At 38.8% G+C, this 142807-nt stretch overlaps 4 protein-coding genes across 14 annotated transcripts in view; 3 read left to right on the forward strand and 1 right to left on the reverse strand.

Moving 5' to 3' along the window:
* Positions 1–9872, forward strand: part of NADK2 (NAD kinase 2, mitochondrial) — a 49475-nt gene extending 39603 nt beyond the window's left edge. For all 3 annotated transcript variants that reach the window (XM_049648162.1, XM_049648163.1, XM_049648164.1), the window contains 4 exons: positions 2649–2704; positions 2829–2882; positions 5431–5554; positions 7803–9872. In XM_049648162.1, coding sequence (XP_049504119.1) covers positions 2649–2704; positions 2829–2882; positions 5431–5554; positions 7803–7938 — 370 coding nt within the window. In that variant the 3' untranslated portion in view covers positions 7939–9872. The remainder of the gene's footprint in view (positions 1–2648; positions 2705–2828; positions 2883–5430; positions 5555–7802) is intronic.
* A 15829-nt stretch (positions 9873–25701) lies between these two features.
* Positions 25702–58558, reverse strand: SKP2 (S-phase kinase associated protein 2). Its single transcript, XM_049648171.1, has 10 exons — positions 58303–58558; positions 57531–57802; positions 46239–46350; positions 43654–43797; positions 42221–42355; positions 40528–40626; positions 38983–39113; positions 32486–32537; positions 32209–32316; positions 25702–27663 (listed from the first exon to the last, which is right to left on the reverse strand). The coding sequence occupies exons 1-10, from the start codon at positions 58344–58346 to the stop codon at positions 27450–27452; spliced, it is 1311 nt and encodes a 436-aa protein (XP_049504128.1). The 5' UTR covers positions 58347–58558; the 3' UTR covers positions 25702–27449.
* A 96-nt stretch (positions 58559–58654) lies between these two features.
* Positions 58655–107280, forward strand: LMBRD2 (LMBR1 domain containing 2). Of its 7 annotated transcripts, XR_007461479.1 has the most exons (19): positions 58655–59022; positions 71844–72070; positions 72323–72420; positions 73756–73851; positions 76665–76832; positions 78079–78289; positions 81110–81184; positions 82330–82443; positions 82811–82994; positions 85901–86082; positions 86679–86812; positions 88162–88267; positions 88917–89014; positions 94341–94444; positions 95623–95669; positions 97200–97305; positions 99937–100066; positions 100945–103638; positions 104123–107280. XR_007461479.1 is itself a non-coding variant. In XM_049648166.1 (18 exons), the coding sequence occupies exons 2-18, from the start codon at positions 71897–71899 to the stop codon at positions 101027–101029; spliced, it is 2112 nt and encodes a 703-aa protein (XP_049504123.1). In that variant the 5' UTR covers positions 58655–59022; positions 71844–71896; the 3' UTR covers positions 101030–107280. The 7 variants fall into 7 exon arrangements, 5 of the variants coding, with proteins under 5 accessions (XP_049504123.1, XP_049504125.1, XP_049504124.1 ...); XM_049648166.1 differs by having other exon boundaries at positions 100945–107280; XM_049648168.1 differs by having other exon boundaries at positions 100969–107280.
* A 20176-nt stretch (positions 107281–127456) lies between these two features.
* The window catches only part of LOC125934648 (UDP-glucuronosyltransferase 3A2-like), a 184969-nt gene continuing 169618 nt past the window's right edge, over positions 127457–142807 (forward strand). Inside the window, exons 1-5 of one of the 3 annotated variants that reach the window (XM_049648182.1) lie at positions 127457–127763; positions 130214–130315; positions 135101–135215; positions 139044–139575; positions 142042–142273. In XM_049648182.1, the coding sequence (XP_049504139.1) occupies positions 127670–127763; positions 130214–130315; positions 135101–135215; positions 139044–139575; positions 142042–142273 (1075 nt within the window). In that variant the 5' untranslated portion in view covers positions 127457–127669. The remainder of the gene's footprint in view (positions 127764–130213; positions 130316–135100; positions 135216–139043; positions 139576–142041; positions 142274–142807) is intronic. The other 2 variants (XM_049648180.1, XM_049648181.1) reach the window with 2 other exon arrangements.

Here is a 142807-nt window from a genome sequence, read left to right on the forward strand (position 1 = left end):
TAGAACTGTCACATGGATTTATGGCAAGAAAGGATGGAAAAGATAGTCTAACTATGCATGTATGCATGTAAGTACACACACACACACACACACACACACACACACACACACGAAGGGTTTGGGGATTAGCTCTCCCATTTTGCACTTCCCAAAATTCCTCCACAGGATATAGGATGTAGGGGTTATGTTGCATAGCAGGTTGTCTCTGATTTGTCCCATTGTCATCTCAGTCCTCTTCCCAGCATGGAACACGATTTGCTACATTCACTGGGAGAAGTACTACTGAGTGCAATCACATATATTTCTGTGTGTTTTTTTCAAAGACTTTTCCCAGTTCCCTTCCTTTATACATTCTGTTTTAGCTGACTTAATTAAGGGTAAGTGTTCTTAAGTGAAGAGAGAAAGCTTTACTAGCTAAAGAAGAGACGAGATTCAATTTGTCTTCAATTTGATTGTCTTTAGTGGAAGTTTTATCTGATTTCAAATGGAAACTCTTAGAATGGTAAAGGTTGTAGACCTAAGAATAAAGGCATCATGTGTTAGCTAATACCTGTTTAAGCATACAGTTTGTCTTTGATGTAGAATATAAACCACTCCTAAAGGGAGAGTGAATTGGCTGAGATCCAGGTTACAACCATAGGAAATTCGTCTTAACCCCAATTCAGAGGACTTAGTTTGGGTTGGCTTATGATATCCCTAATAAATCATAATTCTAGGAATATTTGATCAAATCATAGAAGACTTTTGTTCTCTTAAATTAAGTCTTCAAGGGTCACCTGGGTGGCCCAGTTGGTTGAGTGTCTGACTATCGAATTCGGCTCAAGTCATGATCTCACGGTTTGTGGTTTCAAGCCTCACGGTGCCTGCTTAGGATTTGCTCTCTACCTCTCTGCTCCCCGCGGGCTCATGTGCTCGCTCTCAAAATAAAAAAAAACTTAAAGAAAAATTAAATCTTCAGTATTTTAATTCAGTGGAACCCTAATAAACATGGCTCATTGTATGTGACTTTTAATTTAAAATAAAATTCTGAAACCATATCTTCTAATAATGTCAATTAGAATATAATTCACGCATATCTCTTTCATTTGATACTTTCATTCGGTGTTGAGTTCTTGCCATGAGCCAGGTAGTGCCGCAAATGCCTTGCAGTGTGTATGTAATTATGCAGACACTAATTATGATGAGATACGTATTGCGAACTTCACGCTGAACAGTAAAAAAGTCAGGACACTTACTGGTGAAAAATAGAATATGGTGAAAAATAGAATAGGCAAGGGCCAGATTTGGGATTTTTTTAGCATAGGGATTTGGTGTGTGAATGACCCCAAATTTTTAATATAAAACTTGTTACCTGCATTTTTAAGAGAATGCCCTAAATGTTATCACATTTCTCAAAACGTGAAGGGCGTAGGGTTGGAAGTGTATGCAAGAGTTATCTATTACTTCCCCTCCTCAGAAAGGTTAAGAGCCACTGAATTATGTTTATAGAGTTGTTTGGGTCATTATGCTGCTGTTCATTGAGATTATCTACTGAGGCCATGTGAGAATTCTGTAGCAATTCTCAAACCCAAAAACCCAAAACCCAAAAACCTTTCCTTAACCTTCTTTGTAGACCCAAGGGCAGAGCTACTTTTAGGTGATTCGTGTTTGTGTTAACATTTGTTCTTAAGTGTTTAAGCAAAGCATCACACTGGTAAAGGATTTCCCGTCTTTTCTATTTTATAATTTAAAGAAATATTTACAAGTTAAAAATAGGTTATAGTACAGGGACACCTGGGTGGCTCGGTAGGTTAAGTGTGTCTGATTTCTGCTCAGGTTATGATCTTGCAGTTTGTGGGTTCAAGTCCCACATTGGACTCTGCTTGGGATTCTCCCTCTCCTTCTCTGTCTGCCCCTCTCCTGCTCATGCTCTTTCTCTCTCAAAATAAATAAATAAACATGAAAGAATGTTATAGTACAAAAGGGTTTAAAATGAAAAGCTAGTCTTTCATTTCATATATCTAGTACTAATCTCCAGGCACAACCTATATATATATATATATATTTATATATAACCTATTTATATATACATATATATATAAAACACATATTCTACATAATGCCTGTTGTTTTTTTTAAACTTGTTTCTATCAGCACATACAGTTCTATTTTATGCTTTTTAATCTCTACATAGTAACATATTTAACCAGCTTCCTACAGATATGAGTTGTTTTGCTATTATAAACAATGCTTCAGTAAATATCCTTGTACATGTCTTTTGTGTACTATAGATAGAAGTATCTTTTAGGATAAATTAGGATGAGTAATATGTTCATTTAAAATTTTAATAGTGAAGAATTGCCTTCCAACTGCAACTTCCATAATGCCATCATGTATGAATGAGAATGTCTTTCATATACCTTTCATACATTATCAGTTTTTAATTTATGTGTCCTTAAGTAGGAGTAAGATTGAACGCTTTTTCATATAAGCCTATAAACCGTTTACTTTGCCCACTTTTTAAAAGTGGGTGAAGTAGCTATCATATTTTGGTTGCTTCTTCTTGATAATTTCTAAGAGTTCTCTGTATATTAAGTAGATAATTCCTTTTTAATTTAAAGTGTGTTTTTAGAATGAGAACAAAGAACTTACATGGTGTTTCTTTCTAGGTCATTCAATATTAACAGGGTTGCGACCCAGGCTGTGGAAGATGTTTTAAATATTGGTGAGTACCAGAATAGCTATTTATGTTACAATTATAATGTACTATATAATGTACATATTTTATTGTATGTTAGCTATTATGACATTATTTAATCAAGATATTCCACCCTTTCCTTTTTCAATAGCAAAACGACAAGGAAATTTAAGTCTTCCATTGAACAGAGAATTGGTAGAGAAAGGTCAGTGACTAATGATAATAATTACTAACAATTTCATTCAAGTTCTGTATCAGTCTTTAGGATGTTATTATGAAGTATACTTGTCTAATTAGCAAAGCATTGTACTTTTTTGACTCAAACGGGCCCTTGATATAATACCTTTACGTATATTTAAACAATAAAATGCTTAGAGCTGGACTTTATATTAGATTTTTGTGAACTATGAAATATAACCTCTGTGCCAAAACTCTTAACTACATACATATTCTGGGGGATAGGAAAATATAGAAAAATACAGATCTGGCAAATGGGAAATGTTTACCTAAACTCCGTGTGCCATTAATATCCTCTGAATGAAAAGGAGTTCACTGAGCTGTGAATGCTTATCTTCACATTCACTAAAATCTTCTCTTTAATTTTCTCCTTTCTATTCCTGCCCGGTTACTTCAGGGTTCCTTTGAGAGAACCAGCACTGTTGGGAAAGACTACTACTGATCAGGGAACTTGAAGGCCTGGGCTCTAATCCCAGACCAACCAGTCACTCACTGGAAATATGAGCAAGACTGTGGTTCCATTCTTCTACTTCTTGAACTATAAAAGGATGAAGTAGAGATAGATTGGTAATACCTAAGGGGGTTCTTCAAATTTATTCTTCAAGTTTTTCTGTTCTAAATATTTAAATTCTTAAATTGGAAAAACACATTCCTTTGATTTGCTTATGAAATTAACTCACTAAAATCCCCTCTCCTGTACCAGAATCATTTTTGTACAGACCTCAAACTAAAGATTCTCTTGTTGTCTCTGTTTAATTGAAGAGTATCCTAAGTTTTCAAGATTATTAAAAAATCCAAACTTGTTCATAGTGCATCTCCTTATCTATGTAAGGGTGTTCAACATATACAACCAAAACCAAATACACAAAGTGGATATTGGCAAATGTAAGACTGCAGCTGGCATCCATAAACACAGACACTTGAATTTAAGAGTTATCAAAATAGTCTCACTCTTTTTGGTTGCCTTTTAAATAATTTAGCAATACACAATAAAGTATTTGAATAGTGCCAGTTCATTTATGTGTGTATTTTAGATTTCCACATAAGACTTACTTTACTGGGGGACATGGTTGGCCTTTAATAGTTTGAAAACAGGACTAAATCTCTGAAGTCCCTTTCAACTGTCTAAAACGGATTTTCTCCCTCTCTCAATTTGAGACCAAAACGATTATTTTGATCACAGCTTATGAGCTAGCATTAGCTTTAAATCTGTGTTAGAGTTAAATTAGGCATTTACAGTAGTTGATTCATTATATAATTTAACTTAAAGGGGTGCCTGGGTGGCTCAGTGGGTTAAACATCCGACTCTTGATTTCAGCTCAGGTCATTATCTCATAGTTTATGAGTTCGAGCCTTGCATTGGGCTTGTGCTGAGAGTGCAGAGCCTGCTTGGGATTTTGTCTCTGCCCCTCCCCTGCTCATGCTCGCTCACTGTCTCTCAAAATAAAAAACTTCAAAAAATAATTTAACTTAAAACGTATATAAAACAACTGAAATTTATATCGGGTATGTAAATTAATTTAAGGGTATACATAAAATACAGTGATTTTTCCACTTTACTGAATGAATGTTATTCCTTTGAAGATTTGACTGTCCTCAGAAACAATGGTGAATGCCAGTAGTGCAGTCACTGTTACATTTCTGGAACTACCTTCAGAGCTAGCACTTTTTTTTTTTTTTTTAAGTGATCTCTATGCCCAAAGTGGGGCTCGAACTCACGATCCTGAAATCAAGAGTTACATGCTCTACCCACTGGACCCAGCCAGACAGCCCTGTAGCTAGCACATTTTGAGTGTGTGTGTTCCCAGAGGAGCAAATTTTTGAGAGTAAATTAGATTTTTTTCAAGGAGCCAAATAATTTAAACAAAATTTTGGTAAATAAGGTGGATTGTCTGACCGTCTTATAATGTTTTAATGTGGTGTTCCACTATACGTTCTTTCAAGCCTGATTTCCTTGTATAATTAATTGTTTTTGACCAATTTACGTTTTGCCTACCAACTGTCATGTGCCTCTTGGTTAGAAAGCAGGTCCCAAAGATTTCTAAAAATGTCTTGTGTAATGAGAGTTTCATTAGAGAAAGCGTATTACCTGTAATTTTTTGAGACTGCATTTTTAATCAAGAGAATTAACTTAATATTTATGGACACTTTGACATGGTGTTTTGGAAGGGAACTTGGCAAGGGACTATGGCAACTCAGGTTCTGTTTTTGAATGCCCCAAGTTAGTTCCTCTGCTTTTGTTTAATTACTGGTTTTGTAGCCCACTCCCCAGTATGTCTCCAGCTGATGTGTCAGGGGCTTTGGTGGCCTTATCTTGAAACCTAATCCTCATTTTATAAAGTTTTTTGTTCTTTTAATGGAATGTGTTGTGAGTTCCAAGAAAGTTTCTGCCAAACAGACCTTTGAAACATAGTTGCATTTAAATTGGGGACAGCATAGCATCCATTTTTCATTTTGCACTTCTCAGAAGTGACTGTCTTTCTTTGAATGTGCTAATACTTTTTTTTCCTTTATAGTAACAAATGAATATAACGAATCGCTGCTCTATAGTCCAGAAGAACCAAAAATACTTTTCAGTATTCGAGAACCAATAGCAAACAGAGTTTTCTCCAGCAGTCGTCAGCGCTGCTTCACGTCAAAGTAAGCTTCCAAAGGCCAGCCTGTGACTATGCTTCCATCTCTTGTAATTATAAACGGGTTTTGGTTTTAAAGTATTCAGTATGATGAAATTCACTCATTCACACTTAATCTAGTAGGAAAAGTAGGGATTTTGGAACTAGTGAGGCATCATGCTATATATACCCTGGAGGAAATATTTCCTTTCCCAACTTGTGCCATTTTAGAGAAACTATAAGTAAATAGAAGGGGCATAATTATCTAACTGGGTGATATGGATTTGTTGTTTTCATATATTAAGACAGAATAAGATCAAATTATCACTTTAAAAGAAACTGGAAAGCAACTTTTTTTTTTATATGCTATTGGATAAAAAAAAAAAAGCAGGACAAATATTCATATAAAACCTAACTTGTAAAGCCGTAAACTTTTAGAGTAGGACTCATTTCTTTCAGCTTTTTCCTAAAAGCGACCTCCCCCTTCCTCGCATTTACTGAATTTGATTTTTGTTTGAAGGGAAGATATCAAAAAACCTTATAATTTATTTTATAAAGGTTGCCCAATTTTCTAAACAAAACTATGAAAAAATGTCATTTGTCTCATGGCAAGCAAAGAACAGTTTAATTATGAATTGCTACTTATATAGTGTGCATATTTTCTTTTTTGAAATATGGTTATTTTTTCTAGGAAAAACAAATTCCTTTCACTCATTTGAAAGTTAATTTTGATTAATCAACAAATCTATGTACTCAATTTAGGTTAAATTACAAAGACATTTAAATTTTGCTCATATAAACAGAATAAGCTTCATGACTTTGGCAGTTGGACAATATTAACAAAAGATGGAGAAATTGAACTATTCAGAATTAAGTACTTTTCTTAATGGAGACACCATTAAGGGGGAAAAAAAAAAAAAAGGCAAGCCACAGAGTGATAGATATGCAACAATGGACTTCTATCCAGAATATTGTAAAGATTCCTACAACTCTATTAAGAAAAAGGCAACTCAGTAGAAAAATTGCCAAAGTCCTGGACAGGCCTTTCACAGAAGAGGGTATCCAAATGGCTAAGTGTATGAAAAACATCCTTGACCTTATTATTCATGTGGGGAATGCAAATTGAAACTAACTGCAACTTACATGCAGTATTTTTAGGACTAGTTTGGCATAGTGTTTGGCAGTTACCTACCAAAGCTGAATAAAGCACACACAGTGACCCAGCAAATTCGCTCTTAGGTATATATCCAACAGAAATGTATACACACAAACGTCTGCAACAAAAGACATGCTTAAGAATATTTGTAGTAGCGCTACTTCCAGTAGTAAAAACCCAGATGTCTATGAATAGAGGAGGTACGTAAATTTTGGTATTTTCACACAACGGAAATGTTTTCATATGGCAATGAAAATGAACACAACACAATACTACTATATGTAATAACCATGGATGAATTTCACAAGCATACTTTTTTGTTTATTTTTGAGAGAGAGAGAGTATGAGCAGGGGAAGGGCAGAAAGAGAGAGAGAGAGACACAGAATCTGAAACAGGCTCTGAGCTGTCAGCACAGAGCCCCACATGGGGCTCGAACTCATGAACCATGAGATCATGATCTGAGCCAAAGCTGGCCCTTAACTGACTGAGCCACCTGGGTGCCCCCACAAGCAAACTGTCAAGCAAAAGAAGCTAGACACAAAGCAAACCTATGTGTTCTTCCATTTATATAAAGTTTAAGAGCTATTACCACTATGGTGACTGAAATTAGGGTAGTGAGCATGTGTGGGAAGGATGGCCCAAGGGTAGAGACTGGAGGAGAGCAGTGAGGGAGCTTCTGGGGAGCTGGGGAACATTTGATTCCTCATTTGGGTGATGAAAGCTGCACAGGTGTGTTCACTGAGCTGTTCATTTGTGCCTCTTCATTTGTTCTTAAGTCAAAATTATCCATGAAAATAGTTACATTCTCAATATTAGTACTTAAAATAGTAATAACTCAACATTTTGTCATATGAAAAAAGCCTGTGAGTTCCATCAAGTCTGAACTTGTTCTCTTAAAAATGTTTGGGTGAATGGAGCTATCCTGAATATCTTAATTTTGAGATTTTGATAACATACAGTTACTCTCTCAAACCAAAGAACAACTTGATTTTTAAAATCAAGGCTGAATGATCTGCCAGTTTCAATGAAAATTAAAGAAATCATAATTTTAAAGTTTTAAAGAAATCATAATTTAAAGTTAAGAAAACTTTATATTAATGAGATGTTTTTTCTGCTTAGGGTATGTGTTCGATCTCGTTGTTGGGATGCCTGCATGGTTGTGGATGGAGGTACTTCTTTTGAGTTTAATGATGGAGCAATTGCCTCGATGATGATCAATAAAGAAGATGAGCTTCGAACTGTGATTCTAGAGTAATGAAAAATTTCCTCAGATGACAGATTTTGATTACTGGGAAAATATGTTCACTGCAGAAACAGACTACCAATCATAAAGCTACATATTTTGGTTATTGTTGAGACTGGTTGGCCCTGAGCTCCAAAGGTGACCAAGGAAGTGAGATTTGCATTATTCTTCTTTTGGATTTGGATAAAAAAGATGTTCACTGTGTTAGAGAATGGATGGACTAAACTGATCAGAATTTATACTTCTACATTGCTTATAGTTGGTATCAAAGAGTACTGATACATTTTTAAATTTAGAGAGGTAAGCTCAAATAAAGGATTAAATGTTTAAGATTTGAAATTTCACTGTACAAGATTTTTTTTTCCCTTCTCTTTCCTAACTTTGTGGAATTGGTCAGACCAACATATATCATTTAATTAGGGTATATTTTTTATAGTACCTAAAAATCAAGATTTTTAAAAAATTTTGATGGAGAATTTTTGATAAATCCTGACATTGACCTAACTGAAGTAGGTAAATGTGTTTTTTATATGTGCTTAGAATTTTCTAATTTCAGAGGACAATACTGTTATGGCTCTATTGATTTAAGAAGTTGAAATCATTTTTGAAATTATCGATGTTTTCATTTAATTGATTTTCAGGTTAATTTTGACAGTTCTGGGTGAAATACATATGTCTGGACAAAATCATGATACTGTTGCAAATGTATTAATTATCCAATAGCTATCTGAGGGAAGAGACTTTTTTTTTAAATGGTTTTGAGTCTTAATAGATTCCTTCCATATTTAAAACTCTAACATGGAATCAGAGACTATAAGAATGAACTGATTAGATGTATTCTATTAGGAGTTTGGTAAAACCTTTTAAAAATATTTTCATCCAGTATTATGAGGTTTGTCAGAAAATGGATTCTTAAATATGCAAAACACAATTAGTTGGAATTGCCTTGCTTTTAATATCATGGTAATTTTCACTAGCTCATATTCCATGTTTTTACACATTAGCTTTGGGAGATAAAATGTTATGGCTTCTCTTGCCCTCCCTCCACTATGAGATTTCCTTTAGTTTGAGAGGAAATTATCTAATTATTGATCTACTTACAAGTAATCCTAGAATTTTCACAAAAAGCACCTATTGCTGTGTCATGAGACAACTGGTAATCTGATGCCATTTATTCAAAGTTGTATCTGTTTTTTTTCACTTGCTGCTAAAAAGTTCAACATTGAAATATTTATTGAACACATACCTTGTGCCATGTACTGTGTCAGATGCTGGATCTCAGTTGATCAATGAAACAGACTGTCCTGATAGAACTTGAGACAAGTGGGCTCAAATTCTGTGAGAGCTAGGATGTATAATCGAATTGAGTGCTATTACTTTTGCCAACATTTAATATATTCTTGTCAAATTTTTAAATAAATGTTACTGTACAAAGGTAATCTAGGTTTTGATGTATATCCAGAACAAGAATCTGTTTTTCTTTTCGAAGAGTATCTGCATAGACGTTCAAAGCAGTGTTTACATGATGTGTACAATGAAAATTAGTGTTTTCCCAGAGCTGGATCTAGTTTCTGGCTTGATTTAAAAATGTACTGAAGATAACATTTTACGAAGAAGTGAAATTCCACACCATAAAAATTCCTCTAAGTAGTTTAAAATACCTTCTTGACAAAAATGCCAACTCTATCCAAAATGGTACTGTTAATGGATCTGTTAATGTTACATAGTAATAGGCAATCTGCTCTGTAAAACTGTTCATAAGCCATATTTTAAAGGTTTAAAAATAGTTAATGTGCTGCATTTGCAGTATAACTAACATTTCTGCTAGGTGTTGGGGATTTATTTGTTAAGAGATAAGAGGCAAAGGATATTGCAATAGAAGAAACGTGTTTATGAATGAGTTAACCTTTTAATGGCAACTATGTGAATAAACATAATTAAACTGGTATTATCTTTTTTTTTAAACTACCATTTGCTTGCTTAACTCTTATAGCACCATTAATGGAAAATCAGATTCTCCCAAAATGGTAAGTTTCAGGTCTTTTCCACCTGGAAAAGATACTTTCCAGGATACTGCTGATGTTGCACACAGAACTAGGACTTGTTATATAAGCAGAGGGTAAAGTACTTACTTTTTAAGTATAGACTCTGCAGATATTTTTCACTAGTTTTGATGTTCCACATGTATTTATATTCGTGGCCCCACCAAATCAAATCATACTGAATGTTTAGTAGCCTTCAGGTATAAAGAATTTCCATTCATTTCACTTTTTAAATATCAAAATAAACTATGTATAAATCATTAGAACCAGTTAACACAAAGTTATCAAAAAATATTCACTTGATGCACATGGAACACTCTCCAGAACAGATCACATATTAGGGCACAAAACAAGTCTTAAATTCAAAAAGACTTAAGTAATGTCATGCATCTTTTCATCTAGTTTCATAACAATGCTATAAAACTAGAAATCAACCACAAGAAAAAATCTGGCAAGACCATAGAGACATGGAGGTTAAATAACATGCTACTAAAAGCAAGAAATCAAAGAAGAAATATAAAGTTACATGGGGACAAATGAAAATCAACACACAACAATCTAAAATCTTTGGGATGCAGAAAAAGTGGTTCTAAGGGAAGTTTATAGCAATATAGGCCTATTTAAGAAGCAAGAAAAATCTCAATCTAACCTTATACCTAAGGAGCTAGAAAAAGAACAAAACTCAAAACCAGCAGAAGGAAAGAAATAATAAAAATCAGAGCAGAAATAAATGATATAGAAACTAAAAAAACAATAGAACAGATCAAAGAAAGCAGGAGCTAGTTTTTTGAAAATATAAACAAAATTGATAACCTTCTAGCCAAACTCCTCAAAAAAGACAAAACCAAACAGCCAATACCATAGAAATACAATTAGAATACTATGAAAAGTTAGATGCCAACAAATTGGACAACCTGAAAGAAATGGATGCCTCTCTAAAAACATGTAACCTACCAAAACTGAAACAGGAATAGAAAATTTGAAGAGACCAATTACCACCAATGAAATTGAATCAGTAATCAAAAAACTTGCAACAAACCAAAGTCCAGGACCAGATGGCTTCATAGGTGAACTCTACCAAACATTTAAAGAGTTAATACCTATTCTCCAACTATTCCAAAAACCAGAAGAGAAAGAAAAACTTCTAAATTCATTCTATGATACCAAAACTAGATAAAGCCACAAAACAGAACTACAGGCCAGTATCTCGGATAAACATAGATACAAAAATCCTCAATAAAATAATAGCAAACTGAACCAAACACAATGCATTTAAAAAAATCATTCACCATGATCAAGCAGGATTTATACCCAGGGTGTAACAAGGGTGGGTCAATATTCACAATCAACATATGATGCATCACGTCAATAAGAAAGGATAAAAACTACAGGACAATTTCAATAGATGCAGAAAAAGCATTAGACATAGTACAACATCCATTCATGATAAAAACTCTCAAGGTAGGTTTAAAGGGAACATATCTCAACATAATAAAGGCCATATATGAAAAAACAACAGCAACCCTCATACTCAATGGGAAAAAAACTGAAAGCATTTCTCCTAAGGTCAGTAAAAGATAAAGCTGTCCACCCTCACCACCTTTATTCAACATAATACTGGAAGTCCTAGCCACAGCCATCAGGCAAGAAAAAGAAAAGGCATCCAACTTGGCAAGGAAAAGGTAAAACTTTCACTATTTACAGAAGACACGATACTATATATAAAAATCCCTAAAGACTCCCAAAAAAATACTAGAACTGATAAATGAATTCAGTAAAGTCATAGGATAAAAAGTCAATATACAGAAATCTGTTGCATTTCTATACACTAATAATGAAGCAGCAGAAAGAGAAATTAAAACAATTCCACTTATAATTACACCAAAACTAATAAAACACCTAAGAATAAACTTAACCAAGGAGGTGAAAGACCTGTACTCTGAAAACTATAAAACACTAATGAAAGATGACACAAAGAAATGGAAAGACATTCTGTGCTCATGGATTGTACTGTTAACATGTCTATACTACCCAGGGGCACTTGGGTGTCTCGGTTAAGCATCCGACTCTTGGTTTTGGCTCAGGTCATGATCTCACGGTTTGTGAGTTTGAGCCCTGCATTGGGCTCCGTGCTGCTGGTGTGGAGCCTGCTTGGTATTCTCTCTCTGCCCCTCCCCCACTTGCACTGTCAAAATAAACTTTTTTTTAAAAAGCCTATATTACCCATAGCAATCTGCAGATTTAATGCAATCCCTATACCAACAGCATTCTTAACAAACCAACAGAACAGAATCTAGATAAACAGTCCTAAAGTTTGTATGGAACCACAAAAGACCCCAGATAGCAAAGCTGTCTTGAAAAAAAGAAAGCTGGAGGCATCACAATTCCAGACTTCAAGTTATATTACAAAGCTGTAGTAATCAAAACAGTATCATACTGGCACAAAAACAGACACATAGATCAATGGAACAGAATAGAAAACCCAGAAATAAACTCACAATTATATGGTCAATTAATCTTTCACAAAGGACATAGCTGGCCTACTGCTGGCAGGCACCATTTCTGCCACTACCTAGCTAACACTGCTTGCCTTGTCCTACTCCCTTACAGACCTGATCCATCCAAATAGCCCACTCTAGCAGATGCCCCTCCAAAACAGCTCCCATCTTACTATACCCAGCGGGGGTGGCCTTGGTCCAGTGCTCCTCCCCAAAGCAGCTCCTACCCTTGGGAAGCAGCCTAGCCCACGAGTGCATCTATAGCAAGTGCAGCTAAGTGCTGCAGCCAGCTGAGCTGGGGGATCAGCTCTACCCAGCAGCACGATCGCAGCATTGTGCCCTGGCCAAAACAGGACAGCACATATCCCCCACATGTGATAACCTTGGAGTGCCCAGTTCTGGTGATAAGGGTGGAGTGCCCTTCTGAGTCCCACAGGACACATTCTACATAAGCCTGCTCCTTCAAGATTGGGAGACATAGCTGATCTACCTAATACAAAGAAACATAGATAGTCAAAATGAGACAGGAATATATTTCAAATGAAAGAGCAAGACAAAACCTCAGAAAAAGAAATGAAACGGAGATAAGGAATCTACTGATAAAGAGTTCAAAGTAATGGTCATAAAGATACTTACCAAACTTGGGAGAAAAATGGATGAATGCAGTGAGAACTTTAACAAATATATAGAAAATATAAAAAAAGAACCAATTGGGGCACGTGGGTGGCTCAGTTGGTTGAGCATCTGACTTTGGCTCAGGTCATGATCTCATGGTTTGTGAGTTCAAGCCCCACATCGGGCTCACTGCTGTCAGAGCAGAGCCTGCTTCAGATCCTCTGTCCCCCTCTATGCCCCTACCCCACTTGCACTCTCTCAAAAATAAAAATTAAAAAAATACAAACGAACCAATCAGCCGAAGAATACAACAATAAACAAAAACTACACTAGAGGGAATCAACAGCAGTTTAGATTATGCAGAAGTACTACCAGCATCTGGAAGACATGGTGGTGGAAAGCACCAAAGCTGAACATAAAGAAAAAAAAAAATTTAATGAAGATAATTTAAGGGACCTCTTGGGCAACATCAAGTGCACTAATGCTCATTTCATAGGGGTCCCAGAGGAGAAGCAGGGCGGGGGGGGGGGGGGGAAGGGGAGGGCAGAAAATTTATACAAAGAAACAATGATAACTAAAAACTTCCCAAACCTGGGGAAGGAAACACACATCCAGGTCCAGGATGCACAGAGAGCCCCAAACAAGATGAACCCAAAGAGGTCTACACCAAGACACAATAATTAAAATGTTAAAAAAACTAAAAGAGAGAATCTTAAAAACAGCAAGAGAAAAATAACTAGTTATACCCCCCATAAGATTATAAGCTGACTTTTCAGCAGAAACTTTGCAGGCCAGAAGGGAATGGTACAATATATTACATGATGAAAGGGAAAAGAAAACCTAGGAACACCAACACTCTACCTGACCAGACTATTATTCAGAATTGGAGACAGAAAGTTTTCCAGACAACAGTTAAAGGAATTCTTTTTTTTTTTTTTTCAAATGTTTATTTATTTTGAGAGAGAACGAGATAGGGCAAGCAGAGGAGGGGCAGAGAGAGAGGGAGAGGCAGAATCCTAAGGAGGCTCTGTGTTGTCAGCACAGAGCCCAAAGTGGGCTCGAAATCACAAACTGTGAGATCATCTGAGCCAAAACCAAGAGTCAGATGCTTAACTGACTGAGCCACCCAGGCACCCCAAAGGAATTCTTCACCACTAAGCTAGCCTTAAAAGATATGTTAAAGGGCCTTACTTAAGTAGAAGAGAAAAGGCCATAACTAGAAGAAAATTATGAAAGAAAAATCTCACTGGTAAAAGCAAACATATAGTAAAGGTAGTGGATCAACCATTATAAAGCTAACAAGAAGGTTAAAGGACAAAAGTAGTAAAAACTACAGCTACAGTAATTAGGGATATGCAAAATAAAAAGATGTAAAATATGATGTCAAAAACAAAACGGGGGGGAGTAAGAATGTGTTTTTAGAATGCTTTAGAATGTAAGCAACCATCAACTTAAGACAGACTGCTATATATACATAGGTTAGGTTGTTTTACATGAACCTCATTGTAACCACAAACCAAAAACCTCAAACAGATACACCATAAGTAAATAAAGAAAAAATAATCCAAATATAACACTAAAAAAAGTTCTCAAACCACAAGGGAAGACAGCAACAGAAGAAACAACTACAAAATCAACCAGAAAACAATGATCAAAACGGCAATAATTACATACCTATTGCTAATTACTTTAAATGTAAATGGACTAAATGCACCAATTAAAAGAGAGTGGCTGAATAGATACTAAAAAAAGAAAAGACCGCTGTATATGTTGCCTAAAAGAGACTTAGTTCAGACCAAAAGACATACCAGACTGAAAAGGAAGGGATGGAAAAAGATATTCCATGCAAAAGGAAATGAAAAGACAGCTGGGGTGGCAATACTTCTTCTATCAGACAAAACAGACTTTAAAACAAAGACTGTAACAAGAGACAAAGGGCCTTACATAATGACCAAGGGATCAATCTAACAAGAGGATATTACACTTATAAATATCTATGCATCTAACCTAGGAGTATAAAGCTCCTACATACATCAAAACATAAAGCTAATATTAACAGACATAAAGGGAGAAATTGACAGTAATGAAATAATAGTAGGGGACTTTAACACTGCACTTACATCAATGGATAGGTCATGCAGACAGAAAATCAATAAGAAAACAGTAGCTTTAAATGTAACATTAGACAAGACAGGACTCAAGAGATATATACAGAACATTTCCATACCAAAACAGCACAATACACATTCTTTTCAAGCGCACATGGAACATTTTCCAAAACAGATCACGTGTTAAGCTATAAAACAAGTTTCAATAGATTTAAGAGTACTGAAATCCTAGCCTGTTTCTTTTCAGACCACAACAGTATGGACACAGGTATAAATTACAGGAAAAAAAACCTGGAAAAAAACAGAAGCATGTGGAGGCTAAACAACAACTGAGTCTATTAAAAAATTAAAAAGGGGAAATAAAAAAACACCTAAAGATAAATGAAATTAGAATACCAACACTCCAAAATCTGTGGTATGCAGCAAAAGCACTTCTGAACAAAGTTTGTAATGTGATACAGGCCTACCTCAAGAGATAAGAAAAATCTCAATCTAACCCTTTAACTAAATGAACTAGAAAAAAGAACAAACAAAACCCAAAGTTAGCAGAAGGAAGGAAATAATAAGGATCAGAACAGAAATGAAGACAAAAAAACAATAGAAAAAAAAATCACTGAAGGAACTGATTCTTTGAAACGATAAACAAAATTGATAAACCTTTAGCCAGACTCATCAAGAAAAAGAGAGGGCCCAAGTAAATAAAATCTAAATTCAAAGAGACGTTAACACTGACACCACAAATTAGAAGAGACTACTATGAACAATTATATACCAACAAATTGAGCAGCCTTGAAAAAATGGTAAATTCCTAGAAGCATACAATCTTCCAAGACTGAATCAGAAAGAAAGAAAACCTGAACAGAACTACTAGTAATGAAATTGAATCAGTAATTTAAAAACTCTCAACAAACAAAAGTCCAGAACCAGATGGTTTCACAGGTAAATTTTAGCAAAAAAAAAAAAAAAAAAATTTTTTTCTAACATTTATTTATTCTTGAGAGACAGAGAGCAGGTGCGGGGCAGAGAAAGAGGGAGACACAGAATCTGAAGCAGGCTCCAGGCTCCGAGGTCTCAGCACAGAACCCGATGTGGGGCTTGAACTCACAGACCATGAGATCATGACCTGAACCCAAGTTGGGAGCTTAACCGACTGAGCCACCAAGGTGCCCTTTAGCAAACAATTTTTTAAAGTTAATAGTTATCCTTTTCAAGCTATTCTAAAAAACTGAAGTGGAAGGAACATTTCCAAACTTATTCTACAAGGCTGGCATTAACCTGATAACAAAACCAGACAAAGACACTATATACATACATACATACATATATACATACATAATTACAGGCTGATATCCCTAAAAACATAGATGCAAAAAACCCTCAACAAAATATTAGCAAACTGAATTCAACAATATATTAAAGGGATCACATGCTATGATCAGGTGGGATATACTCCAGAAATGCAAGGATGGTTCAATATCCACAAATCAGCCAACATGATATATATACCACATTAACAAAAGATAAAAATCATATGATCACCTTAATAGATGCAGATAAGCATTTAGAAAAATTCAACATTTATGATAAAACCTCTCAACAAAGTGAGTGCAGAGGAAAGAAACCTCAACATATTAAAGGCCATATATAACAAAACCACAACTAGTATCATAATCAACAGTGAAAAACTGAAAGCTTTTATGATCAGGAACAAGGCAAAGATGCCCACTCTCACCACTTTTATTCAATGTAGTTTGGAAATCATAGGATCAAGTGGGAAAAAATAAATAAAAGCATCCATACTGACAAAGAAGAAGTAAAATAGTCACTATTTGCAGATTATATACTATATATAGAAAACCCACCAAATAACTATTAGAATAAATGAATTCAGAAAAGTTGCAGAATAAACAGAAATCTGTTGTGCTTCTATATACTAATAACAAACCACGTGAAAGAGAAATTAAGAGAACAATCCCACTTATCACTGCGTCAAAAAGAATAAAATACCTGGAAATAAATTTAACCAAGGAGGTGAAAGAAAAATATGAAAACTATAAGACACTGATGAAAGAAAGATGACACAAATACACTGAAAGATATTCAGTGCTCATGGATTAGAAGGCTTAATATCGTTAAAAAGTACATACTTCCCAAAGCAACCTACAGATTGAGTGCAATCCCTTATCAAAATACCAGTGGCGGGGCACCTGTGTGGCTCAGTTGGTTAAGGTCTGACTCTTGATTTCGGCTCAGGTCATGATTTCATGGTCGTGAGATCAAGCCCCATGTCTGTCAGTCCCACACTGAGAATGGAACTTGCTTGGGATTCTCTCTCTTCCTTGCTCTCTGCTCCTTCCCTTGCTTGCTTGCTCTCTCAAAGTAAGTAAGTAAGTAAGTAAGCAAACATTAAAAAAAATCAGTGGCATTTTTTAAAAACAGAACTAGAATAAATACTCCTAAAATTTGTATGGAACCACAAAAGATCTGAACACAATCTTAGAGGAAGACGAACAAAGCTGGAGGCATCACATCCCTTGATTTCAAGCCATACTACAAAGCTATCGTAATGAAAGCAGTATGGTACTGGCACAAATACAGACCAATAGATCAATGGAATAGATTAGAGCCCAGAAATAAACCCATGTTTATATGGTCAATTATAGTTGACCCTTGAACAATGTGGGGGTTAGGGGCACCGAACCCCCCAGCCAGCACAGTTAAAATTCCACATGTAAGTTTTGACTCCCCCCCCCCCCAAACTTAACTCTAATAGTCTACTATTGACTGGAAACCTTAGTGATAACATAAACAGTCAATTAACACACACTTTGTATGGTATATGTATTATATATTGTATTATTACAATAAAGTAAGCTACAGAGAATAAAATATTAAGAAAATCCTAAGGAAAATGTACTTACAGTATTGTACTTACTGTATCAATACCTCAAATTTATGTCATCTGTTTACAAGATTAATCATTTGTCATTACTAACATCAATACTGTCTTACATAATACAAAACCCTGTAAATGTTATGCATATTAACCCGAGACATCAAAAATGAAAAGATGTGAAAAACAAATTCATATTCACAGGTATAACGATTCATGCATTGATTACAAAGCAGTAGCAATATCATTGCCCTATAGTAGCCTAGAGTAAATAATATGGTTTCACAGTGCCCTAGCCTATACACTAATGAATGAATCACTATAAAATATTTATAGCATACAGTATTACCATCATATTCATAATACAGTATTGGAAATACTGTTACTTTTTTTTTTTTTTTTTGAGAAAGCACTTACCTTGATGATAGGCTGATACATTTTCTCCAATAACGAGGGGCATACTGTAATTCTTTGAAAACAAAGTTATAAACAGTAAGAAAATAACGTCATTAATTTTACATTAAATATCACTCACTTTATGCCTATGTAAGGATAGGCCATCTACTTCCATATGTGTTTGTACACGGTGTTCTACCCCATGAATACTTATGTGATGATGATGATGACACAAAAACATATCAGAGTTCTTGCCACACAATTGTCAGATTTTCACACTAAGACACTCACACGTACACACAGCACTTTATTAACTATACAGCAAGATTATTTTTCATGAAGTGGATCATCATAAAGGTCTTCATCCTGTCTTCATGTTGAATAGGCTGAGGAGGAGGAGGAGGAGGAGGAGGACGAGGAGGAGGAAGAGGAGGGAGTGGTCTTGCACACAGACACGGGCGTGGCAGAGGCAAAAGAAGGGGAGGAGGTGGAAGGGGAGGACGGGGAGGAGGCACACTCTGTGTAACTTTATGGGAGTACATTGCAATTTGTCTTATTTGCTTTTTCACGTTTCTAAAAATGTTTCTATACAGTACCAATTTTTCTCCCACCATTTGCTTTAGTTTCTGTGCCCATATTCATGGAGTAAAATAAATCAAAAGCAGTCTTGAATAACTGGAACCCTTCTGCCAGCTTGTCTAATGTCAATTTGGTTTCTGGCACTGCTTCTTCTAGGTGTTCTTCCTCATCATCCGGCACTGGTTCAGAAGCACTCGTCTCCATCAAGGCATCTTTAGCTAAGTCTTCTGGTGTGGCGTCTCTTGGCTCTTGAATTTCTCCAAAAATCGTATCTTGAAAGCCTTCATCCCCCACCTTTTTTGCCATACCCACAATCTCTTTCATGGTGCCCTTGATTGGCTCTGTTGTAAATCCTGTGAAGTCATGCACAACATCTGGACAGTTTTCTCCAGCAAGAATTTGTTTAGGGCTTGACATCTTTCCTGGCTTTTTCTGTGACAATGCCATCTTCAATGGAAAATTCTACCAGGCTTTCATGATGTTCTAGCAAGGTTCTCTTGCATACACAATCCTTTCCATAGAATACTGTGGGTAGTAAGCCTTAAAGATCATTATGACCCTCTGAGCAAGAGGCCAAATTACAGACATTGTGTTGGAGGGCAAGTAGACCACTTTGATAAACTCACGAGGTTCTGCGTGGCCAGAGTCATTGTTCAATACCAAAAGAATGTTAAAAAACAGTTCCCTACAGGCAAGGTACTTCTTGACTTCAGGGACGAAGCACCGATGGAACCAATTTAGAAAGAGGTCTTATTGTCCAGGCCTTCTTGTTGTCCAGTGAAGAGACTGGCCGTTGGTGTTTATCTTTTCCCTTTAAGGCTTGGGACTTAGCAAAGGGCAGTGCTGATCATAAACCCGAGTGCATTTGCACAAAAAGGTAGGCAGTCCCTTCCTGCCTTATATATTGCTACTTACTTCTCTTCCTTACTAATGTCTTTTGTTTTTTCCAGAATAGGGCACTTTCATCTGCATTAAAACCTGTTCAGGCAAATATCCCTTCTCCTCAAGGATTTTCTTAATGGGGTCTGGGAACTTGTCTGCTGCCTCTTTGTTGGCAGAAGCCGCTTCTCTTGTTATCTTGACATTTTTTAAGTCAAACCTTTTTAGAAAATTATCAAACCATCCTTTGCTGGCATTAAATTCTCCAGCTTTAAATGCTTTACTTCGTTTTGCTTTAAGTTGTCATATAATGACCTTGCTTTTTCTCAAATCATATTAGAGTCTATAGGTGTATGCCTTTTTTACAGCGATCCCCAACCCGCATAAAGTCTGCATTTTCAATACAAGATAAGAAAGGTATTTGGTAAGAAGGGCAGGGTGTTCATGCCTGCTAGTACAGCTGTACCAACATCTTCACAAATTTCCTTTCTTTTACAGTGGTCCTTCTGCTGGATTTATTTATCTTGAAATGGTGGGCAACTGCAACTGCAGACTGATCAAACAATCAACATTTTCTTGTAATGTCATGACTTTGCTTCCTGGGACCACTTTCAGTGTCACGAGTGGCACTTCATATGGGTCCTCAGGTGTTCTTCAAGGCTTACAGTTGTACTAAGCACAATGAAAAATATGTGAGAACCATGGGAGATCACTTTTTAAAAGCGATATGCAACTTACAGGAGATGAACTGCTCATGAGATTATTAGCATCACATGGTATTTTAAGTGATTACTCGCGATACTGGAACTCACTGCAATTGCAACAGGGGGTGGCTACGTATCTACTACAATAGTACAGTATGGACTGCAGTTAATTTTACGCAGTTATGGTTTAATACCGCATCTTTACATTGTTTACATTTCTCTCAACTGCAAATGGCACCAAGTACCGTCTGTGTGTGTTTATGGAAGTTCTGATAAATTTTAACATTTTATAATAGATTTGTGTGTATTTTATGGTAGTAATTGATGAAATAGACTAGTATCTACATATATTTTATGCACGTATGACATATTTAGCCATTTTTGATATATCTAGGCTACACATTTCACCTACGAACTTTTTCAAATTGTCACAAATCTCCAAAAATTTTTCTAATAGGTTTATTCAAAAATCATGCATATAAGTAGTCCTGTAAAGTTCAAACCCATTTTGTTCAAGGATCAACTATAACCTGTGACAAAGGTGGCAAGAATATACAATGGGAAAAGACAGCCTCTTCAATACACGGTGCTGGGAAAACTGGGCAGCTACATGCAAATGAATGAAACTACAGCACTTTTTTGCACCTGATACAAATATAAACTCAAAATGGGGTAAAGACTTAAAGACCTGAAACCATAAAACTAAAAGAAAACATAGGCAGTAAACTCTTTGACATCAGTTTTAGCAATTTTTTTTTTTGGGATGTGCTTCCTCAGGCAACGGCAACAAAAGCAAAAAAAAAAAATGAAACTACATCCAAATAGAAAGCTTTTGTACAGCAAAGGAAACCGTCAATTAAAAAAAATAGAGGTAAAGAAAAATAGTGAATGGAAGAAAATATTTGCAAATGATATATCCGATAAGGGGTTAGTACCAAAATATATAAAGAACTCACACAACTCAATACCAAAAATAATCTCATTAAAAGGAACAGAAGACCTGGATAGACATTTTTCCAAAGGAGACATACAGATGGTCAATAGACACATGAAAAGATGCTCAACATCACTAATCATCAGGGAAATGCAAACTAAAATCACAAGATGTCCCCTCATACCTACCAGATGATTATTTTCAAAGAGACAAGAAATAACAAGGGTTGGCGAGGACATGGAGAAAGGGAACCCTTGTACATTGTTGGTGGGAACTGATGTAGCCACTATGGAAAAGAATATGAAGGCTCCTCAAAATATTTAAAATAAAACTATCATATGATGCAACAATACCATTTCCAAATATTTGAAGAAAACAAAAACACTAATTCAAAGAGATATATGCACCCTTATGTTCACTGCAGCATTACTTACGATAGTCAAGATATGGAAGCAACCCAAGTGTCCATCGACAGATGAATGGACAAAGATGTGGTATACAGTGAAACATTATTTACCTATTAAAAAATGAAATCTTGCCATTTGTGACAACATGGACAGACCTAAAGGGTATTATGCCAAGTGAAAGAAGTCATAGAAAGACAAATACTATATGATTTCACTTATATGTGTAATTTAAAAAAAGAAAATGAACAAACAGAAACATACTCATAAATGCAGAAACAAACTAGTGGGTGCCAGAGGGGAGGAGTAGGGAGTCAGGTGAAACAAGTGAAGGGGAGTGAAGAATAAGCTTCCAGTCATAATATAAGTCATGGAAATGAAAAAGTCAATAAAAGTGTGATAATGTTGTATGGTGACAGATAGCAACTGTACTTATCATGGTGAGTGCTGTATAATTATTAATTATTAATGCATAATGTATAATTATTAATGTATAATTGTTAAATCACTGTTGTATACCTGAAACTAATAAAATTAGTTTAAAAACTAATAAAAATAAAACTATCCTTCAATTTTAAAAAGCTTAGAAAAAACGTAATTTAGGACTTAAATTACTAAAAAATTCATTCCATTGTGCCAATGTACCATATATGTATCACTATACTTAAGGATAGTAGTACCTACCAAGACAATTGTGCAAAAAGTTCCCAGCGATAATGTGACAAATAATATGAGAAAAAATTATATATATGAGAAGAAAAAGAGTAAATACACTGATGAACTGCTGAGCTACAAGGAGAAATTATTTCAAATGCAGCTTATTCTTGACATTAACATTAAAAATAAGCATGAGATTAGGGTGAAAGTCAATGAGAAGGTTTAAGTTTTCTACATTAAGGAAAATAGGAAGAGTATTTTTTTAAAGTGTCATAGGTTTTAAGATACATTTTTAAGAAAATTACTGACTATACAAGGAGGGACTAAAGAGAAAAATAGAAAAGAATATTAAAAAAATTTTTTTAAATGTTTATTATTTATTTTTGAGAGACCGTGAGACAGAGTGAGAGCAGGGGAAGGGCAGAGAGAGAGAGGGAGGCACAGAATTTGAAGCAGGCTCCAGGCTCTGAGCTGTCAGCACAGGGCCCGATGCAGGGCTCAAACTCCCGAACGGTGAGATCATGACCTGAGCCAAAGTCGGATGCTTAACCAACTGAGGCACCCAGGCGCCCTGAAAAGAACATTTTAATTTGAATATTTTATAAGATAGTAAAGGGATGGATTATAACTAACCTCATTCATTTCTCCCTTTTAAAAAGTCAAATATCAATTGCTAAAGAAAATAAAATCAAACTGGATTGTGAAAAGACCATTGAAGAGATCTGAATAACATACAGCTTTCTCCACTAGTAGAGCTTCTGGGGAGTAGGGATGAGTTCTCATCTGTACCTCTACAATGAATAAGGACTGGGACTACCAGAGAAGAAACTGCTAATTACAAGAACAAACAATAGTTTTCATACACTGAAATTTAACATTCTTTACTTACGGCGTGTGTGGGGGGACCTGATATACGGATGTGTGAAGTAAGTATACAGTATTTGAGAACCAGGTTTTTACAAACTTCTATTAAACAAACGTTTCCCCCAGCTACAAATAGTTTATTTCTCCACACTTACCTTCTTTGAATGGACAAGGAGGGCTTGAATGATGTTGTTGCCATACTGAACTGGCTCTTCTTGGCTTTCACAAGAAAATAATCTATTTAAATATCTCTGGCAATTATACTTTGCTATTTCCTCCTGCCTCCAATCTTCTCTTCGAGACATCTTTTCTTCATGAAAGGATTCCTCACAGGGTCATTGTATTAATCTTATAAATACTTCTGTAAGCATTTTAAATGGGCTACTGTAGATTATCCACTTGAAATGCAGTAATATTGCCAAAGTCTAGAGCTCCAACCTGTATCACAAAGAGTTAGCCTCTTGATGAAGAGACTTTATGACTTCCTTGGATATTTGGCTAGTTTGGGAAAGGGAGAGGAAAGAGGTTGCTTTTTGGCTTGTTCCAGGGCGAGGGTATCCAGTGGAAAGGAGCTTCTTTCTAGTTTTCCCAGTCCCTGGGTTACCTAGTGCCTTTCCTCAGAGGCTCTGCATCATCCCCGGTGCTGCTGCTCAAACACAGTATCCTCCACACTGTAAATCTTCAGTAAACGTGGGACGGGAATGAAGTTGACCAGGACAGAAGGGATATGTTACTTTATACAGAAATTGGGATCTCTGGAACTTGTGGCTAGAGTATAAGAGAGGGAGGAATCAAGGGCCACAGGCAGATGCCAGAATCATAAAAAGAATGACAGCCAGATGTTATGTGTCTCCTGATGGAAGAATAATACCACTTAGCAAGTATCGATTCGCCAAAAAAAGAACTTGTAAGATAAGCCTCGAGATCAGGGTTTCACAACTCTGGCACTTACTGACATTTTGTAGCAGGTAACACTGCTGTGCGGAGCTGTCCTATAAACCAAACCGTAAGGTGGTTAGCTGCATCCATAGCCTCCGTCCACTAGATGCCAATAGCACCTCTCTACTTGTGACAAACAAAAACATTTTCCGGTATTACCGAATGTCTCCCGGATGGCAAAATCACCCTTGGTCTAGAGCTTTTTGTTGCTGAATCGAACTACCAGTTTATGGAAATAAGAGACAGGTTAACCTGTTACACAGAGATCAATCACATCAACAAAAGTCACAATGTAGAACACAGGACAAACAACCTAGTTTCACCTATAAACAAACTGCAAAGTAAAAAATTTGGGGCGGGGGCCAGGGGCGGACCCCAACGATTAAGAGACTTAAGAAAATGTCAATCAAATGCAATGTACAGATCATGTCTGGAGCCTCATCAAACTCATGTTAGAAAGCACTTGAGACCAAATGGGGAACTTTCAACAGCATCTTGATATTTAATGTTTCAGAAATAATTCAGGAGAATATCTTTCAGATGTATATACTAAAATACTTATAAATTTTGCTTCAAAGTAATCTGTGCAGGTTGGGGTATGAGTGTGTGTGTTGGGGGGGTGCAAAGATAGATAAAATGGGATAGGCCATAACTTAATGACAAAAAAAAATAATGAGGTTATGATATTGTCTACTTTTTGCATGTATTTGACATTTTTCGTCATTAAAAAAAGGAAGCATAGTAGTGATAATAACAGAACATAATGAAAAGCAGCCAGAAAAGCTGGGTAATGTTCAGTAAGAATCACACTACTATTTGAATGGACGGGTTCAAAAGAAACTGAATTCCCAAGATCTGTAGGTACAGACTGAACTATTCAAAGTTTCCTAATGAAAGTAAAATATGCAGTATAAGCTGACCCAGTCTCTATTTAAAGAGTGCTACTAGCTGCCTTTCACTGATAGTACCTATCACATTCATCACCTGAACTGCAAATGTTTTAGAAATGTTACTATTTTAGAAGCACTGTAAAGAAAAAGCCTGTATTTAGCACCTTCTCCGAAAGCCTTATAAACTATCATTTTAATTTGATAATAAGCAGATGAAGTGGATGGAACAAAGAGGATCATTTTAGGGCTCATTTTGTAGGGCCTTAACTAGAGGGCCAGGATCAAGGGCACACCACACCAAATGCTTTCTAATTTTAACCACCGGACTTAAGAAAAAAAAAAAAAAAAGAGAGAAAGAAAAAAGGAATACAAGTTAGCTGAAGTACTCATTTTTATAAAAATGTGTTTTATTTTAAAACAAGTCTATAAAAGTAGAAATCACATACAAAAATACAGATTACTCTGACATGTTAGCAAAATAGCTTATGGCTGGACTTGAGTTTGGAAGTACTGTGTGTCTGAGGGCATCTGGAAATCACAGCCCATCTGGATCCTATCATCAGCCCTTGTCACTAATCTGTAAACAATAATTTCATGTAGTAAATTTAGCACTTTTTTAACCAGTACAAAATCAAAACATAATCATTTCTTGTATAACACCACTGTAAAATGTTCGTCCTTAGGTCTGAGCAGATAAGGGCACTTCGCATCGTTGTTTCTAACATTTGAAAAACCTGATTTGAAAACAACGTTAATAGAAATGATGGGTTTTGGCTTTTTTTGTTCCATTTTGAACATCAGGGAAGGTCATCAGTGTAAATAGGAAGTTAGTGTTTTGTGTCTTTTTTTTTTGTTTTGTTTTTTTTTAAGTAGAACTTAATCATTTTTCTTCTAGACACCATTAAAAAAAAAAAAAAAATCACTGTTCCTATCAAAAGGTTCCACACCTGAGTTTTAACTTTTACATAGGTTCAAGCTGTCTTACTGCTTTGAAACTGCATGGAACATATACCTACTTCTGGTGTGTCTTTCTGAGTGAACGAGCATGCAGTTCCTCTCACAGGACTCTAGGTCCAGTAACTTTATAAAACAATGGCTTTCAAACAATTATTGTGGGAGACAATTTTTTTTTTAAAGGCAATTTAAAATACTTGATTCCAGAGTAATATAAAAATAACTTTAAGAGCCTTGGCAATAAAGGAAAATGGCAGGCAACTTCAGTTTGGCATTCTGTCCAAAATTTCGAGAACAAAGACTCGTTACCACCACATTTCTAAAACAAAGTGAGCCATTTTAAAAGCTAAAGAACCCACTTAACATGATTTGATCGCAAAGTTAGAAGACCACAATTCTGTTTCCTCAGCTAATACAGAATTCTGGGAACAAAGTCCATTAAGGAAACTTCAGTAACGTGCATTAGAGGGTACTTCAGATTAACTCGTCATAGAAAGTTGCCTCTTGAGCCTTCAAAGTCCATACCAACAATTCTTTACCTCTGGTTGGTTAGCTGTTTTTTAAAATTTAGGTTTCAAGGTGAATTGCCCAGGGCTATTTGTTTCCATGAACCTAGCTTCAAATCTAAAGGCAAAGTTGAAATGCATATTTTTCTATCTCCAGAAGAGATTACCACAAACGCTACTATCCATCCTATGATTCTTTTGTTCCACTCACAATACAAATAGCTTATTCTTCTACCAATCTATGTCTCATAAAGCAATACTGAAAAGTTAAATAGAAGAAAGTTACCATATAGACTGTGAAAATGATTTGCTGGTGGTGACTCTTATACTTGATTCTAAATAGATTGAATAAGAAGGGCACTTGGAAGAGGTGGCTCAAATCTTGCCGTTTAAGGTCTTTTGAAATTACCGGTTCTCCTAAAATTTCAAAAGGCCTAAAACAGGCTTTTAAAGGCACAGAAGCAGTGACGGAAGCTTTTATAGTTACTTAGAAAAAGCAAAACTTCATAGTTTTCTCTCTCAATGGTTGTCTAATATACTTGCAGAATGAAGGCAAAGGGAAAACCGAGAATAACAATAGCTGAGTGCTCCAGCAAGCGGGCTTCCTGCCTATTTTCCCTGTTCCAAAGAAAAGAGGAGACACCATCCTGCAAAAAATACTTCATAGACAACTGGGCTTTTGCAGTGTCAGCCGGCATTTGATGCCCCATATCTCCTGGTTCTTTTTGTTGCCAGTGGTCGGCCTGGCAATGGTGGTGAAATGGGAAGTATTAATCTGTAGATGAGGAAGGGCTTCTTTTAACAGTTGAAGGGTACCGTCCGGCACGATTCCAAAAACTTGTAGTGTTTTTAGTGTGGGAATTTCTCCAAGTTCACTGGAAAGGAAGAGAAACCTTTCAGAGTAGCAGTATCTATGGTAACAGATCCACTAGGGTTACATGACCCAATTTTTACAATTTGTATCATATTCTATAAAATGCAAACTGAAAACATAATTCGCAATCAAGGATTTGAGAAAACAGCAAAGGTGAATCAAACCAGAAAGCACAGACTGAGGCTCAAGACAACACAGCCTTAGGACACACGCAGCGCATTTTGTTAAATTTCTCACAACCTAAAAACTCTGAGGTTTCTTTAAAACCCAACCATATTTGCTTCCTTTCTCCATTCTTGATTTAAAACGAAAGGCGTTACTGTGTTGTGAGAAGCTAGAAGTTAGTGATGGTAAAGAATCACCACAAGTTACATGTAATTTCAAAATATGGACTTGAACTTTAGTTGAACTAGGCTCTTCCTCTCAAAAGATCAGCAGCAGAAGTTACGGTAACTTCTTAATAAGTCCATTACCTGTGATAAAACCTAACAGTGACTTCACTAAGATCTTTTAGACGGGGTTATATAGTTGGGTGCAGACAGAAAAAAAGAAATAATCAATCACACCTTTTCTACGAGAGGCAAGAGCCATCTGACTTCTCCACACATTACCATTTTTGCTGTTGTTTTGGTTTGGTTTTGGTCACATATAGGCCAATCCTCTTCTCAGGTATTTCCCATTAAGTGAAATTCAACTCTGTCAACAGTGAAATTCTGGTCCACAAAAAAGGGAGCCTATTTCTCCAAAGTAAATACTTTAGGTAATGATTCTTTCTTCTTAACCCAGATCTATGTGCTTAGAAATTCATCTCTCTGATCTGTATTTGCTCCAGGTTGGGACACACAGTACAAAGTCTTAGGAAAGGGAATATTTAGTTTGGAATATCAACAAAATCCCACTGCAGATCAATGAACACATCAGTGACCTAGAGTTAGAAGCATCCTTTATATTTTCATTTTGCTGGTAACTACTAAAAAACCAAACTTTCCTCACAGTAATTGTCACCTTGCCTCCAATCTTTCTTCCTTCCAGCCTATTCCATACAACAGTGCCCAAGGCATCTTCCTAGAGCCTGGCTCAGATTATGTCACCCCTCCCACTCACCTGCTCCACAGCCTTTGATGCTGCCCTCTTGTTTACGGAACTCAAACTGTTCAGCTGGCCTTAGGACTTTTCCACGTTCAACCTGTTCTCCCAGTCACCCCACTACCCTCTAAATGTATTTATTCTACATTCAACAAAGCATAGTAAACACCATAGACGTTCAATACATGTTAGCTGAATAAAGATGAAGGGCACTTTAGAAAATACGAGTACTATCTAAATAAAATAAATATGCTTGGTGTTCATAAAAGGCCAATAAGATCTGGAGGTTACAACAGACACCAAAGAAAATCAGGAAGAACAAACTGCTGTTCTTGAAGTAAACTAACCTCTGGACCATAGAGACAGAAGTGCAAAGAAAGATCACAATTCATAGATGTTTATACTCGTCACTGCTTAAGATGACAGCAATTCTGCCCCAACCTTAAGTCCCTCTTACGTGAAATCTGAGTATTTGAGAACTTTGTGATGAAAATTCAGGTGCTGCGATATCCAAATTAGACAAACTGTAAGTCATTCTACAGTGGACGGTGTCAGAAGCAGAACCTAGAGGTGGGAGCAAGGAAAGGAGGTACAGCGGATGGCAGAAGAGGAAATGTTCTTGCAACAGCGCTGGGAAGGACGCTTGGCGAGGAAGGACATGACAGCAGATTCTCAGAAGACACTCAGGTGTCCCAGCTGAAAAAGGAGGGAGCTGCATTTGATGGGATGGTGGACAATGGACCAACCCAAGTCAAAAAACCAGAAAGTCTTTACACTTTTAACGAGACCACAAAAATAAAAAAACACTGAAAGCCCCTTCGTACATGTATCATCTACAACACAGCAGAACAAATTTCTAAGCATCTTTCTAGATTGAAAAGCAACTGAAGGCTGGTGAATAGGAATAAATCTCTGAAGAGCAATGACTTCTAATTTAGGAAGTATAAACGGACACTGGTAATGTCTTTAGTATCTTTGTTGAATCTCAGTAAACAGAAGATATTTACAGATCCCCTCACACGTTCATACCTCACCTCCACTACACGATCCTGTTTTCCTTATAAAATTTAGTAAATGCCTAACTAGGAATTCTCCCTACAACAGACTTTTTATTTAGTCTCTCCTAATGCCAGATCAGTTTGCTACCTCCAGCTTGGCTTTCTTACTTGAATGAGAAATACAGAACAATCAGAAGAGAGTTCAGACATATGGGATAAGATCGATAAAGGCATAAGAAAATAGACACAATGTGGACATATCCTGGGGAAGAAAAATCTGATTACCCAAGTATTCTAAAGCACTATCATTACAGATTGAAAGTCATTCAAATTTTATTTTCCCACTTTTGAGATAAGAAATAAAAATTCTTTAGCATAAACAGCTTTCTCAAAATTACTACTGAGGATCCTAGAATTCTTACTATGAATTTCAAATACATCAGCTGCCAGAATGGAAATAGAGAGAATAACATCTTATCTTGAAAAACTCCTAAGGATAGGGTACAAGCAAACTAATCTTAATGGGTTCAGAAGGTAAATCAATGTACGTATTATTTACATAATGCCTGAAGGAACATCCTCTTTTACCTTAAAGTTCAAGCACAGCATCTTTTCTCTCTGTGTTACTCTTTTGGTGGTCTGATTTGTAAATTAAACTCCTGATGCCCCTATTTCTCTAATTTCAAGGTAAGATTTAGACAAGTCACAAGAAGGCAGTGAAGGTTCAAACCTAAGTCTGTTGTGACCTGAGGTCTGTACGCTTAAGCATCAAGTCATACTGCCTGCAGGTATTACACCATGGAAGTGTTACTATCCTACTGGATAAAAATACTAAACTGTGAGAGCTCACAGCCTTCCCTTAGCCTCTGCTCAAGAAAAAAAAAAAAAAAAAAGAACATCTGGGGATTACCTGCTTAGCTTCTTTTTCTGGAGAGAAAGAACGAAAGTGAGACATCTGGATAGATTCTCTTGAGAAAAGCAACCAAAACACACTGATCCCCAGGGGGCTGCACAGGCAATGAGGCTGAAGCCCAGAGGGCAAGGACAGGAAAGACGGAAGACAGAAATGCCTTTCTAGGTAGATGCTAGAGGCTCCTAGGAGTTTGGGATACTAGAAAGGGCAGGAGATTTCAGTAACAGTTCCATGGATATGAATTTACACCCTACCTCTCAGAGCCACGGATGTAAATCCTAGCATCCCTGTTAGGCAGTGCTTTTTCAAATGAGATACCAGCAGAGACCCTGAGCCCCAAGATTAATTAAAGCGATTAATTAAAAATAGAATTACTGGACTCTCTAATTCTACTAGTTAACCTGAAGTTACCTTCAGATACCTGAAGTGTCTGATTTATTAATTCTTAAAACCAACTTAGAAGATTCAAACCAATCATTCAAAGACCACATAAATTCTTTGTTCAAATTCACCACCTTTCTTTGGTAGACGCCAGAGGCTAAATTACCTTCATCTGGATAGTGAGCTACATACAGGAGCTCAGCAGCCTCTTTCAGGGCATACTGCTGGAATAAGAAAGAAGGGCACCTGACCAATTCAAGATACTGACTTCTTGTGGTTTTCAATGAAATTGCTATGCATTTACATTCTACATGAGGAAGGATCTTCCAGCCCTTTGGGGATAAAAGAAAGGAAACTTTTTAAAAACAAACAAATAAATAATATTATTCCTGGGATGACTTGAGCATAGCACTTTCCAAAAGAAAGACAGATCAGACTTCTTTTTCCTTTGTGCAAATTTTTGTGGAAGTTGCTGAGCAGGTACAAAATTAACCCTCCTAAGAGCTACCGGATTAGATATAGACTATTTTCATCCGTCCAGAAAACCTAGGACATAGACCCGGCTCAGTCATTAACTTACTTTACAGCTTTGGGTTAAAACATTTTTCTCTTCTGGACTTCAATCTCCCCCTATTCCAAGACAGCATTAGACTCTTCTGATATTTACCATTTACATTCTGCCATTCTTCCCATTCCCTGACTACCATCCAGAACAGCCATCACTAGAAGATTACACAATTTTCCTCCAAGCCCAGAGGGAGGCTTTCACAGTCAACTGGGGTTGATTTGAAAAATATGGGGTGGGGGGGGGGGAAGCCTCCACTGATCTGCCTCCCAGTTATTACTGTGAGCACCCCAGAGGTAAAAACTGTCTTCTCCTTTTGTAAATCTTCCAGATACTAGTACAGTATTGTAATATCTAAACCTGCTTCTAGGTAAATAATAAATGTTTAGTAAACTATCCCAATCAACTCAACTTTTCTAGATATTTTAAACAAAAAATTTTGCCTTGGGTTTTCTATTTTGCTGGTCTTCCCTAACCTATTTGTGGCCCACTAATATTGATGCTCAAGTTTTAAACATCTGCTACTTATAACAACAGATATTAATCCCAAGTGGCATCTCCTTTGCTCCCTGTCTTCTAGTTTTAGACAATGAAAATACTTACAGTAAAGTTTCAGGTATGATATCATAGCATCGACTGAGTGATAGATGTTGGAGGTAGTTGAGCTGGTAAAATTCTGGAAAGCAGTCATTCTTCAGCATGACACTATCACTGTAACAGAGCAGAAGAAAAAATTCCCAACCTATCCATCAATTCAGATGGAGAAGACAGAACTAGCTGACGGTTTGGTTCCTTCAACATGTTAAGATGCTTTCCTCCTTCAATGATCAGTCATGACTTTTCAATTTTTGTTTGAAAAGAAATAAACAAAAAAAAATACCTTAAGTCTAGGTGGACAAGATTGGGGCATCTTCCAACTAAGGTAGAGACATCTAGGGGAAAAAATGATGGGCACGATTAAATGAGGAACACCACAAGGGTATCTGCTATTAACACTATCTTTAACATTGTGCTAATAAAACTTTGGGACAATGCAATTAGTCACTCTATTAGACACAAAACACAAAGTCATCATCTTGGCATGTAAGATTTTTGAACCCAGAAAATCCAAGAGAATCAACTGAAAATAGTAGGAGAACTATGTAACACAACTATGTATGTGCAAAAACTGGCTGGGGAAGAAAAGAAAACAAACAAAAATCCCATTCATAATAGCAAAAAGCAAAAACAAACACCACCATATATAAACAAACAACATATTATAAAGGTAGCACTTAAAATCAATAGGGGAAATTATGGATTATTTTTAAAAAATGATATTGATACCACAGGCAGAAAAAGACATTTCTCCAACTCAAATAATACTCCCAAATAAATTCCATACATATTAACAAGTCCTAAATGCAAAAATATGAGTATTTTCTTTCACTGGATCTTGGGATAGGTAAGGCTTTTCTAAACACAAAAGAACACACAAAAGAAACACTGACAATTTGCTACATAAAAATTTTAACTCTACCATGTTAAAGCAACACAAAACACAAACAGAATTAAAGAAGTGTCAGAAAACTGCAAATGTTTTCAACATACATGCAATAGACAGTTAATGGTCTTATATAAAGAGAAAAGAAAGCTAAATATAGAAAATGGGTGAAGAATATGAAGAGATACTTGGCAAAACAGGTATAAATGGAACAAGAAAAGCAAAATAAAATTGAAATACTGCTTTTTAGCCATCAAATGAAAAAAAAAATCTATCATAATACCCAGAATTGATGAAATATAATTAAGCAGATCTCACATACACTGCAAGTGGATATTTAATTTCCTGCAGCCATTCAGGGGAGCAAATGGATTTTTTTTAGGATAAGCAGATTCTGTGTGTGTGTGTGTGTGTGTGTGTGTGTGTGTGTGTGTGTGTTCTGAGCATTATACACTTGGCACTTTGGCTCAGTAATTCCAATTTTAGAAAAACAATTACGTGTGCACGAAGACATTCATTTTAGCATAGCTATACTAACCCTTCCCCCAATTATTTTAATCCATTAACCTCCCTCCATTCTGTGGAACACAATGCCAATGACGGTTATTCAAAAGCTCTTATTTATTTATTTTTTTAATGTTTATTTATTTTTGAGAGAAAGAGGGAGAGAGAGAGCAGGGGAGGGGCAGAGAGAGGACGAGACAGAGGATCTGAAGCAGGCTCTGTGCTGAAAGCAAAGAGCCAGATGCGGAGCTCAAACTCATGAACCATGAGATCATGACCTGAGCCGAAGTTGGGCACTTAACCGACTGAGCCCCCCAGGTGCCCCTTCAAAAGCTTTTAAATAACACTTAATGACATGAAAAAATACTAAAGATATACTGTATAGTGAAAACAAAACCAGTGGGTGTAGCAGGGGAAGGACAGAAGGAAATATACACAAGGATGGCGGAATCACAGGTACCTTTGCAGAATTTGGAAGAAAGTCACATGTGCTACTTTGCAATCAGAAAATGAATCAGTAGATGTTATTTATTTTTAAAACCAGCTTCATTTCCTGTGGGAAGGAAAACATGGGGCTGCCGTCAGCCCCAGTCCCTCCCCTGCAACCTAAACCTAGACTTGCATTTAATTTTTTTTTTTTAACGTTTATTTATTTTTGAGACAGAGAGAGACAGAGCATGAACGGGGGAGGGGCAGAGAGAGAGGGAGACACAGAATCGGAAGTAGGCTCCAGGCTCTGAGCCATCAGCCCAGAGCCCGACGCGGGGCTTGAACTCACGGACCGCGAGATTGTGACCCGAGCTGAAGTCGGACGCTTAACTGACTGAGCCACCCAGGTGCCCCTAGACTTGCATTTTAAACCGTCTCCTCAACACACCCACTGTGACAGGTGACATGCCTAAAAGCAAAACTTCATTTCTTCTCTAAATCTGCCCCTTCCCTAAGTCTTTTCCATCTCGGAGAAGGTGCTCAAGCCACCCATCCAGCTGCTTAGGCCGGAACCCCAAAGTCACACTCAACTGTTTTCTCACATCCCACATCCAGTCTGTTACCGAAGCCTGTTCTGTTGGCTTTTTACCATCTGATCATTTCTTACCACCTCCAAAGTCACCACCTGAGGCTCTTACAGCCTTTTCTCAACATGGCACTGGAAGAAGACTTTTAAAGGTGAGTGAGATCATATCACATCATTCCCTGCTCAAAATGCTACAACGGCTTCCCATCTCACTCAGGAAAATTCCGAACAAAGCTTCTGCCTCGGCTTAGAGAACCCTGGGCTACCTTACCTCCTATCACTGTCCTCCTTCCTCCCTCTCACACACTGCCTCCCATATAAGGCCTTTGCACTTGCTGGTCCTCAGTTCTAGAATGTTCTTTCCTCACTTATCTATACAGCTCATGCCTTTCACTCAGGCCTTTGTTCAAGCATCACCTCCTCCGAGAGGTCCTCTTTGGCCATTCCATTTGAAAATAAACCCCTTTGGCCTGTGCTCTGCCTGGTCACTCTGCTCCATTCTTTCTCCCTCCATCTCATCTCCTTTCATCACATTTAGTCATCTGTTGGTTGCCTGCCTCCCCCACCAGAACATAAGCTGTACAGGGGTGACTTCATCAGTTTGGTTCAAGGCCACAGCTCCCAAGTCTGGAACAGGGCTTTGTGCATCGTAGGTGCTCAATAAACATTTGTTTAATGAGTGACTAAAAAACGAAGAAGCGCACAGTACAATTTTGAGTGACCCACCACCTAGCCAGCCAACCAGCCATCAACAAAACTCAAAATCAGATACCATGTTATTTTGATGCCACCCAGGAAAGAACAAAACCTTGGGGGGGGGGGGGGTAAAACTGGTTGGTCTCCAGCCCTCACTTAAGCCCTGGCCATCCCTCAGCAGAAAGGGTTAGTAAATAGTAGTCACTGCTTACGAGTATAGATTCCCTCTACACACGATCCCCTTCATTTCACCACTAACCGGAGCTCTGCCTGAGCCAGAAGGCATCTTACAAATCCCCAAATCTAACCCATCATTTTAGGGGAGAGCGATTTCATCTAGAGAAGTCAAGGGCACATCCAAGACCAAGAGCTGGGTCCTCCAAGACCTCGGTCAGCCCCCACTGCCCCATGGGGAGGTCGGTGGGGGTGTAACAGCCAACAATTATTGTACTCTCACTAGCGTTAACATGCTATGTGAGATTAAACCATTTATTCTTAACTGCAACTCTAAGAGACAGGCTTCACTACCACTCCCTCCATTTTACTCATGAGGAAACTGAGGAACAGGAAAGTTTAGCAACTTGCTCATGACCACAAAGTAAATGGCAGAGCAGGAAGTTGAACCTGGGTGGACTGGCACCAGTCTGGGAGCTAAAATGACATTTATATTATCTTCTAAATAGTGAAGCAGTGTGTGCCATTGTTAAAGATATTTAAAAAAATCTGATTCCCACTATATAATTAAGAAAACACATACTTCAACTTAAACTCTAGGTCTTTGTCCTTGCCCTGAATGTATCTAGCAAGCACGATTTTATTACCCATTATTCTTGCCAAACCTTGGTAAACAGGCTCTCTATTCTTTTCTGGAGGAAAAAGAGAAGTGTTTTAAGCCAAGCTTGGGACAAATTAACAGCAGCTTGCCTATAGCAGAGTTCCTCAACCTTGCAGCTAGCACATCGTTCATTCAGAAAGACTCTCAATAAAGAAACAGCAAATTCAGATATGAGGCACTACCTTTTCTTGCCTTAGGGATGAGCAGAGAACTAGTGGTGAGATTCAATGTGAAGAGGCTGCTCACTGGTGGGAGTTTAAAATCCTTGGGAGGCAATTTGGCAAGAACTACCCAGAGCTTAAGAACAGAGCCCAATCCTTGACTCAGCAATTTCACTTTTAAGATCCCGCCCTTAGAAATGCACTCAAAGGTCTGTTTATGTTCATGACAAGGTTGTTTATAAAAGGAAAAAACTGGAAAGACTCTAAAAGTCCATTACAAGGAGATCAAGTGAAGGAATTATTATTCAATCAATATAAATCATTCTTTATCTATTTGATGGAATATCACACAGCCACTGACAATGATGTAGGAGAGCTACTAAAAATGGGATTATCTGGAGGGAATAAAAGGGTTTTCTAAAGTATTTCATGCACTATGTCCCACTTTAAAAAACACTTTTAGGGGCGCCTGGGTGGCTTGGTCAGTTAAGCGTCCGACTTCGGCTCAGGTCATGATCTCACGGTCTGTGAGTTCGAGCCCCGCGTCAGGCTCTGTGCTGACAGCTCAGAGCCTGGAGCCTGTTTCGGATTCTGTGTCTCCCCCTCTCTCTGACCCTCTCCCGTTCATGCTCTGTCTCTCTCTGTCTCAAAAATAAATAAACGTTAAAAAAATTTAAAAATAAATAAATAAATAAATAAATAACACTTTTATGCAGGAAAAAAAGCAGCAAGATGTTAGTGAGATTACTGATGATTTGTTTTTCTTGCTGTTTTTCCATATTTTCTGTATTTTTGAGAATGTATAATACTGCAATCAGATTTAAAACAGTATTTAAAGGAGAAAAATGTAAAACACAAGTATCATGTGTATAGGAGAGTGGTAAGAAAAACACTCTGCTGCTTTTACAGATGCCTAAAAAAAATAATCCCCTTGGGAATGCAAGCTGGTGTAGCCACTCTGGAAAACAGTATGGAGGTTCCTCAAAAAACTAAAAATAGAACTACCCTACAACCCAGCAATTGCACTACTAGGCATTTATACACGGGACACAGGTGTGCTGTTTCAAAGGGACACATACACCCCCATGTTTATAGCAGCACTAACAATAGCCAAAGTATGGAAAGAGCCCAAATGGCCATCGATGGATGAATGGATAAAGAAGATGTGGTATATATATATACAATGGAGTATTACTCGACAATCAAAAAAGAATGAAATCTTGCCATTTGCAACTACGTGGTTGGAACTGGAGGAGTATTATGCTAAGTGAAATTAGTCAGTCAGAGAAAGACAAAAGTCATATGACTTCACTCATATGAGGACTTTAAGAGACAAAACAGATGAACATAAGGGAAGGGAAACAAAAATCATGTAAAAACAGGGAGGAGGATAAAACAGAAGAGACTCATAAATATGGAGAACAAACTGAGGGTTACAGGAGGGCTTGTGGGACGGTGGATGGGCTAAATGGGTAAGGGGCACTAAGGAATCTACTCCTGAAATCATTGTTGCACTATATGCTAACTAATTTGGATATAAATTTAAAAAAATAAAAAATCAAATTAAAAAAAAAAAGAAAAGAAAATAATCCCCTGTCTGAAGATGCGGGCGTCTGGACTTGGGCACAGGCAAAGGACTCAACTCCGTGGCCGCTCCCAAGAATCTAGCTCCTCTTCTGTACTGCCTGATACATCTTACTTGGCCGAAGACACATTTGTTCTGGAGAAGCATGTCTCAAATACTAATATTCTAAGAAGATACATTCTCCAAATGTCTGATCCAAATCTTTTAAAGTATAATAAACTCTATAATAAATAAAACAGTTATGAGCTAACATCAAGTCATAAAGACACGGCTGAGGTGCGGTGGCAGCTTCACAAGGCTTTGTGTGGTCCGCAGCCTGAGAGCTCAAGGGGAAGCCATTAAAAAAAAAAAAAAACCTGTGCCATTTGCAAACACTTATCTCTGCAAATTGAGGTTTTGCCAATATTAGAAGATTAAAGCACAACTGAATGTCGAGGCTTATAAAGACTATTGGCTATTCACACATTACCCCTGACTTCAAATGCCCGTATTAAACTAAACAACATCATGATCCTCTTAGACTGAATTAAGAAGAGTTGTAATATGATCTTATAAACAGGGCTGAGAACAGGGTTTTTCAAACCTTGGCACTTCTGACATTTGGGTCAGATTACCTTTTTGTGTTCTGCTGTCCTGTGCATTGCTTTCTTGCATTCCGGGCTTCTGCCCACTGGATGCCAGTAGCACCCCTGCAGCTGTGACAATCACAAATGTCTCCAGACGTCCCCGAATGTCCCCTTGGCAGGAAAACTCTCCCTGGTTGAGCACCACTGCTTACTGATCAAACACTGCATTCATCTATTCTATGTTGGGGGTCTTACCTAACAATTCAGCTGACTAAAAGAAGTTCTGCTTAAATTGGTTGAAAGTACAAAGGCTTTCACTTCCAGATTCTGGATTCGAATCCTGATGCTACCCCACCGGCTGTCCATCACCTAACCCTTCCAATCAGCTGCTACCTCCTCTGGACAATGGGAACAAGACTATGCATACTGGACTGAGACAATGGAGGCAGGACAGCACTTAGAAGCTCTGCAGTAAATGAAACCTTCTGCCGGTGTGGTCGCTGTTAAGGGTCCAGTGTCCAGTGGGTCTTACCTGACCTCTGGAGATTCTTTCGGTAGCCACTGAGGTTCAGCTGGGTGACGGTCTCTGACACATGCGCGACAGCCACTTGCACGTGCTTTTCAGTGAAGTCGTAACACCAGGAGAGGTTCAGCTCATCCAATCTGCACACCAGAGGGGAAATAAGGAAAGCGTGAAAGCACAACACAGGAATGAGTTCTGTAGGTAGCACTGTCTCAAGCTGCAAAGAGAACACAAAGCCATGGATAGAGTCCTTGCCATTTCACGCACAGAACCTCTGCTTCTCTAAGCAGCTACCTCCCTCTGCTCACCTGAAACTGCCTTCTCCCTTCCTGACACACTCCCCTGCCCTGGTTTGCCTCAGAAAGTTGCCTTAGTGAGTGATGCCCCCTTCTGGAAATGGAAGGAACACTCTCCTCTAGATGGCTCAAACCTCATTACAGGACTAGATGGAGAAACTCTAGGCTGTTTTCTTTTTCAACCAACCATGTTGTTAGCAAACAACCAGAGACTGAACAATCACTCGAGACACTAAAAAAATATGTATCGGTGGATTATACCAGGGATTCCCAATAAAGAAATGCTGACATTGCAAAAAGCCACTTCATCTTACCTGGCCTCTGCTAACTGAGCAAATGAAGGATTCAAAGACAATATCCAACCATTAAACCACAAAACCTATTCCTGAATAGGGTTGCTGCTGAATAAATGTAGGGTTACACATTTTACTTCACTGAGAACATTTTTATCCAAAGGTAATCTACTTTCAACAGATTAAAGAGATATACGGGCGTGCCTGGGTGGTCGGTTCATTAGTTAAGTGTCCGACTTCAGCTCAGGTCCTGATCCCACAGTTGGTGAGTTCGAGCCCCATGTCAGGCTCTGTGCTGACAGCTCAGAGCCTAGAGCCTGCTTCAGATTCTGTGTCTCCCTCTCTCTTTGCCCCTCCCCTGCTTGTGCTCTCTCTCTCTCAAAATAATAAATAAACATTAAAAAAATTAAAGAGACACACATACAATGCTACAGTAGAAAGATTAAGAATTATTAAAAAGGACACACAAATGCACACACACAACACAGTATTGTGTATTCTGTGAGCCATGTCCCCCTCCCATTTAGTAGTATCTGTAACTGTAGCCTTTATTTATATACTAACATTATTATATGACACAAAAATTATTTTTCATGGAGCCACCCAAATTTATGATATTTGCATAAGTTAGGTCTACAGATATTATAGGGAAAAGGCCTGACTGCATAGTCACATATAAACAGATTAATCTCAACCGGACTGTTGATAAACACAGTACTAAATTTCCCTTATTTTAATAGTAAAAAAAGAAGGGGGATCACTATACAAGTATCCCCAGCAAACCCAAGTGATCTGCCTCCTCAGCTTGAACAGAAAGTTCAGAGGGTAAAGGATGGATGCTGTGTTACCATCAGGAGCACAGAGTCAGGAAGAACTCAAGAAATATATTCGATTCTACTCTCATGGGAGGGATAGTTGTATATTTGCCAAAACAGTTCTATAATCAAATCTCACATCATTCTTACCTGGAACAGCTGCTCAGCAAAGTCTTCAGGGCAGATTCGGAGAATCCAGAACACCCAGAAAGATTTAGTCGCAATAAATTTGAGTTCTGTGCTAGGTTACTGGAAAAGGAGGAAAATGTCAGAATACCAATACGCACTATTACTCAACTAGTAAGCATTCTGAGGAAAACAGGCTAGAGAAGTTAAGTACTCAAACACACAGGGCTTTGAGCCAGAAGTGAGTTTCAACTCCTGTCTCACTCTGTATGACACCAAGCAGGATGCTTTGCCTCAGTTAATTCATCTGTGAAATGGCAGTACCAGTACCTTCTTGGTAGGGTTGTTAAGATTAAATTATATAATGTGATAAAGGGCTCAGTACATGCCTGGCACAAAGGAAGCACACAAGAAATACTAATCAATGTAGTTTTATTTATTTTTTATTATTTTTTTAAATAGGTTTCACGCCCAGCATGGAGCCCAATGCGGGGCTTGAACTCATGACCATGAGATCAAAACCTGTGCTGAGATCAAGAGTGGAACGCTTAACTGGCTGAGCCACCCAGGAGCCCCAATGTAGTTTTTAAATTAAAAAAAGAAAAGAATGATGGAATAAACATTATTTATTTTTCATCCATAATTAGCACTAACTTGTAGGCACACTTTTACTTGTCAAGTCTCCAGGTTCTTTCAATTAAACTTCTCTCAAATTTGCCCTCTCTTCTGCATTCTCAAATGCCTTGTGTTAGTGGAATTCAGTGATTAAGAGCTAGAGTTCTGGAATCACAATCTATAACCAAGTTCAAATCTTGGTTCTGCCACTTAACTACCTGTGAGACCTTGGACAAGTTATTCAACCTCTCTGTGCCTCAGTTTTCATATCTGAACAAGAGCTTACATCATAGGTTGCTGTGAGAATTTATGAGATGACCTTTGAAAGTGCCCAATAAATGTTGGTAGTTAATTTTATGTATTTTTTACATCAGGTTTCATCATTTCTTACCTGAGTGAACACAAAACCGTCTTAAGTAGTCTAGTTTTTTCCTTGTCTGATTAACCTGCCAAGGTGCCTAACAAGTTATTTTCCTAAATTTCAACTCTGACATGTTCCTTCCATTCTCAGATCCACTCTCTTTACGACGCTTCCCTCTTCAGTGCCTATCATGGAGTCCAGACTTCTTATAGCATGGCAGGGGCCCATTATGATCGGGTCCTCGCCTCCTGTCACCTCCTCACTGTGCCCTACGCTCTAGCAGTTCCCAACTACTTCAGAGTTTAGAACTGCACAGGCGGCTTTACCTAGACTGCTTCTTTACCTTGTCACATGGGGATCTCCAACCTGAATATCTCCAATACTCAGCTTAAGAGTCACTTCCTCTGAGGAGGCTGCCCTCCCTAAATTTAACTAGGTCTCTCTGTGGGATGCATGCATCTAACAAACACACTGCACTGTAATTATCTGTCTCTCCCATGAATGGGGCAGGGAGTGGGCCTCTATTCATCCTTGCTTGTCTAGAACCTCGCATAAGGCCTGGCATATAGTTAGCATGCCAACTTGCATTGCCTGGATGAGTCCCGCACAGTACTGCAGAAGCACAGATACTTTCTGAGTCCATCTGGAGATGGACAGAAGGGCACCCCACATATATTCCGGAAACAAAATTAACATACAGAAAACAACTGCCTGTGGGACATGTTTCTGACGGCCACTCACTTGACAATGGGATCTGACAGCTGGAGGCCTTCCAGGCTTAGATTCTGCAGCTTGGAGCACCGGGACAGAATGCCGTGGAGGGTAGACACATCGATTACAGAGTTGGACAGATCCATGTGTTGCACACGGAAAGAGCTGAACACAGACGGGAGAAAAGAGAGGCTACGTAAGGTGGCCCACACAAGTACCTCCAGATCAAATCCAACCTCATCCCCTCCCCAAATGAGCAGCCAATCACAAACAGGATCCTTACTACACATTTCAAGTACAGTTTTGGTCTTAAAATAATTGCTACTAGTAACTCCTTTCCCTCACTCATTTTAAAATTCAGGAGGATTTCTGCCAGGTCAAAATGGTGCTGCCCATTTTGCTTAGGAAATTAGTCAGTGGGCATGATGAGAACGAGCTGGAGGTGGCTGACAAGAAGATTCTGCGTATGATGCCTCGAGGCAAAGGTGAGTGAGTGAATTACTGAAACAGAAAAGACAGCAGAAGAGCAAGCTGTAAAGGGCTAATATTGAGAGGCCTGGAGGAAACACAGGTGTGGAAGTTTCTAGGTAATTGGACCCAGTTGTTTGAAAGAGAGGGATGAACTAGAGAAGAGGATTGGAAGGTTCTGGCACAACTGTGGGTGTATGACAGCATGTCCAGACAGTGTGTGGATCGAGGAAGGCAGCCAGGGACAGACCCCAGAGTAGCAGAAAAAGAGGCACATGTGAAGAAGACCCAGAAGGAATAGCCATGGGAGAAGGATAAACACCAGTGGAAGAGGGGTGCAGTCATATGACCATGGAGGGAAGGGGAAAGAACTAGAGTTGGGATCCCTGTTTTGTCCTTAACTCTGCCATTTTTAGCTTATCTTTCTGTTCAGTATCTAGTCATCCCACTCAAGCTTGGGATGGCATTAAACCATACTGCAAAACTACGAGGAAAAGAGAAGCAGTTTTTCAAAAACATTCCAAAAAGCAAACAAAAAGAGGGCATTTCTTTCAGGTTGCAAATCTGTCCACCATTGGATCAGAAACCCAGAGCTACAAAATCCAGGAAGACTCCTCACACACTGTCTTTATCAGAACTGGCCAGTGTGGCAAGAGCTAGGCTGGTTGAGTACTGTGCACGGCCCCTGCCTCAAGCGACTCACAAGGAGCATCTGCTGAGGACCACCCCCTTGAGAAGCAAAATGTGCATCTCTGACCCTCAGGAAGAGCCCGTAAGTAACCCTGACTTAAAGTGGGAATGGGATCACGGTAAGCAGTGCCAAGTTTCAACATAAAGGCCATACAGCAAAGCATGCACTTAACATTCCACTGCATAGCTGACTTGTCACAGGCCAGAAGGCTGGACACAGAAAAAAAGCAACTTTTCATCTGCTTCTACCTCAAGATTTAGAAATTGTCTTTTCTAGTTTTTTTTTTTTTTTTTTTTTTTTTTACCTGAAATGTTCAACTAATGGTTGATCCACAAATGATCGTGGGCAGCGGAAGGCAACCACCCCTCGAGACAGCAGCCGGCCAATCACATCCGGGTGCAGGTTTTTACCTGTGAGGTCCAAGGTCTGCCACAAGGACTCATCAAACCTGGAAAAGAGGAGGTCCTTAGTTAAGTCAGGGGCACTGGATACCAGAGGCTCTTACCACTGTTACAGAACAAGGGGGAGATGGCCATAAATCACCTTGAAGCAAATTCCAAAGGAAGCTGTGTTTCTGAGTTGATAATACAATTAGCTATGATACTTTTGAGATACTATTGACCATTTCTTGCTCATCTCACAGATTAGCTTCCATCTTCATCTATATATGTATTTCAATATACCTTATTGAATAGGTAGGTAGGTTCAAAGTTGCCTAAATGATCCCACCTGCTGTTTTTGATAAGCATAAATGAGTTACCACAATCACCCTAAGTAACATGTAAATATAACTAAAAGGAGGGAGGTCAACCCTATAGCTGACCTTTGCACATGGGTTTGAACTATGCAGGTTCACTAACATGCAGATTTTTTAAAAAAAAATTTTTTTTTTTAACGTCTATTTTTGAGACAGAGAGAGACAGAGCATGAACGGGGGAGGGTCAGAGAGAGGGAGACACAGAATCTGAAACAGGCTCCAGGCTCTGAGCTGTCAGCGCAGAGCCCGACACGGGGCTCGAACTCACGGGCCGCGAGATCATGACCTGAGCCGAAGTCAGCCGCTTAACCGACTGAGCCAGCCAGGTGCCCCACATGCAGATTTTTTATAGCACAGTACTGTAAATGTATTTTTTCTTATGATTTTCTTAACATTTTCTCTCTAGCTTACCTTATTGTAAGAATAAGAGTATACAACACATATAACATATAAAACCTGTGTTAACTGTTTATGTTATGGGTAAAGCTTCTGGTCAATAGTAGTCTATTCATAGTTAAATTTTTGGGGAGTCAAAAGTTATATGTGGATTTTTGACTGGGCTGGGTGGGGTCAGTGCTCCAAACCCCCATGTTGTTGAAGGGTCAACTGTACTTTATTAAGAAATAGTACTATCAAATATCTACTAGGAAAAAGGAACCCTAAAAAGGAGTTTGGCTGTTTTACAATACCCTTTAAGCTTAAAAACAAAAACAAAAAACGTATATACATGCATGGAAATATATGTAGTTGTATGAACTAATGTGAAAGGAAAAAGGAAAAATATTACTTAGATTTTGGATAGTGTTTCTAAAGCAAAAATGAGGTACTAAAATGTACTGAACAGTAAACCAGGGGGCTGTATAATAGCCACAGTTTAATTCAACTTAACAAAAAAAAGAAAACATGAGATCAAGCACATGAGGGAACATTTTCAATGCCTACTAGAATTTTATTCTTTAATATTACTTGAAATATGCAGACCACCGGCAGGGCTTTGAAATATCGCTGCATAAAGAAACTGTCAACGTGTTATTTGACTTCTATTAACAAGAAGGCACGACTACAGTACCTGGCACATAACAAGTGCTTAATAAATGCTGGTTATTGCTTTTATGACAACTGATACAAAGATTAACAGACTCTGCATGAAGAGGAGAGCTGGCTGAAAGAAAATCGATATGGGGTCACTTAGGGAGGGATCAGGGAAACTCTGCCACCACTGGCTCCAGCATTCCAGGGGTGCACACCTCCCCGTGGCTCTTCTAAGCAAACAACCCACTCTGTAAATACCCGGGGCGTCTTACTGCCCACACACCCCTGAATGGACGGGAAGGGGCTCTTGCTGGCTCACAATAAGAACTCCAGAGATGTGCAGGGAGAAGAGAGATAGATGGCCTTTAAGCACAAAGGATGGCTAGTGGCTGGCCAGGGAGGACAGGTGGTGAAGAATGGACAAAAGTTCTAACTGCAAACAAAGCCTTCCCCCACTTCTGGCCTGTTACTGCCTTCCAACTCACCGAGACGTTCCCTGTGCAGCTCACCGTTCACACTTGAAAAGGGGCAATCCCGAACCAACAGAGACACCCGTAACTATTGGTTTCCATGTGCTACACGCTTCCACGAGCCAGGCACTGCACCGCCATCTTTATGCTTCATCCTCATAACTGTCTGGAAGGTACTACGATCTCCATTGTATATATGGGGGGACCGAGGCTCAGAAGTGTCAAGAACGTCACTAAGGTCCCAGAGTGCTAGGTAGCAGAGACTGGGTTCGCATTTGGATCTAATACCAGGACCTGTGTTCTCCCCTCTGCGCTCACTGCCTGGCCCACGGGTGTGAGAAACCGTTGGCATCCCCCTTCACTCCTAGAACATCACCTGGTCGAGAGTCGGCATCCAACCAGCAATAATACAGGAAAAAGTTCTCCGAGGTGGGTATGTTTACACCTCCAGGAGACTCTTCCCTTCCGCTGTGAAATGAAGTCACTATTATTAATATATGAAGATACCTAGTTTGCTTTGTGGTACTGTATTTTTCTTGTTTTTCTAGTTTCACTAGATCCAAATGAATAAATAAATAACCCTTCTCTTCTCCTTCCACACATAAACCAAAAGGGGTAAAAAATACTTACGCTAGGTGATACCACCTCTTACAAACACTGGAGACCTTCAAGAGTTCAGGGAGGCACAGACAGGAAAAGATTCCTAAGAGCAGCTCGTCCGGAAGGGAGTCCCATGAAACACCTTTGAGGGAGAAAAACAATGTGTCTTCTAATCACCACTCATTCACCCAATTAAGTCTACTGAGTCTTTTCATGCACTTAAAGGATACACAACATTTAACTTACAGGGTAATCGAATTACTCATCCCACAATTGTTTTTCTGTTCACCCACTGTCTCCGTACCCTGTGGTGAGGCACCACACCTTCTCAGCAAAGGAGAAAAGAGAAAACCAAGAATACTTTTCATATCATTTTTCCCTTCAGCATCTGCTGGCCAACCTTAGTAAGGGCTATATTAAAGGCGGTACAGAGCAAGTCCCCCCCTCCATGGCATACAATAATGTCACTGATGCCCTCCATGGTTAAGAAATGCCTGGTTTCTCTCAGAAGTGGATTCGGTGGTGGATTCAGCCATCAAGTATTGACCTTATCTACAAGGCAAATGAAGTTTTTTCCTCTTTCTTTCAGATTTACAGAAAGCACTCAGAAGTCCATTTGCCTACAAGTGCACTATCAGAAGGGTGCTTTCATCTATCTCTCTATTTACTATGGTGCCAGGGAGCATTCTAGGTGTTGGGGAGAGAGCAATAAATAAGATAGACAAAGCATTTTAGCTTCATGGGACTTACATTCTAGTGGGAGGAAACAATCACACATGTAAAAATAAATTACAAGATCTGGAAAAATTGATTAGTGCTATGCAGAAAAGTTAAGCAGAGTAAAAGAGAGGACAGGAAGTACAGGGGCCAGTGTTCAGAATCTCAACAAAGCGGTCAAGGAAGGCCTCACTGAGACAGCGATCACTGAGCAAAGGCTTGCACAAAATTAGGGAGCCATGTTTTCTAGGTATAGGGAACAGAATGTTTGTTTTGAGGAACAGAAGAATGAGCAGGGAGGTGACAGAAGATGAGAGATGTTGGGGCCAGGTCATGCAGGACTCTACATCATGAGACCTTTAGCTCTGACTCTGAATGTTGTGAGGAACCACCAGAGAGCGCGGAGCACAGAAAGTTCTGAGAGGATTGCTTGGGCTGTGTTAAAAAACAAACAAACAAACAAACAAACAAACAAACAAAAAACTGGAGGGGCGCCTGGGTGGCTCAGTCAGTAGAAGGGTCCTACTTTGGCTCAGGTCACGATCTCATGGTTTGCGAGTTTGAGCCCTGTGTCAGGCTCTGTGCTTACAGCTCAGAGCCTGGAGCCTGCTTCAGATTCTGTGTCTCCTTCTCTGCCCTCCCCTGCATACACTCTCTCTCAAACAAAAACATTAAAAACAAAAGAAAACTGAAGGGGGGAAAAGGTGGATATTTTAAGATGAGTTTTGTCTTATAAAAGCAATGTCTAAATAGAACTCTTACATAGGAACATACAGAACATAACCCACAAGATCAGGATAATAGGACAATGGCCAAGAAGGAAACAGGTATGCATGGAAGAAATACTGAGTGTTTAGATCAGTTCAGTAACTCACCTTCCTAGTCAGTCTCCTTGTACCTCCACTCGCTATTGTACACCAAGTCTAGCGCTATCCTCTCCCTTCTGTGATGGTTCACAAGACTGATGTCAGCTTGACTGGGTCAGGGGCAGGCTAAATATTTGGTTCAACACTATCATGGGTGTGTCTGTGAGGGGTTCCTGGAGGAGATGAACGTTGGAGTCTGTCGACTGAGAAACACAGATTCCCTTCTCCAACGTGAGTGAATCTCATTCAATCCAAGTCCTGATGAGAACTGGTTTTCTCCCTGCCTTTGAGCTGGGACATGGATCTCCTGACTTCAGACGTGAAATGGAACCATCTGCTCTCCTGGTCCCTGGGCCTTTGCACTGTGGACCTGGGTACTTCCCAGCTTTCGTAATAGTGTGAGCCAAGTCCTTATAATACATCTCCCTACATCTCTTATTTTTTCCACATCTCTGGAGAACCCTGATTACTAACACACTGTCCCTCTTCCCCGTTATCTAAAAGGTGGATTTCCTGCACAGGTACACTGAACCAGGCTCTGTGGAGAACATGATGGAGAAAAGCACTGAGGGTGATAAACGTGGCACTTGCTGTCTCTGGGTGGTATTCTTGGGCAATCTTTCCAAGTTTGAACATCTCCATGGTCCCCCCCAAATATGTAGCCTAAGGTCCAAACTGCTTGGCATGAAATTTATGTCACGGACCCACTCATTTTTCTAGGTTCATTACCTAGAAATATGTTCTAGCCATTTGGACTTACTTGTAATTTGTAGAATGAGTCATTCTGCACCACATCTCAGAGGCCCTGTACGTGCTGTGCCTGCCCCGATTGCTATTAATTTAAAATCAAGTTGCTATTGGAGCCCCAATGCTTATGGAAGGCTTCCCATGACATCACCAAAAATGGGTAACTTTTTTTTAACCACAATTTTATTATTTACTTACTCATTTGTTTAGCCCCTGCCCCTGCTGGGCCATGAGTTCTTGGGAACAAAAAAGTATTTTTTAAAAAAAATAATCTTTGTATTTCCTGGAACTCGCATGGTGTCTGATACATTCGTATGATATATACATGCATATACTTATTGAACATGTCCTATCTGTGGGTGTCTGTTCTACAAATATGAAAAGGGATGGCCAGCTCAGGGTTTGAGACACAAACGGGAAATTTCAATGAAGTATCATAATGGGCTGCAACAGGGATCACAGTGCTGTGCTGTGCAGTGGATGGTGGTAGAGGAGAGATCAGAGAAGCCCTCCTGGAGGAAGTGGGCTCTACTGAAAAATGAGGAAATATGCAGTTGCTCAATGAATGCCTGCCCCTCCCTCCCTGAGGACAAAATGATTCACTGAGGCCCTGAAACCAGAAGTAAAGGGATGAGGGCAGATCATCCATGCTGACCCTGGACCACAATGCAGGGAGGCAGCTGGAGATCACTCTGAGGCTTCTCAGTGTGGCAACAACCCCCCTTCACCCCAAGGCTCCTCCAAGCTCAGCATGGACAGAGGACAGGGGTTCTCAAATACGGCTCCTGCTCTGCTTCCCAAATTCAAAAAAGTTGATACATTAGCTTTTCTTAAGTTCTCCTTCCATTAACTCTTCTGAACTCCCTGACCTCTGGTGCCTCTTGAATACGTAGATCAGATTCTAGCATTGGATTTGGCAACAAAGTCACACGCTTCGTTATTTCAAATCCAGGATATTGAGACCACACTAGGGCTTGCACTACGATCTGTCCACTCCTCGTGACACCAGGTGCCTGGCCTCCCCGAGGGTGAGAACCACTGGAAGGGAAGCATGCTGATGGGAATGCATCTCTGTGGCCCAAGTCTGTGAATACTGAGCAAGTTACCTAATCCCTCGGGCTCGGTTTCTACATCTGCAGGAACAGGAATAAAATGATTTATTTTGCAAAGTAGTTCCCTGTGGAGATTAAATAATATAAGGGAAGACATCAAGCAGCAGAGTCAAACTTTCCTTTCTCCTTCTTGCCTCTATCTCTCTCCTCTCTCCATTAAAGCTGCAAATTTGCCTTTTGTGATGACTTTTCACTGCTGCTTGGAATTTCACTTATTTGAAAACACACTGGGTTTTAATAGGGTTTGGATGAGGGCTGGAGCATGTGATTGACCAAGAGGCCCAAACAGCCCTCTATCTAAGTTTGGGACCTCCAGAAGCAGATCCTGAGGACCTGAAGTCAAGTAGTTTATTTTGCTAAGTAATCCCAGGAAGCATTGGAAAGTGAAGAGATATGGAAGGGAAAGAAGCTAATTCGGGGAAATGTTAATAAGCAGGTTACCGCCATTGCCAAGTGGAGTTCAAGTCTGCCGGGGACTCCAGGAGACCCTATAGCACCCTGCCCCAGAGCTGTCTGTCTCAGCCAAGAGCATGGGTGCTGGGGTATTAATCCACCAACAACTCTCAGTCACTGGGTGTGGGCTTCTGGGAGTGGGGCAGAAATGTTAACTCCCACATGCCTGCCCAGAGAAAGGCATCAAGCAGTCATATCTGTATGCAGGAGAAAACCTGGCACATAAAGGAGTGCTGAGCTTCAAGGGGCTATGGATGGGGCACGATGCGTCCTCTAAAGACAGTGGAAAAGGAAATTAGGGAGGCTTGTTGTGAAGTGCAGGGCAGGAGAAATAAATTAATGAATTTGGTGCCTATTTTATTGGGAACATACAAGAAATCAGAAACAATTAGAACAACATGAGCTAGGTAATTAAAATGCGAGGAGGAGGGCCACCTGGGTGGCTCAGTTGGTTGAGCATCCAACTTTTGATTTCGTCTCAAGTCATGATCCCAGGGTTGTGGGATCTAGCCCCGCATTGGGCTCCATGAAGCCTGCTTGGGATTCTCTCTTTCTCTCTCTCTCCCCCCTCCCTCCCTCTGCTCCTCTCCCCCACTCATGATCTCTCTCTCAAATAAAAAATTTTTTTTAAATGCGAGGAGGAAAACTAGTCACTATTGGCAGCAAGGAACACAGAGGTTTGCAGAGGACAGCAAAGCTAAGCAGTGAAGCACACTAGTAAGGTTAACACTAGAATTTGGATGTCTTCGTCCGTCCAACTCCTACTCATCCTTCAGATCTCGGCTTAAACTTGTTACCCCCTCAGAGGAGCGTTACAGATCACCACCACAGCCCCCAGACCCAGATTTGCACACCCAGCACACCGCACAATACTAAGCCCATAACTGGCATCCAATAAAGCTTTGCTAGATGCATCATACCTTTTACTCTCCCTTCATGCAAACTGAATATGCCAATCCTGCGTTTGCATTTGCGTTGACTAGTTACCCTTTGCTAATCAAGAAAATACCACACACCCAATGCCTAGGAGAGAGCCTGACAATGAATATTAGAAAGTACTCAAATGATGTTTCACGAAGGAATGACTGACAGCCCAAAGAAGAATGCTGGCTTTATTCTACACACAGGCAAGACTGCTGGCTTCTTAGGACCAGTGAGTTTCCTTATTTGTAAAATGATAAGGTTGGCCTATGGCTCCACTTCAGCAAACATTCCTGGGTGCCTAATTAATGCACAAGTGCTGGGAGCTGGGTGTAAGCTACAGTCCCTGCCCAACAGCCTCACTTGGAGACAAACTAATAAACAAATACATAACAACATTTAAACACTGCCATTTACTGAAAGCCCTAAAGTCTCGAGCATTTATTTAAGCACACTGACTCTAAATGCAACAACCCTGTGTATTTAGTAGCATGCCATCTTACAGATAAGGAAACTGGCCTCAGCAGGGTTAAATAACCTCACCAAGGGGCTATTGGCTGTTAGGCAGGAGAGCCAGGAGGCAAAGCTGGGGCTGCTCTGAGTATGCTAAAACCCCACACCCTGAGGTGCAGGTGCAGAGCCCCAAGAGGTGGCTATGTGAAGGCTGGCCAGATAGCAGAGGGCACTGCAGGTGTGGGCCCTGTACCTGCAAAGGAATGGCACGGCGCTGCTATGCAGAGGCAAGAAGCCTGAAGACAAAAACCCAGGACGAAAAGATAATGTACCTGGGTCAGTACATGAGTAGTTTGTGAGATGGGAGGTGGGAGGAGTGCAGAAGAACACACAAGTGCGACAAGGCCACACAACTAGCAAGTGGCAGGGTGGGAATTCAAACCCAGGTCTGACTCCAAATGATGTCCTTTCTACCACAGGATGCTCTAACATCCCACACTCTCCCCTGTTCTAAGTGCTTGATGCTCTACAAGACGGAGGAAGGTAAGAATTCAACCTGACTTACAATGCGAAGAGAACTCAATCAGGGCTAGGGAGGGAGGGCTGGCAGGGAGAGGGAGTAAAACAAAGATGCTAAGAGTTATTAAGCAGGCTGGCTCCTGAAGGCAAGGAACGAAGGCCAAGGAAATGCACGGCCCCAGCTGGCAGCCAAGTCCCCAGGACTCCCTCAGTTGATCACAGGACATGGACCTTAGGGCCCCTTGCTAGAGGTGCCGAAGCCTGAGACTGGCTGCTGTATAAGCAGATGGGGCAGAAGTCTGTCTTCCAGGTCCAGCGGCTGGTATCCAGGCTTGTGATATGCTTAATCTAATTTTACTTGCCATACTTAATTCTCCAAACATCAGCCATCTGTTTCCTGGATTCCTGACTCCTCTGCTGCCTGGTCTGTTTGCCTGAGCGGATGGGAGAGTCCAGAGCAGGACTTTCCTCCACTCACCTCTTCTACACCCCGAAGGCTGCACACCAGCCCTGCACAGAAAAGGAAACAATTATTTAAGCCCACGGCCACCAGTCTTCAACTACACAAAGGCTGTTAAACACACTTTGGAGCCACGAAGGGGTGAAAACTGGCCAGATTCACAAACCTGCTGGCTGTCACCCTCAGCCACCATCATTTCCACTTACCCTTCACGTGCAAACCCAGCTGTCCACGTCTATAACTTCGCCACTGCCCATGCCTCAAACTCCTCTGGGGAGAGCGGCTTATTGAAGAGTTTTCTATGTATGAAATCTTTGTAGTATAGGTTACTCACCTTTTTTTTTTTTTTTTTTTTTTTAAATGTGTTCATTTATCTTTGAGACAGAGAGACAGAGCATGAGCAGGAGAGGGGCAGAGAGAGGGGGAGACACAGAATCCGAAGCAGGGGGCTCGAACTCACAGACTGTGAGATCATGACCTTAGCCGAAGTCGGACGCTTAACCGACTGAGCCACCCAGGCACCCCTATAGGTTACTCAACTTCCTTGCAATATTTATTTCTTGGAACATCACCCACACTCAGATTCAAATTAAAATTCCAAATCTTAATCATAAACAAACTCTTGACTCTCAAAACTGCTCCTCTCCTTCAGCATGGATAAACAAAGTAGACTTGAAGGATAAGCCAGCACTCACACCTCCCGTTTCTTATATTTAAGGGTGGGGGCTCACTTCACATTTGCTTGTGTTAGCTTGTTTTAAGTATTAACAATCTATGCTTCCTTTCTGAAAAACCACAAACATTCTGCCAAGCAAAACACAGTAAAACAAAAGCAGGGTCCCAAATGATCCCCTCAGCCCCAGAACCCTCTACTTCTGTAAGAAACTTGCTCAACTCTGAAATGTGGGGAGAGTGGAGAAACCATGGAAATTAGGATTTGGAGAATAAGGTAAAGTATATACACTCTCTAAGAGGTCTGAGAGGAGGTCTTTTGCCTGTTACGTTCACTGCTATATTAGTAACCTCTAGAATGCTCAGTATTAATTACTGGCTGCATGAATAAATGAAAGGAAGCTGCGGGGCAAAGAGATGCCTCTTAGGGCCCTATAAAGGCTCCTGCAGAGCTGAGTTTTGGGAGCCGGGGGCTGAGATTCATTGGTGAGTCATGAAATCAATTCAGTTGAAGCAGCCTTGTTTTGAAAGAATGGAATGGAACACAATAGGAAGTATCTTAGCAAGGGGAATTACAGTTTTGTGAGATTTCTGTTTCAGGCACACACCCAGCATCGCAATGTAAAATATATTTATTACTGGTTTAAAAAAAAAAAAAAATTGGAGGAAAAATGTTTGCCTGTGAGCATTGAAAAGCAGATTCCCGGGCTCAAGGCAGGACTTCTTGGATCTGAATCTCAGGAATTTTGCACTTTGAACAAGTTCCTTTGGGGATATCAGCAGACACTAAACTTTAGAGTCTCCAGTCTGAGAACCACCGCAGGCTCTGGAATGTCAAGCAGTTTAACAGCCCTGGGAAAGCTAATCAACAAATTAGTTCAACGGTGTTTTCACTGTGTTTCACTGTTTTCACTGGGGCGGAGGGTAGGGAGAAAAGGGACCAAGACAGGCATTTAATGACATGAATAAAATGAAGTTGTCCTGTTTGGGCTTGTTACTGACCCCACTACTGGGCCACTTACTTCCAATTCCTTCCATACACTCACCCCGAGGGCAAAACAGACCTGTCCTGATACAGCGTTTGTCACACAGTTTTTATCTTCCAAAATAAAAAGATGAGGAGGATTTAGTTGCCAGATGTGTATGAGTCTGGCTGGGGGCCTGCAGGGAGACTGCTGAGGGAGGAACCAGGAAAAACTCCCAGCCCAGGGCCACTGTCACCAGATCCCTACATAAAGCAGGTGTGGCTTATTCTGCCCTAATCCTGGCAGAGCCATTAGCCACCTGTCTTGACAACTGCAGACAAAACTCCCTGGAATGATGATCCAGAGAGAGAGAGAGAGAGAGAGAGAGAGAGAGAGACAGACAGAGAGACAGACAGAGACAGAGAGACAGAGACAGACAGACAGACAGAAAGACAGACACTGGAGGCCCACTGGGAATCCTCTACCCAGCTGTCTCTCATCCTGCATCAGGGAATCCACCTCTCCACACTCCATACCAATTAGCCAGTCTATATTGTGTGCAATTCCACACACATAGGATGTAGATTATTAGTTTTCATTCCTGCCTCTCCCTTAGGTAGTAACAAACATAAAAATAAAACATTGTTTTTTCTCTTCTTGCTTCAGGCATATATATTTGAGGTCAGTTTTAACAATGTAGACGTATTGAGTGGGCCATTTCCAGATCTTTCCCTCTCCTCAGAGCCTCCACTTTTGCTGAGTGGAAGGAGGAAGATTGTCCACGTCCACTGGGAATCACCCTGGAAGCCCTTCTGCACCTGGGAAGCTGTACCTGGTTCAATTTGGCCCAAGGGGTTCCCTTCCTCTGGCCTCCAATTGCACTTACTACCTAGACTACTCATTGGATGCTAGTGTTTTGGTCGCCATCTTCTGCCGTGAGCTTCTCTTAGGGTGTGTTGTCTTTCTCCTCAACTTGACTTGCAATGTCCTACAAGCCAGCAACCATCCCTTAATCTCTCGTTTCCACAGTGCCTTGCTTAACAATGACTTTTTTATTTATACATCCCTATCTCTGTGTATGAATGCAGAAGGACATACAGGAATCACACTGAATGTTTAAAAGCAACTGGCCCTGGACAAGTTAATCAAAATATGCTCATCTTAGCAGAAATGTGGTGTCTGTCACCACATTTGGTTGGTCAAACACCAAATTGCTAGTGCTACACTCCAGATGCTAAAAATAACAGAAGCATTAAATTCTGAAAGAAAAAATTCTGTACTAACCAGGTCAGGCTAACAGGACTAAGGACAAAAGAAAAAGTGAAGTAGCTTCCCAAATGAGTGTCAGAAATTTTGTTGACCAAATTAACTGGATTTACTTATTGTGTATTATGTGCACACAACATGCTAAGAGCTTTGTGGGCACTCTTTCCCTTAATCCTCACAGCGACCTATGAAGTGGGTATTATTATTCTATTTCACAAAGAAATGAAGGCAAAGAGAGCTCAAATAACTTCCCAAGGTTGGTAAATAGCAGAATTAGGATGCAAAGCCAGATCTGTCTGACTTGATCACAATCCTTTATTGCCTTTCTAATTAATTCACCCCCTCCCCTGATGTAGATTTCCAGACGATAACCTGTAGGTTCTCATTCCTAATGAAAGGGTCAATACCCCAAAACAACAGATTTTTTAAAGCAAAGCAAACAACCAACCAACCCTTTTTCAAAGATAGTCAAATGGGAGGACTAAGGAATATACTTATTTACCCCGGCTCTGTAAGACTTCGTCTTCAATATTTCTTTAATCTGTCTCTTCTTCTCTGCTATCACCCACCCAATTCCTGTTTAGCCTCTGATCACCTCTTCTACAGACTACCTCAATGGCCTAATTCTGTCAACTCTAACGTCAGAATCTATCCAGAACGTGATACTTATTACTACCCCCATACCTCTTAACAAATCTCTAAATTTCTACCCTTGACCACCTACAGTTTAATCCCATCAATGTGTCCTTTTAAAAGGTCACATCACAACTCTGCTCAATACCAGCTCTAGCCTTATCTCCCACTACTCAACCCTTAGCTCATTCCACACATGTCTTCCTTCTTCCTTGAGCAAACATGACATGCTTCTGCCCCAAGGTCTTTGCACTGACTATGCCCTCTGCTTGGAACCCGTTTCTCCAAGATATTTGCGTGGCACATTCCTCACACTTAATGCCTTTACTTAAAAAGCTCATGTCTCAGTGAAGCTTCCCTTCAATACCCTGTTTAAAACTGCAATCCATATATCCACCCCAGGACTTCCAATCCCTTTCAACTTGTTCTATGTTTGTTTTTGGCCATGGCATTTATTGCTTTCTAACATTCTACATATCACATTTATTATGTCTGTTGCATCCTCTCTCTCCAACAGAAGCTTCCTGAGATCAGGAATGTTTACATTGTTTGTTGCCGAATCCCTAACAATCCCTAACACCTAGAACAATGCCTAGCACATAGTAAGTGCTCAGCAAAAATGTGCTGGCTTAATGTTTTTAATACCTTCTAGCAAGAAACAGTATTATTGTACTACCTTTACCCTATGGCCTTCTGTACTCTTGGGGCTCTGATCCACTCTGGGAGGCACATGCTGATCTGTTTGAAAAGCCTGGAGACGGGGAGCTATCAAAGCCAGAAATGATATGGTGAGTTCTACATTTCAGTCAGTCTGCTCTAGCTCTGGGGATGGATCTGCAGAGGATAAGCCTGGAATTATGAGCCATTCCAATATTCAGGCAAGAGATAATGAGAGCTTGAAAAACATCCTGGAGACAAGAGGGAAAGATTCAATGATTGGCTGGATGCTGGAGGATGGCAGAATGGGACTGACCCTCAGGTTTTTGGCTGGGTGACTGAACACATAATGCTGGCAGTAATGTAGACACAGCATACCAGAAGAATCCCACTTGGGAGGGACCTGGGGAGAGAAGTCCCTACACATAGTTAACATTCACTTTAGCAGTTCTTTGGAAATCACTAAAGCAAATATGGCCAAAAAACAAAACAACAATAACAAAAAACCCCAAAACCCTCAACCAAGGCTACAGAGCAGAATATAAACAACAATAACAAAATCCTACAAGATTATTGGTTATGTTCCCATTTATCAGTAGCACTGAGCTGGCCTTTGAACATGCAGATTCACTTCAAAGTTAAGAGGTAGGTATGTCTTCTCCTGGGTTAAAATTTCACATGGGTTAAAAGTCAACTGTGCATCTAAAAATATATATCTACCAAGATTCCTGCAGATTTGTGAAAATGACTTGTCCCACTTTTTTGGAAAATGACTTCAGAAGTAGGCAATTTTGAAAATGTGCCATCCTAAAGATCACTAAACAAAGATTACCAATAAAGTAGTTCAATACACCTCTTATGTGACCGCCAGTTTACCTTACCTGGAAAGCTGTCTCTATTTAGTTTAGGTCTGCGGACTATCACAAAATCCTTGTCATTCCCCTTGCTCTTCAGCCGTTTTCGTGGGGGGCTCTGAGGGTGGCCCAGGTTTGAGAGCAGTTCCTGGGGGATATTCTCACTGTCCACCTCCTCTTTCTCCAGGGCGGAGACCCCCATGCCTGACAGCAGTTCAGAAGTCTTGCTAGAATCCCATCCCCATGTGAAGCTGGTAGTAACGTTGCTACCCTGGTCAGGAATCTCCTGGAGGTGTTTCCTGCAGAAATGCACAAAAGCCCCCCCCGCCCCGGCCCGTTCCTTTCAAAAACACACCCGAGTAATTAAAAGATAGGCCTAAATGAAACTGCAAGTTATGCAATGCAGAAAACTTTCACAGTGGCTCACAAAATTGCATATCTTAAGCGCCGGCGGCGAGTTTCCAAGTAGGAAAGAGAAAATAACCAAGCAAATCAAAAAGGCTTTTTGATTTACGATCACGTAGAAGGCCTTGAGAATGTCTTAAAGTGGAGGGAATAGACAAGAGGGAGAGCAATCATACAGCGACTGAAAATAGCAGGAAAGCTCAGTAAGGGAAGTCAAATAAAACCGCACACTGATCACCGCACTAAAGCATCCAGCCATCCACGCTTTCCCAAAGGGGCTAAGCAACTATTCACTCTACAGCATTAGTAACAATATTAGCAAGTAGCATTTTTCGCGGCCTAAAACAATTAAGACGGTTCATGCACGCTCTGCCCCCTTTTGCAATCCGTTTACCTGTGCATGGCGTCCACAAGTTCTGGAGTTTTAAATGGGTGCATTAATTGCAGAACTGTCCGCCACCGGGATTCCCGCTTTGGCACGCGGCGGCTCGCGGCGTGCAGCTCCGACCCCCAGCAGCAAGACCCGCGAACTCTAGCAACGTTCCATCCTCACCGCGCGCGCAAGGCTCTTCTACTCGCTCTCCTCCGCCGCGGCCGTCTGCAGCCCCGCTGCCTGCTGGGAACTGTAGTTTCAGCCCTGACTTGTAGTCTAGCAGGCTCTCCGCTACTTCCTTCCTGGCTACTTTACCCGCCTTTGAGATACCCACAACCCCCTGCGGCTGGGGGCTGGGCGACCCATGGGGTAGGTGGGGAAACGGAAGTGGGCGGCGCTCAGGCTGCCTGGGAAATGTCAGCCTCTTGACTGGGGACGGGTTTTCCTTACGGCGGAGCCTGCGGGCCTTCTAGTGATCGTCACCGCCGTCGCCTCGGAGAGTGGGTCCCAAATCCTGGACGATTGCGGCCGACGCGGGGTTTCCCGGTCCTTCCAGACACTGTCTGGCGAGATCGGACCGTGAGCCCGATGGGGAGAGCGTGAGGCACTGTGGGGTCGAGGGTCTGAGGCCGAGAGCAAGCGGAGATCGAGAGGACCACGGAGACCCCGGTCACCCGCCGCCACGGGCCTAACTAAGTTCCCGGTCACGGAGAGGAGGTGGTAGCCCGGCCCGCTGGCCAGGTGAGAGGATGGGGGCCGCGGGCGTCACATGTGCTGTCCCCTCCGCCGGGAAGCTGCTTCCTTCATCGGGGAGAGGGTGACCCTTAGCACCGGTCTGCGGACAGGATCCTTTCCTCAACAGTAAAACAGGCACTAATGATATCGGGGGTCATCTCGAAGGCTTGGCGTGAGGGTCAAGTCAGATAACGCTTGTGAAAGCGTCTTGTAAACAAAAGCGCTGTTCGAACGAGAGGCGAGGCGGTGTTTTAATTTCAGGTGAGCAGACCAGTGGTTCCTGTGTGCAGTGGGAAGGCTGCGCATACCCTTTCAGCCTTGACGAATTTCATGAATGTTAGCAAGGGAACGAATACGGTGATTGTATGTTTGCAGAGGGCTTTATAGCGCAACTCTCGGGGCCACGAGCAGGGCCATTCGGTTCTTAAGACCGGCTGCGTCTGGTTGCGTCGCCGTCCAAAAACAAGCTGCTTTTAGCCTGTCTCGGCAGAGAAGAGTTTGGGGGCAGCTAGAGGAGGGAGTGTGCCATGTTCCAGATAGGATGACCATGCGAAATCTGTTGTGCGCACTATACCATAATTGTGACCCTTGGAAAACATTGGAAGAGAGAAGGGGAACAAATTCCAACCCTAATAAAAATGGAGAGGGTTTATAAAGTTCGGAAGTAAGCAGGCCCGCGTCATCACAAAAATTAATATTGGAGTATTACTTCGGTATGCTGGATGACTTACCTTAAAAAATAGTATGACATACCATTAAAAAAATGATTCGCTTTTTGTTGGATTTAAACCTAAAACCTATCTTGTCCAGGTATGTGTTTGTTTCAGGCTTGGTGCTTAGCTTGAAAAGTGACTACTTCTTGATTGAGTAAGGTATTCACGAACCTTTAGTTTTTTCTTGAAAGTGAGCGAAATTGGCCTATAGAAGGGATATGCTCACAAATTAATTTTGCCTTAAACTATGTGAAGATACTAGGTTGAATTGTCACAACTCATTAAACTGATGTTACAGAAAATATTTTTAAATGCAATATTCTGATTTTTTATGTAAAGCTACCTTTATGTTACTTTGGCTAAGGAGAAAGCAGTTGCCCTGGGTTGGAATCTACATCCTTTCCCTTAAGTTGGCAACTCATTAGAAAAAATAATTTTGTCAAAAAAAGTTATAGTCTCCTTCAAGAAAGACAGAGGGAATGTTTCTGGAGGAGAAAGAAAACAAGAAAATAATATGTCGTGATGAGAATAAACAAAATTTTGAGATATAAAGTAGATCGTATAGATAGGAAGATCTAATGGGATGATTTTAAATTTAAAGATGAGAAATTTCTAGTGGTAGGATTTAGCAAGGATTTACCTAGGAACTAGGGAACATTTCTAGTTGTCAGAATACGTTTTATATCTGAATTGGTGGACAGGAGGTCCTCTATAGGATTTCAAAAAGAGCCTTTCAACTTTGAAAATCTGTCTTCAAATTCTGTAATAGATATCTTACTAACAGTTTGCCCTGGCAACAGAAAAACATTAGCTTGCTGAAATAGGAATCATTTTTTTCCGCATGTCTTCTAATCATGGCTGTTTTCTATCTAAGTAAATAAAAGTTTAAATTGGTACAGGTGTCTGATATAAGGAATTGTGTCCATTGAAGAGATGAGATTATCAGCTACATATATAATTGCTGTCTGGTCTCTTCAAGAATTGCATGTAATTGCTACTGATATGGATTATTTTTTTTCCCTGGTTAATTGTATTTGTTTAATCTTGCTCAGCATGCCCCATGCCCCATTTTAGTGGAGAGGTGTGACTATATTCCTAAAACTAGAATTACTAGATCATTATCTAGGATAGATGAATTATAATTGTTTTATCTCTGGAAATGACATCAGAGTAAGTAGTGTTTAGTACTGTTTGGAAGTTTGAGATGGAATACAAAGTGACTTTGGAGCTCCTGGGTGGCTCAGGTTTGATTTCGGCTTAGGTCATGACCTCATGGTTGTTGAGATCCAGCCTGCATCAGGCTCAGTCAGCCCTGGGCATGGAGCCTGCTTAAGATATTCTCTCTCTGTCTCTCTCTCTGTCTCTCTCTGTCTCTCTCTGTCTGTCACCCGTCTGTCCCCTCTCTGTGCATTATCCACTCTCTCAAAAAAAAAAAATACAAAGTAACTTTGTAAATTGGGAAAGTGTTTATTGTAAAAGGGGCAAGATAGTCAATATTAATGAAGGCACAGGAGAGGCCAAAAAAGACTGGAAACTACACTTGACAATAAGTTATATAAATAAATAAATAAATATATGTATATGTATATATGTTCAGTAATATATTAATGTTCTTTTTGAAAATGAAATATGACAAGAGATTGTATTTAAATAGAAGAGTGATGTGCTTTTTTCTTAGTTCCATCATAGTATGAAATCTTAAAGATTTCTTTAATTTTTTTATGTTATTTAGCTTAAGGGAACAAAAGACCAACAACAATTACATAGCAAGAAGTTTCTACCTGCCATCAAATTTCAAAAGGATCCTTTTCCCTCCATTAATTTTAAAGTAAATCTTTCGATCTCTGTAGTTTGATGTTTTCTGTGATGGACAGATTGGGGCAAGAACAAAAGGGTTCTTTCCCTATTCTGATTTGCTCTGTTTTCTTTTCTACCTTCCTCATGTAGATTAACAGTCTTAAGTAATAGCAGTCTTACCTGAAGTTAAAAATTCTTAGTTAATTCTATATTAAACATGACTTTTCTAGCGTTCTATCTTGATATATGTAAAGGAACAATTAATAGAATGTTTCTTGTTTACTATGAAATGGAGCAAAAGAAAGCATTTAAACAATTTAAATTGCATTAAGTATGTCTGGATTCAAAGAGACTCTGTAGTATCCATGTTGTAGTTAGAATGTGTAGGTTTGAATCCCAGCTTTGCTACTCACTGACTGGGAATGTGGACAAACTACTTACTCTATGTACCCTTTTCTGTTCTATAAATAAGGATATTTATAGTCCTTTCTTATGAGGTTGTGAGGTCTAATTTGATAAAGTATGTTAAGTGCTAGCATAATGCTTGGAATCCAGTAAACTCATACTCAATGTTAGCTATTGTTGTTGTTGTTTTTAATTACTTTAGTAAGAAGGATTCTAAGGGGTCACTGGGGTGGCTCGGTTGGTTGAGCCTCCAACTTTGGCTTGGGTCAGGGTGTCACAGTTAGTGGGTTTGAGCTTGCACGGGGCTCCCTGCTGTCAGCCCAGAGCCTGCTTGGGATTCTCTGTCCCCCTCTCTCTCTGCTCTTCCCCTGTTTATGTTTTCTCTCAAAACTACATAAACTTTTTTTTTAAAGGATTCTAAGGATTATTCTTTAATTACCAAAATAAGTCTTACAATCTCTTTACCTGAAATCTTTAAGAATCCAATACAATTCCAATTGTTTTCTTCTTACCTGCTTACATGGTTACTCACTCTCTCTCTCTCCCATGCCTTACCAAAAGTTAAGCACTTTGTACGCATCTGTCTTTCTTCAGAAGGGCTTGTCACACTTTGGAATTCAGCTTACATGGTTGATTTGGCAACTCAGCTCATTTTTTGAAAATGACTTCAAAAAATATTACAACTGTTTTTATTTTTAGAGTAGGAGCCACATTCTCTTGTGGTATATCCTAAACTGAATTCTCCCTGTACATCTCCCTGAAATCTTTAAACATGGAATAATGGTTATATTTCAAAGACTTCATTTTTTATTGGTGGTAGAGAATTGTTGACTTTCATCACTCCATCTAGTTCTGATACTTTCAATTTTTCATTATTAAGATGTTGAGTTGCCTCCTAGTTTTTATTATTTAACATATCTGAATAAAGACACATTTAAATTTACACAATCTGAGCCTGATGAATCACTAGGTTCTAGCTAGAAATCTTTCATTCAGTTTTGGAACCTTAGGTTTGGACAAAATATTTGTGTTCAGTTGCTACTACAAATCTTTCCTGCCATCTTCCCTTCTTCTCTTTTCCTTTTCTTTCTCTTTCTTTTTGAAAATATTTAGGATGCTTCAAATTCCAAAATTTTCTTAACCTGTAAATTTTCCACTTAAATTTAGCCTAAAAAAACCTATCAGCCATAAAGTACTTGGGAAACAACACCGCAAGTCAGTAACAATAACAAGCTAATTATGAAAGGCATTTGAAAGGGATTGTATGAGATCTTGATACTTGTTCAAAGACTGAATTGGATTTTAAATGTTTAAGACTTTAGAACTGGTATTTTGAAAGGGAGACTATGTCTGGATTTCAAGTACTAAAATTTGATTGAATGAATGAATTGGCGTTTTGATTTTGAGTAAAATCTACTTTTGCTGCTGTTGGTGTTCATGCCACCCTGTGACAGCTTTAAATCTCCTGTTCAATTTCTAATCACATGGAACTGAATTTTGATTTGCCTCCAAATTTTTGCATATTCTTCACTCATTTTTGTCATTTAGCCTAAACATGTTATTTTAATATTTGAAGAATACTACTGGAAGGACCACTTTTGTGGGTGGAAGCACATTTCCTCTTTTGTCCTTGGAGTATATTTTTGCACAGCTGTACATGGTTTCAGGTCAGCAGATGATCCATTTTTATCTACCTCCACTTTGATCATGTTCCTAGGAGAATGGCATTGTCTTTCTACATGACATTGCCATGTCTTATACACCTTCTTGACATGGTTCTGTCCCTTCACAACAGACAGATGAAGGGGTGTTTGGGCTACTTTGTAGACCTATGGAGGTAATTCCAATTTGTTAAGAGAGGCAAGGGGAGCAATTTCTTGGAGCAAAAATCATTTTTTGTTTTATAGGAATGAGGATGGGCTCAGGCTGTGGTAACCACAGAGAATGAGAAGCAAAAAGCATTTGGTATCCATATTTTGGTGGGGGAGGAGACTATATAGTATAAAGCTATGCTTTGAGACTGTTGAAGCAACTGGTTATCCTCTAGAAGCACATGATATAAAGGAGGTGGAGATTAGCAAATAGCATTTATTGAGGATCTATTCTGGGCCTTGAACTCCTATTTGGTGTTTCACTTTTGTATCTCCTTTGATCTTCATAGCAACCTGCATGAGGTTATCCTCACTTAACAGCTTAAATTGTATAAAGTTATGCAATTATTAAATTGAGTTGGGATTTGGAACCCAGTTTTATCACAGTACAATAAAACATTTGTATTTTAAAATAGCTGTAACTTTAGACACCCAGCACCGCAGCAGAATTTTTCATTTTCTATTTGCTGTGTGTTTTACCTTCATATTACTACACTGATTTTTAACTAATGTTAAAATTACAAAATAATACTTTATTTGAAATTAAAAACACATAACACAAAAGCACAAAGAAGAAAATAGAAATCATGTCTTTATCATTTTAGGACAGCCACTGTTAGCATTTTGATGTGTATTTGTCCATGTGTTTCTTATGTGCACTTCCTCGGACCTCACCCCTGTCCCTTTGCCATCTCTAAAGTGCCCCTGTGGATCTCACCTTTCTTCCAGACTGGGGAATCTGGTGGCTTCTTTGAATCACAGCCTGTAGTGGAGTGTTGCTGTTCTGTAGTCCTTGACTCATGCACAGATCCCTGCTCCCATCAGTACGGACAGGTTTGCAGGATTAGTGATTTATGAAACCCTTGGCTTCTTTTTTCAAAAGGGCAGTGGACAGCAATGAGACTGGTGGACGCTTTTGAGACTTCCTAGACAAACATTTAAGTTGTTGCTATGTTTTCATGTTTAAATAATGCTGCCATGAAAGATAATATCATAGATCAATTTTTGTTCAGGTTTTGGGTTTTCTTTAGGTTATTTGAAGAGGGATTGCTAGGACAAAGGATATGTACCTTTCTAAAGGTATCTGATACATATCGCCAAATTGCTGTACTCCTTGGTTGTGAGTTTTTTTACTAAACCAAACCTGAGTTGTCTAATCTATATTTTTATTAGATTTTAATTGATAGTTATTTTATTAATTGAACATACAGATAACTAGATCAGATGGGGAATAAGGTGTGCCTCTAGCTTTGAACACAAAATTATTGAGCTGAAATAACCAAAACAGGATATAGGGATTCGTAAAGAACCTTGAAAAGTGCTGTCATTCTAGACTGAAAAAAATAATTCCTCACTTGAATTTAGGTACAGGTCAAAGTCATGGACTTTGAAACTATTATTTTCTCACCTAAGATTAGGGAAACCCCAATTTTCATCTCCAGTTTAATGGGGCCCTTAGGCCTAACCTTGTGCCATAACAAGACAACAGGAGTTCAGGTTGAACAGAATGGACGGTGTGGTAAACAGAATAATAGACCCTAAAGGATATGTATGCCTTAATCCTTGGAACCAGTAAATATGACTAGATTATCCATATTGTCCCAGTGAGATCAGATAAGCCCTTGAAAGCAGAGTTTTCTCCCCCCGAGAGTAGAAGAGAAAGTCCAAGATTCCTGAGAGGATTTGACAAACCATTGCTGTCTCTGAGGTACATAGGGCCACATGCAAAGACTGAAAGAGGCCTCTGGAGCTAAGGGTAAATGCCATCTGACGGCCAACAAGGAAATGGCGATCTCAGCTCTAAAACTATAACAAACTGAATTATGTCAACAGCCTGGATGAACTTAGAAGTACATTCTTCCCCCAGAGTCTCCAGAGAGGAACACAGACCTGCTGACACCTTGCTTTTGATCTTGAGAATTCAGTTGAGCCAACTTGTGCCTGGACATCTGACCCACAGAAACTATGATATAAGGGTCTTGTTTTAAGCCTCTGAGTTTATAGGAATTGTTTATAGCAGGAATAGGAGACTAATACACTGAGAATGGAAGAGATAGAACCAAACCATTTCTTTATTACTAGAATAAGGGATCCATAGTTCTGTTTATTCATCTATAAGATTTTAAAGTGCAATCGAATCAGACTGAAAAATTGACAGCTACTGTAAAAAAATATTAGTAGCTTGTGGTAAGTTTATAACTGATTTTGTTGTTTGCCTATGCCAATAATCTTATAATTCATTTTTGTCTTAGTGTTTTCTTTTCCTTTTTTCTTTCAAAAATTTTTTTTAATGTCTATTTATTTTTGAGAGAGAGAGTACAAGCAGGAGAGGGGCAGAGAGAGGGAGGGAGACACAGAATCCGAAGCAGGCTCCAGGCTCCGAGCTGTCAGCACAGAGCCCCAGGCAGACCTCGAACCCACAAACTGTGAGATCATGACCTGAGCTGAAGTCGGTCGCTTAACCAACTGAGCCCCCTCCCCCCGGCACCCCAATGTCTTAAGTGTTTTTCATGCATATTATAATAAATGTAAAATGTGTGAATTGAGTTTTTCCATTAATGTTATGGTAATTTTCAAATGTTACTAGATAATCTTAATATCATTTCTTATACTTCAATAATTTATCATTTGCTTCTGCCGTACTTTAGCATTTCCTTGGTAATCTCTGATATTCAGTCTTTTTTCCATGATTACCATATTCCTTGGACTGGACAATTTCAGGAAAGTAAATATCTCAGTCAAACCATAAAGGGATTTTCAGATGATAACTATGTTACATTTAAATTCACATTGAGTTATATTTGTTTAAAAGCTGGATCTTGAAGATGGTAATGGCTTTCATCAGCACATTCTGCATGGAGTTATCCATTTAATCTATTCTTGAATTACAAATAAGATTTGACCTACTCTTATTGTGATGGTATAAGTTTTTCTCATAGAAAATGAAATTTGAAATTTTGAGTAGTAGTTAGTAGTGGCAGAGATGTAGTAAGTCTTTGAGTTGTGATAAGTATTTGTAAAATCGGTTTTGAAGAACATAACAAGAGTTTTATGTTGCCTTGGAGTCAGCATTAATAAAAATTATGTATATACTGAAATGTAATGTTTTTATTCACTTATTTATTCATTCATTCAACAAATACTCTTTGAATATCTACTGTATGCTGAATACTATATTAGAGACATGGGATATAGTACTGAATAGTCAAGTCTCTGCTCTCATAAAGTCTGGGAGGTGGGGATGGAGGAAAAGGGCTACAGGGAGAAAATAAATATAAATATACATTATATCAGGTGGATAAGTGCTTTGAAGAAAGATATTGCAGGATATGGTGATAGAGTGATGAAAGAGGGTCAATTTGAGATATTTAAAAAATATGAAAATACTGGTTGAAATACACAAAGGAATGTTTAGTTGAAATACACAAAGGAAGGGTCAGAGAGAGAGAGAGAGACACAGAATCTGAAGCAGGCTCTAGGCTCCAAGCTGTCAGCACAGAGTCAGATGCGGAGCTCCAACTCATGGACCCTGAGATCATGACCTGAGCTGAAGTCAGACACCCAACTGATGTAGCCACAGACGCCCCTTTGCATCACAATCTTGATTCACTATTAAGATATTTATTACTTGGAATAGTGTAGTTAGTCCATGGACCCAACAAAAATGCCTAAAATTGATTTTACAAAGGTGAACCGAACATGCTGCATTTAGTTAGTAAAGGTAAATTATTTTAAAAGCATAGAGAGAGAAAAAATAAACCATTTGCTGGTGTATTATCAGCATTTATAATTAAGAATATTTTCAAGTGTTGATGATTACAGGTTTGTAATATAACTTGAAGTCTGGAATTGTCATGTCTCCAACTTTGGTTTTCTTTTTTAACATTATTTTGGCTATTTGGGGTCTTTTCTGGTTCCATACAAATTTCAGAATTGTTTGTTCTAGCTCTGTGAAGAATGCTGGTGTTATTTTGATAGGGATTGCATTGAATGTGTAGATTGCTTCAGGTAGTATCAGCATTTTAACAATATTTGTTCTTCCAATCCATGAGCATGAAATGTTTTTCCATGAGCATGGAATGTTTTTTCATTTCTTTGTGTCTTCTTCAGTTTCTTTCATAAGCTTTCTATTTTTTTATTATTTTTTTTAACACTTATTTATTTTTGAGACAGAGAGAGACAGAGCATGAACAGGTGAGGGTCAGAGAGAGAGAGGGAGACACAGAATCTGAAACAGGCTCCAGGCTCTGAGCTGTCAGCACAGAGCCCGACGCAGGGCTTGAACTCACGAACTGCGAGATCATGACCTGAGCCGAAGTCGGACGCTTAACCGACTGAGCCACCCAGGTGCCCCAACTTTCTATAGATTTTTTAACCTCTTTGGTTAAGTTTGTTCCTGGGTACTTTATGGTTTTTGGTGCAATTATAAATGGGACCGAGTCCTTGATTTCTATTTCTGCTGCTTCTTTATTGGTATATAGAAATGCCACAGATTTCTGTATGTTGATTTTCATATCCTGTGACTTTGCTGAATTCACATATCAGTTCTAGCAGTTTTTTGGTGGACTCTTGGGTTTTCCACATAGAGTGTCATGTCATCTGGGAAGATTAAAAGTTTGACTTCTTCCTTGCCGATTTGAATGCGTTTTATTTCTTTTAGTTGTCTGATTGCTGAGGCTAGAACTTCCAACATATGTTGAACAATGGGTGAGAGTGGACATCCCTGTTGTGTTCTTGACCTTAGGCAGAAAGCTCTGTTTTTCCCCATTGAGGATGATATTAGCTGTGGGTCTTTCGTAGGTGGCCTTTATGATCTTAAGGTATGATCCTTCTATCCCTACTTTCTTGAGAGTTTTTATCAAGAAAGATGTTGTATTTTGTCAAATGCTTTTTCTGCATCTACTGAGAGGATCATGTGGTTCTTATCCTTTCTTTTATTAATGTGATGTATCATGTTGATTGATTTGCTGGTATTGAACCAGCCCTACATCCAGGAATAAATCCCACTTAATCATGGTGAATAATTCTTTTAACGTATTGTTGGATTCAGTTTGCTAGTACCTTGTTGATAATTTTTGCATCCATGTTCCATCAGGGAATTTGGTCTGTATTCTCCTTTTTAGTGGGGTCTTTGGTTTTGGAATCAGGGTGATGCTGGCCTCATAGAATGAGTTTGGAAGTTTTCTTCCCATTTCTATTTTTTTTTGGAACAGCTTCAAAAGAATAGTTGTTAACTTTTCTTTAAATGTTTGGTAGAATTCCCCTGGAAAGCCATTTGGCCCTGGACTCTTGAGATTTTTGATTACTGATTCAATTTCTTTACTGGTTATGGGTCTATTCATATTTCCTATTTCTTCCTGTTTCAGTTTTGGTAGTTTATGTATTTCTGGGAATTTCTTCCAGATTGACCAATATGTTGGCATATAATTGTTCATAATATTCTCATATTGTTGTTTGTATTTCTATGGTGTTGGTTGTGATCTCTCCTCTTTCATTTGTGATTTTATTTGGATCCTATCCTTTTGATCAAACTGGCTAGGGGTGTATCAATTTTCTAATTCTTTAAAAGGGGCGCCTGGGTGGCTCGGTAGGTTAAGCGTCCGACTTCGGCTCAGGTCATGATCTCACGGTCCGGGAGTTCGAGCCCCGTGTCAGGCTCTGTGCTGACCGCTCAGAGCCTGGAGCCTGCAGCCTGCTTCCGATTCTGTGTCTCCCTCTCTCTCCGACCCTCCCCCGTTCATGCTCTGTCTCTCCCTATCTCAAAAATAAATAAACGTTAAAAAAAAAAAAAAAAATCTAATTCTTTCAAAGAACCAGCTCGCGGTTTCGTTGATCTGTTCTGCTGTGTTTTTTTTCTTTCTTTTTTTTAAATTTTGATATCCTTGGTTTCTGCTCTAATCTTTATTATGTCCCTTCTTCTGATGGTTTTGGGATAAAGAAGATGTGATACACACACACACACACACACACACACACACTCACACTCTGGAATATTAGCAATCAGAAAGAATGAAATCTTGCCATTTGCAACAATGTGGATAGAACTAAAGTGTATTATGCTAAGTGAAATAAGTGAGTCGGAGAAAGATAAATATATGATTTTTCTCTCATATGTGGAATTTAAGAAACAAAACAGATGAACATAGGGGAAGGGAAGGAAAAAATAAGATAAGAGAGAGAGGCAAACCATAAGACACTTTTAAATACAGAGAACAAACTGAGGGTTGCTGGAGGGGTTTTGGGTGGGGGGATGGGCTAAAATGGGTGATAGGCTTTAAAGAGGACACTTGCTGGGATGAACACTGGGTGTTTTGTATAAGCAATGAATCATTAAATTCTCCTGAAATCATTATTACACTATATGTTAACTACCTTGGATTTAAATAAAATTTAAAAATTAAAAACCAATTCTCAAGTGTATGATTTTATTCAATAATCATTGGTAAATTTTTCTACATATAAAATAGGTAACTTCCTTTAAAGAAAATAAGATTTATATAGGTAAATGGAAAAGTGGTAAGTATACATTTGCAAGGGTCAGGGTGCCAAACCCTGTACAGTCGAAAATCTGTGTATAAGTTTTGACTCCCTGGAAACTTAACTGTTTCTAGCCTACTGTTGATTAGAAGCCTTACCTGTAATGTAAACAGCCGATTAATAGATATTTTGTGTGTATGTCTATGTGTGTGTTTTACTGGATGAACTTGACGTTTATTTTATAGTGTGAGTATTTTTTATTGAAGATAATTAGCATACAGCATTATATTAGTTTCAGGTGTATGACATAATGATTCAACATATATTGTATGCATATTATATACTCATAATAAACTAAGCTACAGAAAAGAAAATGTTATTAAGAAAGTCATAAAGAAAAAAAAAAATTTAAAAAAAAAGGGGCGCCTGGGTGGCGCAGTCGGTTAAGCGTCCGACTTCAGCCAGGTCACGATCTCGCGGTCCCTGAGTTCGAGCCCGGCGTCAGGCTCTGGGCTGATGGCTCGGAGCCTGGAGCCTGTTTCCGATTCTGTGTCTCCCTCTCTCTCTGCCCCTCCCCCGTTCATGCTCTGTCTCTCTTTGTCCCAAAAATAAATAAAAAACGTTGAAAAAAAAAAAAAAGAAAGTCATAAAGAAGAGGACATATATTTAAAGTACTGTATTTATCAAAAAAAAAAAAAAAAAATCCATGTGTAAGTGGACCCACACAGCTCAAACCTAAGTTGTTCAAGTGTCAAGTACTGTGTTTTGTGAAGCAATAAATAAATAAGAATTTCAAGTCATTAAAGTTGTTAAGACAAGATTAGCACACACACAAAAACAAACTATTTCAAATAAAGGAAATGTTTTCAAATGGTCTTTTTCTTGCTGTTTTTCCCTCTTTTGGAACATTTTAAGTAATGGACTGTGGAAAACTTTATTTTACGAAACGTCTGATTACTTAGGATCTAGTCAATTGTGTATTTGTATAAAACTTCTGTTGGGGCTTATAACTGTAAGGAACAAATTCCAAATGATACTTTTGAAACAGTTCACGTTCAGTATTATTTTGCAATATTTTTAGAAGTAGTATAATTTTCATTAAGATAACTTTTTTCCTGAAGATACAATTTATGTCAAGATTTTAAGATCTGTTTTCAAAAATTGTATATGTATTTGAGAGTAGGAATTATCCTTTTCCTTCTATTTCTTTTTTTTTTTTGATGTTTTATTTGTTTTTGAGAGAGAGAGAGACTGCAAGTGGGGGTGGAGTAGGGGAGGGAAGGCGGTGGTGGGACAGAGGATCCAAAGCAGGCTCTGTGCTGACAGCAGCGAACCTGATTCCAGGCTTGACCTCATGAGCTGTGAGATCATGACCTGAGCCGAAGTGGGACACTCAACCGACTGACACACCCAGGCATACCCTTTTTCTTTCTATTTGTAGTTCAATGTAAAGCCTGACAATTTTCCAAAGAATTAATTAATATGTCAATAAACAAATATTTAGGAAATTTCCAAGTGGTTGTTTATGTTAATGCTACTTTTTTTTTTCTTTTCCACTTTACAGATATGATCCAGACCTGCACATGAATGACTTTTGGTTAGAGTGAACATTCAATAATGAGTGGTGCAGCTTTGGGACTCGAGATTGTTTTTGTCTTTTTTCTGGCATTATTCCTACTTCATCGATATGGAGACTTTAAGAAACAGCATAGACTTGTAATTATTGGAACACTGCTAGCTTGGTATCTCTGCTTTCTTATTGTCTTCATACTGCCTCTGGATGTTAGTACGGTAAGAGGTGAAACTGAGTTTTGCAATTTGAAAGGCAATTGTAGTCATACAGCATGTTTGAGATATGTTCTTAAAACAGCTAAATTATATAAGGTCATGCTTAACTTTTTGTATTTAAATCTTACTTTGTGAATTTGATCATTAAAAAACATAACCAGGAAGGTCACTGGTGGATAGGTTGATACCCCCCAGTATCCCTTAACTCTGTAACCTTCTGATTTTCATTTTTAAACCATGTGTTCGTTGATTTAGACAATATACAACCGGTGTAAGCATGCAGCCGCAAACTCAAGCCCTACCGAGAACAGCAACATTACAGGATTCCACGCAACTGCTACCCCAGTTCCAAGGTATTTTCTTCCTTTTTTTTTTCTTTTTCTTTTTTTAAATAGCGTAGAGGAAAAATTACTTTAATATTGTCTATTCTTACCATTCGGGATTTAAATTTATAAAGTTTATCTTCTTTTTCTACTCATCCCCCACGCCTCTCCCATCCTTTGCTAGTAGACTTTTAATTACATTGTATTCTATTTAAATGTAAAGCTTAAATAAATTTTACATATTTATTGGTGCACGAGGCCTTTCAGTAGATGCTAAGAAGAAACTTGGAGAACACCTGATTTTTTTAGCCCTGGTTCTACCTCTTACTAAGAATGTGACTTCCAATGGCTTTTTTTTTTTCTTCTCAGCCTCTCTCTAGTCTAAAAAGAACTTCATTTTCTCTTTTGCCTGATTTACAAGGTTGTATAAGGGGATTATTCTGTATGTAGGATGTTCTTTTCATATTGTGCATCCTTTGAAACCATTATAGTTTTAGACCGAGAATGAATAAAGTTCAAATTATCGAAAGGTTACGTTAAATCCATGTCAAACTTCCAAGTAAATAGCTTTAATAAATGTTGACTGTAGCTTTTACCAATGCTCTAAGTAGTGTTTGCATGCTTCTTTATGCAGCTTTTATTATTTTTTTAATCTAACCTGAATAAGGGTAAATTTAAAATGTAACTGTTACTCCCTTTAAAGCACATTAAAAATTGAATATGGATCAGCAGCAGTTGTGAATCATTGGAAGCTCCTAGACTAAACAGTATCCTTATAGTCAGGGAAGACTATTAATGGAAGATACACATATGTTCAGAAAACTCAAACAGAATTATATACAGATACTGGCATCTCTGTCCATGGGATCTGTGCCACAGTGACTAATCAGTTAGGGCTCCAGTTACCAGGAGTTAATCACCTAATTTCTTTCACCTCCCTGTTCCCTCTCCCCAGAAAATAACCAATCCCACAAAATGGAGTGTGTATTTTAAAGACAGTTACCAGTTTTAAAGGCAGTCAAATCAGAGATTTAGTTTCATGACATATTCATTCACTTTTAAAGACTCACATTATCAGTCTATTAAGTGAACATTATGCCCTCTTTTACTCAAGGACTAAAAATACACTGAAAGTTGAAAATTTAAGTGGCATTCCTCTCTAGAACAAACTGTTTTGTTCCCTTTGTTTCTTTTTATTTTAGTTTGACGGTCTGCTTTGAGTTTTAAGTTTTCTGTGAAATTTTGGAAGCTAGAGTCGGTAATTTAATATCTGAATGTAAATGAACTTTGCCATGCACAAGTTAATTATATAACTTATTTAAGTAGTCATCATTTATTGATTGGCTATAAATTGTTGTTAAACAGCCAACATCCATGTTTCAAGCCATGGAGTTACATTCCTGATGGAATCATGCCAATTTTCTGGAGGGTAGTATATTGGACATCACAATTTTTAACATGGTAAGTGATAGTGAAGGATAAAAAGTTTTTAAATTTTGGCTGAAGTAAAAAGAAAAAGATTATACTTTCTCTGTGAACCTTCATTTTTAGGGTTTATTCAAGTGTTAATTTTTTTTTTCTTAAATCTGTATATTCCCCTTTTCTGCTCATTCACTTCTCTCCCATCTTAGAAGAAATGAAACGAAAAACCCCCAACAAACAAGAAATAGAATACAGAAACCAAAAATTTTCCTTGTCACCATTCCCTTCCAGTTACTGCCTTCTCTCTTGACCTTCTTCCATTCAGTCTTCCTCCAGTCCCAGTTTTAAATGAAACTTCTCTTGCTAAGGTCATCATTGTCTCCTGGTTTTCTTTCTATCTGCTTAGCCCAACCTGCTGAATTTCCTTCATGGGTTCTATTTCTGTGGCCCATTTCCTGAATGTTGGCATTCCCTAGGGTCCCATCTTTGGTCATCTTGTTACCTGAGCCTCTCTGTATAGCTTTAATTGTAAGCATAATCGGATGCATTCCAAATGTTTCTTTCTACCCACAGTAGCTTTGTCTTTCTGCTGGGTTCCAAATTCACGTTATTCACTGTCTACTGAGCATTTTAGATATTCTGCAGGCAACTAAGCTCTAAAACTGAAGCTAGTGAATATTGCAAGGGAGAAATCACACGGCACAGTCAGGTAGTGCACCTGTAAATTCGTGTTCATCCAACTCATCCAGGCTCCCAGCATTGCCAGACTTCTATGCGTCTCTAGTCTGCTCGCTTTGTTCTCCACAGTAAATCCTTCTAATCACTACAGAACTCAAACCTCTACTATTCCCTTTGTGGCTCTTTCTCTCTCTTTTACATCCTAGAATCAGTCACCTTTTCTCCTTTCAGAGTACTTTACTTTCTACTTCACAGTGAAAATAGAAGTCCTCACATGGTACTCTTTCAGCTTCCCACCAGCACAACTCCCTACCCGTCCTTTTCCCTTCCACTCAAAGAATGGAAGAGTCACTCTCAAAGTGATTACAAAGTGAAATCCCTCTTCCTGAAGTATGGACCCATCTCCTTCAGCTCTTGCTACCTATACTTTCAGCTTCCGGTTTCAACAAAGCATATACAATTCTCTCATCCTTTTAAAAAAAAGAAAAGAAAAAAAAGCCAGATCTCTCAAATGCAACCCTTTCCAACTTCCTAGCTTCTAACCTCATTGATCTATTCATCACGGCTTAATTTTGAGAGGGAGACTTTTTTTTTTTGAGAGAGAGAGAGAGAGAGAGCAAGTAGGGGAGGGACCAAGAGAGAGGGAGACAGAGGATCCAAAGCAGGCTATGCCTTGACAGCAGAAAGCCTGACTTGAGGCTTGAACTCACGAACCGAGACATCATGACCTGAGCTGAAGTGGGATGCTTAACTGACTGAGCCACCCAGGTGCCCCTCGGGGTGGGGGAGACTTTTTTATTGAAGTATAAATTAGTACAGAAAAGTGCACAAATTGTGTTCAGTTTGACTTTTTTCAAAGTGAGTACACCCATATAACCAGCACTCAGATGATATTATAGAATATTAACAATGTTCATGCTAAGTCTAGAAGCTTCCCTCATGTCCCTCTCCCAGTCCTACCCTCCCCAAAGGTAGCCATGATTCTGACTTTCATCACTATAGATTAATTTTACCTGTTTTTGAACTTTATAAACATGGAATTAATATGGTATGTATTTTTCTGCACCTCTTTTTTTGCTCACATATTTGGAAAATTCATCTGCATCTTATTGTACGTGTCAGTATTCTCTGCTTTGTCATTTATGTAAAATCTTCCATTATATGAATATACTGCAATTTATCCTACCCAGCCAAATTTCTTAAATGAATTGTCTACATTTACTTTTACTGTCTTCATTTCCTCATTGCTTACTCTTTCCTCCCCCCATTGAACTCTATTTTCTAGCTCCACTTCTCCACTCACACAGCCAGGTTCCTAATTTACTAGACTTCTTGGCAGCATTTGATTATTGTTTTCTCTCTCCACTTTGAAACGCTTTCTTCTTCTGTTTTTTCCTCTGCGTGCTCCTTGGTTTTCTTCCATATCTACTGTTCTGTCTCAGTCTCCTTTACTGTCTCCTCCTGTTAGTTCTCTACCTCTCCTTTAAAAGATGATCTTTCCCAGGGTCAGCCTTAGTTCTTTCCTTCTCGTTCTACATATTCACCCTTCCAAATCTCATCTACTGGTGTTATTTCAGAACCACTGATAATGGTGATGACTCCTCGATCTGTATTTCTAATCCTCTCTCCCGATTCTGAAGCTGGATAGCCAACTACTTCCAGTGCAGCTTCTTTGGGATGTGTCCTAAGTACCTCTGATCAGTGTATTCACAACCAGACTTCTCCCTTCCTGCTTCTTACCATATCACCACCCCTTACCCTCCCCCACGTAGTCCCAGTTTTGTTTCCTTTCAGTCCATTCTTCCTGCTGAAGACCTACCAGTCTTTAGAAAACTTAAATTTGATCACATCTCCTTTCTGTTAAAGAAAAAGATTCCTCATTGTCTGAATGCAGTCCAAAGTCTTCATAAAGGCGTTAAAGTCACTCGTGACACCGTTGTACTCGCTGTTAGTCGTTGTGGCCTCTTTTGCTCCCAGAAATGTACTTTGGTCTCCCCAAAATCTAATATTACAAAAATATTCAGTTATCTGTTATAGTTTGTTCAGTATTAATACTCAAAATCATATTTATGAAAAGAACTACACATTAAAATTGAGATTCACATCATTCTGGTATTTTGAGAATAAATAGGCATGTCAATTGTTTCCGTAATCATGTTTTTCCAACCGTCTAGGATTCTGTTACCTTTTATGCAGTCCTATGCAAGATCAGGAGGGTTTTCCATCACTGGGAAGATCAAAACTGCACTGATTGAGAATGCAATCTATTATGGCACCTATTTGCTGATTTTTGGAGCATTTTTAATATATGTAGCTGTAAACCCACATTTGCACTTAGAATGGTAAGAAAAGTTGTTTTCTTAATATTATTTTAATGTATGTTTGCATTTTTAAAAATTTACTTTTCTCTCATATGGGCAGGTAAGCAGACATTTCACTGAGAAACATACCGAGTTATGTGTTTTATAGATTCCCCAAAAAGAAATCTGAATAACGTATATTTCTAAGAAGAAAAAAATGGAACAACTATTAAATGTAGCTATTAGATGAAGGACTAATGATTTGTCTAATAGCTATGTGTTAGAAGTATTAACGCTTATGATTTTTTTGCAGTTTTTATTTTAATTCCAGTTAACATACAGTGTAATACTAGTTTCAGGTGTACAGTTTTGTACATGACAAAATAACTAGTTTGTTTTTTTTTTAATGTTTATTTTTGAGAGAGAGCAAGAGTGCACGTGCAGGGGAAGGGGAGAGGGAAAGGGAGACAGGATCCTAAGTGGGCTCTGTGCTAACAGCAGACAGCCCGATGTGGGGCTCCAACTCATGAACCATGAGATCATGACCTGATGTGGGGCTCAAACTCATGCACCATGAGATCATGACCGGGCCAAAATCAGATGCTTAACTGATTGAGCCACCCAGGTGCCCCTTAGGTTTCTTTTTCTTTGGAGCTTGTTGAATATTTTTTCTTTTGTTCTGACTATACCTTGAGAGCGTATTTCTCTTTGATGTTAGATTCAGACATTATAATAAAATTGAAATCTGTATTATACTTGTGATCTATATAATGTTATGTGAAGAGATCTCAAAAATTTAGGAATAGAGTAGTGATGATAATTCTCACTGTTGCATTCCTGAGATTTGTGTAGGTGTGGCTCAACATAAAATTTTTTAGACTTTAAAATTTTTTTCAGGCTTCTCTTGGTTAATACTGAGTAAGAAAGCACCTAATGAAAAATATCTTTTCTTTGGGAAAAAATATATATAGTTTTCACCATGAACTATCCTAGATTCTAATTTTAACTATGATAGAAGCAGTGTTTCCTGTGTTAAAGTCTATTTCTGCAGTTAAGCTCTAACTTCCTTTTAAAACGCACAGATTATCTGCTGTTGCTAAAAAAGTAGCTGAGGATTGGAAGGTATACTTTTTTTCATGTAAGATCCTAGCCATCTTGTAGGGCTGTTTCCTGAAAAACCATTTAACACTAGTTAGTTTTATTTTATATTTTTGGAAAATATATATATATAAAATTGTTGGAAAAATTTCTTTCTCACAGCTATCTGCTTCTGTTTTCTCTTTCTCAGGAACCAGCTTCAGACAATTGGAATAGCTGCAGCAAATACATGGGGCCTGTTTCTCCTCGTGTTGTTATTGGGATATGGTTTGGTAGAAATTCCTCGGTCGTACTGGAATGGAGCAAAAAGAGGTTATCTACTTATGAAGACATATTTTAAAGCAGCCAAACTGATGACAGAAAAAGCAGATGCAGAAGAGACTTTAGAAGATGTCATGGAGGTAATAAGCAAGTTTAAACTAACAGTCAGTCACTATTGGTTTGTTGCTGTTGTTGTTAGCACGTTAATGGGTTTCACACGGAAAATTTGGTGATGTGCGATCCTTCAGTATGTCCCATCCGGTAGGATGGCTTCCTGTTGGCCGTTCCAGCTTCATGAGGTGTCATCTCCACCTTCTAACCCACAGATTCAGCAACAATTATTCAACAGTGCAGGGTATGCTTGTCATCTTGGGGTAACCTTACAGAGCCCTTCTTTTACTCTTAAAAGTGTTGTGATCGAAAAATCTAATACTGGCTTTTTGGCACTTACTCCCTGCAAAAAGTAAGAACTGTAGTAGAATATATTGTTTGAAAATGTAGGAGTAAATTCACAGATAGTATTCTATTACATTTCCTCAGGCATCTGCTGGCTATTATTACATGTTTCAAAAGAAGATAATGTATGTTTGATAATTTTTGTATTTATTTATGATATATTTGGAAGTTTATATTTGAAAATTCAGATTTTTGGAAAAAAACTTGAAAATTTGTATTTAGTAAGAAAATAATTTTTAAAAGATAATTTAAATTTGATACTGTTACCCTTTAAAGTTGGTACTAATTCAGTTGTTTCAGATTTGAGGAATATGGATTTTACCAGTTATTCAATATTCCTTCAAGAAATAGAAATCCAGTTAATTATGCAAGATCTGGATTTTGCTAGGAGGAATCGTCAATGACTGAAGAAGGATAGATTTTGTTGTTGTTTGTTAAGTAGGAACTCTCTACTGAGGAATAGGATGTGGAAAACTAGGACTGGCATTGATGCCATCTTTGTTATTTTATTTTTAATTTAATTTAATTTAATTTAATTTTTTTATTTTATGTTATTTTATTTTAGGGAGAGAGCACACACGTGCAAGCAAGGGAGGGGCAGAGGGAGAGGGAGAGAAAGAATCTCGCACAGGGCTCGATCTCAAAACCGTGAGATCATGACCTAAGCCAAAGTCAAGAGTTGGATGCTTAACTGAGCCACCCTGGTGCCCCAAAAGTTACAAACTTTTGAAGGAGCCTTAGATTTATAACAGATATAGCAAATATCAGTAGTTAACTTGTTTCAGTACATATTTTTGTGTCACATGGCTGAAGAATTTAAAGGAAGAATACAATATTTTACATATAACATATAATCAGTATGGTTCATATTCAAAGTTGTGCTAACAAGTCAACAAATCTTTAAGGCAGTTTAGGAATAGAAAATTGTAATGTAATGATGATTCAAGCATCTTTTAAAAAAACCCAAGTCTTCTCTTGTCCCTGCTATATTTAGGTCACTTGTTGACCTCAAACAAACCGTTATAAAGGCCTTCTGGAGTGCTTTGCTTTTCTTTAGCCCGATCAAGTGCCGCTCAGCCAGCCGCTGACTGTCCTTTTCCCTGTGATCACATGTACTACTTTCAGTTCCTTGAAACTCCTTACACACTTCTGCGTGGAGGCCTTTGTACTGGCTGTTCTGCTGTTTGGAGTATTCTCGCCCCTTCCTTTGGTTTGCTGACCTTACTCCTACTCAAGCTTTTATCTCAGCTTGAACAATCAGTTTATCAGAAAGCCTCTCACACTAGATTACACAGCAGTTTCCATACCATTTCTATTTGAATAATACCTGTTTTCCTCAATAAGCTGAGCTGCTGACAGGAGCAATGTCTACTGGTACAGGTTATTCCTAAAGTCTGCATATTATAAGTTTTGATGGTTATTGCTAAATTACGTTCCAAAAACTGTTCTCATTTTTAAAATTTGTAATTGTTTTTAGTGAGCTTGACTATCTTTCCAGATATATATTGGCCAATTGTATTGCTTTTGTGTCTTCCCAATTTTCTCTTGATTTGTGATAGCACATATATATTAGGGAAAATGATTTTTTTTGTCATATAAGATATAAATATATTTTCATAACTTTGTATGCCAGGTGGTTTCCTTGCCTCTAGTTTTGTATTCCTTGGGGCCATTCTCTACTCTCCAATCAGAATATTCTTTTTATTGTCCTGGTCAGTTCTCTTGCCTCCCAGCCTTTGAATGTGCCATTTCTTCTGCCTAGAGCAGTGGTTCCAACTTTTTAAAAGTTTCATTAGTATAGAAATTATTGTTCTTCTTTGGGATCTGCTGGTTGTAAAGATTACTCTTCCTAACCCCTTTATACTTTTCATACTCACTAAATTGGTTATTAAATTAGCTCATCACCAGCCTATCATCTTTAAAGACCTGTAACATCATGTCTCCCTACCACACCCTTCAGCATGGATCGTGGTGACCTTATGCTTAACACAGTGCTGGCATACAGTGTGCTCTTTGTAACGAATGTGGAATGAGTCAGTAGTTGTGACTGCTGTAGGGAACTCTCTCATTGGAAAGGAGCCGGTGCTTTGTGATGCTTGTTGCCTGTTGCTTCTTCCTCTGGTTTCTTCACTGTACTTTAGATAATGAGATAACTGAGCTTGCTGAGCAAGGTGGAAGAACACAGCATTGCAAAGTTTGTCTGATCTTTCATGACCTTTTTATAATGCTCATTCACCTTTGTGTACCAAGAGGCAAGTGATAAGAGAGTAAATCTTAAAAAATAGTAAAAATCATGAGGGTATAGATATTGCTATTCTATAACTTTGTATTTTTACTTGTGTTCTTAAGAACTTCTATTTGGTGAACAGAACTTCATGTATATGCCAAGTAACTTGGGTTGAAATTAAACTTATGAGAACACATACAGTACCTAGGGCAGTCTCATTTGAAATGTATGATGTATAGAAATGGAAATATTTTTATTCTTCTTACTTTTTTTATAGGAGGTTCGTAAAGTGAATGAAAGCATCAAGTATAACCACCCATTGAGAAAATGCGTTGACACGATACTTAAAAAGGTAATTTGTCATATTCTCATCTTTTTTCTTTTGAAATATAAATTTGTAGACTGTAACATTATAATAAAAGCATCAGAAAAGTGTGAGAACAGCCTGTGACTGTGGTCTTCCCATCTCCTTTCCATTTTCATGGAAATGTTAACCATAAATCAGTAGTAATCCATACTTAGAATTTGTTCTTTTGTTAATACAAGTGTGACATTTAATTATTGGCAGTATTTGTCATTGAAATGTGGATGTAGAGGTTAAGTAATAGATAATGATTGCTGACACGGTGATGGAGATGGACCTTCACAGTTTCTAAGTGTCATTGAATGTGGTCACTAAAGGTGCACCTCCCGTAATAAACTAGAGCCTTAATAATCTCTTTCAATTGCTTCTACCATGTCATTTCATGATATATGAAATAAATTGTAAAATGAATGACCCTATGAGATATTTAACACAGATATTTAACAAGAAGCTATAAAATTAAGGTTTTGATGCATTGGTGTTGAATTAGGGTATTCATATACTTCCAAAATAATTATTCTAAAAATGGACTTCTCAATAGTTGTCTTTGCAACCATAGAACCACTGAACTATTTCTTTTTCTATATTTTAAATCTATTATACTGATTATTAGCTAGTGTTCCCTTTGGCTAAGTTGATGGTAATGAGAATCAGTTCTCTAACTTTTTCTCTTTATATTGCTACCTTTTGAGACCTATTCAGGGAGGTTAAGTAACTTGCCCAAATTCAGATAGGTAATAAATAAATAATAGGGCAGATGGCTCCAAATTACGTGTTTGTTTTTCTCTACAACGCCTTTTAAAAATTCAACGTCTTGGGTTTGTTGCGATTCTTTTTTGTTTTTAGCTAGGAAAATAATTGACAGTTCCGTCAGGTTGCCTGCATAGCCTAATCCTCTCAAATACTAGTTGCTTCATGTAGGTAAGCTCTCAAGGTAAGAAGACACTTAATACATCTTCTAGAACATTTTCAAGGAAATGTCAGCCACTAACAATCCAAATATCTAGAGATGCCAGTAAAGGAAGATGTTTTTGAGAAAATTAGATATGCCTAAGAGTGGCAAATTTTTAAATAAAAATATAATTTTACTTTTTTGCACATGAGATTTAAAAATATCTACTTTTCCCTTTTAGTGCCCTACAGAGTATCAGGAAAAAATGGGCAGGAACATGGATGATTATGAAGATTTTGATGAAAAGCATAATACCTACCCAAGTGAAAAAAGTCTGGTAAAACTACATAAACAGGTGACTTTATTAATAATAGCTTTTTTACTTACTGATGATTTTAATTAGATTTATAATTGCTGCCCACAAAAAGCGATTTTCGAGTGAATGTGTATTTGAAGCTTTCTTTGATCCTTGTATCATTCTTTGAGGTGTTTTAACTTTGTGTTTCTCAACAGGGGTACTGTTGGCATTTGGGGAGGGAAAATTACTCACTGAGCCTAATTATTAAATATGTCCTAGACTATTAACATTCTCGGCCCCAATCACTAAATGCCACGTGCCATTAACACTTCCCCATTATTATGACAATCAAAACATGCTCTCTGGAGGGATGTATAGAAATGGATCAGAACATTGACAGATATACCCAAATTCTCTTTTTTAGGTGATTTATTCAGTTCAGAGACACCGTCGAACTCAAGTACAATGGCAGATTCTTTTGGAACAAGCATTTTATCTCGAAGATGTAGCAAAAAATGAAACTAGTGCTACTCATCAGTTTGTTCACACCTTTCAGTCACCAGAGCCAGAAAATAAATTTCTCCAATATTTTTATAATCCTACAGTTGGTATGTCATTTTACATAAATTTCAGAATTTAATGATGATAATTTTTCTAGAGAAAGAAAGTATATATTTTCCCCAGTGCAGAGTTGAATTGTATTTGTATTATTTGACATATACCATGTGGTAATATTATGTGTCTGATAAACTTCCCCCTCCAAAACTGTTTTACTTGTCATACAACATATAATCTGTCAGTTTCCACTGTTACTTCACAGATAACCAAAATGCTATGCAAAAATATATGCAATACATCAAGTATATTATATATTCATAATATATACTTAAAATAATTAGAACTTTAAGCAGTTTTATATCACAAGCTTGGGTCTCTTCTTTAGTCTTTACATACTACTAAAATATTCCCCTAAGAAGTCCTCTTTGATTATTTACATCTGTTAGTCTATTTATAAAACCTACATAAGTAGTCAGAATTATTTCATTCTCTTTAATGATTATTTATGATACTCTCTCAATGTTATCAAATTTAGTTTGAAGAACTTAATGAAAGTATGCCAAGTGTCACAGTATTAAAGCTTCCATTTAGCTTATTTGTTTACATAAACAATTATGTTCATTTGATTCTTTTTGTCGTGTTTGGTCTTGAGTATGAAGACATAATGGCCATAACATATGTTAGAAAACTACTTCAACAAAGATCTTTTCTAATTAAATGAAAGAAATACTTGTTTTCATTCATTCAACAAATACTTGAGACATATATGCTGTATGTTGTTGGGTGTTGGGTATATATCAATAAGTATAATGACAAAAATTCCTGGCCTTACGGAGTGAGAAAGTAGACTATGTACACAGAAAGGTATAAAGAAGATATCAGAATGTAGACATCAGGTTAAGGGAGGAACCCAGTGAGGAAGGAAGAAAAGCAGGATAGTGAGGTGTTTTGAGGAAAGGTGTGTGTAAAGTACCTTTCCCAATAGGTTGACTTCAGAGAAGTGAAGTGGGGGTGGAAAAAGAAAAAGGTAAAAAACAAACAGACAAACAAAAGCCCAGTTGAATTTAAAAGAAATCCGGAGGAGAGCAATTAGAGGCAAGGAGAATACAAAACTCTCAAAATGTTTTCCTTATAAAATGGAGTAGAGAAAAGAGGTAGTAGCTGAAGGAGAATGGCAAGGTCAAGATAAATTATAGCATGTAATTTGGGAACAATATCTTAGAGGAAATGTAATGAGCGAAGAGCATGGCTGGGGTGATGTTCATGAGTAGCAGAGATGAAATGGGAAATAGTGAACAATGTAGAGATTGCCCTTAAGATTAGGAGGTAAGGCATGGGTGTACCTAAGCAGGTGAGAAGAGGTAGTGGCAGGAACTTGGGGAGGTTCCCTTCTGTCAGTTTCTCGGTGAAATGCTGAGAGTAAAGCATAGGGTAAGAGATTTTGGAGATCTGAAGAGAAGATCTGAAGAGAGAAGGTGCAAAATAGTTGCTTAGGAGTGAAGGCATGGGAGAAGATTGAATTATAGGAGGCCAGCCAGGCAGTGCTCAGGATCCACCTGAAGTTGGTGATTAGGAATTTGGAATGAGACCAGTCAGCAAAGTTGTGTGCCTCACTCCTGAAGGGTACAGCTCCATGGGTGCAGGCTCAGAGTGGCCAGGGAGTTGGATCCTAACCAGGGTGTGGTCTTGCTTAGCAAGTACAGGGAAGCAAGAGAGAAAAGAAATTGGGATGCTGGAGCATAATTATCCTCAAAGACTATGGAATCTGAGCTGATAAAGGAAGCAGCAGGATCCCAGGGTATTAAGTGGCAATATAAAGGTGGTACAATGAATGGATGGTTGGTCCAGATAGAGTCAGTCAGTGGAATTGGATATTAGGTGAAGGTATTGCTTGGAAACAGGGATGCTTTAATGAGATTATAAGGAAGGAAGGGCAGTAAGTGGTTTAGGGATGACTGAGAATGAGTAGTTGAGGTGGAGTGAAGGATGAGATCACTGGAGGAAAGGAGGTCAAGGAAGTGAAAGACCCTAGGATATTGAAAAAAGGATCACTGGTGTGGACATTGAATTCATCAGGAATTGTGCTGAGAGTAGGGTTGAAAGATTTAGAGTCTGAGCTCAGAGCTCGCTCAGCGCTTCAGTGAATGAAGTGAAAACGTAGCCTTTTCAATTCGGTGAGCAATCTTTTTTTTTGTTGTTGTAAAAAAAAGTCAGACTTAACCAAAAGTTAGAATAGTATAAAGAATTTTTGTATATACTTCACTCAGATTCATTTACTTTATCTTTCTCTCTGTATATGTATTTTTCCTTAATCTTTTCAAAGTTGAATTCCAGACATGATGCCTCTTTGCTCCTAAATGTTTCAGTGTCTGTTTTCTAAAAATAAAGACATTTTCTTACTAACCAAATACAGTGACCAGATCAGGAAATGAACTTTGATACAGAGCTGTTTCTGTACACCTTACTCAGATTTTGCGAATTGTTCTAAAATATTCTTTGTAAAAAAAAAAAATCCCAGATCATGCATTATATTCAGGTGTCCAGTCTCCCTAGTTTTCATTCATCTGGAATAATTTCTATTCATCTGGAATAATTTCTCAGTCTCTGTGTCTTCTGACATTGGTGTTTTCGGAGACTATAGGCCAGTCTTTTATTAGGTGTCCCTGGATTTGAGTCTGGTATTTTCTCATGTTGGATACAGGTTTTGCATTTTTGGTGGGAATGCTGCAGCAATGACATTGTGTTCTTAGTGCTTCATAGCAGGAGGCACATGATGTCAGTTTATCCTGTTATTGGTGATTATTTGGTGAACATGGTACCTGCCTGGTTCCTCTACTGTGATATTACTGTTTTCTTCTTTGCAGTTATGGATTCCTGTATGGAGATATTTTGAAACAATATAAATATCTTACTCTTCTATGATTTTTCCTAATCATTTTTTTCTTTTATCTTTCAGAATGGTACTGGGAATGTCTTTTGAGACCGTGGTTTTATAGGATACTTGCTGTGGTTTTGTCCATCTTCTCTGTGATTGTTGTGTGGTCAGAATGCACATTCTTTAGCACTACACCTGTCTTATCCCTCTTCGCAGTCTTCATACAGCTGGCTGAGAAAACATACAATTATATTTATATAGAGGTAAGTTTATTTTACATCTGTCATAAACATACGTCAGTTCATAGTCTAGTCATCAACTGTGTTTTTTCTTTATATAATCTAATAATAATGAAAGCAGTGAAGTTGCCCATAGTGTTATTCAGACTTTCAAAAATGAGCTTCATCCATTTATCAGACCATAAAAACTAAAAACTGTGTTTGAGGAGGGATGACAAGGTGCAAAATAGTGCAGAATTCTTTTATGAGAATACTTTGATCCTGTTGATGCCAGTGAAGCTGCATAATGTACAGTCTTCACGGGAAGGGTAGCCAAGGGCACGGGAGAACGGGCTCACTTCAGGAGGTGGATTTGAAACTTATGGACAGGATATTGAACTGGTTAAGACGTAGATTTTTTTCATAAATTCATTTTCTTAGGTGGTTAAAAAAACCCCTTTTACTGTGTTTAAACCAGTTACAGGTGTTTAAAACCTGAACTGTGTTCTAAAATTTTTAGAATGTCAATAAATGTTAGCTGGAGATAAAGGATAATGCTTGTGAGAGTGTATAACGTGCCAAGGTCCGTTCGTCTTAAGTCTGTTAGTCTTAAACTGATTTTGTTTGTTTTTGTTTTTCAGATTGCTTGCTTCCTGAGTATCTTCTTTCTGAGTATCTGTGTTTATTCTACTGTGTTCAGGATTCGTGTCTTTAACTATTATTACTTGGCTTCACATCATCAGACTGATGCTTACAGCCTTCTCTTCAGTGGCATGTAAGTAGGAGTGTGTTTAGACACAAGGGAGTGACCCCACTGCATGTAGTCTATGGATGTCCCTTTTCTTTCTTATTGTTTCTGAGCATTCCACTAACACCTGCATTTATGTGAGCTCATTGATTACGTTTAAGCATTAGATGTTTGCTGACTGCTAGCTAAATCCTGCTTGAAGTTTAAGGTTATAATACAAGAGGTTTACTAGGTTAGGAACGAAAAGAAAGACAACCTGGACTTACAAGTTAGAGATTCAATAAATAGGTTGGTAAATACTAGGACCATTTGAGAGTTTTGAGGCTAAGTCAGACCTAGAGTGTTCGGTGATTCAGTGGCATCAAACTGCATTGGGAAGGACTTAAAATGAACAGGAATATCCTTTGCTAAGAGAGTATTGCTAGTAATAGCTAGGTTGTGCTATTGTTTATCCCTGTTGGTAAGTTGGTCATATTAGGTATTTATAAAATAGGCTGCACTTAGGCAGGTTCCCAGAGAAATCCATATCTGAAGCATCTTTAAGACTTTTTTCTTTAAATCTTTTTTCCCTCAAATAATTATAGAGTCACAGGAAGTTGCAAATACAGTACAAAGGGTCCTACTAACTAACCTTCACCCAGCTTCCCCGAGTGGAGAAATTTTATATAGCTATTGTACAATATCCAAACCAGGAATTGTACGTTGATATATTACTCTGAATCAGGTTACAGACCTTATTTAGTTCTTACCACTTTTTATCCTTCATTCATGTGCGTGTGTGTGTGTATGTGTGTAGATTCACATCACCACCACCACAATCAAGATACAGAACTGTTCCATCATCACAAAATAACTCCCCATATTTCCTCTTTATATTCACACCCTCCCTTCATTTTCCTCCCCATCTGTTCTCCAACTCTGTAGTTCTGTGAGGTTCTCTTTTTATCTGGACAAAACTGAGCTCTAACAGTTCTTTGTACCTGAACTTGTCAGAGCGACCTACTTCAATACAACTTCAGCTCCTTTATGTGCTGAGTACAGTTCCCCTCGAGGATATTGCTGTCCTGGTCATGTGGACACGGATTGCACAGATGGTAGATTTGAATAAAGTGCGTACGAAAATTCTTCAGGTACTGCACAAATCTTAGGATGAAACAGTGGCAGACACAACCAAAGCAGGCAGCCTGAGGCTGGAGTTTTGCCCTGATGTTTTAAGGAGATGTGATTAATAGGATATTCAGGATGTCTCTCAAATAAGGGCAGTTTGCATTAAGAATTCAAGATACATGTAATACAAATAGATGAAAATAACAACATAATAAAATGTACTTTGCTGCTGTATTTTTTCTTATTCTGTTTATATATGCTTATTGCAGGTTATTTTGCCGTTTGACTCCTCCTTTATGTCTTAATTTCTTGGGTTTGACCCATATGGATTCATCCATCTCTCACCAGAATACTCAGCCAACTGCTTATACATCTGTAAGTATGGTCAGGAAACAGTTTTTTTAGATTTGTTGTCTCCACAAGATGTATTATTGTGGAATTTCTTTTAATGCCAGCAGAAATGTTCTGTAGTGTTATTAGGATTTTTTAAAATATCGAACTTATTTTAAAGGTTGTATCTGACTGGGTAAAAATGATTTTGTTCTCTTTTATTGTAAAAAAAAAAAAAAAAAAGCTTTTTGGTTCACATAGGTTGACCAGATGAGCAATATCAATAGACCTGATCTATAATATTAGCTTTCATATTTATAATCTTCATGTACATGATAATTTTTAGTAATATTTATAAAATATTAATTTTCTTTATGTGAAAACCTTAATAAATAAGCAAATTCGATATAAGTGACATATAACATTGTAGTGTAAAGTGTACAATAGAATGATTCGATACATGTAGGTATTTTGAAATGATTGCCACAAAAAGTTAACACCCATCACCTCACATCGTTACAAGTTTTTTTTGTGATGAGAACTTAAAATCAGTCCATTTAGTGCTTTATTTCTACTTTTTGAAAAGTCCAAATTTGTTAATAAGACTGGTGATGAGTGAATTTTTTTAATGGTGGAAAGGAATGAAAAATACAGAATTGTACTAATTTAACTTACTTTTTTTTTGCCTCTTTAGATTATGGGTTCCATGAAAGTTTTATCCTTTATTGCAGATGGATTCTACATATATTATCCTATGTTGGTGGTTATTCTCTGCATTGCTACTTACTTTAGGTAAGAAACTTAACATCAATTATTTTTCCTCTCACTCTTATTCAATCTGGATATCCTTTCTCCTTAAAGCCTTTTTAAATATTCAGTTGTTAGGTTTTGGTTGTTGTTTGCTTTGGGAGAGCGAGGGATAGCTTAAATGCTTTGCTTAAATGATCAAGTCAGGTTCTCCCTCTGAAGGGATTTTTAAGAAAAGAGAAGTAGAGTTATTCTTTTACAAGTTTTTAGATTACAAGATAATAGGATAGAATGTTAACTCTTAAGTTCTGGCCTTCAGCACTGACAGCCAGTGTAGCTCATAAAATACCCCCCCAGGCCCATCTTTTATCCAGTAACATAAATGAATCTGAGGGTGGGGCACCTGGGTAGCTCAGTCAAACAACTGACTCTTGATTTCAGCTCAAGTCTGATCTCGTGGTCAGAACAGTGTGGAGCCTGCTTGGGATTCTGTCTCTCCCTGTCTCTCCCTGGCTCTCAGACGTACTCGCTCTCAAAATAAATAAATAAACTTGAAAAAAAAAATGAGTCTTAAGGCTTTCCCCACAATCATCGCCAGGTTTCTAGATGCCTCAGACCTTAGCCAGCACAAAGCATCAGGTGAGGAGCAACTGTAATTAGGCAGTACATACATGTGAGGTTGGGCAGGAAAGGACACAGGGTATGTTTTTTTATAGGATTAGAAAGATGCTTGATTCTTGGCAAGGGTGTGACTCACAAGGAGGTAAAGACAGATCTACTTGGCTTCTAGCACCTGTCTCCCCTACTTCCACGTCAGGTACCCTCATCCTATACTGTGTCTGCCCTCTTCTGCTGACTGCTTAAGTGCTCTGTGACAAGCCAAAAATACCATTAAAAAAAAAAAATTGATGTTAATCACTTCGCTTTTCTGATGAAAATGTTTTATCCAACCACTTTTCATTTAAAACTTCCAATACCATTAGGGGCGCCTGGGTGGCTCAGTCGGTTAAGCGTCCAACTTCAGCTCAGGTCATGATCTTCGCGGTCCGTGAGTTCGAGCCCCGCAGCAGGCTCTGTGCTGACAGCTCAGAGCCTGGAGCCTGTTTCGTATTCTGTGTCTCCCTCTTTCTCTCTCCTTCCTTGCGCATGCTCTGTCTCTCTCTTCTCAAAAATAAATAAATGTTAAAAAAAAAAATTTTTTTTAAAAACTTCCCATACCATTAGTTATTACAGATAATGTATATGTACTCATTAAGAAGTTAAATAAACAAATATTGTTTGAAATAAATTCTCTATTGGATGTTTTAAAACGTTTATGGGGTGCCTGAGTGGCTCAGTCGGTTGAACGTCTGTGCTCAGGTCATGATCTTACAGTCCGTGAGTTAGAGCCCCGCATTGGGCTGTCTGCTGTCAGCCTGTCAGTGCAGAGCCCGCTTCGGATCTCCTGTTCCCCTGTCTCTGTATAGTGTCTTCCTTTACTACATCATTTTCACAGCATAAACAAACCTATTGTCTTTTTTACCTTATAGAAAAAAAACTTGAAAATCGGACGTATTAGCAGTTCATATTAACAGTTTTATTTGAAAATATAATCTCTTATTTTACCTATAAGAAGGCAAAATATAAATGTTTTAATTTTTTAAAACATTTTTCTTTATTTCTGAGAGAGAGATTGAGACAGAGCGTGAGCTGGGGAGGGGCAGCGAGCGAGGGAGACACAGAATCCACAGGCTCCAGGCTTTGAGCTGTTAGCACAGAGCCTGATGCAGACCTCAGACCCTGAACCATGAGATCATGACCTGAGCCTTTACTTAAACTGCGTTCACTAAGACGAATATAAATGGTATTGTTTTTTATTTCAAGCTTTTATTTAAATTCTGTTTAATGCAGGTGCGCCTGTGTGGCTCAGTCCGTTAAGCGTCCGACCTCATCTTAGGTCATGATCTCACGGTTCACGACTTTGAGCCCCACGTCAGGCTCTCTGCTGACAGCTCGGAGCCTAGAGCCTGCTTTGATTCTGTGTCTGCCTCTGTCTCTGCCCCTACCCTGCTCGTGCTGTCCCTCTCTCTCTCTCTCTTTCTGTCTCTCAAAAATAAATAAAAATTAAAAAAAAATAAAAACATTTATATTTTGCCTTCTCATAGGTAAAATAAAGGATTATATTTTCAAATAAAACTTTTATTTATGAACTATTATGAACTAATAATACGTCTGATTTTCAGGTTTTTTTCTGTAAAGTAAAAAAGACAATAGTTTTGTTTATACCGTGAAAATGACCTAGTAAAGGAAGACACTGTACTTTGCACGTCCAAAACTTAGTTTTGTTTTTGTTTTTGTTTTTTTTTAACGTTTATTTATTTTTGAGACAGAGAGAGACAAAGCATGAACGGGGGAGGGTCAGAGAGAGAGGGAGACACAGAATCTGAAACAGGCTCCAGGCTCTGAGCTGTCAGCACAGAGCCCGACGCGGGGCTCAAACTCACGGACCGCGAGATCATGACCTGAGCCGAAGTCGGCCGCTTAACCGACTGAGCCACCCAGGCGCCCCCAAAACTTAGTTTTGATTATATGTTTATTCATTTTAAAAGTTTATAAAACTGGGGCATCTGCGTGGCTCGGTCAGTTGAGCATCCTGTTCTTGATCTTGGCTCAGGTCATCATCCCAGGGCAATGGGATTGAGCTCTGTGTCGGGCTCTGTACTGTGTGGAGCCCGCTTAGGATTCTCTCTCTCTCTCTTTTCCTCTGCCCCACTCCCCCACTCACACTCTATCTCTAAAATAAAAAAATAAAAATGAATTAAAAATTTTTTTTTAAGTTTATAAAACTATTAATGAAACATTAAGAGCTTGTGATATGTGAATTATGTTTTCACACGTTAGTAGTTTTGTTGGCAAGATTAGCATCTCTTCCTACCTTATTAGATTGTTATGTGGATCAAGTAATAGATGGGTAGAATAACTAATGGTTTATCAACTATAAAATCTTAAATATAAAGAATTATGTCTAAAAGAAAATTTGTTAAAATTGAAAATAATCCATTAAAGGTATTGTTTTAGAATTAGGATAAGCTTTGATTTGCAATTTGTCTTTTATTATTTTATTTTATTTTATTTTATTTATTTTTTAACAAGTTGAGTTTTTATTTTAGTTCAAAGTCACAATTTGTCTTTTAGGAAAAGGGCAGATTTCTTGAATTTTCAAATTACCTTTCAAAATAGATATTCTATTATAGGAACGTATGGAGCAATGCCTTACTGACGTTTTAATGGTAACTTTCTTCCTAGTTCTGTTTTCTTTGGAATGCTGCCATAATTAGTCTAATTTCCATATTACTAACAACACAGCCATGCCCAGAGTTCATATTCAGACTTAACTGCCTAGAGAACATAAGGCTGTTTCCTGATACTTTAGGAAAAGCTATGACCTTCTCAGAGACCATGATCTAGTTCGGGGCTTCTGATACTAGGGTGTCATATTCCTACAAGGCTATGAATATAGTAAAGGAATATTTAAAGTCACAGAATTAGCAGGGCGCCTGGGTGGCTCAGTCAGTTAAGCGTCCAACTTCAGCTCAGGTCATGATCTCACACTCCGTGAGTGAGTTCGAGCCCCATGTTGGGCTCTGTGCTGACAGCTCCGAGCCTGGAGCCTGCTTCGTATTCTGTGTCTCCCTCTCTCTCTTCCCCTCCCCTGCTCATGCTCTGTCTCTCTCTGCCTCAAAAATAAATAAAAACATTAAAAAAAAAATTAAAGTCACAGAATTAGCATGACCATCTACCCAACACCCCAATTTTGCTCAGTGATAAGTTATATAAAACATTCTTTATATATTAAAGCAAGCAGGCATTATGAATTCATCAGAGTGTTACACATTGGTAATATAAAATGGAAGACCTTCACTTTCGTGTAACTGCTCCACTGTTTTCCTCTCCTCCCAGTGCATGCACCTGTGTGCACACACACGCTTATTCCCTCCTTCTTTTCTTCTCTCCCTCCTTGCTCCATGTGTGTGTTCAGGCTTCTGTCAGTAGGAGTACATCAGTAAAAAAGTTTGAAAACTAAGGTAATAAAAAGAGCTTAGTCTTTGTTTTGTCTTGGATTTAAATCCCAGCTCTAAAGTTTATTCAGTGATCATTAGCAAAGTATTTAACCCTGTGGGCCTCTGTTTCCTTATCTGTAAAATGATATCTATCTCTTAGAATTACAGTGAAAATAAGAGAGTATCTGTAAATTGGCTGATGTATAATGGGATCTTAAGTATTAATCCTGCTTGTCTATCCATTGCTTCTTTCCTTGTGTGTCATATTTTCAGAGTATTCTTGTCCTGCACAGCAATGAAGTTTAAAGTAAATACCAAATAAGATAAAATAATAGCCCCCAGGTAAGATATAGTAATCAATTCTGAGTTTATAATAAAAGCTATTTAATAGAATTGATTAGCTCTCAGGTTAAAAAAAATGAACATGAATATCAACTTGCATAATTAAGATGTTCTAAACCAGGATATTTTACACTTGGAGATACAGAATGTGCGTATTTTCAACACTAAAATTGTTGTTTGAGTATAAGAAAAGAGGGGCACCTGGGTGGCTCATTCGTTTAAGCGTCCAACTTTGGCTCAGGTCATGATCTCACGGTCCGTGAGTTTGAGCCCTGCCGTCAGGCTCTGTGCTGACAGCTCGGAACTTGGAGCCTGCTTTGGATTCTGTCTCCCTCTCTCTCTGCCCCTCCCCCACTCACACTCTGTCTCTGTCTCAAAAAATGAATAAATGGTAAAAAAATTTTTTTAATATAAGGAAAGAATGAATTGTATTTGTGTTATAGTGATTGCATTGTTTTTTTTTGTTTGTTTTCTTTTGTTTTTTTTTTATCCCTGTATGATTTCTGAAGGTATTCTAATGGCCCAATTTAATTTGTTTTTGTAAGGAATCTGGGTATGGTACATACCCTGTCAGTGGAATACTGGGTATATAAGCTCCTTAGAGAAATAAGTCCTTCAAGAAAGACAGATGTTGGGGCGCCTGGGTGGCTCAATCAGTTAAGTGTCTGACTTTTGCTCAGATCATGATCTTGTGGCTCGTGGGTTCAAGCCCCATGTCGGGCACTGTGCTGACAGCTCAGAGCCTGGAGCCTGCTTTGGATTCTGTGTCTCCCTCTCTCTCTGCCTCTCCCCTGTTTGTGCTCTGTCTCTCTCTCTTTCAGAAAGGAATAAACATTTAAAAAAAAAAAAAAGACAAATTTAATTACGTAACTTACCGTGCTAACTAACAATAAAACGTAGGCTTCTTTGGGGCAACAGTGTTAAAGAACAGTTTACCTAAACATTTACAATGAGAAATAATACGTGTCTTTTTTAAAATCTTTTATTAGTTTGGGAACGCGTTGTTTGAATCTGCTTGGTTTCCAGCAGTTCATGGGAGATAATGACATGACATCAGACTTGGTTGATGAAGGAAAAGAATTAATCAGACGAGGTAAGATTTGTTTTTTAAAATAAATGAATGAAAGTACTAAGACTCAAAATATAAAAAATTCAAATTGTGTAATTTGTCATTATTATTCTATCTTAAGAAATTAATATTCTTAACTAAAAATCTATGTACAGGCTTCATAGCAAAAATAATTTGAAAACAAATGGTTTCATCTGACTTTAAGAAATATTGTAGCAGAAATCATTAGTATGTCTTCAGCTAAATAATGCTCTTGGATGATGTTGGAGTCATTTTCATGTTTGTCTAGAAACAGATTTGCCAAGTTCAGTACAACTGTAAAATTCATGAGTTGAAAGAATCATCGGTTTAATACTACAGAGGAAATCATTCAAGCCAAGGCTGGTTTTTAGAATGTGATAATTGTTAACAACCTGTTAGAATGCGTGGCATTCTACTAGAATCTAATTCCAACACTGAATGTATCAAATTTCCTGATGTTTAAGTGATGGTAGGGAAAAAAGAAAACAGAACTGGAGTGTCGGGTCATGGATTCCTAGACATTCTCCCTATGTGTGTCTGGAGTTTTTATGTGATCATTAGTTAAGTGTAAGCCAAAATGTGTTGTAGCTCCAATAGAAGTTGTTGTAGCTTTCACATTCTCTCCTAGGAAGGTGGGGTCTAGTTGATGTGATGGTTCTGCTTTTTGCATTAATTAGACTTCATCTGGAGTATCATATTCAGTCCTGGGTAAGATTTCAAGAGTAGGACTAACAAGTTAGAAGGTATTTAGAAAAGGACAGCCAGAATTATGTACAGCATATCTTATAAAACACACACACACACACACACACACGCACAAAACACTGAGTATATAGCCTGAAGAGAATAAAGGAAAGGACTTTTATGCAGAAAGAAGTATCAACTTAATTTAGAAGATAAGGCAAAGAAAAGAGAAGTTACAAACAAATTTCAAATGAAGAAGAACTTTTTCCTCACTAAAACTGTTCAGACAAAGCCTAAAGGTCATCTCCAACAAAAATACAGAAGAGATTCTCTGTGGACTTAGGTGGCCTCTAAGGTCCTTTCCAACAATAACCTATTACTTTTGACTTTGTAGTAATTTAAAGGAAATTGGTCATAGCCTGATACCTTTACTTCAGTTACTCTACGTCTAATTAAACCATGTTATACCAAATTTGAGACCGCTTTTCTGTCTCTAGAGAAGAGAAAAAGGCAAAGGCAAGAAGAAGGTGAAAATCGAAGAAGAGTAAGTATGGTACTTAATTTGCCGTGACCTAAAGACTAATGTGAAGTATCATGAGAATTTTACTGATTTAGAATTGGCTAAAGTCTAAAGAACAGTGGGAAAATGACATAGGGCACATTGTTTTAAAAAGTTAATTTTAATACTTTGAGATGTATATGCTAAGTGTCTTGTCAGACCTGTTTTAAAAGTTATTAGTATTAAATTATTTCATGTCCAGTGTCTAGCAGTTTCTTGCCTAAAGGTGCTCAGGAAATACTTATTGAATGAATTAATAATTCATGCAGTCTTGCTATTAAAGTCCTTTTGATTGCTTTAAAGTTGTTATACTTTTTTGGTAATATGACATTAAGTTTGTTCCTCTTCAATTTTTCTTCAGTTTTCTGTTTGCTGAGGCAAATTAATCTCCTCATAGAGAGTGAAAGGGCATAAAATTAGAAAAATCTAAGTCACAGTTACCACAAAATTTACAACACCTTGGTGTTATCTATACTGGAGAAGAGAAGACTCAAAGGAGGAGACTTGATGGTTGTCTTCAAAGTGTGTGTTATATGAAAGGAAACTTGTTTATTTCAGAAGACATAATTAGGAACAGAGAGGGGAAGTTACTGGAGACAGATTTCACCTCTCAATGAAAATTTCTAACTTCCACAGTTTATCAAAATTGTGATGGACCGCTCACACATAGAAACGTTCATGACATTGAGGCCCCTGGGTGGCCCAGTCAGTTAAGCGTCTGACTCTTGACTCTTGATTTCAGCTCAGGTCATGATCTCACAGTCATGAGATCAAGCCCCTGTGTCGAGTCCTGCACTGGAGAATGAGATTAAGATTCTCTCTCCCTCTGTTCCTCCCCCGCTTGTGCAAGAGCATGTGCACTTTCTCTCTAAAAGAAAGAAATTTCCATGTCCTCTAATAAGAGAGCCCATGGCATGGCTATTTTAGAATGAAACTGCACTGCAGTTGAATTAGGTGACCTCTAATGTTCCTTTCAGTTCTAATAATTTATTGAGTAGTATCTCCATTAATATGGTTTGACTGCAGTTATCTAATCATCTTGTACACAACTCTGATTTTGCTATCCAGAGTGACTTTTCAGGTCTTTGGTAGTTGTAGTTTATTCATATGGGAGAAAATTTTGTTAACATCTCATGAATTATTATGAGTTCTTATAACTTTTATATGGTCAAGGTAAGCTTACTGTAGCTATAATGTTTTGACATTTTAGAGGAATTGAAAAGGTTAATGTTTTGACATTAGATAGAAGAATTGAAATGGTTAATTATAGCTAGCAAATATGTCTGTAAATATTCATTTGTAAAACTTTGGAGACTGTATTAAAATCATGTAATGACAAGAAAAATTATTTTTGAAAATTTTAATGGCACTAAGCTAATCATATTGATTATCTGGTGAATTTCTGATGAGAATAACTGAATTTTATTACTCTGCATATTTAATCTGTTGAAAGTGATGAATTATTTTCTGCCTGTGAGTTCTTTTGTTATATATTTATTTGTGTTTCCGTCCTAGGAATGGAAAGAACGTTATGGACACAATAGAGAAGACTCCACTAGAAACAGAAATGTTCATGTTGACCCAAAAGAATCAAACCTCTCAGATATTAGTACCAACCGATGTAAGTAGTTTATTTTCCTGTTCCCTTAGAAATTGTTTTATTATGCTTGCTTGCATGGAGACTGAGAATTAGGGTATCCACTCAAAAATGTCTTTATAGAACTGTAAATGTGGTTCTGTAGTTCTTTCCTTTCTCATCCCTCAGTGTATTGAAGGAAGGGAAACCCAAATATGCATTCTGGGAGGAGAAGGAGAAATTGGGAGAGCGAATGAAGAGTTGTAATCAGTACTTACCCAGGCATGTTGTAGGCAGATGCTGATTTCTACTATTTACCTCGATGTTGTTCTTTACTTTTCTATTAGTAGATGTAGGCAATTCAGTCATTTTATAACAGTTTCCTAACTGACCCATATATGTCACGTACTTTCCTAGATACACAGTGACATGGAGAAGATAAATTTCCCGTCCTTGGGTTTGCTAATTAATTTAGTGACGGACTGATACCAAGCAGAAGACATTTGCCGGTGGGTTGAGATAGGAAACCTCCTCACATCCTCGACCCTGCCATCTGCCCTGGGAAGGTGGCAAGAAACCTGTTTTTGCCCAGGACTCTGACCTGAGTAGATGGCAGAGGATGCTTGTCTTTGGGGGAGACGCAGAAACGCTGAGAGAGTAGAGGGTACACACCTGATGCCGAGGGAACTCAACTCAGGGGATGGAAAAAGAGATCTTTACTGCGAAAGGATTTCTGTGATAAAGAAATATTCACTGGGTATTTGGGAATGAACAGTACTTAGCCAGATTAAGGTGCTTTAGGCAGAAGGGCGAATGAGTGACTTGTGAGAATCTTTGGGGGAATAACGCAAGTTTGTTTCTGTGACAAGAGCCTGAAGTATGAGGAGCCTGATAAGGGGAGGCTACAGAGATAGTTGGGAAGCAGGTATTACCATGCCCAGAAGTTTAGATTTTATCCCAAAGGTAAGATTTCAATCAGGAAAGGGGCATGCTCAGATTTTTGGTTTAGAAGATAAATTTGATAGCACCATATACAGCATGATTTCCAGGGAAGTGAGACACAGAAACCTGTTTAATTTGTTTTGGTAATGCGATCAAGACATGATGAGGGCCTAAAATAAGCAGTGACCTTGGAGATGAGGAAGAAAGGATGTGTTTGAATGAGATTTAGGGTAGAAGAAATGGGAGGGGCACATGGGTGGCTCAGTAGGTTAAGGGTCCAACTCTTGGTTTCTACTTAGGTCATAATCTCGAGTTTTCATGAGGTCGAGCCCCACATCGGGCTCTGCACTGACAGCACAGAGCCTGTTTGGAATTCTCTCTCTCCTTCTCTCTCTGCCCCTCCCCTACTCACGCTGTCTCTGTCAAAATAAATAAACTTCAGAAAAGAGAAGAAGAAATAGAGGGCTAAAGTTTTAGTTAAAACTAGGAAATAGAGGGTTCCTGGATAGTTCAATAAGTTGAATGTCTGACTCTTGATATCGGCTCAGGTCATGATCTCGTGGTCATTGTATCAAGCTGAGCCTGCTTGAGATTTTCATTCCTTCTGCCCCTCTACCCTCATGTGGTGTCTCTCTCTCTCTTTCTCTCTCTCTCTCTCTCTCTCTCTCTCTCTCAAAAATTAAAAAATAAAAAGCTAGGTAATAGAGGGAGAATTCTAGAAAGATTTGGAAGCTTGTTTATCACAGAGTAGGGCAGTGGAAAGATGTGAGAGTGTGGGAGGACAGTCAAGAGAAGAGGAAATACAGTGCTTTAGGATGATGACTTAGAACTTGGAATATGGGAGGCAACCAATATGTGCTAAGTGAATGAGAGAAAAGATGAAGGGCAGAGTCCAGGATGACAAAAGTGTAAGATATGATAGAATTGGCTTACTTTAAATTTTCAAAAAGAGCTATGTCATAAAGTTCTTTTGAAGCTATTGGACTGCTTGAAACAACATTGTGAAAGTTTAGGTTGTTTATGAAGAAAATCTGCCTCGTCCACATAGAGAAGGAAGAGTTAGTTCTCTAGATCTGTGCTGACCAAGCTGGTAATCATTAGCCACATGAGGCTTTTGAGCATTTGCAATGTGGCTGGTGTCCCATGTTAAAATGATAATATATTGGATGTATTGAATTGAACATATTAAAATTAATTTCATCTGTTTCTCTTTACTTTTTTAATGTAGCTATTAGAAAATTTCAAGGTAAATATGGGGCTTGCATTTTATTTCTGTTGGACATTGCTGCCCTAAACTCTTATCTAATGGGAGAAAGACTCAGGCCTTTCTTGAAGAGCTTAAGTTGAATACACTTTAAAGAAAATTCTAGTCAAAAACTGAGATATAGCAAGCCTGGATTCACTGTGAAACCAATGGAAACTTGATAATGAACAGTTTCACTGTTATGATACCATAGTTAAATGTTAATTTTGATTCATTTTAATTGAGTCTTTGCATTGTACCTGCTTCTGAGCTTAGATTAGCTATAAGGGATAACTTTTCCTTGTTATTTTCTGTCATACTATTAATCATTTTAATTTGATTTTTAAGGAATTAAGTAGTTATCTTTCCTTACTGTTGTCTTCACAATCAAAATTCATGTCCTTTATAATCTTGACTATTTTGGGGGAGTCCATAGACTGTGACCCATAAAGACCATAGAAAAGTAGACATAATTTTTTCTTTTTTTACAGCAGCATCCAAATATACCAGGGCTAATAACAGGACGGAAAGGGACCGAATAGAGCTCCTCCAAGATGTAGAACCTTTGGATTTTAATGCAGAAACATTCACTGATGATCCTCTTGAATCTGAACCAGGAAGGTAAGCTTTAGCTGTGTCATTTTGGCTCCAGTATTCTGAAATTTTAATAACATACAATTTGATGAGATAAGCATAAGGAAAATATTCTTTACTGCTAATAAAAACCATATTAATCAACTTTTGGTACCTTTTTATACCTTCTAATGCTTTTATATTTTAAAAATTATGGCATCCAGTGATGGTAGTTGAAATTGCTATCTCCATAAACTACTAGTGATATTATAAACAAGAAAGAATTAAAATTGGTAGAATCTGTGAAATTTATCGTATTTAGGAATAGCTACATAGCTATGACTGGGTGTCAGACACTATCCTAAGCACATTAACCATAATACTGCATTTTATGATTATAAATCCAATTGGATTTGAATCCAGAGAGGCTTAGTAACTCAACCAGAGTCACACAGCTTGCAAGTGGCAAAGTTGGGTGTTCAAATCCCAGGACTCTGGCTGTAGAATCTGTGCTTTTAGCCACTATGCTCTGTGAAAATGATTAAACAAAAGCAAAATATCATATGCATTAAAATATGCATGAATATCATATGCGTGAAGACATTTTTGCCTACAAATAGGAAAAACACTAGAATGTTCTATTTATACTGAACAATTAAGAGTGATTATTAAATCTTCAATCCCATGATATATGTATTCCCTTTCTTTTAACATCTCTCACCCTCTCATATGTGTATTCTAGGCTCCAGAAAAGCTGTTGGTTAATTTATAATTAAGTAAATCTCTTGGGGTAATATCTTTGGAGAGTAAGTTTCTGCTTTCAGCTACTGAATAGATTTTACAAATTATGCTTACTAATTATGTAGCCACTTCCTTTTAATGTGTCCTTGTTTTTCTCTCCTCCTTTGTTATTTTTGATGCCTCAGATCATTTCTTTATCCACCTTTCAGGTATCAGCCTGGTGGACGATACCTCTCAATGTCTCACAGCAGAATATTCGATGATGTTTAAAGTCTAAAAGAATTTCTGGAACAACTAACCAAGATCAACACATCAGTTCAGTCTTTACGAACATATGTATGCCCTAGAATTTACACTGTACTCTTAATGAAAAGTGTCAGGACAAAAATGGCACTGAAAGTTAATCACATCTCAGTAATCATAGTTTATTGCCTATTGAATAGAGTGTCATCTTTTCTCATAGGATTTATTACTATTCCTGAAGTGTCTGCCTTAGAAGTGCAGGTGTAATGGAAGGATTCAGTGCATGATAGAAATCAGTATATGTTGAGAATATGTAGTTCAGTTTGTTTCAGGTTAATTTTTTTCAGGAAAGTTGTTTTAAAGGTCCAGGAAAGCCATAAGTCATGACTAAATAACATCATACGTTTTATTGTTGTGATTTACATTTTTGCTGTTTCTAAAGAATATGTTAATCCTGTATTTCCCAAAGAGATGGAGACCACAAATAATAATGGTATTTACAAAACCCATGTCTTAAAACAAGGCTTACTTACCAGACATAACTGAATGTAGAAAGCTCTTTTTCACCTCTATATGCAAACTTTTGGGGTTTTTGCATGTATAATTAAGATGATACTTCAACTGACAGTATCTTCAGCCTGTGTACCATAATCAGGTGATGTATTATTCTTTCAGTCTTTGGTAGAAACTGGAAATTATTTTACGCTTTTGGTATTGCTTTGTAAAAGATTTTCATTTCAGGGAGAAATGTTCACCTTTATCATTTAGCATATTGACTTACGTGTTGATCATTCCACTCAAGGAAAATCTGAAGCATTAATGGTAAATAGCAGGTGGTTTTTTTTTTAAAAGCCAAAGAGTCCCATAAAAATTCTCTAATTTTTAAAGGTGCCTATTTATGCTTTTTGAAAAATAACATTTGGTTATTAAAAGGTAAAAAAAAATAGTTATTACTAACACCTAAATTGTGGTTCATATTTCAATCTTTTTAAATTTTTTTAAAATTTATTTTTGAGAGAAAGACACAGCATGAGCAGGGGAGGGGCAGAGAGAGAGGGAGACACACAATCTGAGGCAGGCTCCGGGCTCTGAGCTGTCAGCACAGAGCCTGACGCAGGGCTGGAACACTGGAACCATGAGATCATGACCTGAGCTGCAGTCGGACAACTGACTGAGCCACCCAGGTGCCCCTAAGTGGTGGTTTATAGAGTGGAAATGTGCAATAACTTCGTTAAACATGCTTATTATTTAAAAAAAAAAAATTAACTTTTGTGTTTAAGCCAAAGTTACGTATTACATTTTAAATCATCAGTGTTTTATTGCACAATGAATACTGTACTGTTGAGCACAGCATGCTACAGAGAGTTTTTTATGTCCCTGAAATGGTTACAATTCAGAGACCCCTGCTATGGATTCACCCAGTGGTGACTGTTCTTGAGCTTGCCCACGACAGCCTCAGGTTAACACCTGTTAATTCTGTGTAATTGTTAATTGTGCTCACTTTCACTCTTAGATATCCCAGTTTGAAAATGAATTCTATAGTCACCCTAACAATATGATTATATGTTTCTTGAAGGTAATCCTCTCTTGAATCATAATTTTAAATTTTTTATTTTGCTGTTAGTATTACCATGTAAATTTTTTAAAGACAGTTCTATGCAGATACTGAAAGGAATAGTATATCATCCTAATTATCTGATTTTTTTTCAATTTTTATGATCTTTGAGGTTAGGCCCCCTTTAAAATAATTATAAATGGATAGATTTTATTCTCAAAGGTCTCAAAAGTCAAAGATCATTTAGACTGCCCATTTGAGAACACACACAATCTTTCATTGTAAAGTGTGGTTAGTGAGCTATGGGCCAGGAGCAGAGATAATTCAGTACTGTTTGTAGTTTCATGATCGACCATTGAATACCTTGGGCAAATTATGTAACCTTTCAGTGCCTCAATTTCTTCATTTGTGAAATGAAGATGATACTTGCTATTTACCTACTGATCTACCTCACAAAACTATTGTGAGGGTATTCAGTTGATGTTTGTATGCTGGAGTTAAAAACAAAACAAAATAAGTTGTTAGCTGTACTATTTTTCCTAGTGGTACTTGAAGGTGTGGGGTGGAGAAATGATCAGCCCAGAGAGGGGTTCAGTTTCTTATTATTATAGAGAAGCTTATAAGTCCCCAAAGCAAAACAGTTTTTAGAATAATTTATCAAAAGTCCTGTGAAAATAATATTTTTGTATTTTTCATCTTTGGGTTTACCCTGAAATATTTTCCTTAAGTATAATGTTGTTTCTCATCAGGTTTTGTCGTGAAACCCAGGTGCTGTAGAAGTAGAAGCAGAAAAAGAGAAGAAATTATGCAGTCACTTCTGTAACTTATAATGCCCTAAAATAGATTGATAGGAATATGTAGGGGAATGTACTACTTTCCTTTATTATTAAAATTGTTATGATTATAGTAATTGAAGTATATGTAATACTTCACAAACAATATAGCTCCCTTTGTGACTTTTTGTTACTCTCCAAATGATTTTTGGTTGTTTAAGTGATCTAGACTGTTCAACTTTTTAAGCAGAATTTATCTTACAGGATTTTATGGCGTTACCTGACTTGGGTAAATTTGAGTTCATAAGGTAATGATTTAACCCCTGAAGAATAAAGAGTTTATTGCTGGAGAACTAAGTTAATATTTGTTAAGCCACCTTGTGTAAAAAACGAGTACGAACAAAAGTCTTCTTTTGGGGGAAGCTTATGCAAAACATTACTGCTAAATTCAGATACTGTAAATGCAGAGTAATTTCCTGAAGAATTACTTCTGACAATTAGCTTTTGATGTCTTTCTTATAAAATAATAGATAACTGATTACACTTTTAAAATTATTTTTGTAAATAATCGTTAGGTAAGGATATTCAGTAAACCAGTAATTCAAATAGCCATTGCAGAAAATAATAATTAATAATTTATTAATTTCATGAATCACCTGTAAGTTGCTAATTAACTTTTGTTACATCAATAACTTGTTATCAATAGAGCATTTTTATAAAAATCATTATTAAAATAAGACATAAGGGATAAGCCTAATTACTAGAATTTGCTCTCTTTCCAAATGAATACAGGGCTGTGGAATAATTGCAACACAAAAGAGGCCCTCATTTCACAAGAGTGGTAAGAGCTAAATTAAAACTTTCAAGGATTTTCCATTTATAAAAAATAGATTGGAAAATTAGACAACCCATACCATCAAAAAATGCTGAGTTGATTTGTTGTTTTTTTTTTTTTTTTTTTTTTTAAACATTTATTTATCTTTGAGACACAGCATGAACAGGGGAGGGTCAGAGAAAGAGGGAGACACAGAATCTGAAACAGGCTCCAGGCTCTGAGCTGTCAGCACAGAGCCCGACGCGGGGCTCGAACCCACGGACCGTGAGATCATGACCTGAGCTCATGACCATGACCTCAGTCGGACGCTTAACCGACTTAGCCACCCAGGCGCCCCAGTTGATTTGGTTTTGAATTCTATTTGATTAGAGTATCACTTCTGAAATTTACACTGGTTGTGTACCCAAATGAAATTAAATGTGGAGAGGAAAGTCAATTTGTGTTTTGTTTTTTTTTTTAAAGTATACTTTAGCATACGAATGAAAGAATTTCATTTATGTGCAATAACAAACCTCATTTTTTATCTTGTAATAGATTCAGGGAATGTTCTTGGTTGTGTGTTGATTACCATCTTAAAGGAAAAACAAACTCTCCCTTATTATAATTTACACTGTTCAGTAATGTTGAGTTTTGTACTTGTGATTTGAATGGACCATGACTGAAAATCATAAGGATAAGTGTATTTGCACTAAAAAGGCAAAACATGTCCCTGAAAGATCTTAACATACTTGAATCTCTGAAGTGTAGTGGATCACATTATATTAAATTCTAAATGTTGAGAAGTAAATAGATTTAGAGTTTTATCTTTCCTTTCTTTACTTCCTCCCTTCCTCATTTCTTTTTTACCTGAGGCCTCTCTTTATAGTGTGATTTTTAATATACTGACAGATTTTTCTTCTGTTTTGTGTACAGTTGTTTCTGATGATCTGTACACTCAAAAGGAACTAGTTCTGATGCCAGATCCCACTACTTGAATAGCAATGTTGCACCTAAAGTAGTGAAACAGATTTTTCTAGACAACTAAGCAGCATCTGAATGTGAATGTGATGTAAGCTGGCTTGGTGTGTTGTCTTTAGGTCACTAAGGAGGGCACTTCATTAAAATGCCTTATTTTCAGTGTAATGTTTTGGCATAAAAATGGATTTCCAAAACCAGTGATTGTCAAAAACAAAACAAAACCCCCAAAAAGATTTAGAGCCTTGAGGTATCTTTTTATGAAAAGAAACTCATAAATAACCTACATCGTTGGCAAAGTTTTCATTAGAAGAGGTTGGAACACTACATGAGGGTTTACAGGAGGCCTTCTAAAATATGAATTCCCTCGATGTAGGGTACTTCTTCCCAAAGGACTTTTTTCTTGCTCAGAGAGCTGGAAGACCAAGGCGTGTCATCCCCTATCCCATTTCCTGAGGACCAGGTCCTGTGATCATCTCCCCCAGCAGAGCAGGCACGAGCCTTGCCCCATCTGAGTCCCATCAGTGGGAGCATGACCTCACCTCTAATTCCTTTCACGCTCAGCCTGGTCTTCCTAAAATTTTATTGTCAAAAGATTTGTCTGTTGAGGTTGATTGAAACCTTGCTGTAATTTTTAATTTGTTGATAAAGCAAGAATATTGGCATGTTCCTCTTCTCGTTGATATTCTAAGAGACATTTGTTTTTAACACACTCCCTGGGGATAATTAACCTTTTTTTTTTTTCCTCCTGAAAATCTTTTCCTTTTGTGGTTATCTTGATCTCCCATCATTTTCTTTTTTTTTTTTTTTTTTAATTTTTTTTTTCAACGTTTTTTATTTATTTTTGGGACAGAAAGAGACAGAGCATGAACGGGGGAGGGGCAGAGAGAGAGGGAGACACAGAATCGGAAACAGGCTCCAGGCTCCGAGCCATCAGCCCAGAGCCTGACGCGGGGCTTGAACTCACGGACCGCGAGATCGTGACCTGGCTGAAGTCGGACGCTTAACCGACTGCGCCATCCAGGCGCCCCTCCCATCATTTTCTAAAATATTTTTTCTGTACTTAGTGCAAAAGAGTAGAAAGAGTGGTTTACTATGGCAGACATGATGTAAGGGAAAGTCATAATTTATTAATCTGACTATACAACACAATTTTGAATTGATATTGATAAAAATCGTATCAACCTAGTCACTTAGAGCTGTATGTCTCAAAAGAGTGCTGGCTAGCATCTTCCTAACTTAGTACACCAAGTTGTAGGGGAGAGACTGTGTATTTATTTTATTAAAAGCAATCCAATGGATTTGTTTTTGTCCATACTTTGAAAACAGCTTGAAGGATTTTTCTCATCTTAGAAGGTAGAGAACATGTGGACGTGTCTTTTAAATTACTGTAATCTAATATATATTTATAAATTATATAGCATTGAAACAAGAGCTCTAATATGTTGTTACTTTCTGATATTTAATTTTTATAAAATGTTTTTGTAGTAACTAATTGTAGTGCTTTTAAGTAGTTTAAAAATCTTTCTCAAATAAGTTCTACCCACATCCTGTTTACTTAGGGCAGTATTCTGAAGTTCAGTCCAGTGTGAATTTGAAATATTCCTTCATCCCTTCAGTGTCTTTTTATAACTAACAGTACCCAAGCAAAGTATACCAAAAGCTCAATTCCTGTGTTGCATTAATAAAGTGCTTGTTCTTTAATTCAGTGGGTTAGGGGAAATGGAAGATAGGTTTTTCTCAAGTGTGCATCTGATAATTTTTCTAAATGTTCATTATGTTGATTTTTGGTGCATGATGCCAAATGTATCTTTAATCAGCCATTACTACCTGATATGTAATGACAAATGTTTTCCTATCTGACCAATGGGTTGTGGATTTAACTATTTTTCTCTGCATATTCTCACTACATTTTCAAATATGTATGTGGAAAAAGCTACAAAGTGCTACCTATACGTGAGTTAGCATCTTTGGCCTTATCTGTGCATAATGTTCTCTCAGTTTGGTTTTGACAAACTCGTGGACTTGCAGTTGCTTTGTAGTATTTTAACTTATTGTGATGTAATGAATTTTTTGAAATGTTTATTTGATTAGCTATTAAAATATAGGAAATTATGTAGCTTTGCATGAAATAAAGTACATTTCTACAAGTTCCTAAGAATTTTGCAGATTATGCGTTTGATTTCATACCATCTTTTCATACTATCCTAAGAGATTAAACTCTTAAGGAGCCTGAAGCTTTCTTTGTTTCTTACAAATATATTAACAGGTATTACAAACAAAATGTTTTAAGATAAATAATTAAATGTACTTTAGGTTCTACGTTACTTTATCCTGTGTTTATAGTTAAAATAAGTAATTGTGTTTAAAAAAAATTTTTTTTTTGACATTTATTTTTGAGAGAAAGAACATGAGTGGGAGAGGGGCAGAGAGAAGGAGACTCAAAATCTGAAGCCGGCTCCGGGGTCTGAGCTGTAGCACAGAGCCCAACATGGGGCTCAGACCCATGAGCTGCGAGATCATGATCTGAGCCAAAGTTGGTTGCTAAACCTAAATTTAGGCGCCCCTAAAATAAGTAACTGTTATAAAAATTAGAAGTCAATGAAATTTAAAGCAGGAAAACAATAAGGAAAATCAACAAACCAAAAGCTGGGTGCTTGGAAATATCAATAAAATTGGTGAAACCATTAGCTAGGCTAAGAAAAGAGAGTTGCTTTCCTTTATAAATTGAAGTTTGAAATTAAAAACATAATGCCATTTAGGAACAAGACAGGGATGCCCACTTTCACCATTGTTATTTAACATAGTACTGGAAGTCCTGAACTCAGCAATCAGACAACAAAAAGTAAAAGGACATACAAATCAGCAAGGAAGAAACCAAACTTTCACTATTTGTAGATGACATGATACTCTATGTAAAAAACCTGAAAGACTCCACCAAAAAATTACTAGAACTGATACATGAATTTAACAAAGTCACAGGATATAAAATCAATGTACAGAAATCTGTTGCATTTCTATACACCAATAATGAAGCAGCAGAAAGAGAAATTAGGGAATCAATCCCATTTACAATTGGCTCAAAAACCATAAGATACCTAAGAATAAACCCAACCAAAGAGGTAAGAGATCTGTACTCTGAAAATTATAGAACACTTCTGAAAGAAATTGAAGAGGACACAAAGAAATGGAAAAGCATTCCATGCTTGTGGATTGGAAGAACAAATATTATTTCAAATGTCTATACTACCCAAAGCAATCTACACATTTAGTGCAATCCCTATCAAAATACCACCAGCACTCTTCCCAGAAATAGAACAAGCAATCCTAAAATTTGTATGAAACCACAAAAGACCCCAAATAGACCCCAAATAGCCAAAGCAATCTTGAGAAAGAAAAGCAAAGCTGGAGGGATCACAAGTCCAGGCTTCAAACTACAATACAAAGTTGTATTCATCAAGACAGTATGGTACTGGCACAAAAACAGACACATAGATCAGAAGAACAGAATAGAAAACCCAGAAATGGACCCACAACTATATAGTCAACTCATCTTCGACAAAGCAGGAAAGAACATCCGATGGAAAAAAGTCTCTTCAACAAATGGTGTTGGGAAAACTGGACCACTCTATTCACAAAAATAAATTCAAAATGGATGAAACACCTAAATATGAGACAGGAAACCATCAAAATCCTAGAGGAGAACACAGGCAGTAACTGCTTTGACCTTAGCTGTAACAACTTTTTACTAGACACAACTCCTGAAGCAAGGGAAACAAAAGCAAAGATGAACTATTAGAACTTCATTCATCAAGATTAGAAGCTTCTGCACAGCAAAGGAAACAATCGACAAAACTAAAAGGCAGCCTACAGAATGGGTGAAGATGTTTGCAAATGATATATCTCATAAAGGATTAGTATCTAAAATCTATAAAGAACTTATCAAACTCAACACCCAAAAAACAACTCAGTTAAGAAATGGGCAGAAGACATGAACAGGCATCCAAAGAAGACATCCAGATGACTGACAGAAACAAAAATGTAAACTGGTGCAGCCACTCTGGAAAACAATGGCGATTTCCCAAAAAGTTAAAAATAGAAGTACCCTATGACCCAGTAATTGCACAACTAGGTTTTTACCCAAAAGATACAAAAATACAGATTCAAAGGCGTATATGCACCCCGATGTTTATAGCAGCATTATCTTATTTATTTATTTAATATAATTTATTGTTAAATTGGTTTCCATACAACACCCAATGCTCATGCCGACAAATGCCCTTCTCAATGCCCATCACCCACTTTCCCCTCTCTCCCATTCCCCCCTGCCCCATCAAACCTCAGTTTGTTCTATTTAAGAGTCTTTTACAGTTTGCCTCCCTCCCTCTAGGTTTGTAACTATTTTTCCCCCTTCCCTTCCCACCCCCCCCACCATGATCTTCTGTTAAGTTTCTCAAGATTCACATATGAATGAAAACATGGTATCTGTCTTTCTCTGACTGACTTATTTCACTTAGCATAATACCCTCCAGTTCCATTCACGTTGCTGTAAATGGCAGGATTTCATTCTTTCTCATTGCCAAGTAGTATTTCCTTGTATATATAAATCACATCTTCCTTATCCATTCATCAGTTGATGGACATTTAGGCTCTTTCCATAATTTGGCTATTGTTGAAAGCACTGCTATAAACATTGGGGTACATGTGCCCTATGCATCAGCACTCCTGTGTCTATACTTTGGGTAAATTCCTAGCAGTGTGCTATTGGTGGGTCATGGGATAATTCTATTTTTAATTTTTTGAGAAACCTCCATACTGTTTTCCAGATCAGCTGCACCAGTTTGCATTCCTACCAGCAGCACAAGAGGGTTCTTGTTTCTCCACATCCTCGCCAGCATCTGTAGTCTTCTGATTGGTTCATTTTAGCCACTCTGACCAGTGTGAGATACCAGTGGTATCTCAGTGTGGCTTTGATTTGTATTTCCCTGATGATGAGTGACATTGAGCATCGTTTCATGTGTCTGTTGGCCATCTGGATGTCTTCTTTGTAAAAGTGTCTATTCATGACTTCTGCCCATTTCTTTACTGGATTATTTGTTTTTCGGGTGTGGAGTTTGGTGAGTTCTTTATAGATTTTGGACACTAGCCCTTTATCCAATATGCCATTTGCAAATATCTTTTCCCATTCCGTTGGTTGCCTTTTAGTTTTGTTGATTGTTTCCTTTGCAGTGCAGAAACTTTTTATCTTGATGAGGTCCCAGTAGTTCAGTTTTGCTTTTAATTCCCTTGCCTTTGGAGATGTGTCAAGTAAGAAATTGCTGTGGCTGAGGTCAAAGAGGTTGTTGTTTATAGCAGCATTATCAACAATAGCCAAACTGTGGAGAGAGTCCAGATGTCTATCATCTGATGAATGGATAAAGATGTGGTGTATATATGTATACACGCATACCCACAATGGAATATTACTCAGCCATTAAAAGAATGAAATCTTGCCATTTGCAACGACATGAATAGAGCTAGAGTGTGTTATGCTAAGCAAAATAAAATCAGAGGAAGACAAATACTCATATGTGGAATTTACAACGTGAACATAAGGAAAGGGAAGGAAAAATGAGATAAAAATAGGGAGGCAAACCACAAGAGACTCTTATGTATAGAAAAACAGAGTTGATGGAGAGAGGTGGGTGGGGAATGGGCTAAATGAGTGATGGGTATTACGGAGGGCACTTGTGATGAGCACTAGGTTATATGTAAGTGATGAATCATTAAGTTCTACACCTGAAACCCATTTTACCATCTGTATTAAATAGAAGTTATTTTTAAAACAATTTTAACATTCATTTTTCAGAGACAGAGACAGAGCATGAGTGGGGGAGAGGCAGAGAGAGAGGGAGACACAGAATCCGAAGCAGGCTCCAGGCTCTGAGCTGTCAGCACAGAGCCTGACACAGGGCTCAAACTCATGAACCGTAAGATTATGACCTGAGCTGAGGTCAGACGCTTAACGGACTGAGCCATCCAGGCACCCCTGCATTAAGTAGAATTTAAATAAAAGTTTTAAATAAAAACAATACCATTTATATTAGTCCTAGCTAATGCAATTTAAGACAAGTAAAGGCAATAAAAGATACACAGATTTGGAAGGAAGAAATAAAGCTGTCTTTGTTAGCAGATGACATGGTGTCTGTGTAGAAAATCTAAAAGAATTGACAAAAAAACCCTCCTGGAATAAGTGATTATTATAGCAAGTTTGCAGGGTCTAAAGTAATATGCAAAAGTCAATCACTTTCCCATATAGCCAATGGACAAGTGAAATTTAAATTAAAAACACAATACCATTTATATTAGCACACCCCAAAATGAGCTATTTAGGTATAAATCTGACAAAGTATATATGAGATGTATATGAGGAAAAGTACAAAACTGATGAAAGAAATTAAAGAACTAAATAACTGGAGAGATTCCATGTTCATGGAGAGAAGAGTCAACACTCTCAAGGTGTCAGTTCTTCCCAACCTACAGAGTCAATGCAATCCCAATAAAAATTCCAATAAATTATTTTGTGGATATTGACAAACTAATTCCAAAGTTATATGGTGAAGCAAGAGACCCAGAAAAGCCAACACAATGTTGAAGAAGAACAAAAGTCAGAGAATTGACACTACTCAACTTCAAAACTTACTATGCAGCTACAGTAATCAAAACATTGTAGGATTGACAAAAGACTAGACAGATGAGTTAAACACAATAGAAAGCCCAGAAATAGACCCACATATAGACAATTGATCTTTGACAAAGGAATGGAGGTACTTCAATGGAGGAAGGATAGTCTTTTCAGCAAATGATGCTGAAACAACTGAATAGCCACATGCAAAAAAAAAAAAAAAATCTAGACACTGCTGACTTTACATTTTTCACAAAAATTAACTCAAAATGAATCATAAATCTGGAACTGTAACAAAACTATAAAACTTCTAGAAGATAACAAAACAGGTGACTTTGGGCTTGGCAATGAATATATATATCACACAAAAATGTGTATGTGCACAAGAAAACATACAAGAATGTTCATAGCAGCATTATTCAAAATAGCCTCAGCCATAAACAGTTCAATAAATAGAATAGATTTATTTATCCAACATGATGGATATGTACATAAAAAACCAAATGAAAATGAGTTAATTGCAGCTATGCAACAACATAGATGAAACAAAATATGTATCAAAAGAAGGTAGACGTGAAAAAGTAATATAGTGTGATTACACTTAGACAAACTTCAAAAGCAGCCAAAACCAAGTATAGTAAAAACATGAATGCTCTGTAGTAAAACCATAAGAAAATTAAGGAAGAAATAACCATAGATGTCAGACTATTGCTTAACTTTGAGGAGGAGGAAGGGATTAGTGATTGAAGTGCAGCGCAAGAGAAGCTTCTGCATTGCCTGTGTTCTCTTTGTAGAATGGCACTTATTTTTATTTTTTAATATTTACTGATTTGGGGGAGAGCCCAAGTGGGGATGGGGGCAAAGAGAGGGGAACAGGAGATCTGAAGTGGGCTCTGCACTGACAGGCTGACAGCAGAGAGCCTGATGTGGGGCCTGAACTCAGGAACCATGAGATCATGACCAGGGCCAAAGTCAGACACTCAACCGACTGAGCCACCCAAGTGCCCCTGTAGAGTGGCAATTTTATAGGTGTTCACTTTGTAATGAATTGTTGAGTAGTGTTGAGTAGTTATGTGTGCTTTGCTATATGTGCATTTTATTTTGTAATGTTAACATCTTTAGAGAGAATTAAATTATATAATTTACCATATAAATTGGGAGTGGGGGAAGCTGCATTATAGTGTTCTAAGCTCATGGTAACATGCAGAAGGAATGAAGATATCGCTTAAGCTAGACTTTGTTAAGGATGCATGCTATAATCTCTCTGGTCGTCATTGAAAGAATAGAAATAGGGAATAGCTTCAAATACAGGAAAGTTGGAATGACCAAAAAAAAAAAAAAAAAAAAAAAATCCAATTCAAAACAGCAAAAGAACAAAAACAGGCAAAAACTAAACTTTATTGTTTAGAAATGCACACATAGTTGGGCACATTGTAAAGTCATGTGAAGTGATTTAACATTAAGTCAGAGTAGTGCTTCTGGGAGGAATGGACATTCAGGGGTATAGCTCAGAGGGGCTTAGGGTTACTAAGGGCAACAAATTTCTTCACTTGGGTGTTTTTTACAAGCATGTCTCTACTTATCAACTATATACATTATACACTATACACAATATACATTTGTATCGTATGCACTTTTCTGAATGTCTCTATTTCAAAATGTAAAAGATTTTAGAAAGTCAGTTTCTGTAAATCACATTTATAGTTGAAAACAGCAAAATCACATCATCATCTCAAATGCTGAAAACATTTTGATAAAATTCATTTATATATTTTTAGTCCCATTTTTTAAAAGAACTTTTTTTTTATAAAGGATGAGTATCTATATATGTATATATACACATGTATACATATAAAGAGGAACCTAAAACTACTGCAGATATCATCCTTAATGCTACAGGCTTTACCTTTCAGATCCAGAACAAGCCAAGGTTGCCTACTATCAGCACTTCTATTCAGCATTGTATGTTCCATAATTATAAGACCTAAGGATGAGAAAAGAAGAAGGAAACTTTTATTTATCTTGATTTTGATGGTTATGTATGTGGAAGATCCAAAAATATAGAGGAGCTCCTGGGTGGCTCAGTCCATTAAGCCTCCTGCTCTTGGTTTAGGTTCAGGTCATGATCTCCGGGTTCTGGAGTTCCGGCCCATCATTGGACTCTGCGATGATAGTGTGGAGCCTGATTGGGATTCTCTGTCTCCCCCTCTCCCTACCCCTTCCCTCTCTGCCCCCTTCTCTCTCTCTCAAAAATAAATAAACATTTAAAAAACACCAAAAATATACATCTTACTGTAAGAATCGATAAGAAAGTGGCATTTCTTAATATGGTGTTTGGATCCCCTGAATCCTGGTTAAGTCAGAGACTCCCAGTAAATCTGAACCTCAGATTCCTTTGTCAGAAAAAGTTGGGGAGTGAGATCGTTTATAACAGAGCTCATCAGGGTGGTTGTGAGGATTATAATCAAATAATGTATTTGAAAATGCCAAAATAAATGATGCTACCTTAACACCAAAAAAAAAAATAATAATAATAATAAAATAAAAGGAAGGAAGGTAGGAAGGAAAGGTAAAAGGGAGGGAGAGAAGAAAGGCAAAGCAAGGCAAGGCATAGTGCTGCCCCATAGCAGACACTCATTTATTAAGAAACAGCGAACATCCTCGTTGTCAAGCTCATCCTCTTCCTTCAGAGCCTTATCTGGAAGTCATCTTTCAGAGGGGCCATCCCTACTTAATTTTTTTTTCCTTAAAACTTAGCACTACCTAACATACTATTGCCAATACTGTACTCATCTCCGTAACAGAAGTTCCGTGAGGAATGATTTTTGTTTTGTTTGCACACCCACTCTTGCCTGACCCATACTAAGTGTTCAATAAATTTGTGTTGAATGGGTGAATTTACTCAGTCGCCATCCCCACCCGATTTGTGCTACTGCTAATTATCGGAGGTACCGGGGCTTGAGTGGGATATTGTTAAAACATCAACACCTCTGGGGGGAGATTTAAACAGCATCGCCACCCTCTGGGGGAAGAAGGGGAGAATTGGAGATCAGGTATGTGTGACTATTAGAATTAGTGAGAAGGGCAATGGGCACCCAAAAGTCAGAAGAAAGGTCCAAAAAAAGGGACCCTGGGATACGAAAAGAAGAATCCGGGTATCCCGAGTTAGCATTCCAGGCTAGCGCTGCTGAGTTTCACCTGCCCACTTCAAGGAGGTGCCTGTCCTCACGAGATTTTCATGCAGACCCTCCAACCCCGGATTTCTAGGCAGGGCCAAAGAGGTGGGCCCCAATAGCTATCAAAGGGCCGAGCAGGGGCGGGGAAAAGAAGCCAGGCCAGACCCTTGGCTGCGACCCGGTCGGAGAAGGCACCCCGCCCTCGGGTCCTGCAGCCTGGAGTTCGCCCTCCATGCGGTGCCAGGCCCACGGCGCAGCACAGCGCCCGGCGTGGCGGGCACCGCGCGCGCGAGTAGCGCAGGGCCGACGGCGCTGCTTCTGGCGTTGCTGCCGCCGGGGCTCTTGCTGCCGGAAGGCGCCCAAATCCTGGCCGCGTCCTCTTGGGGTGAGTGCCGGGCGGGCAGCGCGCGCGCTTGGGCCGCCCCTCCGCGGCTGGGCTGGGGAAGCCCCCGGAGGCTGCGCCGCCGCGCGCCGGCGGAAGGTGACTGCAGGCGGGCGCCTGGAGGCGGCGCCGGCGAGCACTGTGCCCTTTGCCCTAGGCGGTCTCCGCCAGCCTTCCCTCCCTCCTTCACGTCAATCTGGTCGGGCAGAGTTCTGGCGCGGGAGTGAGGACGGGCTGCAGGGACCGTTCGTTAACTTTAAACAGAGCAAAGAGCAATGTTATGGAAGCAAAAAAAATGAATGAATGTATGTGGAGATAGCAAAGGAACTACAATTCAGGACAAGGAACCTATGGCGAAGCCCAAGAGACGAAGAGAAGGTCAGCTTTTATTAGGTCTGAGGAGGAAACTGGGGAGGGTTTATTCTGAACAAAAGTTCCTTGGAGAAGAACAAGAGTTTGAGACTGGGGTAGTTTCTCATTGGTTGCAGGCAGCTGGGGCAGGTTGAGAGCTCCTTTCCTTTTCTTAAAGGCAGGAGATAAAAAAAAACTCCCGTGTGAAAAGTGCCTCCCGTGGTGGAAACAATGATCTTCCTTCTTCCTGCTGCTTCCGTGGGCTGTGTGGTGCGTGCGTGAGAGCTCCCCCTTCAGGGCTCCCTCGCTCTATTTTAAAGGTTTCCTTTATTTTCACACCCACCACGTCTGAATTCTTAACTGGAGCCAAGCTCAGACCCAAAAAAAGTACCCCCCCCCCCCCCCCCGCACAAAGCATTTACACTTAAAGGAAGTTTCTAGTTTTAAGGACTAGTTCCACCTCCGCCCCATGACTTTCTCCTGGGCTCACTTTCCAGCCACTTTCTGGTTTCCACTGTAGCAAAAATTCCCAAAGAGGAGGATACCCCTCCTCTTTGGGTATCTAGGATACCCCTGATCTGCTGTCTGCTATAGGAAGTCGTAGGTATACCACCAAGTGGAATTAGGTTTTGGAGCTTGATTAAGGGGCATGACCTTAAAAATTTTTTTTTTATTTTTAATATTTATGTTAGAGACAGAGTATGAGGGGGGTAGGGTCAGAGAGAGAGGGAGACTCCAGGCTCCAGGCTCCGAGCTGTCGGCACAGAGCTCATTGTGGGGCTCAAACCCACCAACCAGTGAGATCATGACCTGAGCCTAAGTCAGACACTCAACTGACTGAGCCACCCAGGTGCCCCAAGGGGCTTGACCTTTTAAAAAAATGTAGTCTATTTCCTAGAAAGAAGAATGTTTTAAGCTCTAAGTAAGTCCTCAAGAACTTATCACATTGTCGTGGATAGAGCCCCTCCCGTTGCAGAATTTTTTTTTTTACCTCACTTCCTCAGAATTTATTGTCTCCCCACCTGGAAAAACGAAGAAGTGGACACAAAATAAAATGAGCAGCAGGCAAAAGTTTATTAGAATATAAGATTAGAAAGTAATTATAGTATGAAAGCTCTCTTTACAGAGAGGGGACCTTTGAAAGTGAATGCCCCCAACTATGGGCAAGGGACTTTATCTAATACGGTTTTGGTCCATTCCCCAACCCCCCCCCAACTTTTTTTCCTTTGTTGGCCTGATAACTGTAGGTGCTGAGTTGTTCATTTCCGTGGGAAACGTGAGTGGGGGAGGGAGTAGGTAGTGTTTGTTACATTCTTAAGAAAAACTTTAAGTCTGAGGGAGTTTCTCTCATGGTCAGATGTTCCCAGCACTGTTTTAAAATATGTGTTTTCTCTACATCCAGGGACCGCAAGTCCTAACCTTTTCCTCTCTACCTATCATTCTGGGTCACAGGCCAGGGAAACTGTAGAGGAGAGTTGCGGCAGGTGAGGGCTCAGAGAGTCAGGAATCATTCTGCATGAGGACTCTGAGGGTCCAGGGCGGGGTTGCCCATATAGGAAATGAAGAGGCAGATGAAGCTTTCCTTCTGCTCACCATCCAGCGAAGGTTTATCCTGAAGCTTCTCTGTTTCCCTACCCTCCCACCCTAGCCTTTCTCTTCATGGACCTCACAAAAATGAAGCCCTGTTCCCAAGGGGAAGCCATTATCTACTGATGGCCCAGGTATCTCAGATTCTTCAAGACCATGGGCATGATGTGATCTTACTTCAACAGAATGGACTTTCGTTCACATTAGGTATCCTGTCTTTCTATTCCATGTTCTGTCCAATAGAAATACAACATGAGCTATAAATGCAAGCCCCATGATGTATTTATATTCCAGAAGACACATGAAAAATAAAAACAGGTCAAACTAATTTTTATCATACATTTTATTGAACCTCATATATCCAAAATATCATTTCAACATGTAAACAATATAAAAATTATTAATGAGATAGTTCACATTTATTTGTGTTAAGTCTTTGAAATCTGGTGTGTATTTCACAATTCACACTAGCCACATTTCAAGTGTTCAGTAGCCACATGTAGCTGATGGCTGCCATATTGGACAGTAGTGTTTGGACCCTCCTACCATAGGTGATAAACCTTGCATATGTTAAATGTTCAGCAAAACTTCATTTTAGTTCTACTGAGTTATTACAATGAAAAATGATATGTGTGTGGTATCTGTGTTTATTTCAAAGTCCATCTTAAACCATAACTCTAGCATAAGAAAGTTTGAAACACTGTTTCACTCTCCTCATCATCTTCTGCATCCCTCCATCTCACATCCTCTCACTTGTGTCTTCAACCCATTCATGCAAACCCTTTGCACACATTTCCAGATCAATTTGACAAAATGCTGCTTTATGTTGCATGAAACCTTGTGTATAATTTGTGGAGATTGGATCAAGATGATTTCTCTCTTTCTTTTTAGAGTAGGCTCCATGCCCAGTGTGGACCCCAACCTGGGGCTTGAACTCAAGACCCTAAGATCAAGACCCTGAGCTGAGAGATCAAGAGTCGGATGCTTAACCAACTGAGCCACCCAGGCACCCCATCACAATGATTTTTCTGATGACAATCCAGGAAAAGAAAACAGCAAAATTGCAGGAGAAACTTATCAAACAACTAATACAAGAAAAATTTCCAGAACTAAAATACGTGTAGCTCCATACTGAAAGATCCCACCTAGCATTCAACACAAAGAATAAAAAAATGACCTACACCAGGGGAAATCATGGTGACATTTCAGAATAGCAGTGATTAATAAAAAGCAATCTAAATGTTTTGGGGTGCCTGGGTGGCTCAGTCACTTAAGTGTTTGATTCTTGATTTCAGCTCATGTCATGATCTCACAGTTCCCACATGATCCCACAGAGAAGGTTTGAGCCCTGTATGGGACCCCACACTGACTGTCTAGAGCCTGCTTAGGATTCTCTCTCTCCCTCTCTCTCTCTCTGCCCCTCCCTGACTCACATGTGCTCTCTCTCTCTCTCTCAAAGTAAATATAAACTTAAAAAAAAAAAAAAACTATTTTAAAAGCAACCTAAATGTTTTGATATACTGCAATGATGAGTAGGACTCAGAATGGCATCAAACTTTTTAGCATTGACATACAGCAGTGGACACAGAAAACCCAACAAGACTTGACAGTAAAATAGTCTCAAAGGTTTTCCTTTTCATATACCACTTCTTAAGAAGTTATTACAGCGTTTAGTCCCAGCAGAACAAATGGGGTGACCAAGAAAGAGGAAGACAAAGGGTAAGTATATAGAAGTGGCAAAACAAAAGAGTGTTAAGATTTGTCCTAAGGTATCAGCTGTGCAGTTGGCCTGGAGAGCAGTTGGTCCAGGTTGAATTGATAGAAGAATCCAGGAAGAACATCTCTGGGGGGGAAAAAAAAATTAGTCAATAAGTTGACCTTATTGAAAATCCTATTGAGAGAATATTGGAGGGAGTTGAGAGACTGGCCAATAGGCACAGAAACAAAACAAAACAAAACAAAACAAAACAAAAAACAAAACAGACCTAAACAAATGAAAAGTATTCCCTCTGTTCTCCCATCCTCCAACTAGATTTAGCAGGGAACATACACTTTTAGAGTGCGACCTACAGGGCCTAACACTATTTATGCAAGTCTTTTCTCTCTCATATTAAGTTAATGTTTATATTTTCTTTCTCTTTTTTTAAGTTTTTTAAAATTTATTTTGAGTGAGAGAGAGGAGAGAGAGAGAGAGAGAGCACGAGCAGGAGGGGGGAAGAGAGAGGGAGAGAGAGAATCCCAAGCAGGCTCCGCACTGCCAGCGCAGACCCTTATGTGCGTTTTGATGTCATGAACCATGAGGTCATGACCTGAGCCGAAATCCAGGGTTGGACACTTAACTGGCTGAGCCACCCAGGTGTTCCTATTTTCGTGTGCTAATTTCCAAAAATGTATACCAAATGTCTTGAATTTCTCAAAACTAGTCCCTGTGTTACTTAATTTTTTTTTCTTTTTTAATTAAGGCTCCATGCCAAATGTAGGGCTTGAACTCACAACCCTGAGATCAAGAGTTGCGTGCTCTACCGACTGAGCCAGGCAGGTACCCCTTTAAACATTTATTTTAAAAGCTTAATTTTTAAAATGTATCCCCACCAACATATATGAAATTGGTAGTAGCACATAGAGAGAATTACTGTACTAACTGCTAAGCTAATTACGTTGTTTGTACACTTCATAATGCCTACCTCTTTCTTTTTAAACACTTAACACACTGGTAACTTTTTCCTTGTAATGATTTGCTCAATATCTGCTTTCCCTGTCAAACCGTAAGCTCCATGAGAGCAAAGATCATGTTTTCCTTGCACACTATGAGATCCACAGAACCTATCATAGTGTATGGCATATAGTAGGCAGAAAGTAAACATTTAATTACACTACCTAAAGATCAAGATGTATAAAAATACTAGGCCAAATTATAAGTTACATCTTCCTTGACTAGTTTTTTAGTTACTGAAACCTTTGATATCATCCCAGATATAACTGGGAAAATTATCTTGACTTGATCGTTGGATTCAAGAAGCCTTCTTGGACTCTTCTCTCTCTGGCTTAAAGTAGTTGTCTGCCTGCACCCCCCACCCTCCAATCCAATCAGAACACCCTCATCAAACTTACTATAACCTAAAATGACTGCCCATTTGGCCGCATTTATTTTCTCTCATAATCTTGTGACCTTTTGGAAGAAGGCTGCCCTGCTCATCACACTGCTGAAGTGACAAAACAAATTCCTCTCTCTTGTCCCCAGTAATTGTCAGTAATTATCCTCATAGAAAGTATTTTCTTCATTGAAACAGCACTTTTAACCACTTTTTGTCCCAACATTATTTCATTCCATCTTCTTTTCCCTGAACCAATTTTATTATTAAAATTTTTTTTTAATGTTTATTTATTTTTGAGAGAGAGAGAGAGAGAGACACACACACACACACACAGAATCTGAAGTAGGCTCCAGGCTCTGAGCTGTCAGCACAGAGCCCAACATGGGGCTCAAATCCATGAACCATGAGATCATGACCTGAGCGGAAGTCTGACACTTGATGGACTGAGCCACCCAGGCACCCCCAATTTTATTTTTTTAATGTTTGTTTATTTATTTATTTTTATTTAGAGTGTGAGCTGGGGAGGGGCACAGAGAGAGGGAGAGAGAGGATCCTGGTCAGTCTCTGTGCCCGACGCAGGGCTCAATCTCATGAACCGTAAGATCATGACCTGAGCCAAAATCAACAGTTGGAGGCTTAACCAACTGAGCCACCCAGGCATCCATCCAGAACCAATTTTAGAAATAGTTGAGCCATTTAAATAGGCATGAATGGTGGTATACCCTGTGTCCTTATGTTAGGATAAATGCATATTTGCCTTCTCTCTCTCTCAGGAGGGCACTTCTGAACCCTGGCTGCATATTAGAATTACCTGAGGAGCTTTGAACAAATGCTTATGTTTGGAGTTCACTTTCAGAAAGTCTCTTGTAAACTATTTATGGTGAAGTCCAGGCATAGATATATTTGTAACGCTCCCCTATAGCACAAAGAGTAGAGACCTTCCTCCTGGAGCCATGTTTCTGTTTTCCCCTTCACCACTCTCCAGAGGTTCTCTCTAAGTGTTGGGCCTTCACTTTAGCGAAAGGAGATCATGCAGCTGATTGCTGATCTTCAGTTCATAAGTCAAGTGCCTAAATCCTGGGCATGAGTAGTAGGAATCTCATGTTTCAGCCCATATTCTGCATCCTGAATCATCAGTGCAGAATCACTTTGGTGTGGCATTTGTCAAATGTTGTATAAACCATAGCAAATGTTTAACCATTATTAAAAGAAAAGTAAATGAATCCCCAATAAAACAAAGTAAATCCTCAAGTAAAAGCTGACACAGGACATTAATCTTCAGCAGGGTTCTTGGAATCTGTATCATAGAAGAGGCCCTGAGAGGGAGGTAAAAGTACAAAATCCTCATTCACTGGCCCTTAAGTGGGAACCCCAAGCACCAGTCACCTTTTTGAAGGATTTGTTGCCAGTGGAGTGTGAAGACATCCATTGGTCCAATAGTTGAAAGCAAGAAACCAGCAGATGTCACTAACACACAGCTTTTACAGTGGTTTCTCCAATGGAAAAAACTGTTTTTTCACTTGTGTTCATGAGACCCTGTCATCAAGATGCTCACAGCTGCCGGAAAACAAGTCCTACACACAGGTATATTTAAGAACAAAGTTTGCCGGGCACCTGAGTGGCTCAGTTGGTTGGGTGTCCAACTTCGGCTCAGGTCATGATCTCATGGTTCATGGGTTCAAGCCCCGCGTTGGGCTCTGTGCTGACAGCTCAGAGCCTAGGGCCTGCTTCGGATTCTGTGACTCCCTCTCTCTCTGGCCCTCCCCCACTCACACTCTGTCTCTCTCTGCCTCTCAAAAATAAATAAAAATGTAAAAAAAAAAAAAAAAAGGACAAAGTTTGCATATAATTGGAGGTCTTACAGAACGTCATGGATGAGCTTCAGGATTCAACCAGTGGAGAGAGATCAGAGACACCAGCCATAGCTGGTAATATGTCCCACAGCAGGAAGAGCACCAAAAGATGGGTAGGATTTTGATGAGGGGAAGAAAGGAAGAGGAAGAAAGCAGGAACATTCTAAGCATCAGAAAGAATTATAGCAAAGAAAAAACACAGAAATGCCATGGTAGATTTGGAGGTCATGAAAGGACCAGTATCTGGATCAGAAAGTTCTCAGGAGAGAGCAGTAGAACAGGTTGCTGCCAAAAGTGCTTTCTGGGTGTTCACTTCTGGTGTGAAGATTCTTTAGTGTGTTTGAAGATTAACACCATTTGTGAATATTGAATATCTCTCACTTCTTTTTTTTTCTTTTTTTGCAGGAGCTCATTTACAAACCTTTTAAAGGTCATGTAGCTTCATGACACAACTCAGTGTAGTCATTTGTTAGGAAGGACAGATATTATGGGCTCCTTAAAGAATGAGAGTTTTGACCTAGTGGTGGTTGATGCTATAGGATCGTTACACTTTCCTGGTTGCTGAGAAACTTGGAAGGCTGTCTGTGACCTCTTTACTAGCACATTTGGAATATCAATTTTGGGCTGTCTGAACCTGCGTCTTGCATGGCCTCCCTGACAGATCACATGGATTTCTGAGACCAGGTGAAGAACTCTCTGATGTTCTTCATTTCAACCTTGAGCAAATGGTATATATTCATACTCAGTTTGATGACACTATCAAGGAACATTTCCCAGAAGGCTCTAGGTCAGAGCTATTTCATCTTCAACTGAAAGCAGAGCTGGGGTTTGTTAGTTTTGGCTTTGGCTTTGTCTTTGCCTTTGCCTGGCCACAGCTTCCCAACACTGTGTATGTTGGACACTTAATGGCCAAACCTGATGAGCCAATACTTCAGGTAAGTAAAACCTTTGTGCCCCATTGGACATGAGGAATCACCTTCATGATGGTGTTGTTAGTGCACAGATGGCAATTGCTCAGACAAGGGGTAAATCTAGGTTTTTTAAAATTTTCTTTTAACATTTTTTAAATGTTTATTTTTTGAGAGAAAGAGAAAGAGCGTGAGCAGGGGAGGGGCAGAGAGAGAGAGAGACAGACACAGAATCTAAAGCAGGTTCCAGTCTCCGAGCTGTCAGTACAGAGCCTGATGCAGGGCTTGAACTCACAAAGTGTGAGCTCATGACCTGAACTGAATCAGATGCCTAATTGACTAAGCCACCCAGACACCCCTATATTTCAATTTTCAAATGCTTTTGGTTTTATATAGGAATACAGTTGACTTTTATATATCAGCCTTGAGTCCTGAAATTTTAATAAGTTCACTTATTAGACTCTATTGGGTTATTTTGTAGCTTCCATAGGGTTTTCTATATAGATAATAGTGTCTCACAAAACTGAGAACATTTTCTTTTCATTCATTATTTCTTTTACCCATTTTTCTTGTTTTATTGTCCTGGCTAGAGTTTAAACCATGATGTTGAATAAAAGTGGTGAGAGCTGACATCTCTACTTTGTTCCTGTCTTAGGTGGAAAGAGTTCAATATTTTACCGTTAAGTATGATTACAGTACAAGATTTTTTTCAACATATGCCTTTTATCATATTGAAGAGATTACTTTCTATTCCTAGCCATGCGGAGAGTTTTTATAAGAAAAGAGTGTTGAATTTTGTCGAAGATTTGTTCTGCATTTATTGAGGAGATCATGTAATACTTCCTTTTTACTCTATTATTGTGGTGAATTATAATGATTAGTTTTTGACTGTTAAATTGACCTTGCATCCTTGGATAAAAGAATTGGTGATGATGTATTATGTTTTTCGATATATTGCTGGATTCTATTTTAAAATATTTTAAAGGCCTCATAAAACTATATCACATGGATTTCTGGGGCTGAGTGAAGAACTGTCTGATGTTCTTTATTGTAGTTATGAGGTTATGCTTCTATAGGTGTCTTTTTAGAAATCTTTTGATTCTGAATTCAATTTTTATTAAAAAATTGAAATTTAAATTACCTATTTGAAGTTACTTAAAATTTCTAATTCTTCTAGTGTCAGTTTTGGTAAGTTGTGTTTTTAAAAATTTTTTTTTAATGTTTATTTTTGAGAGAGAGACACACACAGAGTGCGAGCAGGGGAGGATCGGAGAGAGGGAGACACAGATCTGAAGCAGGTGCCAGGCTGGGAGTTGTCAGCACAGAGCCTGATGCGGGGCTGGAACTCACGAACCACGAGATCATGACCTGAGCCGAAGTCGGACGCTAAACAGCCTGAGTCACCCAGGCACCCCAGTAAGTTGCGTTTTTTTTTTTTTTTTTTCAAATAATTTGCTCACTTCATGTATTTGACAAGAAATATTTCATTTTTCAGAGAAATAAGGTGATATATGGGCCCTGGGAGCACTGAAACAATTGGTGCTCTACTATGGGTATCTCATCAGTTGTATATGCTGCCTTGTCAGAGCCTTTCCCAACCCAACCCCAGTATACATATATACAGCTCCAGTGAGCCATTACCCTTCCACACTGGTGTTTCTGGATTATGCAGGGCACACTCTGCATTAGTTTTCCTCAAAGTGTGGTTCTTAGCCCATCTTTGTCAGGTTCACTTGAGATGCTTATTAAAAATACGGATTCTAAGCCCCACCCAAGAACTACTGCATAGAATCTCCAGGTTTGAATCCTGGTAATTTGCATTTTCAACAACAACCAAACTGCATTTATACAGACTAAATATTTGAGGCTATAAATCTGACTGTGAGGCAACCACTATTTTTTATTCTTTCCCTCCATAGTCTGTGTGAAATCCCAAAGTGAATGAGCAAAACTGAAAAGGAAATGTTATTAGAAAATCATAAGGAAGCAAAATATACTTATAGTACTAAACTGTATTTATTGAAAAAAAATCCACATATTCGTGGACCTGTGCAGTTCAAATCCATCTGTTCAAGGGTCAATTATGTATATTCAGTCTAAATACAGAAAGAACTGCAAACACAACTTGTCTACTGAGTAGGTTTTTTACAGTTGTGTGGGGTAGTGTATTTGACCTCACTTTCTAGGCATGATAGGACTGAGCAAATGAGGAAATGTATTGATGTTGTTTCTTACATTAGGAAAAGACAATTACAAATGTGGAAATGAGGAAGATTAGAACAACCCCTGTGATATATTGAATTGAGATATCGGTATGAATTCATAATTTTTTCTGACTAGTAGACATAGCTACAATATCTATAGGCAGAGAAATAAATATAGGATCTTGATATCTACATCTATAGCCATATATTTCCTAGTTCTGTCCACTGAAAGGATTATAAACAGTGGCGCTTTGTTAGCAATGAGCACACCTAGCAACCATATAGGTATCTTTTGGTCTAGTAGATCATAAACTCCATGAATGTAGGGACTGATAAAGGGCAGCTTTACCTTTCAGCATTAAATTGGATTCTGTGCACACAGGAGTTTTAATAAAATTAAACTCTTTAAGGCATCCAGCTGGTAAATTGCAGGCCAGGTTATAATTACCTGAAAACCAGCCTTCTCTGTTCAGCCTAAGCTGCTGAGAACCTGCCATCTAATGTTGCCACCAACCCTCTGTCTCTGCCAACCTGTACATTTCAGCAGTGGTGGCCCCAGCACCATCAGATGCTCCTGCACCCTGAGCCCCCCACCCCGACCAGGGGCTGGTGGGCTGGATCTACCACATCCTCCAGGTAGGGGGTGTAGCACAACTCAGGCCCACACTTTCCAATAACTGTGGCATGAACGTACCTCCTGAATGTCTTATTGTCCCTGCTGATGGTCACCCTGGGCACGGTGTGGCTGTCTGCGAAGCTGTTGAGTGTGGTGGCCAGGTGGCTGTGTGGGCCCTGAAGCTGAAGGCCCGAAGCCAAGTGTAGGCTTGGGGGATGCCATATTGGAGGGGAGGTGTTACCATTTCTTATGAGCTTCCCACCAGTTCTGGCAACTCCTGTTATCCATATCATATCCATGTGCTAATTTTGTTGTAAATACCTGCTCATTGGCTTCTTCCTAAAATTAGAATTATTTATTCAGCCCGTATGGCCTTCTTTATTTGCCAGTCAGGCAGGGCTGTTGTATGATTTTGTTCCCATGGTAATTTGGACCAGTGGCCCTCATATTTTAAGCCTTGAAGCCACCTTCTTTGTCATGCCCCTGTTGGAGGAGCATCAGCTTGAACCATTCCAGCCTCCATGTCCAGTCCGTTCTCAGCCTGTTTCCCTCGCTCCTGCCTCCGCCACCCGCTATAACACTGAAAACAGGCACCTGACAAACTTTTTCATTTTCTATTTGCCTTTCCTATAAACTCTTGTCAATCTATCTTATTGGGGCAAGAGGAGCCCCTGCCTCATGGAAAGCAAAAGTCTTCCAGAATTATCATACCCCTCCACTTGGAAAAGAGACTCCGTCCTCCTTCCCCAGAATTCTGTCACCTGACAACTCAAGGCTGTAAGGGAAGCTGCACCGAAATCCTTTATAAGAGCCAGTCTTGTTTTGAGGATAGAAAATGCAAAAATGCCTTCTGGGGCTTGCATGCCCTGTCCTTCCCAGGGCTAATATTGCAGAGTCAGAATGACAAGATGTCCTCAGTTTGTGCCTGAGGAGACTGTGGAAATATCCCTAGTCCTATTTTATGATGCTCATTGGAATTATAGTCTCAGCAGTAGAGGTTCAAACCTTCAGGTAAATAAAGACTTGGACTTGTGGAGTTAGGACTCTAGCACGTCTTCATAAATAAATGACCTCCTTAAGAGGTCCTCAGAATACAGTCCAGGCAGGTGGACTTCTCTTGGGGATTGACTTCTAGAGAGTAGACACAACTCCTTCCAGGGAGCGGTGTCTTGAGATTGGAAGACTCGCAGAGATTTTAAGCAGGTACCTGGGGAAATGGGGCATGGGGATGACAGTATGAGGTCAATAGTGCAGTTAGGAGGTGGGAAAATTCATGGAAGAGTCTCTAAAACGGAGATGGGTCTGAGTCACCTGGGGGTGGCACTATCGTGGAAATGACTTCCTGAAGTCCCTGCCATTCCTGGTTCAGAGTATGTTCTCCGCAGAGAGTGTAGTGATTCCATGGAAGGAGAGGGGTTAAGGAGAGCTCACTAACCCCTCCTTCCTTCTGCCAGATGCCTGAGGTTAGGGAGGGTGAGGACATATTAGCCAGTGGAGCAAACACCCGGGGAGGAGGAGCAGAAGGGCAAGAAGTCACAGACAGAAAGAGACGACAGGCAGGATCCACCTCTCACCTCTTCCCAAGCTGCCTGCCAGCGCATCTCCTTGGCTGCCAGTGCAGTGCGTGTCCCCAGGGCGCACAGGTTACTGTGTGGGGCGCGGGGTGCAGGCTCTGGGCACAGGACCGGGCTCCGCAGCTGGTACAGGAGTGAGCATGGCGGGGCAGCGGGTGCTGCTGCTAGCTGGCTTCCTTCTGCCCGGGTTCCTGCTCTCTGAGGCCGCCAAGATCCTAACCCTGTCTTTGGTGGGTGAGTGCGTGGCTGGAGAATCAGACACAGGCTCGTCCCAGACTCTACCTGCGTGAAGGCTCAGGCACATAGCCCTGGGCCAAAGGGTCACTCTGTGGGGTTTTCCAGGCAGCGCTTGGGTCCCAGGCTGCAGGAGGGAGAGGCGGGAGGGGGTTGTTGGGGCATGAGGAGCCCCTGCCTCATGTAGGGGTGAAGAAGATACTTCTGGAGAAAGTAGAATACCCTTTCCTCTCTCTTCCTATTCAGACTAGCTCTGCAAGGCACAGGGATGGGGCGAGAGGTTTGAGATCCCTCCCCGTGCTCGAGACGCAGGGCAGCGTCTTCCCCAGGGTGGTTTGGACATTCAGAGGCTCACCCTAAGCTTCTCAGGGGTGTGCAGCAATTGTCGACAGAGACGGGGTCGGGGCGGGGGGGAGCATTTGCAGGCTCTTGGAGGCCCAGGGAAGAGCTCACGGGGACAGCAGCACGGATTTTCTGAGGCTGCATGGGAGCCAATTGGAGAAGGGAAGGCATTTCAATAACAGTTAGGAGGGTGTTTTCATCCAGAGAAAACCTAGAGAACTGGCCAGGGTTGGGGACTGGACCCTGGGTGTTCAGGTCTCTCCAGTGCCCACTCCTTTTCACCCGTGGGGCTGGAAGTGTTTGAAGGACTTGAGGGACTGTTAATTTTGCATTTTGTGGCCTCAGTTTTATCTCCTTTACTTTTGCACCAAAGGGACTAGCAGATGAAAAGGAAAATCATACCAGGATGAAGGGTCATCCTAGGATGGAGCTTCCCCAACATTGTATTTCAACTCACAGGGGGCTCTTTTAGGTCACTTGACTGTATAGGTCACTGGGAATCAGGGGATCTTAGAGCTGGAAGGACGCTGAATCATCTCATTTAGCCCCACAGTGTTTTCTTGAACAAGAAACTTAAGGGTCGGGCACCTTTGCCAGAGTACACTGGACCTCCTTAAAGGCACACAGCAGGAATTTACTCCGCTCTCTCAGCCCAGGAGCAGCCTTTTCACAGCTTCCAATCTCATGCACTTTTAGTGGGTAGTTTTAAAAATCACTCTTTAAGAAACCCTGTAACTGCATTTGAATTCCTTTTTTATTCATTTAGTTTTCTTTCTGATTGTTAGTAGCAGTGACACAAAAGCACTCCCTCGCTTCTTGTAAGTACATGTCCTCTGGACTCTGTGAGGTGGGGAGGAAGGTGTGGTTTGGAGGCACTGAAGCCCTGCCTCTGTTCAAGAATGCACTGTGCTCACCAAGACCTTTAGGAATGGCTGCCTGTGCAGGTGCAGGAAGCCTTCTCTCCAGAATCCATTTCCTGCATGGGTTAAAGGTAGAGTCAGAGCAGGGAGTCTGAGGGGGTAGGGTTCATGTTTTATGTAATTTGTGTTACCTCAGGGCAACACAAGTATAGGTATTAAAAACTAGAGTATAAGAAACTAGATGCACACTATTGCTGTAGTTCTTTTTTAAACTTTTTTATTACTGTGGTTCCACATCCATGTGAGCTGACCCAATCATCATGGGACCTTCATCTTCCAAACAACCCCCAGTTCCCACCTTGGGCAAATTCTATTCCTTCCCGTGTGGTCTGGCTTTGACTATTGCTGAGACTCATAGATTCCATAAAAATGGCCCCTGGTAGCATATGGTTTTAGATACAACTTGATGTGATAGAAACTGTACCTCCCCAGGGGGTCATACTCTGTTTCCTTGGGATCCCAGGATATTTCTAGGATGGGTGGTGTCTCAGTCTCTCATGCATACAGGATCCTGCAGTTCCACTGGAAGGGTCCACAATTATTCTGAATGCCTTAATTTGATATTCAGCAAAATGCAGACCCCAACTGAGAAGCCTCCTGCCAAATATATTTGAATCTGAAGAATTTTGGCTCTAAGTGGTGTCTCTCTCTCCTTTGCTCCAGTGGCTCTTTCCTGGACTGATGTTAAGTTCCCATGTTTTGGCCCTCACATTAGCTTAAACTTCCAGAGAGAAGGATTCCAGAAATGCTCTGATTAATTTTCCGCTAGGAGTCCTTCACACTCATATATAGCACTGTGCCAAACTTTGCATCAGTACAGTTATTTCTGTAGGGCACCAAGTGTCCATAAGGGCTGGCTAGAATCAGCATGTGCTTAGAATCAGGAACTCCTTAAAGCCTAAGCACAGAGAGGCTCATCACACTGATGTTTGGTCACTTTTGTGACCAGAGTCACACAAAAGAATCAGAGGGAGGTTTGCCAAGGTCAAGGGTTTGGGCAAGTAGGCTCAGGGTGAGTGGCTGTGCCTTACCCAGATGGAGATGGGCAGCGTGACTGATGAAGCTGATCTTCCTCTACTCACCGTCATCTTTCTGTTCTCTATCTCTCATGTCTTGGCTCTATCACCCCATCAACTTCAGGCACTCTATTCTCATGATTACAAAGATGCAGTTGTGAATTGTTCCTAGGTGGGAGCCATCATCTGCTGCTGGACCGGGTGTCTCAGATTCTTCAAGATCATGGTCATAATGTCACCATGCTTCACCAGAGAGGGAATTCATTCATATCAGGTATCTTTTCCCACTAATCCTTGATTCCTTCTGCTCTATGCAAAGTGTAGAGTGAAGCAACAATGTCTTTTGCATAAATGGGCTCAGAAAAGTGTTTTTAAAATCTAATTGGACCCAAACAATGAAAAGTGTGTGTGTGTGTGTGTGTGTGTGCGCGCGCGTGCATTTAAGTAAGGTGTTGTAAAACTTGCTGGCTATGTCTACCAGCACTCCACACTCTGTAGTCTCATATTTTCCTCCCTTACCTTCATCCCAACCAACAGTCCACATATTATTACAGGTTATTTTGGTAAATGGCACTTCATAACATAGCTTGAAAATATGTGAACAGAAGTGTTCATCCATATATAAGATTTCTAATAGGAAAGGATCATTCTTTTTTTTTTTTTTTTATATCAGAGATTACTTTTCTTCCTATGATAACTGAAATTTAAGAAAGGTCTCTCAGGAAGCCCCTTATTTAGGCAGGTGAGATCAGATCCCATAATTGAGATGATTTTGTTTTCTTGAAAAATCAATGACTGCCCATGAGTTTGTGGATAATGATGTTGGATGTTCTTAACTGAATCATCGAATCCAATGAATGTTAGTCAAAATGAGCAAGGAAATCTTATCAACTCTTCTCTGTTGACAGACAAGACATCAGCAACCCAGAGAACTGAAATGAATTGCCCAAGGTCATATGGCAGGCTAATAATAGTGTTGGGTGGCTTTAGGACTTTAAGCTCTGGATTGCTCTATCTGTAGTTTTCTCAGGCTTTGATTTAAAAAAGATTCAATTTTAATCAGCATCTTTGAGGAATAAAATTCTGAGAAATTATAAAATTTTGAAGGTGATCAGCCTTTGTTGTTGTTTAGATTTTATTAAAAACAAATTTTTTTTACTGTGAAAATTTCTTCTAAGATATTTATTGTGGTAAAATATGCACAGCATAAAATTGATCACCAAACATTTTGTTTTGGACAGTTTAGTGACTTTAAGTACATTCACATTGTTGTGCAACCATCACTCTAGAACATTTTCATCATCTCAGACAGGAATGGTAACCACTACTCTTGGTTACCACTACTCTACTCTACTCAAAATATTTGACTATTCTAGATACCTCATTTAAGTAGAAATATACAATATCTGTCTCTTTGTGTCTGGCTCATTTCACTTTACATCATGTCTTTAAGACTCATGTTGTTGTATGGATCACAATCTCTTTTCTTTTTAAGGCTGAATAATGTTCCATTAAAGTGCATATACTTTATTTTGTTAATCCGGCCATCTGTCGTGGTCATTTGTGTTATTTCCACCTTTTGGATATTGTGGATAATGTTGCTTTGAAAACTGATGTATAAATATCTATTTGAGTCCCTACTTAAGATCATTTTAATCATTTTCTAAATTAGGTTCTGGATTTGTCACTGAACATTATTTATATACGTATCTCTTTGTATCTGCCTTGATGACAGACATGATTAAATAGCTGTAGTGTAGTAATTTTCAATGTAGCTTCTTGATTTTGGAAATTGTAATTAAATTTAATAAAAGTTATAAATGTAATTAAGTTAAATTAAAATTTTAGATTGATTGAAAACTATTTTGGCAGTTGCCATGCATTTTGAGAATCTAACATTTACTATGTAACTAGCACTGGGATAGATGTTTTCACATTAATACCATCATTTAATATGAAGCCTGATCTTTGATCCAAAGTAAAGGTTTAACAGAGTGTTTGGAAAGCAAGTGTGGGGATGACCTTTTTGGAGGAAACGTTCTTAGAATTTCTTCAAATTTAACCATCCAGAGGTGCTTCTTGGTCTGTGTGTAGACTAGTCTGTCTTCCAACCTTAGGAAACAACACACCCACTGTTATTTGTGCCTGTGACGTGGTATTGGTGGAGGACTGTGGGGAATCCTCTTGTTTAGTGGCCTTCAGGTCACAATAACTGTCTTTGCTTTAAGGGTTTATTTTCTTTCTTTTTTTAATTTAAATTTTAGTTAGTTAAAATACAGTACAGTATTGGTTTCAGAGGTAGAATTCAGTGATTTATCACTTACATACAACACCCAGTGCTCATCACACAAGTGCTCTTCTTAGTATATATCACCCATCTCCCCATCTCTCACCCATCTCCCTCCATCAACCCTCAGTTTATTCTCTATCATTAAGAGTGCCTTGTGGTTTGTTTCTTCTCTTCTCTTCCCCTACTGTTCCAAAATGATGGTTTGTTTTGTTTCTTAAATGCCACATATGAATGAAACCATATCGTATTTGTCTTTCTCCGACTGACCTATTTCACTTAGCATAATACACTCTAGCTCCATCCACGTCATTGCAAATGGCAAGATTTCATTCTTTTTGATGGCCGAGTAGTAATCCATTGTGTGTATGTGTGTATACCATATATATATATATATATGAGATATATATATATATATATATATATATATATATCTCACATCTTCTTTATCCATTCCTCAGACGATAGACATGTGGACTCCTCCATAGTTTGGCAATTGTTGATAATGCTGCCTTAAACATCAGGTGCATGTATGCCTTCGTATCAGTATTTTTGTATCCTTTGGGTAAATACCTCATAGTGCAATTGCTGGATCATAGAGTAGTTCTATTTTTAGTTTTTTGAGGATCCTCCATACTGTTCTCTAAAGTGGCTGCACCAGTTTGCATTCCCACTGGCATTGCAGTGCTTTCTCCACATCCTCACCAACAGCTCTTGTTTCCTGTGTTGTTAATTTTAGCCATTGTGACAGGTGTGAGGTGATTATCTCATCGTGCTTTTGACTTGTATTTCTCTGATGATGAGTGATGTTAAGCATCTTTTCATGTGTCTGTCAGTCTTCTGGATGTCTTCTTTGGAAAAGTGTCTATTCATGTCTTCTGCCCAATTCTTAACTGAATTATTTGGTTTTTGGGTGTTGAGTTTGTTAAGTTCTTTATAGATTTTGGATACTAAACCTTTATCAGATATGTTGTTTGCAAATATCTGCTCCCATTCTGTAGGTTACCTTTTAGTTTTGTTGATTATTTCCTTCACTGTGCAGAAGCTTTTTATCTTGATGAAATCCCAGTAGTTCATTGTTGCTTTTGTTTACCTTGCCTTCAGCGATATGTCTAGTAAGAAGTTGCTCCAGTTAAGGTCAAAGAGGTTGCTGCCTGTGTTCTCTAGGATTTTGATGGTTTCCTGTCTCACATTTAGGTGTTTCATCCATTTTGAATTTATTTTTGTGTATGAAGTAAGAAAGTGGTCCATTTCATTCTTCTGCATGTCTCCATTCAGTTTTCCCAGCATCATTTGTTGAAGAGACTGTCTTTTTTCCATTGTCTCTTTTCCTGTTTTCTTGAAGATGACTTGGCTATATAGTGGTGGGTCCATTTCTGGGTTTTCTGTACTGTTCCACTGATCTTTGTGTCTATTTTTGTGCCACTGCCATACCCTCTTGATGTCTACAGCATTGTGAGATACCTTGAAATACAGAATCTTGATGCCTCCAGTTTTTTCTTTTTCAGGATTGCTTTGTCTATTTGGTGTCTTTTGTGGTTCCATAAAAAGTTTAGGATTATTTGATCCTGCTCTGCAAAGAATGCTGGTAGTATTTTGATAGGGATTGCATCAAATGTATAGATTGCTTTGGGGAGCATAGATGTTTTAACAATGTTTTTTCTTCCAATCCTTGAGCATGGAATGCTTGAGCATGGAATGAACTATGAATTGATGATGTGACGGATTGAAACTAGTTGGAATGTTGGGGTGGTGTGAATGTAATTTTTATGTGATATGTACATAAGGGTTTGAGGTCCAGAGAGTAGAATATGGTAGTAGAAGATGATGCCCCCACCCAAAGATATGCTCTACTCTTTTGAATGTTATGACTGATGAAAGCTCACATACATAATAGGGTATAGAATTTTTATTACTCAAATAGTAGGGCATGTTTTTTTGGAAGAGTAGGACAGGCTCCTAAGAAAATCTGAAATATGGCTTTCTAGAGGCTGGAGGGATGACTAGTTTGAGTTTTTATTGTGAGTAGAGAGTTGGGATATGTTGAGGGTTCCCCCTCATTGGCCTTCCTTGCATGGTTTGAAACTCCCACTAGGGTCAAGAGAGGGAACATGCTGACTCTCTTACTAGTTTGCCCAGGTGAAGAAGCATAAAAGAGGGCATGGGAGATAGGGCTTGAAAACTGTCAGCAGTCAAACATCAAAAGTGGACTCAGACTTTTTATTACACATGGGTATATGGGAGAAACCATGTTGGTAAGTAGAGGTACAGCGGTCTAGTATTTTATAGAAGCTTTTTAGTACTTTTTACTGAATCAAAAAACTATTTGGATTTATCACTCTAAATAATGAAAATGAGTTTTTCTAAAACAGAAGGAGCAGAGGCTCTGGAATCAAACAGACCTGTACTGAAATACAAAGACTGTACTTCCTATGTGTGCAACCTTGACAAATTGTCTTAACTTCAATTCACTTTGTTTTCTGACCTGTAAAATAGGACAAATAGCTATGCCTTATGGAGGCTTTAAATGGAAGCTTCTATAACTTTAAATTGAAAAGCACTCCTCAATCAGTGTAAGATTCTCCATAGATGTTAATCATTTTATAAGATTAAATGAATGAGAATGCAACCAAACCATACAAAAATATATCAAAAGGCAAACATTCTATAAATATAGAATTATTTAAGCAAACACATGATGATATTATCATGCTAATGTTAATCCATGGTTTGTGGCATATTTCACATTTTTAACCCATGGGTGTTTTCTAGATTTTAAAGAGAAGGAGATATCATACCAAGTTATCCCTTGGCTTCCACCTGAAGACTATAACAAAGGATTGAAGAATAATTTTGATTTTTTTATCGAAGAAGCTTTGGGTGGCAGGTAATTGTTATGTCTTTGAACCAAAGAGTCACTATTTTAGCAATACAAATGAATGGATGGATGCCTGGATGCTTGGCCTGCATACGTAAGACAGGGATGGACGGATGGGTGGATGGATGAAGGAATAGACGATGAGTGGATGGTTAGGGAAACAAGTATTTACACCAATTCATCCAGTGCAGTCACTCGAGATTCTTCTTTGCTCTGTACTGTGCCTCTTCCATGAATGGATTTCTGTAGCAAGTAGAGGTTGATCTTTCTGGGACTTCCTTTCAACACCTCTCTTACAATCTTTGTTTATAACCTCCCCACCACAAAAGCACAGGTACCTCAGCCTCTCACTGTTGATAGGGAAATGAGAGCCACTTACTTTTCCTCCTTTTCTTCACACATATTCTAGTATTGGAGGGAAGAATTATGAACACTGGTTTTGTAGTAGTTGAACATCTGGCTATGTAAAGTCCTTTTATTTATTTTTTTTATTTTTGGCCATGTAAGGTCCTTTTAAAAATGCAGTGAACCTCATGCAAAATAAGACATGAGTCCTTTGTTTCATCTGAATGGAAAGGAGCACATAACTGCTTAATCTTAGACATTAATGTGGAAAGACAAACTTCCGTTCCTAACTTAATTATAGTGGCCTTGCCTTCTTTCTACCTGAAAATTCTACTTACTAGTGTAGGTCTTGCTTACATTTGACTTTTCTCATAAAGTCTTTTTTCCTCCCTCAACTGGGAGACCACAGTCCTTCCTGTCTAGAACTGATCTAATCTATTCATTTGACACTTAGTCTATATAATCTTGTGCTGTTAGTTATATTAAATATAGGCTTTGTCTCTTCTCCCTTCATTTAATATTTTTGTAAACAGGCATGGGTAACCATGGATTCTTAAACATTGTTTTCTATTTATTGGCTTAATTTTAAGCATGCTTAAGTGAAATAAGCCATACAGAGAAAGACAAATACCATATGGTTTCACTCTTATGTGGATCCTGAGAAACTTAACAGAAACCCATGGGGGAGGGGAAGGAAAAAAAAAAAAAAGAGGTTAGAGTGGGAGAGAGCCAAAGCATAAGAGACTCTTAAAAACTGAGAACAAACTGAGGGTTGATGGGGGGTGGGAGGGAGGGGAGGGTGGGTGATGGGTATTGAGGAGGGCACCTTTTGGGATGAGCACTGGGTGTTGTATGGAAACCAATTTGACAATAAACTTCATATATTGAAAATAAAATAAAATAAAATAAAATGTTAGTTGGTATGTGGAAAAAAAATTTAAGCATGCTTAATGAGCTATATATGGAAATTTTTACAGCACTATTGTAGTATCTACAATATCTGGTTATCATTCCTTTGCTATGTGAAATCTTCAAAAAATGCATAGCAGAGAAGGATTTTAGACAGTCACTTCCACTGTATAACTTGAAGTTAATTCTTTATTTTTCTTATAATTTATTTTTATTAACAACTTTCATTTCTTAACAACATTCTTACATATATTTTTAAAAATTGTGAAGATGGTACAGAGAATTCCCATAAGTCGGTATATTATTAACATTCTACTTTAGTGTGGTATACTTGTTACAGTTTTTTTTTTAAAGGATTTTTTAAATTTTATTTTTTAATGTTTATTTTTGAGAGAGAGAGAGAGAGAGAGAGAGAGAGAGCATGAGCAGGGGAGGGGCAGAGAGAGGGAGACACAGAATCTGAAACAGGCTCCAGGCTCTGAGCTGTCAACACAAAGCCTGACACGGGGCTCGAACTCATGAGCTGCGAGATTATGACCTGAGCTGAAGTTGGACACTCAACCGACTGAGCCACCCAGGTGCCCCTTGTTACAGTTTTTGAACCAATGCTGATACATTATTTTATTTAATTTATTTATTTATTTATTTTTAAATTTTATTTTTTATTTTTTTAAATTTACATCCAAATTAGTTAGCATATAGTGCAACAATGATTTCCAGAGTAGATTCCTTAGTGCCCCTTAACCATTTAGCCCATCCCCCCTCCCACAGCCCCTCCAGCAATCCTCAATTTGTTCTCCATATTTATGAATCTCTTCTGTTTTGTCCCCCTCCTTGTTTTTATATTATTTTTACTTCTCTTCCCTTATGTTCATCTGTTTTGTCTCTTAAAGTCCTCATGTGAGTGAAGTCATATATTTGTCTTTCTCTGACTAATTTCACTTAGCATAATACCCTCTAGTTCCATCCACGTATTTGCAAATGGCAAGATTTCATTCTTTTTGATTGCCAAGTAATTCTCCATTGTATATATATATACCACATCTTCTTTATCCATTCATCCATCAATGGCCTTTTGGGCTCTTTCCATACTTTGGCTATTGTTGATAGTGCTGTTATAAACATGGGGGTGCATGTGTCCCTTTGAAACAGCATACCTGTATCCCTTGGATAAATACCCAGTAGTGCAATTGCTGGGTCATAGGGTAGTTCTATTTTTAGTTTTTTGAGGGACCTCCATACTGTTTTCCAGAGTGGCTACACCAGCTTGCATTCCCAACTTGAAGTTCATTCTAAATGTCAGGCCAAGTTCTGTATATAGCTAATAAGTTCTCTGCCTCTGGGTCTTCTCTATCTGGGGTACAATGGGTACAGTACAATTACAGGGATGCCAGGGTGTTGATTCTCTTGGTCCTCCATGCAGTCAGGAGGCCCCTGATATCTTGAACTCTTGCACCTGTTAACTCTGATACCTTAAAGTACAGTGGACATCCTTACCTATTTCTCTGTGGATTGTATAAACAGGAAGGAAACAGTCATATTCTATATAGGCAGTGATGGGAAAGCATTGCAAGGAGATAGGCCCCTGGAATATTCTCATAGGCAAAGTCTTAATTATATGTTCATATTCTTTGTCATTATCTTCTCTGGACACTTCAACCTACATTGAAATAGAGAAGCTAATAATATGTTTATTTACCAGGACTTACTTTTCCTTTCCTTTCCTTTCCTTTCCTTTCCTTTCCTCTCCTTTCCTCTCCTTTCCTCTCCTTTCCTCTCCTTTCCTCTCGTCTCCTCTCCTCTTGTCTCCTCTCCTCTGCTTTCCTCTCCTTCTCCCCTCTTCTCCCCTCTTCTCCCCTCTTCTCCCCTCCCCTCCCCTCCCCTCTTCTCTTCTCTTCTCTTCTCTCTCTTCTCTCTCTTCTTTCATTGCTTGGTGGTGGTCACAGAAATGTGGAATTCCCATTTTGGCTGAGTTTTGACTCTAAAATTATAAAATAGTCCCTTGGGTGAGGTGATCTGTCACATTCAGAACATACAGTGATTTTTAAAAATGGCCTGTATAGTTAATATTTATGGAACTGTGTCATCAAGTTATGTCCACGGTTTGGCTAAGTAAATAAGAAAATCACTCATAAAAAGTCAGTATGTAAAAGAAAGTTAATAGGAAGTTATAGACTTTATCAAATAAAAGGAGATTTGTGAGGTGTGCTATGGTGAGAGAAGGTTCCCAGAGCAGAAGGTCCATTGGTGGTGATTTGTTCCTGGTTAACACAATTTAATTGTGCCCGTGGATTTCAAGATACCAGAACTCAAGGAACATTTTTTTTTAAGAAACCGGCATAAAAAGTACTTGGGATGTGGATAAAGGAGGGAAGAGGAGGGGAGGAAGGGAACCCTCTCAAGAGCAGAACATCTGCTTAGAGTGCCTGAGATGATGGTACTAATGGGCAGTGGTGGAATAGGTGGGCTGCTGCTAGGTGTGGTCTTGCTTATCTGGGATATTTATTTGTAGCCCAAGATTCTTTTATGTATTGTGGAATTAACACATCCAATGAATGTTTACCGTTTTTCTCTTTCTTATAGATACACATTTGGAAAATTCTTAAAATTAATGGAACAAGTAGGGCTTCAGTGCAGCCATTTTCTAAGGAGAAGTGATATCATGGATTCCTTAAAGAATGAGAACTTTGACCTAGTGATAGTTGAAAATTTTGACTACTGTCCTTTCCTGGTTGCTGAAAAGCTTAGAAAACCATTTGTGTCCATTCTCTCTTCCTCATTTGGTGCTATGGATTTTGGACTACCAAACCCTCTGTCTTATGTGCCAGTATTGCATTCTTTGCTAACAGACCACATGGACTTCTGGGGCCGAGTGAAGAATTTTCTGATGTTCTTTGATTTCACCATGAAGCAAAGACAAATCCAGTCTGCATATGACAATACCATCAAGGAACATTTCCCGGAAGGCTCTAGGCCAGTTTTGTCTCATCTTCTGAAGAAAGCAGAGCTGTGGTTTGTTAACTCTGACTTTGCCCTTGAATTTGCTAGGCCCCTGCTTCCCAACACTGTGTATGTTGGAGGTTTAATGGCCAGACCTGTAACACCAGTACCACAAGTAAGTGAAACTGTAGCTCCCCATGTGGGCTTCTTGCAGAGGTCTTCAGCACAGAGTTGGTGACTGCCCTGCCAGTGGAATCCTGGGAAGGAAGTAGGGTGAGGCAAGTAAGGCGCCTAGGACATGCTTTTTAAGGGCGTACTCATTTTTAGCGCCATGCAACGATAGTGTTAGGACTTGCACAACCCTGAGATTGAGGGCCTCCTTAAATGGTACACTGAGTGTCCTCTTTAGTCCTGGCTTTGGTAGGCTAAGCTCTTTATTTTAGTTTAATTTTACTATGTCTACATACAGCATGGGGCTTGAACTCAGCACCCTGAGGTCAAGAAGAGCATGCTCTTCCAAATGAGCCAGCCAGGCACCCTGGCATAAGCCTTTTAAGAAGTTGATATTTTCATGTGCGTTTTGCATGATCCTATGTATAGTAGCTACATGGCAAGAATCCATTAAATGGGAGAATTGTTAAAAGAGATGCGTTATTCTCAATGAAATGCACAACACTATGAGTGTGTAACCAAGGTAGGACTGGGTGGTAAGAACTGCAGACATCATCTCCAGCATCCTCAGCCCATCTTCTGATTTGATTGATCTGGGGTTAGGCCTGGGCATTGTAAATTGTGAAAACTGCTAAGTTGGTTTGAATCCATAAACTCAGACTACTGCAATAGAAGGGTTTTTTTTAATGCTTATTTATAAGAGAGAGAGAGAGAGAGTGAGAGAGAGAGAGAAAATGATCATGAGCAGGGTAGGGGTAGGAATCCCAAGCAGGGTCTACACTGTGAGCACAAACCCCAAAGCGGGGCTCGAACTCAAGAACCATGAGATCATGACCTGAGCCAAAATCAAGAGTCAGACGCTTAAGCAACTGCACCACCCGGATGCTCTTCTGCCATAGAAGTTTTTATTTATTCTTTTTTTTTTTTTTACTTATTTATTTTTCTGCAATAGAAGCTATTAAATGGGAGGGAGCTGAGTTGGCTTCCTTTTGCCTATCAGCACTGTGTTGCCATTTTATGCAATTTATCTTATATAATAATATCTTGCCACCTGGAAGGAAGTATGATGATCTCCATTTTTATAACAGAGAAGACAGAAACTTAGGTGGTGTGTAAGTGACTTTCCCACTACCATTCACTGCAGAGCTGGGGAAAGCCCTGATGTGACCTGGGTCTTCCAGGTACCCAAGTGTCTATGCTTCCTCTACTGACCTTGTACTCAGTGAGCAGGGAGAGTTGGGGAATGATCCATGGACTAGATGGGCTTTGAGTTGGTGGTAGGGTTTTTTAGGGATGGAGCTAGGGAGGAAGGTGTTCCAGCTGGAGAGAACAAGTAGCTCAAAGTGTTAAAGTAAAAGTAAGATAGGCATGACTCTGGGTTCCCTTGGTGACTCTAGCTAGACTGGATCAGAATTCTCAGTTGTGTAAATATAGCCAGGCCAGATTGCAGGAGACTTTACTTGATAGGAGGGTGGGTCTTGGTTATAGGGTAGGGGGAGGGAGTTGTTAAGCAAGAGCATAAGGGGAGTAAGGGTTATAGTGTCTGTGAGATAGCAGAAGCTTTTTTCAAAAATGTTTCTCTATATTTTCCAGTTTTTAGATAATGGACTTACGTGGCTTTTGTAATTAAAAAGAATGACAAAGCTGTTGTCAAAGTGGTCCTTTGAATGGTAAACCAGGCAACGTTATGCTAGATGGAATCAATCCAGGAATGAGGATCTAGAAGCTGAGGAAAGGGGGCTGCAGAAGTCCAGAGTCAGAGTCTGAAGAAACACTTGAAGCCAGAGTTGACAAAACTGTGTTAAGCCCAGATTACATCATTAAGTCACAGCCTTCCTTAAGAATTGCCTGAGGACTTTAAAAAGCAAGCTGCCCAGTTCAGGTTTAGGTCTGGGCATTACCACTTTTTAAGTGTCTTCTTATGTAGATATAATTTGTAGTCATGTGGGTGAGCCACTGAGGTAAGAGATTAATTACAAAGATCCGTTAATAAGAATATCACAAAGTATCAGAGCAAAGCACTCTACATGGTGCATTGAGCCAGTGATCAGGAGCCTTCCTCCATTTCTTCCACTTCTTCTTATGCTACAGGCCTTCTCCCAGTTTCTGCAATCTAGCCTCAGACGTTGCAGCTCCCTCTGCTAGACGCTGACACCCCACTAGTGTTTGTTCTTACACTACCATTTTCCGGTGGCCTTAGGAAATTCTCAAGTGACCATGTCTCCTTTCACCTATGATGAGCAGTGGGTCTAGGATGGCCCTGACACAAAATCAAGCTTTTAAAGAAGAAAGATATTCCGACACAATGGGGATGAGCATCATGCAGAGGGTGCTGAGCTGCCCCAGGGGCTATGAGCTCTAGGAATGGCAGGAAGGTGTGTTCAGTAAATGAATGGCTTTCATTTCATGGCTGTCTAGGTTTTCATGAACAACATTTTTCACGTCCTTTTCTTTTCTGAACTCTCTCCAGGAATTTGAGAATTTCATTGCTAAGTTTGGAGACTCTGGTTTTGTCCTTGTGGCCCTGGGCTCCATGGTGAGCACTTTTCAATCCCAGGAACTTCTCAGGGAGATGAACAGTGCCTTTGCTCATCTCTCTCAAGGAGTCATATGGAAGTATAAGCCATCTCACTGGCCCAAAGACGTCAAATTGGCAGCAAATGTGAAAATCGTGGACTGGCTTCCTCAGAATGACCTCCTGGGTAAGAACTGCCCAAGTCTGCTTCACCTGTCTCATTTACATATTTTTAGAGCATATCGGGCTCTGACCTCTAGTTGGGTAATCCCACTTGCTCTAGAAGGAGCTGCTGATACCTAAAGGTGAGTGTCCAAGAAGCAGGAATGGAATGGCCAGCTGGAGTTTTTGGGGAATCAGGCCCTACTCCCAATGAGATCAGGTGCCCAAATAGCCATCTCTCCTTCATTCTTTCTATCCCAGGTGAGACATTGGTAGACATCAAGGTCACCTTGTCCTACTGCATTAGGTTTTACACAGGGTCACCCAAACACAATCCAAAAGAACCTACAGATTCTAGAGAACACATACCAGAGGGATGTTGCCCTTGTATTTAGTGGCTTCATGAGTACCTGTTGTTCCACGTGCACTTACATATATCATACCACCCTCCCCCACATCTTTCTTAGCTATTGAAGTGTGAGCAATTCATACCTTCATAACATTAATACCAATAGTGTCTTTAGGATGTGCCAAAATACCTGAGTGCCAAGATGAACAA

Source organism: Panthera uncia (genome assembly GCF_023721935.1).
Source record: "Panthera uncia isolate 11264 chromosome A1 unlocalized genomic scaffold, Puncia_PCG_1.0 HiC_scaffold_17, whole genome shotgun sequence".
NCBI lineage: Eukaryota > Metazoa > Chordata > Mammalia > Carnivora > Felidae > Panthera > Panthera uncia.

What these genes read in the sequence shown, in the direction of transcription:
- LMBRD2 (XM_049648166.1), top strand. Translation starts at nt 71,897, where the DNA reads ATGAGTGGTGCAGCTTTGGGACTCGAGATTGTTTTTGTCTTTTTTCTG. An exon ending in TGCCTCTGGATGTTAGTACG is followed by an intron (nt 72,071 to 72,322) that starts GTAAGAGGTGAA and finishes TCGTTGATTTAG; the next exon opens with ACAATATACAACCGGTGTAA. An exon ending in AAAAGAATTAATCAGACGAG is followed by an intron (nt 94,445 to 95,622) that starts GTAAGATTTGTT and finishes TTCTGTCTCTAG; the next exon opens with AGAAGAGAAAAAGGCAAAGG.
- SKP2 (XM_049648171.1), bottom strand. Translation starts at nt 58,346, where the DNA reads ATGCACCCATTTAAAACTCCAGAACTTGTGGACGCCATGCACAG. An exon ending in AAATAGAGACAGCTTTCCAG is followed by an intron (nt 46,351 to 57,530) that starts GTAAGGTAAACT and finishes TCTCCCTCAAAG; the next exon opens with GTGTTTCATGGGACTCCCTT. An exon ending in AAAGAATCTCCAGAGGTCAG is followed by an intron (nt 32,538 to 38,982) that starts GTAAGACCCACT and finishes TTTTTCCCCTAG; the next exon opens with ATGTCTCTACCTTAGTTGGA.